Source organism: Lactuca saligna, chromosome 5 (genome assembly GCF_052625555.1).
Source record: "Lactuca saligna cultivar CGN05327 chromosome 5, ASM5262555v1, whole genome shotgun sequence".
Lineage (NCBI taxonomy): Eukaryota > Viridiplantae > Streptophyta > Magnoliopsida > Asterales > Asteraceae > Lactuca > Lactuca saligna.
Genome location: NC_136421.1, coordinates 227,456,748 through 227,578,643, shown reverse-complemented (window position 1 = coordinate 227,578,643; position 121,896 = coordinate 227,456,748). Strand labels below are relative to the sequence as shown.

Here is a 121,896-nt window from a genome sequence, read left to right as displayed (position 1 = left end):
TCATTGGTGTTAGCACACATTCATTCATTGAACTCTCTTGGTGTGTGGATACTTTCAAATGATATTTTTTAATTAGTTTCTTAATCCAAAAATACAATTGAATAGATACCCAACTTGTTGATAGTAAATTTGTAATTGTTATTGCCAAGTTAAGTGGATCACCCGTGTCGTGTTTGTTTGTAGTTTAAACTTTAAAGTTTTGCTTACGGATTTCTACTATAAACCAACAAGCAACGTAATCATACTACCATTATTTAAAAAAAAAAAATCCTTTTTTTTGTTAAGAATACGTATTTGATAACATTTATCGGGGTTGAATCCACATGATACGAAATTATTAGTACGTCATTATACTTAAAATCTACTTATGTAAAAGAAACAAAAAAAAAACCAGAAAATCAATCAAAATTAAACTTTAAACATATTCGTGAATTTTTTTGCAAAAATTTGGAGATGCGGGGGATCGAACCCCGTGCCTCTCGCATGCAAAGCGAGCGCTCTACCATTTGAGCTACATCCCCTTATGATTATAACTTGTGCTTTTAATATAAGATTACTAATCTCTATTTTGGGGTCATATGCAAGCACGGAGAAGAGGTGCTTCCATTGTTGCGCTCTCTTTGCGTTCACAAATCGAGCTTCAGCGCAGACTATTCACAGGTGACACCAAATCGGCCAATTTCTTGACACCCCTCGATTCATTATCATCTTCTATCGATTTTCTTGATATATCTTCTGATAATCATTTTGGGTGGTTTTTATTGGAAGTTCTTGCTCTAGCTCTAGTTTCAGATTCACACGGCTTCTTTTCTCTTACATATACATTTTTCTACATTGTTCATCACCCCTTCAGGAATTAACTGTTTCTAAAGTCGAGGTAATCCACCATTTTCTCTTTGAAATCAAAGAGATCTCGAAATTAAACAATTTGAGTTGCGTAAATGTTCGAATTTGCTACTGTTTTTGCTTTTGTTTTGCACACCGACTGCAATTTTTTGACTAGTTAAATACATTATTTATATGTTTGGTTATTGGTGTCATTTATAGGGTCAATTTATTCGTGAAATTTGTGATAGTCAGTAGTTCGGGGATCATCGTCACATTCCACTAATCAATCTCGAAATCTGCGGGTCATTGAGGTTTATGTTCATAGCCGTCTACGGGCATTTCTCTCGCACTTGATTTCTTTTTAAATCATCTTCGTTTCTTCCCATCTGATCTGAACACCTGTTGTCTTCCAGTTTAATCAACCGTCAGCTTGTCCATTAAATCATTCAAGATTCACTACGAATCCGCAGAGATTCATTGAGGAATTTAAACAGAGTACGTATCCACAATCTAAGTCACCGAATCAGAAAAAGACCCAGATCTGTATGATCAGTGTCGCCAACTACCTAAAATTGTGCCTTTTGTTTTTCAGTGTGGGATTCAATGCTGATGATGTTCAAATCATTTGTTTAACTTGTAGGGTTTTTTGATGCATTTTATCTATATAGTTTCAAGAATCGGAGAGATTTAAGTTATAGATTAGGAGATGGCCTGGTTTAGCGGGAAGGTCTCGTTAGGTAACTTGGATTTTGCTGGCGCTGTTAACAAGCTGAGTGAGAGCGTTAAGACTATCGAGAAGAATTTTGATAATGCCCTTGGGATTGAAGAGAATACTGATGGCGCTTCTTCCACCTCTCAAGGTAACTTGTTCACTTCCTGCAACTTACTGAAATTCCAAAATTCCAATTCTGTTATTTGATTACATTCATATCTGTTTACAGGTTTATGGTCTACTGATTTAATGTCATTTATGGGCCCAAAAGATGATGATGATGAGGATAATGATACCAAGTCCTCGGAAAATCCTGATCCTTTAGAAAAAAATGAATCTTCAAATCATCCATCTTCTTCACAGGAAAATGAAATGGCTGAAACTGATGATCAAGTTAATGTTGAAACTTCAAAGCTTGAAGAACATCAGACTCACCCCTTGGAAACAAATAATCCACTTTTAGAGGAAGCAAACATCAGGAACGAAAAGTCAGTTGAAACAGATGTTGAAAAATCTGAAGAGGCAGTTACCATTGACAAGGATCAAAGTGAAACGAGTGATAATTTGCAAGCAGAAGCAGGTGTTGACCATGTTGACCATTCTGAGTCAACCAATTCTGAAGATCAAGTTGCAGGTACTTCCTCGGACCCAAATGAGGTGAACACAATTGTTAATCTTCAGAAAACTGAAGATGAAGTTAAGACACAAGAAGAAGATTCTGATGGGCAAACTGGAAATGGGACACGTCAGCATGAAGCTCAATCTGCCACATCTGATGTGGCGAGCATACAAGTTTCAGATGAAGCTTCTGAGGTGGTTTCAAATGATGCCATAAAAGAACAAGAGATGATTTCAGGAATCAATGAAGATTCAGTGGTTGAGCTGGAGAAAGTGAAGAGGGAGATGAAATTGATGGAAACTGCACTTTTAGGAGCTGCTAAACAAGCTCAGGTACTCAAATGTTAAGCTTTTTTGAACTTATAGGAACAATTCTTTCAATATATTATTGAAGTTTAATCCATTTGTTATCTATGTTATCAGACGAAAGCTGATGAAATTGAAAAACTGATGAATGAAAATGAGCAATTGAAGTCTCTGCTTGAGGATCAAATGGTAGGTTAGGTGTAAGTTTATACTGCCTGAAATTTGTTAAACTAAGACTCTTTTTTGTAATTTTTTTATATTCTTGTGGGCTAATAGCAACATACTTTTACTCTTGTTACCAATATACACAATGTACTTTACTACTTCATGGGTAAAAAATAAAGTACATTGCTCATATCAGTAAAAAGGGTAAAATACATTTTGCTATTTCCTACCATTTATCCTTTTCTTTTTTAGTCTCAATCTTTCACACTATTAAACAGAGAAAATCAAATGAAGCTGAAATCGAGTCTCTAAGAGAAGAGTATCATCAGAAGGTCTCCACTCTTGAAAGAAAGGTAATCTGTCCATATACATTTTAAATCTTGTTATCTCATAAATTTTTTTCTTTCACAACATTGTAAGAAAGATAAAATATTTAAAATATCACTTAATAATGGACAAAAATCCTTATTTTATTGCAGGTTTATGCTCTCACAAGGGAAAGAGATACCCTACGTAGAGAGCAAAATAAAAAAAGTGATGCTGCTGCCCTTCTTAAGGAAAAAGATGAAATCATCACTCAAGTTATGGCAGAAGGTAATGATTAACAAATTTTAGTCTCACCTAATTAAGATTAGAATCTCTATGATAAAAACATTTATCTTTTTCCTTTTTGTTCATTTAGGTGAAGAACTCTCAAAGAAACAAGCAGCTCAAGAATCTCAAATCAGGAAACTACGTGCACAGGTATAAAATCAAATAAGCCAAAACTGTCACTTTACAACAGTTTCCACATATTGTTATTTTAAATTTTAAATTTTTGTTTTTTCTGATCACTAGATCAGAGAATTTGAAGAAGAGAAAAAGGGGTTGACAACAAAGCTACAGGTAATTACATTCTTTACCCCTGTGAGTAATCTTAACAGTTCCCAAAATTGTTATTGATTTTATAAAAAAAAAAAAAAAAATCTTTTTAGGTTGAAGAGAACAAGGTGGAGAGTCTAAAGAGGGACAAGTTAGCGACAGAGAATCTCCTCCAAGAAACAATAGAGAAAAACCAGTTTGAACTTTCAACTCAAAAAGAATTTTACACAAACGCATTGAATTTAGCCAAAGAAGCGGAAGCAATAGCACAAGCACAGGCAAACAATGAAGCCAGATCTGAATTAGAGTCTAAATTAAAGGAATCAGAAGAACGTGAAACAATGCTCATTCAAACCCTAGAAGAATTAAGACAAACTTTAAGCAGAAAAGAGCAACAAACAGATTTTAGAGAAGATATGCTAAGACGAGACATTGAAGACCTTCAACAACGATACCAGGTTTGCCACGTGTCATCAAACTTTTATAAAATAAAACGAAAATTTCATCTCTAAATTGTGTTTTTTTTTTTTTTAATCTACAGGCGAGTGAACGTCGATGTGAAGAGTTGATTACGCAAGTTCCAGAATCTACTAGACCTCTTTTGAGACAGATTGAAGCTATGCAGGAAACAACGTCTAGAAGGGCAGAAGCTTGGAGTGCTGTGGAGAGATCGCTAACATCACGTCTTCAGGTTTAAAATATATTTTTAATTTTTAATTTTAATTTTGTTTTTGCTAATATTTAAATTAACAGGAAGCGGAGTCGAAAGCTGCGGCTTCAGAAGAAAGAGAGCGTTCTATGAGCGAACGGTTGTCCCAAACTTTGTCTCGCATTAATGTTCTAGAAGCTCAGATTTCGTGTTTGAGAACTGAACAAACACAGCTAACGAGATCACTTGAGAAGGAAAGACAGAAAGCAGGAGAAAGTCGGCAGGATTATTTGGCGTTGAAAGAGGAGGCGGATACACATGAAGGTCACGTGAGTCAGCTTCTAGAAGAAATAAAGGAACTCAAAAGGAAACATAAGGAAGATTTGCACGAAGCATCGACTCACCGTCAACTTTTACAGCAGGTAATTTTATTTTATATTTCTTATTTGAAAATAATCTTTTACTTTAAAAAAAATATTATTATCATATTTCATACATCCTTTATTTATAAAATAAATATTTACAGGATATAGAACGTGAAAAGGCTGCTCGTTTGGAGTTGGAAAAGGCAGCTCACCTTGCTGAGCAAAATCCGTTACTCAGAACAAACTCGAATTTTGAGAATGGTAAATCAGCGTTTAATATCTACAATTTTTTTTTTTTTTAATATTATGTTATTTGGATATTAATTTATGGATATGAAGGTTTGAGGCGTGGAGTTTCAAGTGCCAATAGTTTAAGTAGCATGGAGGAAAGTCATTATCTACAGGCGTCTTTGGACTCATCTGATAGTTTATCAGAAAGAAGAAATCCCGGAGAGGCTACAAATACAAATACAATGAGTTCGTATTATTTAAAGAGTAAAACACCAAATGCATTTGAAGCTGCTCTTCGACAAAAGGAGGGTGAACTTGCATCTTATATGTCTAGACTGGTATACATCTATCTTTTCTTTATAAAGCTAATAAACATTTTTTTTTTAATAAATAACTTTAATGATTGATGCTATTTGTTATTTAATTTTAGGCGTCTTTGGAATCCATTCGGGACTCTCTGGCTGAAGAGTTGGTTAAAATGACTGCAGAGGTATGTTTTTTTTTTTTGTTCACTTGAAGACAGCTGCCCGGAAATTATGGAGTATGAATGTTTTTGCAGTGTGAAAAATTACGGTCAGAGGTGTCTCAGCTGCCCGGAATGAAGGCAGAGCTAGAAGCACTGAGACGCAGGCACTCCGCTGCACTGGAGTTGATGGGTGAACGCGATGAGGAGGTAAATGTTTTTATTTATTTATTATTTTTTTCAAAATAAAAATATATAACGGGTTATATTTTGAAAATTTATTTATTGTTTGTAGCTTGAAGAGCTTCGGGCTGATATCGTGGACTTGAAGGAGATGTATAGAGAGCAAGTAAACGTTCTTGTAAATAAGGTATGCTTTGGAGTTTTAAAAAGTTAGAAAATAAAAAACTCTAAACATTGAAAATATTCTGTCTTATTTTGTTTGTTGTAGATCCAGGGGCCGAGTTCATCAATTGGTGCTGCTGCCTAAATAAGGGAGAAGAAAATACATACCAACTTTTTACTTGCAGAATGATATGCTAATGTTTTGTGATGAGTTCCAGAGCTCATATGTTTTGTAACTTTAATTCATATGAATAATAGAAAATGACAAGCTTGATAATTTCAACACCCAAGGCGTGTGTGTTACTCTTTCACATGTTTGAAATCCTCTCTTTGATGGATTGCCCTGAGTGTTTGAGATTGCCTTTTGAACTTACTCCAAAAATAGGGGACGCCGTGTTATGCTTTTTTTGACATGACAACCAAATAAAAACGACAAATACAACATGACAAAGATATCATAGAATAACAATTAGTTAATTTAATTAATATTTAATCATACATAACATGAAAAACACGACAAAAATGCCATATTGTGTTAATTTTCATGTCGAATTTTGAGAACAAAAACACATGACGCGACACCATATTTTTTACACTAGGCACGAATTTAGATTTCAATTGTCTCAATTTTGTTTCGTGTCTCTCATCAATTGTCACCAATGTCCAAAAGTGTGTTTGGGTAAAACTCTTTGGATTAAATTTTGTGGTAGTGAAAGTCAATAAGTCAATAAATAAAAATTGTTTTTGTTTAAAATCTCTTTTTTAAAGTTATTGTGCCTGTAAAGCCAATTTAAAAAAATCAAGTTTTATACCATTTTTAAAATTTCTTTTTTGAAACAAATGAGAACTCTATTCCGAAAAATGATTTTGAATTTGCCAAACATTTTTTTTTTAATTTGTTGATTTTTCAAAAAGCTAAGAGTAAATTACTGAAATTGTCCTTGTGGTTTGGTCAAAATTGCACGTTTGGTTCATAATTTTTTTTTTGCACTTGGATCGTCCCTATGGTTTGATTTTGTTGCATTTTTCGTCCCCTGTGGTTTGATTTTGTTGCATTTTTTTTATCCCTTTCATACATAAAGTTAGGGACCAAACATGCAATTTTTGCCAAACCATAGGGACGAATAACGCAACAAAATCAAACCATAGGGACGATGCGAGTGCAAAAAAAAATTAGGAACCAAACGTGCAATTTTGACCAAACCACAGGGACAATTTCAGTAATTTACTCAAAAACTAATAAGTTATTTTGATTGATAGATGTTTCAAAAAGTATGATCTCGTTGGAAGTTATCTCATACTAATTAGAAAGAGCTTTCTTATGAATAAACTGGAAAATGTCACTTTAGCACATTAAAATTTCGTTAATTATCCGATTTGGTCACTAAATATTTTTTTTTTGCGCAATATAACACTAAACTCGTTTTTTACCTGTTAATTATACCATTTTGCTCAAATTTAGCAGGTTACCAGGTTACAATGTTGATGTGATATTTATAATTAGTTTATCTTTACTTTTTGTGAGCCACATCATATAATCCACATAGATAAATAATAATATACTTATAACTTTTTAAAATTTAGAGAAAACACCACCACCGTAAGTGTTTTTGTTTTTACCCGCATAACAAAAACCACTTTCCTGAAACTGAAATCAATTTACGCCTGCAGCCGAAATGATCAAATCCAAACCAAAAATTAACCATTCAAATGTGTTGATTTTGTGTTCTTGAAACCCATTCATTTGCAGATTTTTGGTGCAATTCTGGTTTTTGGTTGCATGTGAAACCCATTAATGTGTAGAATTTGTATTCTTGAAAAAAAAAAAACACAAATCCAAGCCCTAAATTCTGATTTCGTCAATCTCCCACCACCACTTTCGTCAACCTTATAACATCATCATCGTAAACCTTACGCCGTTGCCATCGTCCCACTAATCCAAGCCCTAAATCAATAGATCGTTAGTGAGAGAAGTTCTTCATATCTTTCATCTTCCTCTGTTCTTTCACTGATCAACATGATGAACACCATCACCATTATGTGACGTTTGGTTCATGGTATGTATTTAACTTATAATTTATTCTATTTTATCGAGCAACTTAACGAGTTGGGAGCCCCAAACTCGTCGAGTAGAAATCATAAGGGTCGCGTTTTTTGAGTGACCTACTTGACGAGTTAGGATGCCTCAACTCAACGAGTAGGCTGACATATATGAAACCCTAATTTCTGGGGTTTGCACCCTATTTAAACGCCTTAAACCTTTCATGTTGGCCTCATTTCCAGCCTCCAAGTCCCTAACCCTAGATCTCGAAACCCTAATGCTATTGTGAGTGTTTGTGAGCCATTTTAAGTGTTTTGAGTGTGTACTTGAAGCTATTGGAAGAATGAGAAGCTTGAGGACACAAGAAAGAGCTTGTACATCCAGAATCCTTGCCTCATCCATGACACTTTGCTGGTATAAAGCTTGAACCTTGCTTTGTAGTTGTTTAGATCATCTTTTAGGGTTATTTTGATTGGTTTTGGTCCAAATATCATGGTCCTTGGGAGTTGGACGTCCTAAATGGGTTCACATTTCAGATCTAAGGTCTTAAGGGGTTTTCATGGCATAAAGGTGCTAACTTTATGGGCATGGAAGTCCCATGAAACCTCTAGACCATCATTTTGGTCTTTTGAAGCTTCTAATAGCCATGCATGAAGATAAAGCTTAAGGCTTTACGTGATCATTTAGTCCCTAGAGTCTAGATCTATGATCTCATGGTCTATCTTGTAGCTTTGGTTGTTTTTGGATCAAGACCTTGGCCTTTTTGGTTTGGGGTTAGAGCTTATTTCTTCTAGAGTGGGTTTTAATGGGTAAAGTTGAAAACTTTACCCTCCTAGATGTATTTTCGGCCCAGATCTGGAATATGAGACTTGGATTTGAAGAATAAGAGCTTAATCATAAACACAAAGCAAAGGGTTCTAACACCCAAATCAAAAAGTAAATGAATAAAAAACACATTGGAACACTAATTATGGTTAGAAAAAAGAGCCAAATGATTTCTGGCATGAATCCGCTCTCTAATCCTTCAGATCTTCGCTCCTGTCAGCTTAACGACCTTCCGATCGCCTTTAGACCCTCAAAAAGGCTTATTGGGGATTTATAATCGCATGAATCAATCTAGAGTGTTAGATCTCTCTTTAGGGCTAATTTTTGGCTCTATTTATATTTTAAAGTCAACTCGACGAGTTTGGGCACCAACTCGGCGAGTTCTTCATTAAAATCCCGTATTCCCCAAGTCAGCGTTAAGAATTACGAAGCTTCAGATCAACTCATCGAGTTGGATGGCCCAATTCGACGAGTTCGTTTGGAATCAACATTTTCCCAAAACACGAAAGTCGTCCAAATAGCATAAAAACATAGTATAAAATAATAAGAAAACGTCATAAATATATGCATAAAATAGAAGTTATCATTAGACACTAAGTCCATAACTGCCAATGTTCATCTATAAGATACCAAATCCATAGCTACCAACATTCATTTTTAAGGCACTAAGTCAATAGTTGCCAATGCTCGTTTATGAGGCACTAAGTCCGTAGTTGCCAGGGATTTTAGATTACATCTGGTGAACACATCGTTCACAACACCTACAGGTTGCGAGCCTGCTAGTGTTCCACTGGACTGTCTAGAATAGTCTGTGGTTGTCATCTATACTCTGCTAGATGACTGGGCCATCGTTTGGGTCAAGGCTTTTCATCATATTTCACCTCTCATCATCTATATCATCTTTAATCTCTTATGATTCACCTAATCTTTCATCTCTCATCTCATCTCATCTTTAATTTACCTATCTTTATCATCATAATTATAGATATAAAATACTTATAAAGTTTAAATCGAATAAAACATGTATAATTTGTTCATCCAACATATATATCAAGAACATAGATAATATGCACACATAAAACGTAATTTAAATACTTCATATCTATATGTAAGATGAAAGTAACTATGCACTCACGTGTTAAAGTGACGACTTAAATTCGAGCAGCGCTTCGCTTCTAGCAATTGTATTTTCCTTTGACGTAATCTAACATTATTATTGCTAAGGCTAAAAAGTAATTTATCAAAAATTCACTTTTTACGTTATGCGGTGTAGTGTCGGTTTTGCCGTAAAACTTCAACTGGTCATAACTTGTTCGTTATAACTCAAATTTCAGTGACTCTATATGTACTAACCCTTGTGATATATATTATAACTTGGTTAAGATTATTTTATCTAAACTAGGTTATAACCCATGAGAACTACAGTTACAAAAATAATTAAATTTTTATAGTAAAAAATCATAATTATTAATCAATTATTTCAATAAATGATTAATTAAGAGAATTATATTTTTTTTTTCTATTTATATAAAATTAAATAAACATGTGAAACAATTTTTCAAGATATATAAGATAGTTTTTCAAGATAAAAATAAAACATGTGAAACAATTTTTCAAGATATATAAGATAGTTTTTCAAGATAAAAATAAAACAACCATAGTAACTGACCCTTTTGTTCATAGAGTATTAGCTTCTTGCGCAATAAAATCACAAACACTTATTGTGTAGAACAACTAAAATATTTCATCAAACACCTGGTGTGTAGGAATTAGCGCAATCCATTGGATACATATATAAACCAAAAAACTCCTCATACATATGTCACTTTTTTGTTTTAAAAGCACATTTGTCATCTTGATGGCAAACCAAATAACATGACACATAGTTCTAAATGTTAGTTTCACCATCAATGGTAGTCCATTATGTAATGATTGTGATAGATAAACTATACACAAACAATCTGACTCGGAGAAAGACCACTCATAATAAGATGAGAGACTAATATACATTTAACTCATAAGCATTAATAAAAATACCTACAAAAGAAGTAAAGTAGGCAGTCAAACAACGCAGTATGACACCATTACCATAAAGTACATTTCTAGTAATATGAAACTAAAAGTCAAAGAGTGAATATTGGTATAGATAAGCAGAATTTAAGCAAATATTTTAGGGTTTTTCCAATTTTTTTCTTTTTGGGTCTGTTTAATACCTTTGGCATGGTGTTTATAATTGGAGAAATTAAATTGCCTCCTACCTTTTATTCCTACAATTATTCCTACCTACTAAAATTATGACAAATCACTATTCAATTTAATTGTATTTAATCTATTCCTAATATAGTTTTAATGATTTAGTTTAAAAAATATGGAAAAATGACACTTGTTATAATTTTATTGGGTAGGAACATTTGTAGGCATAAAAAGTAGGAATCAATTTAATTTCTCTTATAATTGCTCTCTCTCTCTCTCTCTCTCTCTCTCTCTCTCTCTCTCTCTCTCAAGTTTATCCGGAACAAAATGATGATGTGTTAGCATTTAATCCTCACTATTATCAATTTAAACAATTATTAAAAAAGTTTGAAATGGAAACAAAAATCTATTCAATTCTGTACATTCAATGAAAGAATTGTAGGTAACCCAGAAGTGAAAAAACAAATCTTCTTCTAGAATTAAATTGTCTTTGTTGTAGTCAAAATGATTATATATTTAAACCTCAATAAAGATTCAGATAATGGAAAGATAGAAATGGCATGAATTTGTTACCTCTACTTCAATTTTCTTTATCAAGTCAGATTCACGCTCATCTTGCTCTCGACCAGTCGTAATAGGCGTCATATGACTGAGTTTTTATATTGCACCAACATTACTTAATACAAAAGTTAATAGGTCAATGTGGAAAAACCAACTTACACGATCTAGCATCAGATTCTCAGAATTTTTAGGGATCAAATAAAGAAAATAGTGTACACGATAAATTAGTAGAAATGAAAGAAACTACAAACCTGATTGGGGTTTACATACGGAAGGGATTTTGGGGAGAAAGAAGAAAGGGGCACTGTAGTAGTTCCCCCGTTTGATCCTCTTCGGTGGACTTTCAAAAAGGATTGGAAAGGGAACCTAAAGTCAGAATCGATCAAAGATCGACGGCGACAAGGAAGAACAACGGCGGCGTGACGGATGCAGTGGTGGTGAGGTAAAGTAGTTGTGTTCATATTCATCTCTTGCGATCGTCAGGCTTTATTAACCCTATTAAAAACCCAAGCTTCATTGCAAATGAATTGTAAGCTTCATTGCACATGAGTATTTTGTAAGCAACCGATATTAAGATAAGGAAAAACATATGATGAACATCTTAAACCATTATGTTGTAAGGAGAAATCATGTTTTACTGATGAAAAATTACTTTTGAATTAATGGGTCAGAATCAAGACATCTGCAAAAAAATATCGAATTAGGAGGAAACCCAACCAAAAAGAGTAGCGTAGTGGCAACAGACTTAGGTTTACCTGAAGTTTTTGAAGAAGATGACCATCAATTTCTGATTCTACATTCTTCCATAGCGAGATATGTGTAGAGAGAGACCATGACGGAGAAGATGACCCATGAATTGAGGTAATATGAAGTCTTAGTCCAATTCAAATTTGAAAATGATTTTGCTTCCTGAAATAACCTTAGGAGATCGTTTATTACTTAACAACTATTATTTACATTTACAGGCTATATATAAGATCCAGAAGAAGAAGATATTGCCACGTGGCTAAATTAGTAAGGAAGCGACTTTTGGCGAAATGGCTATTAAATCGACAGGTGGCATATAAAAACTACTCTTTTATTAAGAAGAGTAGATAATCTTCTATCAAAAAGTTATTTTTGATGCTTATTGTCTCTAAAATCATTTTTGACGTTTATTCTAAATAATATACTATAACTTGTGATATATACTATAACTTGGTTAAGATTATTAGCCTTCAAAATGCTTCAAAATCTCCAAAGAATGCTCCCAAGTTCGATGTGCAAAAGTGTCAAAAGAGTCCCACCAATCTTCCTCTAATAGAAGCCAAATGTAAAATCATGATTTTGCCCCTATAGGAATCCACGTGGGACGCGTAAGAATTCCACGCGGGTCGCATGAATTGACAGAGTATGGGCTTGCTTCAATTGTTGGGCCTGCACTGCTTAATCCGCTAGCCCAGTTTGAGTCCGGTAGGCTTCTAGCTCATTTTTCTTCAAGTATTCTTCAATTTGAGCCCAATTTGTCTTTTCCAAACCCCCCAAATCTCTCGTAATCACCAGATCATTAATTCCTGCACGCTAGAAAAATTCTTCCATCTTTGTTTAATAAAGAGACCATCTTCTTCCTAGATCCATCCATCTAAATCCCATTTTATGCATTACCTCCAATAGATATTAAGCCCAAAAATATTTATTGTTCTCCAAGCCCAATCGCTTTCCATACGTCTCGAACATTCCCTCTTCGTTTGTCTCCATGAAATCTGCAATAAAGCTCATAAAACTAGAAAATACCTGAAATAGTCATAAAATAACAAAAAGGAAGATGTGCATGGAAATTAATTAAATTATGAATAAAATATGCTAAACTAAACAATAAAAAAAGTAAATAAAATGAAACTATTATTTTCATTTTAAAAAAATATTTTTTTTATCTCCAAAATGAATGGTTAGAATTGCGTCCCCATATCTTACAAAATATGATGGTTTCATATGAACATAACTGTGCATGGAAATTAATTAAATTATGAATAAAATATACTAAACTAAACAATAAAAAAAGTAAATAAAATGAAACTATTATTTTCATTTAAAAAAAATATTTTTTTATCTCTAAAATGAATGGTTAGAATTGCGTCCCCATATCTTACAAAATATGATGGTTTGATATGAACATAACCATATATATATATATATATATATATATATATATATATATATATATATATATATATATATATATATATATATATATATATATATATATATAATGTCATCAAAACGGGGTTGGGCGGGTTGGGGATTGGTATTCCCGACCCCAACCCCATCCCCAGTTTTAGCCTAATGGGGATCCTCGATGCCGTATCGATACTCGTTTTTGGGGGGAATACTCATATCCGATTGGGGTGGGTCAACTGGGTTCCCCACTGGGTTGAGTGAAATCTACATGCCTAGATCTAACTGCAAGAAATATGAATATGATTCAGCTATTTGTTTTCGTTGTTTTGTTGCTATTTCGATGACATTGGAAACTGCAATTTTTTGCTATTTTAATGAAATTTGCATATTTGGCTACATTTTCTGAAAATACAAAGATGTAATAGAAAGAAATGAAAATACGCTGCTATAATGAACATATATATGAAAGTAGGTTGTTGTTTCTTACAATCTAGATGTAGATTAAATGAATATGTCTAACATATGGATGTTGTATCTGCTTGGACTTCTATATAGAAAATTTTTGACTAGTTAAAAAACATAATCATCCTGACCTATGCGAAGCATGAGCCACTTCTGTAGTTGATATAAATGTTTATGATGCATATATATATATATATATATATATATATATATATATATTTATTTATTTATTTTGTACTAATAAAGAGATTAGTAAATAAAAATAATATTTAAATATTTAAATATAAGTAGATTGTAATGAAATGTTAATAAAAAGCTATGCAAAAAATTATTCAAATAGTAAAAAGATTAATAAAAGGATAAAACTATTATTAGAAAATAGAGATGCTTTAACATCCACACTTCCAAAAAATCTATATAACCGAATAAACCTACAAATGTTGGTAACAATGGTATTTAATATTTATTCTAAAGAAAATGAAAAGTTTGTCATCCTCTTATAAGTGATTATCATTTTTTGAATTAATCAACTTTATTAATTACATTTTATTTGCTACTAACCAAATACATTAATTATAGATTACACTTCGTCTATGTTAAGACATAATTTATTGGCATATACTTTGCTTTTTATGGCATTTGGTGTTCTCAGTCTTGGACCAAAATCTCCATGATTTCGGTTGTGTCTGGACCGAAATCTCAAAGAGATTTTGGTGGGCCTAAATAGATTTTGGTATGTCGGCTGGGCTTTGCACACGGGTTTAGGTTTAGCTATAATAGTTGCTCCTCAGTTCATTGTAAAGATTGTTGATTTGGAATTTAGAGGGAGCTAGAGAGAACAAAGAGTTTGTAAGATTTCATTGTACTTGACAATTATCGAATATAGTGTGCATCGAAATTATTCATCCGTGTTCTTAATCGATTTATTGCTAATCAACTTGATTGAGATTCCGCACAAAGTGAGTTGTTATAGATTGATATACGAATTGGGTTTTACAATTGGTATCAGATCTTGCGTCAGTATCAATCAAATTAACATAAAATTAACCTTAGCTTGGAGTTTTTGAAGTTTATTGACGAAATTTTTTGCCATTGTTCTTCGTGTTCTTCATTACTTCAGAGTTTTTGATCGAGTTTGGCTTTAAATTTTGAAAATTTCATGTTTTTGGCATTTTTTGTGAGTCCTCGGTCAAAGATTTGGAGTTCTCGGTGGCAAACTCAAGTCCTCGGTTAGGGATTACGAGTTCTCGGCGGCCAACAATAGTTCTCGGTTAGGGTTTGAAAGTTCTCGGCAGCCACCTGTTAGTTCTTGGTTATAGCAACTCCTCGGTCTCAACTTCAGAGTTCTCGGTCTTGACTTCGGAGTTCTCGGTCTCGGCTTCGGACTTCTCGGTTTTGACTTCAGAGTTCTCGGTCCCGAATTCGGAGTTCTCGGTTTCGACTTTGGAGTTCTCGGACCAGCCTCGGAGTTATCGGCTGTGAATCTGTGTTCTCGGCTCTGCATCTTCGATTAAGTATTTCGATTGTAAGATTTCGGCTAAGATTCTTGGTAAAAAAGCCTCATATTCGGTCAAGAATCTAAGTTCTCGGTCAGGTTTTATTTCAGACAAAAAGTTGACTTTCAAGGTTCTCGATCAGCATTAATTCAGCAAACTTTTGGTGTTTTCGGTCAAAGGGCATTTATTTTCTTGGTTTCGGTCAAAATCCATTTACAGAATCATATTTCTTCTGTTGGTAAATAATGAGTTCATACAATAATACCAAGAAGGTAAGTGAAACCCCATGCTCTTAGTCCTGTGAAGATAAAGTTAATAAATATCGTGAGCATATTGAGTTATTAGTTAGAGAGGTTTTTGACCTTAAAAATGAAATTTATGAAATTATGAAAGTCAACAAGCCTCTTAAAGAAAAACTAGATGCTCAAAACAAAGATTTAATTAAAATGAGGGAAGAATATAACACCAAATGTGTCCATCATCGTTATGCCAAAGAGGAAATTGCCAAATTAACTGTTGAAATTGATGCATTAAAGGCTAAATTTAAGGACGTTGACTTTACTTTTAAGAAATTTGATGTGTCAAGTGAGAAAGTTGAGTCTATGATACAAAAACAATTAAAGTGGAAAGAAAAACATGGTATGGGTCTAGGGTTTCACAGTGTTCCACCTTCGTTTAATGATAACTGTACTCCACCCCTTGAAAACGAAGAGATAGAGACACCAGTTTAGTATGGCAAACCTACTGTAGCTGAATTAGTAAACAATGATAGGGTGAAAGATACTGATGTTTCTACCTCGAGTGCTGATACAAAAGTAGTGGAAGACTGAAAAGTAGAAGGAAAAAGTGACACTTCTAGTTTTGTAAAATATGAATCTGTTGCTTCTAATTCTATTAATTCTAATAGTGAACCTGCTGTTAGTAAGTGTATGCCACCAAAACAAGCGAAACATACTACTTCCTGCAAGTGTGCTTGTGGAAACAATCTGAGACAAGGCATGGGCACGCAACCAGGGACAGGCAGTTACAACTTTCATGTGAAGAAACAAACGTGTTTCCACTGTTGAGCACCTAGTCATATTGCCAGAAACTGCCCAAATTGTGCATATGTTCCATACTGTGCACATGGTTGGCAGAACGTGCCAAGGGGGAGAACTTCAAAAAGAAAGCCTTCGAGGTCATGTTCACGCAATACTGAATGGAATGCTAAAAAGGCCAAGAATCAGACTCCCAAGGACAAGTAGGGAATGTTGGACAAGATGCCAAATTCAAGAGATGGTTCAGTTAAATAAAGCTTGGTTAGGTCGAAGTCATCTCGACGATCGGTTTCAAGTTCTAAAACGAGTGCCGAGGCATTCATCCGATCAAACAAGAAATGGGTTAAACCAGACTACAGATGGGTACCAAAAGTTCACACTCCTAAATCATCTAATGATTCTATCATTTCTTCATCTTCTGTGTGTGATAAACATGATATGTCATGGGAAAGAGTATCTTGTGTAGATAGTAATGGTAGAACCAACTTCAAAATGACTTGGGTTCCAAAGACCAACTAATCACACACTCTGTGCTGGAGCAACTATGAAGGAATATCATCAGACTTCGGTAGGTTGATAGTGGCTGTTCTATGCACATTATAAGAGATATCTCTTAACTGCACAACATTCAAAATTTTAAGTGAGGGTATGTGTCCTTTGCGGGATGGAAGAAAGAAAGGATCACAAATGGGGACCGTATTTAACGGCGTGATGAATTTTGAATATGTTAACTTCATTCCAAAATTGAAACACAGCCAAGGCTGAATACGTTGCTGCAACCGCTTGCTGTTCTCAGGTCGTCTGGATGCAACTTCAATTGCTGAATTATAGTTTGAATTTTCTTGATACTCCTGAGTTTTTCTTAAATAATTTGTTTCAAAGATTAACTTTTTATTTTTGTTTGTTTAAATTTGTGCATTTATTTTATTTCCTTTCTTCCCCATGCACAAATTTAGGGGGAGAAATCAAAAATAAAAAAATTATAAATTCAAAAATATGTCTTCTTTGGTAAGCGTTCCGGGAAGTGATATGAAGTTTAGTGTTAAAGGGCAATTTGAAATATGTGTAATGCACTGAAGCTAAATTGTTTAGACTATGCGTTCAATGTGCTGGTAGGCACGAAGGATTCAAAATGAAAGGACTAGACACTATTGACAATGAAAGGACTTGACAGTGTTAATTCTATTGGATTAGTGTCTAAGCCTGTAACTATATTTGGTATGTACTTGACCTTGTTGTGCATGGTCCTTTTGGGTTGCCTTCACCGAAGCAACTTGATAGGATGATTTATGAAGAAAGAGAGAGGTTATTATGGTTTATTAATATATATTATATGAATAATATATTAAAAGAGAAATCATATAGTTTAATTAATATTAGACAATAATTAATTAAGAATTAATTATGTGGCTAAAAGACATTAATTAAATAAAGGAGACTAGAACTGTCAATTGTGTGATAGTTGAATATTGGGCTGAGAATCCTTATGAATTAGGGCATGGATGAAATTAAGAGGACCCCATCTTAATTTCGGACATAGAGGCCTTATTCCAGAAGGTTCTCAAGTTACTTAGGGCCTAAGTCATCCAATTAGGGTTTTGACTGAAAACCTAGAAGCTCAAGCATATAAAGACCCCTAAGGCTTAGTAAATCGGCCACTTGATTCCTTGGAACCCTAGAGCCGATTTTTTCCTCTCATCCTCTCTCTCCTCTACATCATTCTCTTGCTTGTGGTGTTTGTGAGCCATTAGAGGTGTTACACTTGTTACACTAAGCTTCTTGAAAATCAAAGGATTCTTGCAATCTTTGAAAGGTATCATCTAAACTAGTTTATTATAGATTTCAATTTCTATGTATGCTAGATTAGGGTTTCAAGTCTTGGATGAATTGCATGTACAATAGAGAAACCTAGATCCAAGAATTTAGGGTTTTGTATGCGCACATAGAAATGTTCTTTTGTATAAAACCCATCAGTGGTATCAAAGCCTTGATTGGTTTCTATTATATTTGATGCTTTGTGTTTCATTCATGCTTGAAAAAATCGTTTTTTTTGGCCATCTGACTGACAGACTTGTCGAGTCCCAATGTGGGCTCGACGAGTAGGATGAACTCGACGAGTGCATATGGGGACTTGGCGAGTCGGGCTGTCAGACAGAGAGTATTTTGGGATTTCATGCCTATTTTGCTGTGGGATAATTACCATATCGTTTTTGATTAATAAAATACGAATTTTATTGATATTGCATGATTATCCTTGCCAAAATAAAAGATAATTTCAAATTAATTGAATAATTACTTCCTTATATGATACATGTAAATTATTTGGATTATTTGGTCATTATCTTGCATGAAATTGGATTAGGTCAAAATTAGATAATCACCATAATTAATTGTTTAATTATTTATTTAAATTTTGATCTAGATAGTTTTGAAATGTTTCAAAACTTTCCCTCAAGTTTTGGGATTTAATTTTTTGGATTAAAAGTTTAATTTTGAAATTATTAAATTCCAAACCCAAGAATTTTACAAGTTTAAAATTCACCCTATACTATTATAATATTATAAGAATAATTATTGTATATGTATAACTTAAACTGCTAGTCTTACCGTTAATAGGCCTCATTCACGAAGCTGATCTATAAGGGGGGTATAAGGTTATGACCTATAAGATGGCCGTTTAATGGGTGTTCACTCTCACTTACTGCTTCCTTGATTGGTGGTGGGTCATTAGACGAGCTGGTAGCATAGGGCAAGCCTTTCCTCATTAAAAGTATAATGAATTTATAAAGTAACTAAATGTTTTTACAAATTCCCAATCTTAGTTACTTTAGGCAAAAGTGAATTTGATGCAATTCCATGAAATTACACTTTGTACCCTTGCTAAGACGTTAGTGGAGTGTGTGTGGTTAACCGACACACCAATTGGTCTCCAAGAAAAGGTGGAAAAGGGTGACTCAATGTTTGTTATAGATCAATGGAGTGTGTGTGGTTAACCGGCACGTTGATTAGGTGACTATAACATTGAGTGAACGATGTATATTTGCATGGTTATTCACACCCTGTTTTGTGATCCTCGGCATCCCAGTCACAAACACGAGGGACATATCGAGATTTAAACATGTCATTGAAAAGTTCAATGAATCTTAATGGATCTAGGAGTTTTCAATACATTTAAAACCTAGTTCTCTTTTGTTTTTCATGGTGGAAATTAGTGAATCGTCATTCACTTACCTTCAAATTATTTGTTGTTTAGATTAAGACATCCGTTTTCTAAATTGCAAATAATGTTGTTGGATCCTAGCCCTAATTTCTCATTTTGGGTGTTTAATTGGTGATTCTTATCTAATCAAACTTTGTCTCTTTTCCTTTCAGATGTCGAACTTGAAGACCAACACTTCCGGCTCAAACGCCTTCGGCTCATTCTTACTCATGAACTTGTGTAGGAGGGTGATATTTGACGGAAACAATTTCAATGATTGGATCCGTAACATAAGAATGGTCACCCGCTACGAGGACAAGGAATATATCTTCGATAAGGAGTTGAAAGAGGTGGACGTGAACATTGCCACTCCTGAAGAGATCGCTGCCTTCGAGGCCCATGAGCTTGATCCCACGAAAGTCCATTGCATCATGCTAGCGATAATGAGTGTTGAACTCCAAAAGTCCTACGAGGACTTCTATCCCTACGAAATGCATCAGGACTTGGTTGTAAGGTATCACCAAAGTGCAAGGCAGGAGAGGTACGAGATCATCACTTTGATGATCACGACCAAGATGAGAGACAGAGAGTTTGTCACTGCTCATCTACAGAAGATGCAAAGGTATGTTGACCGCCTGCTGAAGTTAAATGTTAACTTCGATGAACAAATGGCGATTGACATCATCCTTCATTCGCTGCCACCCTGCTTCAACCAGTTTCGCATGACCTACCACATGAACAAAGAGGAGGTCACGTTGAGCAAGCTGCAAGGTCTATTGAGGACTGCCGAGAGTAACCTCAAGGACAAGTCCGTTGCACAAACTCTTACTCCTACTGTTTCCTTAGTCTTGGCAATTAGGCAAGGAAAGGGTAAGAAGAGGAAGGCTCCCTCAAGGGGCCACTATAAGGGAAAGTCCCATGATGGTACCTCTTCTAGTGGAACCAAGGCTGGTTCTACTAAACCCAACTCCAACCCCAAGGATGCAGAGTGTCATCACTGCCACGAAATAGGGCATTGGAAACGAAGCTGCCCAAAGTATCTGCAAGATATCAAGGATGGAAAGATCAAGCCGTCCTTCGTAGGTATTTACTCTATTAAATCTAATGATTCATCACAATCAATTTCTTGGGTTCTTGATACAGGATGTGGTTTTCACATTTGTTTTGATTTGCAGGGCCTAAGAAGAAATAGGGATGTGGAGGATGGGAAGATAAACTTGATCATGGGGATTTAGATAATATTTGCTATTCGCCAGATATGGCAAGAAGCATCATTTCTTTTCATGGTTTGTATAGACAAGTATTTAGATATTTATTTGATAATGAAATGGGTTCTATTAATGCTTATCTTAATGGTGTTATCTATTTTGAAGCATTGCCTTGTAATGGAATATATGAAACTGTGATGGTTGTATATAACTTAGGAAATGATGTGTTGTGCATCGATTCTTCCAATAGTTTGGACAAAGCATGCTTGTGGCATTGTCGTCTTGGACATGTCAACAAGAAACGCATAGCCCAAATCCAAAAGGATGGAGTGTTGGAGTCATTTGAACTCAGGGATGATGACGTGTGCGAGTCTTGTTTACTTGGAAAGATGACCAAGTCACCCTTCACTGGAACTTATGAAAGGGGTGAGGGTTTATTGGATCTCATACACACCGATGTGTGTGGGACCTTTAGATCCACCACAAGGGATGCGAACCACTTCTATGTGACTTTCACCGATGATTATAGTAGATATGGATATATCTACTTAATCAAGCACACATCAGAAACCCTTAAAAACTTCAAAGAGTTTAAACAAGAAGTGGAGAATCAGTTGGGCAGGAAAATCAAGATGCTTCGATTCGATCGAGGTGGAGAGTACCTAAGTCTTGAATTCCACGACTACATCAAGGAATGCAAAATCGTTTCGCAATTGACACCACCTAGGACACTGCAGTTGAATGGTGTGGCTGAGAGGCGTAATCGAACTTTGCTAGACATGGTTCGTTCCATGATGATTCGTTCTTCACTACCTATCTTATTCTGGGGGTATGCCTTAGAGACTACTGCCCATATCTTTAACTTAGTCCCTACTAAGAAGGTTGCCAAAACACCTCACGAGATACGGACAGGGAAAGCCCCCTTGTTGGCACATATCAAGGTTTGGGGTTGCGAGGCTTTCGTAAGACGAAAGACCCACGACAAGCTCGAACCTCGTAGTGAGAGGTGTATTTTCATTGGCTACCCGCAGAAGTCCTTTGGATATCTCTTGTATAGACCGAGTGACAATGTTGTCTTCGTTGCGAGGATAAGGGTTTTCCGAGAACGAGAACTCATAGGCCAAGGGGACAGTGGGAGACAAATTGATCTTGAAGAGCTTCAAGAGTCGAGCAATGAAGGAACCTTTAACATTGGTGCTAAACCCAAGGAGGAAACTCCGGTTGAACCGATTGGTGAATCCTTACCTCTTAGACGTTCCAGTAGAGTTAGTGTTCCGCCTGTGTTGTATGGTTTTCATATAACAAGTGAGGGTGATACGTTTATTAGTGATAGTACACTAATAAATTTGGATGAACCTAATAGCTACAAGGAATCCATGGTAGGCCCGGAGTCTGCGAAATGGAAAGAGGCTATGCAAGCGAGATTCAGTCCATGTATGCCAACAAAGTTTGGAATTTGGTTGACAATGTGCCAGGTCGTAAGACGGTTGGGTGCAAGTAGAACTTCAAGAAGAAGACTGACATGGATGGGAAGGTACACATGTATAAGGCACGATTGGTTGCGAAGGGATTTACTCAAACTCCCGGAGTTGACTATGATGAGACCTTTTCACCAGTTGCGAAGATAAAGTCTATTAGGGTGATGTTAGCCATTGCTGCATTTCATGACTATGAGATATGGCAGATATGTGTCAAAACCGCTTTCCTTAACAGAAAGTTGGTTGAGGATGTTTACATGAGTCAGCTAGGGGGTTTTGTCGATGCGAAGCACCCCAATAGAGTGTTTAAGCTTGAGAAGTCCATCTATGGACTGAAACAAGCATCTCGCAGATGGAATCTTTGTTTTGATGAGAAATTCAAAGAGTTTGGTTTTCTATGAAGCGAGGATGAATCATGTGTATATGTCAAATCCAGTTGGAGTATAGTTAGCTTCCTCGTATTATATGTCGATGACATACTTCTCAGAGGAAACGACATCCCGACGCTGCAGGAATTCAAGTCCTGGCTTGGGAAGTGTTTCACTATGAAGGACCTCGGAGAGGTTGCTTATATTCTGGGAATAAGGATAGTGAGAAACATGATTAAAAGACTATTAGGACTTAGTCGGAATACTTACTTGGATAATGTACTAAAATGTTTTAGTATGGAGAATTCCAAGAAGGGGGATTTACCAATCCAATCCAAAGTAATGCCAAGTTGAGTAAGACTCAAAGCCCGAGTACCGAAGTCGAGATAGAAGAGATGAGCCGAGTCCTTTATGCTTCTGTAGTTGGCTCGATCATGTATGCTATGACTTGCACTCACCCTGATGTAGCCTTTTCTTTGAGCATGGTCAGCAGATATCAAGGGAACCCTGACAAAGCACATTGGACCGCAATCATGAATATTCTTAAGTACCTTAGGAGGACCAAAGAATGGTTTTTAGTCCTCGCTGGGAGTGATGACTTAAAGGTACGAGGGTACAGTGATGCCATATTTTAAACCGACCGAGACAACTATCGTTCTCAGTCGGGTTGGGTCTTTACCTTAAATGGAGGAGCAGTGACTTGGAAAAGTTCCAAGTAGGAGACCATAGCTGATTCAACGTGCGAATCAGAGTACATAGCGGTGAGCGAAGCATCAAAGGAGGCAATATGGTTGAAGAACTTCACCAGAGACCTTGGAGTTGTGCCAGCCATAAAGGAGCCCATAGAAATTTTCTGTGATAATTAAGGAGTGGTTGCCTTGACAAAGGAACCGATGGATAACGGTAGATCTTGACATATCGACAGGAAATATCATTTTATTCAACATCGGGTGGAAGACGGACTCCTCGTAGTGAAGAAGGTATCATCGGAGGATAACCTAGCAAATTCCTTTACGAAGGGACTGAGTAGGGTTAAGCACTTGCAGCACGCTAAGAGCATTGGGTTGAAGGACGATATTAGTTTAGATTAGATAGCTTCAAAACATGTAATAGATAAATGTAATTGACATTTGATTATTAAATAAAGGAGTATTATCTATAAGTAAAGTTATTGTCTTATGTTGATTGTTTACCTATTGTTTCACTTTGCATATTTTGACTTCCTGAATAATAAGATTGTTCGAACGTTCCACAGTCGCTCATACTTTGTGAGTAGGTATGAATGAAGATTATCGTGAATTGATGTGTAGATTGTCTAAAGTGTATTAGACATAGAAAAATTTTGCTGCAACGTTCATGAGTGCTTATGAATTTGATTTGAGCATTGGATTAAACCCACGCTTGCTGACATCACTTCATGGAATTTATCTCGAGTGATCGCGAGACGATAATATCATATGGTCTTAAAACCTAGATATATGGTTTATTGTTTGCAAGTTGGTTGTGCATTGATAATGCGTAAACGCATCAGTAACTTGATGTTATAAAACACATTATGGTGTATGATTTGATGAGTGAATGGTAAAAGTGATATTGGGGTCCCTCGATGATTTGGTTTGACTTATGTGTCGGGCTCGGTCAGGACTGAGTTGATGTGTTCAATTAAGTTTTATGTCAAGCGAATCAGAGATCGAGAAACAAATTAATGAACAATAAGTATGAGTATGTTCCATGTAGTTGTTCGCACGATATCTAGAACATAGGATTATGCGATCCCTTATCTAAAGGACAAGATCAGAGTTCGATAGCGTCTTTGAGTGCTACGATTGCTAATCGGATTGTACTTGCATTTATAGTTACTAGACTTATCCAAGTGACAGAGTGTTGGATTAGTGTCTAAGCCGTAACTATATTTGGTATGTACTTGACCCTGTTGTGCATGGTCCTTTTGGTTTGCCTTCACCGAAGCAACTTGATAGGATGGTTTTTGAAGAGAGAGAGAGGTTATTATGGTTTATTAATATATTATATGAATAATATGTTAAAAGAGAAATCATATAGTTTAATTAATATCAAAGAAGAATTAATTATGTGACTAAAAGACATTAGTTAAATAAAGGGGACTAGAACTATCAATTGTGTGATAGTTGAATATTGGGCTAAGAATCCTTATGAATTAGGGCATGGACGAAATTAAGAGGAGTCCAACTTAATTTCGGACATAGAGGCCTTATTCCTGAAGGTTCGCAAGTTAATTAGGGCCTAAGTCTTCCAATTAGAGTTTTGAATGAAACCCTAAAAGCTCAAGTATATAAAGACCCCTAAGGCTTAGAAAATCAGCCACTTGATTCCTTGGAACCCTACAACCGATTTTGCCTCTCATCCTCTCTCTCTTCTACATCATTCTCTTTCTTGTGGTGTTTGTGAGCCATTAGAGGTGTTACACTTGTGACACTAAGCTTCTTTAAGATCAAAGGATTCTGGCAATCTATGAAAGGTATCATCTAAACTAGTTTATTATAGATTTCAATTTCTATGTATGCTAGATTAGGGTTTCAAGTCTTGGATGAATTGCATGTACAATAGAGAAACCTAGATCCAAGAATTTAGGGTTTTGTATGAGCACATAGGAATGTTCTTTTGTATAAAACCCATCAAATTCACCGGGACTTAGATAGTTACATTTGGACTGATCATATGACACTTAGATAGATTGAGCAGTGAGATAAACAAGGGAGCCTGCGAGTACATTAAAGTTATTTATCATCTAGAGCTATGGCTCACCACTTCTTCGATGTACGGACTTATGTCCTTAATTTTGGTGCTGATAGGGTGACTAGGGGGTTCTGATAAAGTAGGTCGGTGTAAAATTGTTTTTCTTTTTTATCCTCTATGTCAGTGATATGTTGTCCCCTTTGCGTGATCGGAAGATCCGACCTGGGACACAACATATGCATCTCTATTTCTATGTATCATCTCTCTATCTATCTATGTCAGTCATATGATGTCCCCTTTGCGTGATTGGAAGAGATCTGACCTGGGACACAACATATGCATCCTTCTATCTCTCTAACCCTCTATCTATGTTAGTAATATGTTGTCTCTCTACGTGATTGGAAGAGATCTGACATGGGATACAGCATATGCATCTCTATATCTATATTCTCTCTTAAATAATTGAACACTCACCTAAAGTAAAGAGCTCTTTGGAATTCCTTGATTGCTAGGGTATGTCGTGAAGTAAGGAACACATTCTAGTGCTCTTAAAATTGAATTGGTTTATGACTAAAGGTCGACTGTAGATCTCACTGCTGAATTTAAGTGGATAACAATATCTTTGGTCATCGTCAGCTAAATGGTCTATTTAGGAATATAGTTTCAATGTCTTGTCACTTATAATATGTCCAACTTGCAAATATCATTTGTGTTTAAGTGGACCACAATATTAGTGATTGACCATAGTTATCCATGTAGGTGTGTGCTGATAAATGGTATTAAAGTTGCTTGACAACTTTTGATCCCAAAAGTTTCTGTTTTGTACATTTTGTATTTTATTGTTGTTTTTATTAAATTTGTTCATATTTTTCCTCTATGTACAAATTTAGGGGGAGAATTAAAAAAAAAACAAAACAAAAATTCTAAAAATCAAAAGTCCAAAAATAAAAAATATGTTTATTTCTGTTTTTATTTCTTTTTCAGAAAAACAAAAAAATTCAAAAATATTATTCTGAGCGTATTTTAATTTTATTTTTATTCTTAGTTATTTTTATTGTGTGCTAAGTTTATTTTTACTTTTATTTTTATCTCAAAATTTCTTTTGTCTTAAAAAGCGAATTCAAAAGAAGAAGAGACTCAAGTAGATAGTGTCAGAATTTTCTGTGAAAGAAAAGATCTGGATAGGAATTGTTAGAGTTATACTTCACACTACTTTCACAAGGAATTGAAGTGCGGTTCACCCAATCGGAAAAATAGATATTGCTGAACATCCAACCCAGGGTAAAGGAATTAACAGTTTAGGCACCAGGGCAATGCACCTCGCAAGGCATGATTATCGTTGAACGTCTCACTAAGGGCCAAGTTAACTTGTAAACTTGAAAAACTGTATTGAGATTGAAGAAAATAGTAAACAAAGAGATCCAAAATTGGTTCTTTTTATTTCTGAATGAGGTTACAAACGAGATACATGATAATATAGAAGAAAAAAAACCTCAAGAAAAGGAAACAATATTCACAGATCAGTGGACCAAAATAAAGAGCTTAAAATAGGAAACCATACAAAATAAAAACTAATCTCGATACTCCCCCTCAAGTTGGAGTATGTAGGTTTGGAATGCTCAACTTGTCAAGTAAGAACTTCAACTGGTACCCGCTTAACGGTTTTGTTAACAAATCAATGATCTGGTTACTCGATTCAATGTGCACGAGTTTTATTTTGTTGGATTCAAAACATTCCTGGAAAAAATGACAATCCATTTCCACATGTTTTGTACGTTCATGAAATAATGGATTGTTAGCAATATGACGAGCAGCTTCATTGTCACAGAATAGTGGAGTCGCTCCAGATTGAGCAACATCAAGTTCAGTGAGCAACCAACGAAACCATAAGATTTTGCTAATGGTGGTGGCCATTGCCCGATATTCAGCCTCAATAGAGGATCGAGAAACCACCGATTGTTTCTTTGACTTCCAAGAGATAGGAGCCCCACCTAATAAAAGAAGATAAATCGTACGAGAGTATCCAGAAAATGGACAACCCATCCAATCGAAATCATAATAAGTCACCATACCCATTCCTCCAGATTTAGGCGGAAGAATTCCTTGGCCCAATGTGTCTTAAGATAACAGACCACCCGAATGGCTGCATCAAGGTGTGGTTGTCTTGGATCAGCCACAAATTGGTTGAGTAAGTTAACTGAGTAGGCGATACCGAGTAATATTCTAAGAGAGTCGGGGTATATAAACCCACTACCCTCTTAAACCCTAACCCTAAACCTAGTTTATGTTGCAGCTGCCACCCTCCTAACTTCTGACCGCCACCACCTCGGTTGAGGTCCCAAACTAGTGGAGCCAATCACCTCGTCCTCATCCTAATGCTGGGAAAATGAAGTTGCATGTGTTGTTGCTGTCATTTGCTCGTTAGATTACCCTCCAGTCTTCACCGCCACCTCCTCCCATTATTGCCGATGAAACTTTTAGTCGTTGTTGTACTGCCGACGTGAGTCATCCAGGAAGATCGGAGGTGTAGGGTTGCTTACGATGCAGTTATTTTCCATGGTTCCCGTTCCTTCCTTTCTCCCATCTCTCCTATTGTTGCATCCCAAAGTCAATTGTCGCCGATAGTCGCTGCTGCTGCTCGTCATTCGTCGTCACCCCGCCACCGCCCACTGCTATGGATAAATGTAGCAGCTCGGTATGTTCTGATCGTACATGTGTGCGTGTTGAGGTTGCTGTTCGACTATGGAAGCTCGTTTGGTCAGAGAAAAACCACGTGAAGAACCACCATGGTGGCCGCCGCCGTCACCTCCGCTGCTGCCCGCCATTTCGTGCCACTACCGCCGCCGTACACCACCAGGCGGGTGGCTGGGTTCCTTTTATGAATCGAAGACGTGCCAGTGTGTGTGTGTGTGTGTGTGGCTAGTTGTCTAGAAATCACAAAAGGGCTTAACACCCCCGACCACCGCCTGCCACCACAGAACGGTTGTATGTGTGTTATTTTATGTGTGTGTGTATTTGGATATTGTTGTAAAATGTATTGTATGGCTGGAATAATCAAAGAAAACAACCCGTCATAGCCGCAAGGTGGTGGTTGCCACCTCGCACTGACATTTTGTCGTCACTAGCCGCCACCTTGGGTGGCTGTGTACTTTTGCGTGTGTGATTGTCATTTTGGGATGCTTGGATATTTTTTAGCTAAAAGTCATAACCACCACCAAGAGGTGGTGGCCACCACCATGAACCGCCATTGACCACCACTACCCGAGGTTGTAGTGGGTGGTACCTAACTTGTTTAATCCTAATGGGCCCAAAGAAACCCTAATTGACCTAAAAGTTTAACCATGTGATTAATGGGCTAGTATTTGGGTTGGAAACCCTAATTAGGGTTTGGAAAACCCTAATTTTGGGGATTTGATCGGGACCCGCACTGGAATTATTTATTAGACTGAAAATGTTAATTAATAATCATTTGCAATTAACCTAAGGCAATATTGGACTTAATGGATTAAGTCCTTAATGGGTTAGGTAGGAACACTTAACCCTAATCGTCATTTCATGTGAAAACCCTAATTTCACTTGGGCCTTTCTATTGGGATTTGGTGATTGGGCTACTGATGGGCTATCTAAGAACAAGTAAATGGACTAAAATATTTGGTTGTGCTTTAGGGTAAGGTTCATGTGAGGGTTTGGGCCCAATTTGGAAAATTAGGCCATCGATGGGCCATAACTGGTCCTTGAGAATTATGAGAGGTTGGACCAACTGAAATGCCACATGTTTGGATCGGACTAAATGGTTGGGCCTTAGGGTAAGACCATGTAAAGGTTGGGCCCAATTTGGAAATTTAGGCCATATGTTTGGCTTTGGTCCATTACTTGACTATTGGGCCTTTAGAGTGTGAGTTGGACCTTGGGCTTGGAACCCAATTATTAATTGGGTATTGTTTGATGTTAACAGTTCGAGAATTTGTCATCCAACAACTGGAGTTTTATCCACGGGACTTCAGCAGTGTGAGGTGAGTTGTCCTCACTATACTAACAGGGTCGAAGACACCAATGCCGGCCCTTTTTGGATTTGTATCCGGGTTATTTACATGATATGTTATTGATTTACATCCTGGTAGTTAGGATGGAAATATGCTTAGTGACTGGTTAGGTCGGTATCCTGGTATATAGGATAATTCTATGTTAGAGACCGGTTAGGTCGGTATCCTGGTTATAGGATGTTGATATGATATGTGATCTGTTAGATCGGTTTGACTGTTATATATGCTAGTGTATGATATTTATGTGCACATGTGATAGCTTCATTTTATTTACTTCTTTTTATAGTTTTTTTAGCACATTTCATTCACATTTTAGTTAATTTCAATGGATATTTTCCTTTTTGTTATTTTTATGACCATTTCGGGTACTTTCTAGTTTCTTGAGCATTATTGCAGATTTTCTTGGAGACTAGCTGAGCATGTAACGCCCGTAGATCCGGGCTAGTCAATTTAGAGGCAATAGGGGTCGAAAATGACTTTTCGACAAAAGATTATTTAGAATAAATAATCTTAACCAAGTTGTAGAATATGTCACAAGGTTTCCGTACATATAAAGAACGCCGAAATCCGAGTTATAACGAAGAAGTTATGGCCCGTCGAAGTTTCGCGACGGAACCGACACGGCATCGGGAAGCGTAAATAGTGAATTTACGATGGAGGACTTTTTATCCTTAGTGATCTAAACGAAAGTCGTAGAATATGTTAAACTAAGAACATCGATAAAAAGAACGCCCAAATCTGACTTCGTATGAGGAAGTTATGATTTTTCTAAGATTCGACTTAGCAGTGTACAGCTCGAAACTCGAGTTTTAGTTCGAGCGGTCTTTGGCTTACGCAACCTAAATGAGAGTTGAAGATCTCATTAATAGGAACTCAACGGTAAAAAGATAGACGAAAATGGAGTCCGTATGAAGGAGTTATGAACTCTTCGTGGTCATTTAGCAGTCTAAACGCCTCCTACTGTTAAATTTGAGATCGGTCGAGAATTAGCCAACGGAGTCTAAACGAAAGTTGTAGATCTTGATTTTACCTACGCGTGGATATAAAGAATGTCGAAAACGGAGCTCGTATGCGAAAGTTATGATTTTTCTAAGTTTGAGGGCTGATACACGATAGGGGGTGACGTGGCACCACCAGAAGGCCACCACATGGACCAAATCGACGAGTCATGACTCAGACTCAGTGAGTCCACCAGTCAGGCCTCCTATAAATAGAGGTTCCGGGCATTCACTTCTCTTCACACCTCTCCAACATTCTTTCTCTCTCTAGTTTCTCTCTCTAGCCTCCCAAACCCTCCCTAAAGCCTAGGTAAACCCCCTAGCACCCGAAGGAAGCCCCGAGGCTCCTGGAGTCCTGAGAAAAAGGGTCTTTCGGCTCGGAAACGCTGCTCCAGCGAAGCTCGGTTTTGTGAAAAACCCGCTGTAAGTGAGCTATGCCTGCGCTATCTTTAGTATAGCTTATGTTTTAATATAGTAACATTATTAGGAACTTATAATGAGTATTTGGGCTATTATTATGAGTTATATTGAGTGTTATTTAATGCTTATATAATAATAATAATAGTCATACTATTAATTAGTCACGGTTATCGTTAAACTAAACCCTAGTGGTACTGGTACTAGGTTTTATCGAAGGAATATCGTTTTGAGAGTATCGAAGCGCTGTCCGAGTGCTGAGTCACTACCTATTCAGGTGAGTGCATAGTCCCTTTCATCTTACACATAGATATGAAGTATTTTAATATAAATTACGTGTTGTGTGTGCATATTGTCTGAATACTTGCTGTCTATGTTGGGTGAAAGATTTTTATACATGTTTTAAATGATTTAAACTGTATATGTATTTTATATCTACAAAATGTGTTGGATAAAACATGGGTAGATGAAATAGTTGTTTTGTGATAACACGATGTTGTCAGTGATCCAGTCATCTAGTGGAGTATAGATGGAGACCATGGGCGATACTAGATGGTCCGATGGAACGCTAGTGAGCTCGTAACCTGTAGGTGTTTTTGAACTAGGTGCTCATTAGGTATTTTGAACTGAGTGTGTTCACTACGTATCTTTGAACTGAGTGTGTTCACTAGGTATTTTTAACTAAGTGTGTTCACTAGTTACTTTTGAACTAAGTGTTTACCAGATGTTTCGGACTACGTGTTCACCAGATATACTCTATAAACCTTGGTAATGATGGACTTCGTGTCGATTCCTTAGGATGATCCTTAGGAATAAATAAACGAGGAATAGCTGATTCTTAGGGTAGATCCTTAAGACTAAAGAAGATAATGGGGATGGGTAACATGGGTTGATTATTTGATTGTTTAAACATAATAATTGTATTATTGTGGGTTGAAAACCCTATGTACTTACCAGCTTTCCCAACCTGACCCTCTCAGTTTATTTATATCACAGGTGTTGATATGAAGTCACTTTACACTGAGAGATTTAAAGAGATGTAGATCACTAGTGTAAATAAATGTAAGTTCTGTTTATGCTTATGTTTCTGTATTAACGATGACATCCCAAACATTTTGAAATGAATAAAATACGTTTCTTCGAAAATGTTTTAATAATGTATTTATCGTATTTTTCTGGGAACAAATTCCGCAACATTTTTATTAAAAGAAGTACTCTGATTTTTATAAAGCATAAACAAAAATTGGTCTTTTCTGGCCGTAAAAATGGGGATGTCACAGAGCAGGACTTTTGGGAGGCGATTGGACTTGAAGAGCAATGGGGATTTCGTGCTTGATGGTTGTGGATGTGATTCATGGAGTGGGCTTGTCAATTGCTTGAAGGTGTGGAAGTGTTGAACTTTAAATTTGAAAGGCACGGGAAAATTCTTGAGTGTGCAAGATCGATGTTTAGGAGTTTGCAGAAGTTTTGAGTGATGAGGAAAGAAAAATTGGGCTCAAATTGAAGAAATATTGAAGAAAAATGGGCTAGAAGCTGATTGGACTCGAACTGGGCCAATGGATTAGCTGTGGGGGTCCAAGACTTGAAGAAGCCCAAAATTCCCGTCAGTACCAGCGGCCCGCGTAAGATTCCCTGCGGCCCGCGTGGATTCCTGACAAGGGCAATTTCGGGATTTTGCTAAGAGCTCTATATTGGGAAGGTTGGTGTGCCTCTTTAGCCCAATCTTGAAGGTCCGAGTTTGACTTGTTCTCTCTGGAGTTTGGAGTGCTTTTGAAGGCCAAGAACACCTCAAGAACATCTTGATTTCACCTCTTGATTATTGTAAAATGTTTGGTACAATCTCATCTAACTTTTCTTCTTTGAGTTTAGTCATGCTTGGCTAAACAAATCTTAGTTGATTTCTTGTTGAATCCTTTGAACTTTTGTTGAATGTTGAAGAATCCATGAACTTGTTCTTAAATCCTTATGGAAATGTTTTGTGTTTTATCATATTATCATTACTAGTATGTTTTTATTCATGAGTTTAAATGTGTTTTTGGTGATTAGTTGGCTAATTTCTTGATTAAGTAAAGGATCCTCAAATTAGCAAGCAACAAATGATTTTTGTGTTGTTTTTGCTTCACACAATCATAAAAACATTTTCTCCAACATGGTAGTGAAAACAATTGACTCCTCTTGGATTTGGTAATTTTTTGGTTATTAATGCTAGTTGACTTTCACTAATTACAAGCTATTTGGAATTAGTGACTTTGACTAAGGAAATTGTTATGAGCTTCTCTAGCCATTTCAACAATTAAGAAAAGTCTAGGTAATCTCAAGCTTCTTGGATTACCATAGCCAAATTAAGGATTTAAATCAAAGTATTGCACCATTGGATTCTAATGATATGTTCTTCAAAAGTTAAAGTGAGGAAACTTTAAGTCAACCATCTCTCCCTTATTGATTTTACGTCAAATCCTTATTTTTGTTGAAACTGTCTATTTAATTCATAGTTAATTCTAGTTTGTTTCAAGTATTTCAATACACCTAATTCCCCCATTTTATTTTTACTGTTATTTTACAAGTATATTTACAAAGAGATTTTTCATAGAGTTATAAATTGAACCAATCTCCGTGGATTCGATCCCTTTACTGCTATACACTATTTTAGTGTGTAATATTTAGGGTAATTATTTGTGTTGGCCTCGACAACCACCAACATGATTGTTTGATTAGGGGTTAGGTTGAGGTGGTCCTGCTTTGTGCTAAAGGCGAACATACCCAGGATGGTCCGGATAGACTGAAGGCCCTACGAGGCGGTCCATTCAGGTCGAAGACCCGACGAGCGGTCTGGATAGGTTGTAGGCCATGCAAGGCGGTCCAGACGTGCCGAAGGCTCGGAGAGCGGTCCAGATAGACTGAAAGTCTGTGAGGCGGTCTAGTAAGGTTGATGACTTATTATACATGTTGTTTGTTTATATGATATGGTTACATCTGTATGTCATTGGTATTTTGGGGGAACTCACTAAGCTTCAGGCATATAGTTGTTGATTATGTTTCAGGTACTTCTAATGATCGTGGGAAGGTGAAGGCGTGATCGTGGACCTCCTTATATTTTCATGATTTGATTTTGGGGATACTCTGATGATTAAACTATTTTTAAAAACAAACTTTGTAATAATTAATGGTTTTAAATGATTCAAAAAGTTTTAAATTGACTTGAATTTTTTTGGATGTTACAAGTCAAAACAATAATTTGTTTTTATGGAACTATTTGGAAAGGGAATTTTTGTAAATTTAGCTCGAATGCATGAATCGCAAACATTGTCTTATAAATCAAAATGCTTAAAAAAACTTATATGGGACAACTTAACATTGGGGGTATAACCAAGTCTTTTGTGCCACGTACAAGAAGTAACCGCTAATGCTTTTCTTTCCTTTTGCATCACTCCCATTCGGTAAAGACCCTTCGTGCAATTACCCATTCTAATTAAGCTCCTCGTTTTCAAGTCCTGTATCACAAAGAAATCCGGAAAGAAGGTGATTGCACAATACAAGTCCTTCGTTAGTCGTCGAACAGATACCAAATTTATTTGAAATTTGGAACAAACAAAGCCCCTTTTATTTTAATTCCTCCTTTGTGGAGGACATCATCATTGCCTTTGATAGGTGCGTCGTCCCCATTAGCAATTGTAATAGGTGCTTCATTTGATTCATTGACAACATTATCTAGCACCTCTCGTTGAGAGATCATGTGCTCAGTTTCCCCTGAATCCATAACACCCCATTCAAAATCATTATCGTATGTACCTGCCATGTTTGCTTGTGGTGTCTGGTCTTGGACTTGCTCCTTATTGCCACCAAAGAGTTCAAGAACAATTCACGATTTAACAAATCCCCTCTCTGAATATTGTTTCTTTTTCTTGAGGTTTTTTCTTCTATATCATCATGTATCTCGTTTGCAACCTCATTCAGAAATAAAAAGAATCAATTTTGGATCTCTCTATTTACTATTTTCTTCATGGTATCAGAGCAGATTACTCAAAATTAAGATCCTTGATTCGGAAAACCTAATGGCAGGTGATGACGGATCTAAGTCTAATGATCAGAATGATCCAAACTCACCTTTATATCTTCATCTATCAGATTATCTGAGATAAATGCAGGTCAACAATAGTTTGTCGGATAATAACTCCAATGATTGGGTACAAGAGATGACGAATTTCTTGCTTTCCAAGAACAAGATCGGGTTTGTTGACGGAACAATCGGGAAACCGAAAAACGAACACAAAGACTATATACCATGGATGCAGTGTGATGCCATGGTTAAGGGATGGTTAATGACAGTGATGGATAAAGATATACAGGCCAATGTGAAATATGCAAACACAACGGCTGAGATCTGGAACGATCTAAACGAACGCTTTGGCAAAGAAAGTCAACCAAGAGCGTATGAGTTGAACCAATCGTTGAATGAATGAATGTCACCCGACAAGATGGGGCTTTGGTTTCGACATATTATATGAAGCTCAAGAAAATTTGGGATAAGATTAATGTTGTCTTTCCGACACCACGATGTTCATGCAATGGTTGTAAGTGTGAAGTGGAAAAAAGGTTGGTCGAATTAAAGGAGAACAAACGTGTGTATGAGTTTTTGTTGGGACTAGATAATGAGTTTTGCAGTTATACAAACTCAAATCCTTGCAATGAAACCAATACCTACATTAAGCAATGCTTGTCACATGGTGGCAGAGGATAAACAGCAAAGGAGCATGGCTATGGGCAGAAAAATAACAACTGAGGTGGCAGCTTTTCAGGCGAGTCAACCAAACCAAATAGGAAACCATATAAAATAACAACTAATCCCAATAGAGATCTTTGATCAAGGATATGCAGGGGCTAATATTCAAAAATAGCCACAAGTAGTTCTCCGATATTCAACAAATCACATTGAGTTCCTCCGTGTTCACACAGATACTACAAGTAGTCTCCATCTGAGCCAAGGTTGGGTTCTTGAACAACTGTGGTGAGAAGGGTCTTTATGACTTTGTGATCCACATGGACTTTTTAAGTCATGGTTGCTTTCGAAGGAACAAGAAATGAAGATTATCTTTCAACTCGCAATCTTTCAAACCCATAAGCAATGTGAAGTTGTATTTGAAGTTATGTGACGAATTATATTGAAGCATACTCAATCAATTTGCTGCTATTTATGAACCTGCTGAAGTGATCCAGAAGAATCGGTCTCTCTATCATTATATCTGAAGTATTTCAAAGCTGAATGTGATAATTTTAAAGAACCTTTACAAGAAGCATTTACACCCAATGTGCGTTTCAAGTCAAATTCTTAAAAGGAAGTCCAACTATTCAAGTTGAAGTCATTCGTGAGGAAATTCATATGTTCATCTTAAGAAATCGAAGATAAATGCTGAAGGTCAAGAACAAAGAAAAGATTGAAAAGAAAAGAAAGCTATAAACCAATGAGCAAATTGTTAAGACATAATTTATTGGTTTATACTTTGCTTTTTATGGCATTTAGTGTTCTCGGTCTTAGACCGAAATCTCTATGATTTCGATTGCGTCTCGACCAAAATCTCAAAGAGATTTCGGTGGGCCTTAATAGATTTCGGTATGTAGGTTGGGCTTTGCATTAGGGTTTAGGTTTAGCTATAACTAGTTGCTCCTCAATACATTGTAAAGGTTGTTGGTTCGGAATTTAGAGGGAGCTAGAGAGAACGGAGAGTTTGTAAGATTTCATTGTACTTGACTATTATCGAATATAATTGAAATTATCCATTTGTGTCTTAATCGATTTATTGCTAATCAACTTGATTGGGATTCCGCACCAATTGAGTTTTTAGAGACTGATATACGAATTGGGTTTTACAGTCTAAATCATATCTTCTCCTAAATTCAGTCATTTAAAAAAATTAATGATCCAAATTTTCTCTAATTTTATGCTAAAGAAATAGGTTCAAAGTTTTCGATCATGATATGAAAATGATAGAATGATCGTTAAAAAGCCCAAGTATTCTTTGGGAAGAAAGACCAAGGGGATGCATGGTTGATGTTGCTTATAGAGTGGCAGACAAAAGTGGAGCACAAGAGAGCATCAACCATAAACAAGCGCTAATGCAATACCAGATAACCTTGGATCTTGTATGCGTGTGTTTTTTTAATTATATTTTCAATTAAATAAAGAAGTTTAATGTACAAATATAGTATTCTAACGGATTTAATTATAAATATGTGTTATATATGTTTTATCTTTATCTGATTATGCTAATAAAATAAAATAGTTATTTAGAAGAGATGATCAAACAAGTTTTGGAAGTCTTTAAATAATATTTTTAGGATGCCTTTGGTAGAAGAAAACTGAAAAAATAGAAATTAAATAAAAACGAAAAAAATATATTGATTCTAACAATGAATTCATTAACGAAATATGAATAAGAAGAAATTCTTATATTTGGTTGTAGTAATCAATAGATTATCTAAAAACGGCATACCTACGGATCAATACGGATGTTGATCCCAATGCTACTACGAAATACAAGCTTAAGAGCATACAGTATGGACAATGAAAAGTGATATTATTGCTGATGTGACACTTCATAACTTGATTATAACAAGATGAACACCACTTCTCTTTCTAGTTAAGGGGTGTTAAAGCACAATTCATTGTAACAACCACAAGAAAAAACAAGAAATATGATTGATTTTTTGCTTTCATCAACCAATCAAATTCTTTCTTGCTTATTTTCTCTCCACTTCTTAACATGTTATAAAATATGTATACCAGCGCCACTTCTTGTTATAACATGTTGAAATGTAAGGTGACAATAGTTGGCTTCATAACACCATTGTCTATACCCAATATAATACTCTAATTTTGCAATGTGATTATCTCAACCATCTGGGCCTAACACTTATGGTTAGTTAGCATTTCTCTTTGAAAATCAATGACAACAATGAAGATATACTTTGGAAACTAATATGTAACAAGAGGTGAAGGGGAGATAGAGTAAGGAAATCTTTTCAATATAATTATGCATAAGAGAAAGTGGCGACACCATATGTCAAATAGATAATAGCTTAGAAGGATGATTTTAAATGACTTATAATCGAGGGACTAAGCATAGTAGGCTATGTGTGAATACCGCTCCAAACATGAGTGGGTGTCTTGTGACGCGGTACCCACTACGGAAGAAGACGAAGATTGTGATTGATGGAGAATTACTTTGTCTCTATCTCTCTACAATCTCTCTTCTTCAGCACCAGTTTATCAGTGAATATCATTTTCACAACCTAATGGGTTAACACTGAAATTGTGAAAATAATGATGTGAACTTTTTTTTCTTCCTTCTCAAGCGTGAGATGACATTGCTACACGTCACCTGTTCATGTCTTTTAACCTTTTACGCATGATATGTTTAGCGACGGCCTAATCCGTTTATGCCCTTCACGATAGCGACGATACAAACCACATTAATAGTCTCTCTCTCCCCTCTCTTTTAACATTTTATGGCCACACTCCTCTCTCTCTCTCTCTCTCTCTCTAAACCTAAATAGCCAAGGGTTTCTCTCACTACAAGATCAACGCAATTTCCAAATACCATCCACGAAATTCAAAACTTTTTGAGCTAAAATTGCGTCACGAGATCAGGAGTTTCGATGGGTTTTCGATCTTGGTTGATTCTTCAAAAACCCCACCGACAACTTCATCCAAAATCATCTACATGAGGTAGGTTTTAAAAACTTCATATTTTTCATCCAGATTCACTGCGTGTATGTCTTGGTTCTTGTTTGTTATGGTGTATTTGAGCTTTACTTTTCTATCAATTCAATCATGAATCTTTACTTTATTTATGTGTTTATGTTGTTGACTATGTGTATAAACTTTTGCTTTTAGGGTTCCATTCGGTTTCAACAGTCGAATTTATGCCAAAGTTCGATCTTTATTGCTGCCTTTACTCATATGAGCAATGAAATCTTAACTTTTGTAATTCCTTAGCCCATTTCTATAAATATATGCATATGATTATGTGGTTTGTGATGCGAAAGTTGTATTTATGTTGTATCTCACTTAGTGATATTGCAATTAATTTGTTTCATAATTTAGATAGAAACTTACTTTTGGCAGATATTTATGTTCCTTGGATACGACAATCACGTTTTTTCTTTCCACTTCATGTGTTGTCCGAGTGTATGATTTTATGTAGGGTAACCTTGAACAATTTAAATGCATGTATTTCCTTTATATTTAAATATGATTTCGATTATATATGCTCTTGGGCTTTTTTGAAATCATACTGCTATAATGTCTTAATTTGTGACATAATGTAAAACTTTTGCAAGTGAACAGTAAATCCTATATATAACCGTATGCAACTCATTGTTTTTTCTTAGAAGTTTTTAAATTGAACTCGTGGAAATTATCGTCAATAATATATGACTGATATCTTGTCTTAATTAATTTAATTATCTGTATTCTTGTTAGGTTCTTCCAATTTTGTAGTGACTGTTGTGTTGTAGATCAGATATCCGTGTAGGCTGTTTATTAATCTACTCGGTTTCAATGGAGATCGGTCTCAACAAACAACAAAATACCAAAACAAGTGAATTTATGAGCTTTTCTATTCGGTATGTGTGATTTTCCATTAAAAATGAAATGGTTTGATCTTGTTCTCATATATGCATTTGTTCTTCAATATGTTTATCAGCGAGTATGTTGCTGAAATTCGCAAGAAAGATCGGAAGAAATGTTGGCCTTTTGGATCATTGGGTGATCCTGAAAAGTACGATGTTTTTGCTTCATATCAATCGGTAGATTCTACATTCTTGTGTGGTCAAAACTATCCCAGTGATCGTAATTATGGTTCAGATGATAAACCAGAACATAAACAAGCTTCAAATCGTAAGCCTTTAATTGGATTCTACTAACTTTTTTTATGTTATTTGATGCTTGCTGATATTCAATCTTTGTCTTTTGCTCTTTTGAAAGCATCTAACAAAGAAACTCTCAATGGAAAAGAAGATCAAGATCGATCTCAAACTACACATATGATTGAATACCCAGATTCAATCAATATATGCAAACGAGTCAACAATGGATACCCAGATTCGAAATCTTGCAAGGTGATTTACAAGGATCAAAACCGACCTGAAAATAGTGCGAATGGAAATGGAGATAACGATAAACCTGGAAGAAATCAGCCACGAAGGAAACATCAGAAGCTTTGTTTGTTGTCTGATATATTAAGGAATCTTGACAACATTAACACTAGATCCACTACAGATACTAAAGACGAGTCGGATGACATCACCTTGGATGTTAAAGTTACCACAATGTCAAAAAACAAGATGATGACAAATGGTGTTGAAGAGACGAGATTTGAAAATGAAGAAAAGTCAAAGTGTGAATCAAAAGACTCGCATGAAAATGATTCGAGGAAAACTAGGATTTACGACATGGATTTTCAGGCCATGACAAAGCGTAGAAAGGTTAGACCAGTGGAGGAAAAAGGTATCCAATCTACAGAAACACCAAACGAAGATTCTGAAATGGAGGCTGTTATGCTATTGGCTACACATTTTAACGAAGAGAATCCTTCAAGTTCAACAGATGATGCAAAAAGAGTTCAAATGGTTCAATCGACAGTCGAAGGAGAAGCAAGCAAACATATCACTACTTATTCACCAATATTATCCTCAAGTACTTCTGGTGGGTATCGAGCTGAATTTAGGTATGATCAAGGCTTTGAAATAGGGACGACTTGTGCTTGTGTCCATAAAAAGATCCGAGTGAGTTTAGGGACAGAGAATAGGAGCTCAACAGCTGCCATTTTTCAAAACAATTTGACTCTTTTGTGCTCGATTAATAGGAATCCAGCTGATTTCAGCATCCCGAACGCTCAAAATGTGTTTATGAGAGGAGGTTGAAGTTTAAGCAGCGTTTTTGTGGTCTAAAAGTTACGCTTGTTGTCGTATTAGAAGAATAATCATCACAACTTTGAAGTTGTTCCAAGTAATATATATAAGATAGTTGTATTACATATATCATATATGCATGATTAGTTATATTACACAAATTTTATCTTCTGATTTGAATAGAATGCATAAACTAGTTTATTTTTTAAGTTTATTGCAATTTAGTATTTAACGAGACTACAAAAATAGCTAACCACAAATTATAAACTAATTTTTTGATAAGTTATCCGAGATAACTACTAAATTAGTTTAGCTTATAAGCTAAAATCTTACCAAATTATTGTATTCCATGCGTGTGTAGATACAGGTTGCACATATGGAGAATCTATTGGGCTTTATGGATCAGATGGACCGGGTAGGTCTTTGACTGGGCTATGGTATCATCAGTTTGGACCAGTCCGAATTTGTGGTATTTGAGCTATAACCTCATCATATTCTTTTTTTTAAACCGTTATACTGGTTCGGGGGGTTTTGGATAGGTTTTTATTTGTATTTTCATAATATTGTATTTTGAGTTTATTTATTTATAATCATGCTCTTGTAACATATTCTTGAACATATAAATATACAAAACGACGTAGTATGATGGATTTGTGTATGTAAGCTTATATATTTTTTTAATGGTATATTCACTTTATATATATATATATATATATATATATAGAGAGAGAGAGAGAGAGAGAGAGAGAGAGAGAGAAGTAAGCACAAATAAAAACAATAAATAGTATGAAAAAACGTAAACACACTATGTTTAAGTTATTATTCTGCAATAAGTGTTGTATATATATATATATATATATATATATATATATATATATATATATATATATATATATATATATATATATATATATTATTGAATTAATTCTAATGTGAATATTAGAGTCTAATTATTCATATATTCATTAAAATGTTATTATTCTATTATAAATTTTGTATATATGTATTATTATAGTAAATTCTAATACGGTTTTAACGCGTGATTATTCATCTATTCATTGTTGAATAATAACATAAAGTTGGGGATAAAAAATTCACTGCAAGATAATAAAATAAAAATAGTGTTTTTACGTTTTCACACTATTTATTATTTTTATTTGAACTATCATATATTTTCACACACACATACACACACACTAACCGTGTGACATCCCCAAATTCACAGTCATTTTAAAAATTTTATGTATGCTTATTTTAAAATCAGTGTATATTTTTTAAAGAACAATGTTGCGGAATTTTGTTCCCAGAAAACATGATAAAGGTTTTATCAAAGCATTTTCGAAAAAATGTATTTGTTTAGATTAAAAAAATATTGGGATGTCATCGTCACTACAAAAACATAAGCATAAACAGACCTTAAATTCTTTTACACTAGTGATCTACACCTCTTTAATCTCTCAGTGTAGTGTGGCTTTATATCGATACCTGTGATACAAATAAACTGAGTGGGTCAGATTGAGAAACCTGGTGAATATATAGGGTTTTCAACTCATAATAATATAATTATGTTTAATCATTAAACAATCAACCCAATTATCCATCCCCGTTATCTTCTTTATTTCATAAGGATCTACCCTAAGAATCATTTACCATTCACTCATCCAATCCTAAGGAGTAGGCACGAAGTCTATCGTTTCCAATGACACAACTGTTAATATTATCTATTAAGCACAACTGCCAATATTATCATTTAGGCGCAGCAGCCAGAATTGTGACATTCTCTATTAGACGCAGCTGTCAAGGTTATGATGTTCTCTATTAGGTGCAACTGCCGATATTATCCTTAGAGCGCAATTGCTAGGATGTTTAGAGTACATTGTAGATCAAAAACATCTACGGGTTGTGGTGTAGCTGCCAATGCTTATTTATAGGGTACTAGGTCCATTGTTGTCAATGTTCACCTATAGGGCACTATGTCTATACTGCCAATGTTCCTCTATATCAGCTTTCATCACTCATCATTCATCTACCAATGTTTTACTCAACATATTTGGTCGATATATATATATATATATATATATATATATATATATATATATATATATATATATACAATTTAAATCATTTAAAACTTGTATAAAATCGTTCATCCAACATAGATAGCAAGTATATACATAATATGCACACATAGCACGTAATTTATATAAAATATCTCATATCTATGTGTAAGATGAAAGCAACTATGCACTCACTTGTTAAAGTGATGATTCCAAACTCGGGCAGCGCTTCGCTTTTAACGATTCTATTTTCCTTCGACGAAACCTAGCATTATTATCGCTAAGTTTTAGTCTAATATTTATTGCGACTAATTATTAGTCTGATTCATTATTAAATCAAAGTCTACTTTCATGATCTATCAAGTAAGGAACAACCAAGTCGGATCATCTCGAAGGTAGGGTCCGTTTGGTATACGAAGTATACTGTTTGGAAATCCCACTTTAAACACCTCACTAAATTACAACCTAGACATCACCCTCATAAGTATATCAATTAGTATAACGAATTTAAATCACTGATAAATCTTATTTATAGGTTCATAATAATGATATTATATTTAAATATAAGATATATTTAAAATAGAGTAGGCGTAGCTCACTTACAGCGGGTTTTATTAAAAATCGGGCTTCATTGGAGCAATGTTTCCGAGCCGAAAGCTCTTTTTCTCGGAGCCGTTGGGAGCTCTGGGGCTTCCTTCTCGTGCTAGGGAGGTACCCTAGGCTTTGGGGATATGGGGGAGTTAGAGAGAAGCTAGAGAGAAAAAGAAAGGCTTAGAGTGTGAAGAAAATATGAATGACTCATCCTTTATTTATAGGGATTTTATCGTAGAGTATCCCCTAAGTTTCGTCCGTATCTTCCGTGTACGAGCTCTGTTTTCTACGGTATTTATATCCATTCGTTTCTATTTACGATTACCACAACTTTCATTTAGACCCCGTCGACTAATTCTCATTGTATCTCAGATTTACAAAACTGTATCGAATTCGTCGCGCTTGAAGAGTAGAGACTAAGTTTCGTCCATATCTTTCGCATACGAGCTGTATTCTTGACGTTATTTATATCCACGTACTGGTATTTACGAGTACTACAACTTTCATTTAGACCTTGTTGGCTAATTCTTATTCTAACTCAGACTTACAAAACTATATCGAATTCGTCGTGCTCGAAGAGTAGGGACCAAGTTTCGTCCATTTTCGCATACGAACTCCGTTTTTGACTGTCTTTTTATCGTTTAACTCCTATTAACGATATTTTCATTTCTTATTTAGATTATTTTGGCTAAAAATCAACCGATCTAAAATTCGAATTTCCGGGGTTGTGCACTGTTATGCTAAATCTTAGAAAAATCGTAACTTCCTCATACGAAGTCAAATTTGGAAGTTCTTTTTATACACGATCTCGGTTTAACATATACTAAGACTTTCTTTTAGATCGCTAAGGCTAGAAAGTATGTTATTGTAAATTCACTTTTTACGATTCCCGGTATCATGCCAGTTTTGCCGTAAAACTTCGACGGGTTATAACTTTTTTGTTATAACTTGGATTTCAACGTTCTTTATATATATGAAACCCTTGTGACGTATACTATGACTTGGTCAAGATTATTTATTAAATAATCTTATATCAAAAAAAGTTATTTTGACGCTTATTATCTCTAAATTGACTAACCCGAATCTGCTGGTGTTACAAACCATTTACTCGCGCTAAGCGACAGATGCTAATAATTTTTTTTCAAAAATTATTGAATAGGCGACTAGTTTTTTTTGCACAAATGAGAGTGGGATGTTGGGGTATGAAGTCTTGTCCAACATTGATGTCACACCCCAAAACCGAAAACGGCTGAATACGTTTTGGGGTGGAAGACGTCATGTCAAGTATCACAACATATGCAGTATAGTAAAAAAAGTACAACAACCATTGCATTAATAGTAATAATTTTACATAGGTTACATTACATAGAAACATCAAAAGTAAATACAGAACATAATATAGATGTCGCTTGGTTCTAGGCTGACTTCACACAAGCTCCCGGGATGTACATGTCTATCGATGACCTGAGAATACAAGTTATTTTGAAAGCGAGTATCAACATTTTTATAATGTTGGTGAGTTCATAAGTATTTAGTGTCATTTGTATAAATACACATTTTTATTCAAGATAACTTTATGAAAGATAGTAGTTTAGAATCTACGATGTATTAGCGTTCTTTCTAGAAAATCCTATATTTTCTTAATAAAAGCAGTCTTCTACCAAGACTCGACAGATTTATGTTTTAAGAAGTAATTTCCCCAAAATACTATCATTACCAAAATACTGTTTTGGCTTTAAAGGAATTGTGAGAAAATCACATGTAAAAATACTAGGGGAAAATAATATATACCTCAGCGGCAATACTGCTAACTAAAGCAAATGAAAACATAGACTCCAGGAGAGTATCGAATGAATGATATGCCTGGCTCAGTCTAACACAAGGAAGCACAGACTCCAGACAGTATCGAATGAATGATACAACTAGCAAATTCTAAAACAAGACAGACTCCAGACAGTACCAAATGAATGATACAACTAGTAAAGTCTAAAACAAAGAAATACAGACTCTAGACAGTATCGAATGAACGATACAGCTAGCAAAGTCTAAAACAAGGGGTGAATGTGAACTCGTATGTAACCATGCTGATCGACGATAAAGTATCCGATGACCCTCCAGGTCACGCATAGAGTTCGTGACATTATGTCACCCATGGGCCTTACCAGCGCGGATTGTAGCTAGCAGTCAGGGTGCAGGAGTGTCAGTCCCGTATAGATCTGTACACATGATGTTCGCTCTCCCTCCATAAGACTCTGGTTACACGGCAATGGCGCGATGAAGCGTCGTAGAGGGAAATAGGGTGTCACATTCTAAAGTATTATAATAATAGTATAGATTCGCAAATGAACTGACTCCTAAGTAAATCTTCGTACTAAAGAGAGAGAGATAGAGAGATAGATAGATAGATAGATAGATAGATAGATAGATAGAGAGAGAGAGAGAATCTCCTAACTATTCCTATAATAGTTACTTAGGGTTCTAGAAACATGAATAAAGGAAGGATGATTGTACTACTCAAGGCGATGAACTGGCTAAGAGAGCTTTTATGTCCATATTTGTATACATGATATATAACTAATATTTAAACGACCTTCAGACGGATAACCGATACCCCGAAGCCACATCCAAACAAGGAAAAGGAATCAAAGCGAGTTAGCCTTCCTAAATCCTTTAAACATTACTTATATAACTATACATATACGGGCATGTATTTAACAAAAATAAAAGCATAACAGAAACTTTGGTAAAACTTTTAGAAAACTTTATAAATAAGAATTTACAACTTGATGTCATTTTATAAAACAAGCTTTGAAAACCTTTGGTAAACCTTTAATAAACAAGCTTTGAAAAATGATTTGATAAAACAGTTTACGTGAAGAAAACCTTTGTATGAAGCACTGCTATAACAGGTTTTGAAGGAAAACATACAGCATGAAAGATAGTTTGAGAAAGATCTAAACAAGTAACAACGTTTTGGAAAACCATTTGAAGTAATATACTTGGCAAAACATATGAAAGTGTAGTAAATCCTTTTGCATGCGGGTTATTAATCACATATGATTGATATGATAACTAGCATGTTTCAACTTGTATTCCCCCCCCCCCCCCCCAATAAAAGCATTTAAAAACATTTAAAAGGTTAATTCAGGGGTATGAACTTACCTGTCGTGGGTGATTCGGACGGACGGACGATATAGGATGCTATGTGTCAATAGAGATCTTGAACACACACCTGGATCCTATTTAGCAAGTAATGATACATTTAAGTATCCAATTAGTCATTTAATAACTAATTTAGCAAGTAAAGACCCTATAATGCATGAAAATACCTTGTTTCAAGTGCTAGGAGTGTTAAGGGTTGCATCTAAGGAGAGTATGGTATCACTTTGGAGTTTACTCCTCAAATGGTAGTGTCTAGGGGTGTTTACAGTTTTGGAACCATATCCCCATGAGTTTACAGACGTAAACTCATGGATGGGGTGTTTTTGGGTGCTAAAAGGTCTTATGCTTCATAAAGGAGGGTCCTAGGGTTGAATCAAAGGCTTTGGAAGTGATTGGAACTGGAAATGACCTTGGAAATGGGGTTTACGGTTTATGAATGACCCTTGGTGAGTTTACTACCGTAAACACATGAGTTTACGGCCGTAAACTCATGTTTGGTCCATTCTTGCATGCTTTTGAGCTTCAAATGAAAGGATACAAGGTTCTAGGTACTTAACCAAGTCATAGAAGGTGTTTAATGGCACTTTAACACCTTAAAAGGGTGTTTACGGTTTATGAATGTTCCTGGACCGTAAAATCATGTTTACTCCCATTAAGACATGATTTTGGGGTTCTAAGTTCATGTATGCAAGCTTCTAAGTCCTAGTTAAGCATTAGAAGGGTTTTGGAGGGGTTTGGGGCTTCACAACCCCCTTATGGGAGTTTACGGTTTTGGGAGGTGTCCCCAACTGTAAACACAACTTTTTGGGGATTTTGAATGATTCAATCACGAATTTTCATGCATACCAAGCTAAACAACAAGCTAGGAAGGATTACTTACGATTTTGGAGCTTGTTGGGGCGATTTTTGATCAAAACCCGGTTTGTAGAGAGAGAAAGTAGAGAGAGGAGGTGTCTAAGGTGTGAAAAAGGTTGGGATGAAACCCACTCAACCCTTATATAGGGTTGAGTATATGGACTGGGTGGGGGTCCACCAGACACCAACCGCGAACGGGGTTTTTCGCGACTTCCGTTAAACCCGGAAAACTTTAATTTATACCTCCTTATTTTTGGTTTGCTTGATGAATATTATTTAAAATATTCCAACGGGCTTAAATCCGGCCAAAAATATTTTGAACTAAATTTGGCTAATTTTTGGATTGCTTAAATGCGGAGGAAAAACAATTGGAAAATTCGGGTTGTCATAATTGAGCACTTAGATCATAATGAAGCACTTAGGGTTCATGGAGCATGTGACAAATGAACGGATCATTTGAGAAAAGAACGGATCATCTGACAAAGGAATGGATAAAGTGTCAAAGGAACAGATCATACAGAAGGGGGTTTGGAGCACCTGGAAGAGGTTTGGAGCACTTGGGAGTGATATGGAGCAACAAGGCTCCATCTGCTGAAGACTTGGGCCAAGATGGATGTTGTTGCATCAAGGGCACTCCTTCTTGCACCAAGATACTCCCTCTTACGCCATGGGGTATCTCTCTTTCCCCATGAGATACTCTTGTTGCGCCATGGAGTATGTTGTTGCGCCATTCATGTTATTGTTGCGCTAAGATGGTGATGTTGCTCCAACGTAGATGCTCTTGTGCCACATTTGATGCCTCTTGCGCCATCCATATTATTGTTGTGTCATCATAGTGCAAGATGGACTGTCTTGGTCCTTAATGAGTCAAGTATGCTATGAAGTCCTCTATGATGCTCAACAGGGCCGATCCAAACATATATGAGACCCGGGGCGAAAAGAAAGGGCCCCTTTAAGATGAATATAATAAAGATTCAAAAACATATCATTTATTCTTCATTATAGATGTGTTCAATTAACAATAACAAGCAATTAAAATTGTTTATCTTTTGAGCTAGTTTGAGTTTGAACAAACTTTATGCTCTAAAAATCATTTAGGCAATAAGTTATATATATATATATATATATATATATATATATATACACACACACACACACACACACACACACACACTACATAGCCTAGAATTTTTGGGCCCCTAGAGACGTGGGCCCTGGGCGGTCACCCGGGTTACCTATCGTCTGGACCGACCCTGATGCTCAAGATGAAAGAATGTTCCAGAAGACGGTGCATGTCAGATATGATTAGTTGTCACCATTCATGGGCCTATGGGCCAATAGGCTTGACCCATTAGGGTTTTAGGTTTGATCATTCAAGTATAAATAGGCTCATACCCCCCTTCATTGTAAATTTCTAGATTTCGGTGAGATCTCAAAAAGTGAGATACAACTTTGAGTGTTTGTAATTACTCCAAAAAGTTAATAAAATCATCTCTCTCTCTCTCTCTCTCTCTCTCTCTCTCTCGTTCGTCCGTGGATGTAGGTCACCTTGATCTAACCACGTTAAATATTGTGTTCTTTTGATTTATGTTTTTCAGAATTTTGTAAGTTCACCGAAGTTTGTTTTTTATATTTGTCTGAAGTGCTTAACTTGTTTTGTTGTCACCTAACAAGTCCAATGGAAAAGATTTTGGTTTCTGGAAGATGCGAATTAAAGACTACCTCTATCAAAAGAATTTACATGAACTGTTGTTAGAAGATAAGTCGTTCCTTATGAAGCGGGAGGATTGGGAGTTGTTAGATCGACAGGAACTTGGTATGGTGCGTTTATCATTGGCAAAGAACGTTTCTTATAACATTGTCAATGAGAAGACAACTTATGGGTTGATTAAAGCGCTATCCAACATGTACAAGAAACCTTCAATGACGAATAAGGTTCACTTGTTTCGACAATTAGTAAACCTGAAGATGAAGGAAGGTGGCTCAGTGACTGATCATGTCAATGAATTTAATTCAATCTTGTCAAGGTTGACATCGGTTGAGATTAAATTTGAAGATGAAGTCCAAGCACTGCCACTGATTGGGCGAGATGTTTTTTGCACCCTGAAATTGCTTTAGGCTTAAGCATGTCACAACTCAGTCGGTCCTTGATCATGTCAATGAATTTAATTCAATCTTGTCAAGGTTGACATCGGTTGAGATTAAATTTGAAGATGAAGTCCAAGCACTGCCAGTTGTTGGCATAGGTTTCCAGATAATTTTTAGTTTGTGTGGTTTGAAATTTCTTCACGTTCAAATTCTGATTTCCTTTCACATACATCATTAGATTAAGGATCATAATATACGAGAAATAAGTCAAATAACACATATAAGAACATGTTACAAAGTTCATTAACATACATCTAGTATTTGCAAGATTAAATTTTTAAACTCGAATTATAAGCACACTAACCGTCTCGCACTAAGTTTTCATCACCCCCTGCTTTGGCTCCTCTTTCAGCCTTTCATCTACACAAGGACCATAAGCCCAACTACACCCAACAAAATAGAACAATGGTTTCTGTGAACACCTACAATAAGTTCAATGGTAAATGAGATACAAAAATAAAAAGGAAAGTGATCAATTGAGTAGAAGGGCAACAGTTAATTACCTTAATAAATCATTTCCCCATCAAAATAATAATGTGTCAAATCCAAATCAGAATGGGTAACTCAAAATAATCGATAAAGAGAATTTAATGTAAGAATTAAAGAAACTATATGCATAAATTCAACCGGAAATAAAGCCACATATCGGATATTCAGATTATTAACCAAAAACGTGTAGTGGTAGCCTAATAGGCTAATAGTATAGTGCATTCAAATGCGTTTTTCTTTTAAATGGTTGATAGTTCAAATCTTGTTGTGAAATGTGGATAACTTATATAAATTTATTAATATGATTAGTGATTGTGTATTTTTTGTTTACAATAATTATTTTTAGAGTTAATATATTACGATACGTATTTTTATTTTATAATATTCTAAAGTTAGTATTTTAATTTATTATATCTTTCATGTGATAGTTAAGATACTTTTGAACTAAAGTAACTATGTTTTCAAAACAAAAATCTACATAAATTTTAATTTATATAAATCAAGAACTTCAAATAAGTATCTTTTATATAAAATTTTCCTTTTATCAAGTAATACCGACTTTCTTATCAACAATATAATACTTTTTACTTTTGAGTTATCCAAAAAAATACAACAATGCTGATTAAGTTACTAATTTGAAAAAATGGAAAAAATAGTAAAAAGGAAGGCAACATTTATTCATACTTTCTTTCCATTTATTTCTACCCCTTAATAATTAGGTAATGATTATATATATATTTTTTCTAATTACGAGATATTCTTTTTATTCATGAAATACACTCTACAATTGTATTCTATTTTGACATAGATTAATTAATTTTTATTATTTTTTTTTAAGTTTCTCCTAAAAAACAAAACAAACACCTAGCTACCGGCAAAATGCTTTGGATCAAATGCATTGCTTCGGTCCAGTAACTTGTAATTATCTTACTTGATAAGTTTATTATAATTGATTATATATTTTTTTCTGCGGTCCAAAAAATTAAGGTATAATATTTTATTATTTTTTCGTTTTCATATATGTTTAATAATTGTTTTAGTACAAAATATTAATATTTGTGATTTACATTGAAGTTTATTTATTTATTGTTCAAATATGTCTCATAAATTTACTTTTATAACATTTTTATTAATTTATGTTTAACATTACAATTTTGGGGGCTTCTAACAATATAATTTTGAAAAGGAAGAACCATTTTTTATAATCTTTTAATTTATTATATTAATTATTAAATATTTATATTGTTTATATTGTCCGGTTCTATTGTTCATCCTCTTTTATATTGCTATGGATAATCTTTATTATGCGTTATAAATTACAAAACAAACTAGTTTCATTTTGATCTTAATACTAGCAAGAATATTATACGTTAGATTATTAATTAATAATCCAACTATAAATGGTCAATTACTTTGCACATAATTTAATTATTAACTATTTATATTTTTCTTATTATAACTTTGAATAGAAAAAAACCTTTTTTTGCGACAAAAATTATATATATAGAGCATATGCATATCATTTTTTTTTTTTGTTTTGGTTCATGTATACAAGGCATTTTTTGTATTCTTATTTAAGTGAATAAAAAACACTTTTTTTAATGGTTGAGGTAAAGAGAAAAAAAAAATATTTTTTAGTCCATTTAAATCATATACATATAAAAATATTTTTCAAGAAATTTATTTGTTATTGTATATAAATACTTTTCTCACTTAGATACATAAAGCATTCCTCAGTCGAAAGTTAAAAAAATAATAATAATAAAAAATATATATATTAGAAAAACATAAAAAATAATTATTAAACTTATTTTTTTAAACACTATTGGTTAAAAACATTTTAATAAACATCCAAAAAATATTAAAAAAAAAACATAATAATTATATATAATGTAGTTGATGTGACATAAAGTTTTGACTTTAAAAGACTACCAAAAAAATAATAATTAAAGGGGTAGGATTATTAAAAATGGGTAACAAGTGCGGATGTTCATCAAAGTTAACACTACCCTCATAACTGCTTTTCTTAGTTTTTCTTCTCTTTTTCTTCTATAATAAGTTATAAAATAGTATAAAAATCTACGTGGGGTATGTGATTTTTTTTCTAAATTTTGTAAGTGTTTTGGATCGATGGTTTTTTTTGGGTTAGTTTTCTTGTTTATTTGGTCTATTCAAATATTGAAATTACTATAATACTTTTGGGATATTTATTTTTTTATTTTCGTTCATTTTCTTTTTAAAATGAGTTGAAGAATGATGTAATGACCAATGAAGAAGAAGTTGAGAAGTATATTTTCAATATTCATGTAGCAATGATGTGACTGCAAAAAATATGATTAGATCGCAAAATAGCTTGAATGTACAAAAGATACAAAATTAGAAATTAATAAAACTACATAGTGGATACATGAGTCCTAAAAATCTCTTGATTGGCAAAGGTTGAGTTAAATGGACGGATTGGAAAACAAGAATGTGTTAACAAAGAAAAACAAACATTCAAGTTGCATTTTTGGAATGACAAACCGTAGATGATGAGTAGTATGTCATGCACCCACTTCTCCAATAGTCCAATTCACGTACAAAAGAAGGAAAAATATGGCAAGGCCACTAGCAGTAGGGACCACACCTGATAACAAGGACGTTACACACCCTATAGGGGACCAAGGGCATTTTGGGAATTAATCTCAGGTTATCCTTGTGGGTATTTAAGGTAGTGGAGTGGTCAGTAGAGGGCAATCAGAATATTTTTGTAAGGATTCTTTTGGAGATAGTTAGTGTCTCGAAGGCTAACATTCTATCTTGTCATTGCTTTTGTTTATCAAGGAATCAATTGAATCTTGTCAATCTGTGAATCCTGTTGTTATTGATCTGAATTCATAACAAATTGGTATCAGAGCAGTCACCTGGGTAAATAGCTGGAGAGAAAGGTGGTGGGAAAGAGACTGGTGGAGCTCACCTCAAGAGGGTGGAATCGCTGGAGGCTAAACTAGGCATCTTATATGATCGATTGGAGACTCAAGGCCATAAAATCCAACATCAAGCGGACTCCCTAGCTTCTATTCAGTTGAAGATGGACCAACATCAATCTAAGATGGATCAAAAGCTCGAAGAAGTATTGGGGGCCATAGTCAAGAACCAAACAACAACTCCTAATGAGAAAGAACCGATGGGGGAGGAGAACAACAACACTCCGGTCAATTCAACAGACGGAACACCAGGAGTTTACAGTGGGGGGTTTCGTAGTGATGCCGGAGGAATGAGATACGAAAATCGGGGTGGAGACGGTCACAACTTGAGATATTAGAAGTTGGATATGCCTCTGTTCGATGGGGAAAACCCGGATGGGTGGATCCTGAGAACAGAGCGATACTTCAATTTTTATAGGTTATCAGAAAGTGATAAAATGGAGGCGGCGGTAGTATCCCTTGAAGGTGATGCCCTACTTTGGTTTCAATGGGAGCACCGGAGAAGACCGGTCACGAGGTGGAACGAGTTGAAGTCGCTTCTCCTTAGACAATTCCGGCCGATTCATGCAGGTACGCTCTACCAGCAATGGTTAGCCCTAACTCAAACCGGATCAGTCCATGACTACCAACGTTCCTTTATCGAATTGCTTGCACCACTGGTAAACATTCCGGAGGACGTGGTTATGGGCCAGTTTGTCAATGGGCTCACGGAAGACATTAGGTCTAAGGTCCAACTTTTTGAGCCCAGATCTATTGATCATGCTATGTCCATCGCCATTAAGGTAGAAGCAAAGCTCCGACCCAATACCCATCAGAAGTCGAATCTCACGTTGGTATCCCCCCCCCCCCCCCCCCCCCCCCCCCTACAGAAGACCATGCCCCTGATAACACCCATCAAAACCACCATCTACTCCCCTAAAGGTTCATCTATGGCGGGAGCACGGACTAGTTCCCTTAATCCCAATCATCCCCGACCCACATAAATTAGAAGACTCACTGATTAGGAACTTCAAAGCAAGAGGGAAAAAGGAATTTGCTACAGATGCGATGAGAAGTGGAACCCTGGTCATCGCTGCAAAAAGAAGGAGTTGAGTGTAATGGTGATTCAAGAAGAGGAGGATATAGAAGAAAATCAACTCCGAAATTGGAGTTGGAACCTACGCCTGAAGGCCCCATCAACGCCCTCTTATCAGGAATTTGCTTGAACTCGGTGATAGGTATTGCCAATCCGAAAACCTTAAAACTTAGGGGATGGTTGAATAACACGGAAGTGGTGGTAATGATCGACCCAGGTGCCACCCACAACTTCTTGTCTCTTACTCTCATCGAGAAATTGCAAATTCCAGTCGCCACTGCACCTGGCTTTGGGGTTATCTTAGGCACTGGGGAGTCAGTTTCTGGACAAGGAAAATGCCAAGAAGTTTTGATCCATATACAGGGGCTAGACATTGTGGAAGAATTTATACCCTTAAAATTTGGGAAATTCAGATGTTATTCTTGGAGTGCAATGGTTGGAGAAATTAGGAGCAGTGACCACCAACTGGCAAACCCAAATAATGAAATTCCAAGTCAACGGTCAAGTAATTACACTGAAAGGAGATCCTTCGTTGGGACGTGCAAGGGTGTCTCTTAAAATGATGATCCGCACCATTAATTCCGTTAGAGGTGGGCTGTTGGTGCAACTCAACCACCTGGAATCCCTTGAATCACCCAACCTACCCTCAGAAACTCCATAATTTTTAACGTCAGTTATCAAAAAGTATTCCACTGTTTTTGAATGGAAGGGTGGCCTCCCCCCCCCCCCCCCCCCCCCCCCCCCCCCCCGAACCAACAACCACACTCAAAGAAGGAACAGAGCCAGTATCAGTCCGACCTTACCGATACTCACACACGCAAAAGGCAGAAATCGAAAGATTGTTGTTAGACATGCTAAAGGCAGAAGTTATCCGTCCCTCCAGAAGTCCATTTTCAAGTCCCGCCTTGTTAGTTAAAAAAAAAAAAAAAAAGACGGATCTTGGAGGTTTTGCGTGGATTACCGGAGCTTGAACAGGGTTACAGTAAAGGATAAGTTTCCTATACCTGTGATTAATGAATTGTTGGACGAGTTGCACGGGTCTAAGTTTTTCTCCAAACTGGATCTCAAATCCAGGTACCATTAGATTAGAATGAAGGAAGAAGACACTCCGAAAACAGCCTTTCGAACCCACGAAGGCCACTACGATTTTCTCGTCATGCCCTTCGGGCTCACAAACGCCCCGGCTACATTCCAATCAGTAATGAATGAGGTGTTTAAGCCTTATCTTAGAAGATTCGTGCTTGTCTTTTTCGATGATATATTGGTGTATAGTCCGGATGAACGTCAACACGCGAAACATCTAAGTCTGGTGCTGGAACTACTGGATAAACATAAGCTCTATGCCAACCCGGGAAAGTGTGAACTCGGAAGATTACAAGTGGCGTATATGGGGCACATGATTTCAGCACAAGGGGTGGCCGTTGACAATAAGAAGGTTAAAGCCATTGAATGTTGGCCCACCCCTTCCACCCTACGGGAACTCAGAGGGTTTTTGGGGTTAATGGATTATTACAGGAAGTTTATCTCGGGTTACGCGAAGATTGTTGCCCCTCTAACCGATCAACTAAAAAAGGATAACCTTGAATGGTCACTGGAAGCCACAGAAGCATTCCAATCGTTAAAAGATTACTTAATCAAAGTCCGTATCCTTGCTATGCCTGATTTTACAAAACCCTTTGTGGTGGAGACCGACGCTTCTGGAGCGGGAATTGGAGTCGTGTTAACCCAAGACAGTCACCCCGTTGCCTTCTACAACCAAGTGTTAGGGGTGCGAAACCGACTAAAATATATATACGAAAAGGAGTTGATGGCTATTGTTTTAGCTGTGAAGAAATGGCGACACTATCTGATGGGACGACATTTCATTATTCGCATCGACCAAAGGAGCCTCAAGTATCTGATGAATCAACGTGAGGTTGGACCCGAGTATCAAAAATGGATGTACAAATTATTGGGGTTCGATTTCGATATCCAATATAAGCCAGGAACAGCAAATAAGGTAGCGGATGCCTTATCTCGGGAATTTACATCTAACCCAGAACTGGGCAGCATTACATCTTCTTGGTCTCTACCCGTGGACCAATTGCAAAAAGAATTGAAGCTGACACCTTCATTCAACAAGTAACAAGTGATATCCTCAATGAAGGAAAGACTCATGTGGGCTTCACAGTGAACAATCATCGATTATTGTATAAGGGACAACTCGTTATACCTCAAAACTCCACCTTGATCCCACTTCTCCTAGAAGAATTCCATAATTCGGTCATAAGGGGGCATTCTGGGGAATTCAAGACCTACCAGCGGCTGACAGAGGAATGGTTTTGGGTCGGGATACGTAAGACGGTCCAGAAACATGTTCAAAGGTGCCATGAATGTGCCACCCAAAAGGCAGCCAATACGCAACCAGCAGGGTTACTCCAACACTTACCAATTCCAAATCAGGTTTGGGATGAAATATCCATGGATTTCATTGAGGGACTTCCCAAGTCTCAAGGTTTGGATACTATTCTTGTGGTAGTAGACCGTTTGACCAAATATGCCCACTTCTTGGCAATCAAACATCCTTTTACTGCAGCTTCGATTGCAGCCTTGTTCGTGAAAGAAGTGGTGCGTCTACATGGGTTCCCATCATCGATCGTTTCTGATCGGGAAAAAGTTTTCATGAGCCTGTTTTGGCGAGAGTTATTCAGGCTTCAAGGGACGGAATTAATGCGAAGCACAGCCTACCATCCACAAACGGATGGTCAGACTGAGATTGTTAACAAGGCGGTTGAGATGTACCTTCGTTGCTTCATTCAAGGAAAACCAAAATCCTGGTCCAAATGGCTGCCATGGGCAGAGTTTTAGCACAACACATCGTTCCACATGACCACCAAGTGCACTCCATTCAAGGCCCTGTATGGCAGGGATCCTCCTCGTATCATCCGTATTCAACAGGGACAGACTGGGGTGTCCAATGTCGAAGACCAGGTGAAGGAACGGGATACCATACTTGATGAGCTTAAGGGACAACTATTGCGAGCTCAACAGAAGATGAAGATACACGTTGTCAAGAAGAGAATGGAAGTCAAGTTCAATGAAGGGGATTGGGTGTATTTAAAGCTTCAACCATACCGACAACAATCGGTCACACACAGGCCGTTTCAGAAGCTGGCGCTCGATTTTTTGGCCCATTCTTGATCACAAAGAAGATAGGGGAAGTGGCTTACAAGTTACTCCTTCCAGAAACAGCTAAGATTCACCCCGTTTTCCATGTGTCGCAATTAAAGAAAGCCATTGGTGACCAAACAGCAACCCCAATCATTCCAGCACAGTTCACTGAAGAATTGGAACTAAAGATGGAACCCGAAAAGATAATGGGAGTGAGAAATGTAAGCTATGATGCAGGGCAATGAATTGAAGTTTTGATAAAGTGGAAGAACACCCCAGATTTTGACTCCACCTAGGAAGAATTTGAGAACATACAGAAGACGTATCCTGAATTTGACCTTGAGGACAAGGTCCATTCTTGGGGGCGGGGTAATGTCATGCACCCACCTCTCCAATTCACGTACAAAAGAAGGAAAAATATGGCAAGGCCACTAGCAGTAGGGACCACACCTGATAACAAGGACGTTACACACCCTAGAGATGACCAAGGGCATTTTGGGAATTAATCCCAGGTTATCCTTGTGGGTATTTAAGTTAGTGGAGTGGTCAGTAAAGGGCAATCAGAATATTTTTGTAAGGATTCTTTTGGAGATAGTTAGCGTCTCGAAGGCTAACATTTCATCTTGTTATTGCTTTTGTTTATCAAAGGAATCAATTGAATCTTGTCAATCTGTGAATCTTGTTGTTATTGATCTGAATTCATAACATAGTATTCTGTGTGGTTTTTAGTATAATGAGTAAATGATGTATAGTATAAGTATTATGATATGTTTTATTCAGTAATTTGTTTTCTAATGTATTTATATTACATAACGAATTTTACTAAACCGGTTAAAACCAAAAGTAAATCAGGTCTCATGTGGGACTCGTGTTGACGCCTCTGTATCCAATTTTCAAAACATTGGTTAATTTTAATGTCTTTGTATGTCTTTTGACAACTTTACTTTTAAAGTGTTAAAAAACTTTGTCGTTTATGGAACTTTATTCTTATTTTTCCACTTATATATTTTTCAATACTATTTAAATGTTATTTTAAAAAGTATTTCAATATATATATATATATATATATATATATATATATATATATATATATATATATATATATATATATATATATATATATAATTTTGTATATTCGTTGGTGAAGGAGTATATATATTAAGATGAATATACGCATAATTCCAAAATTTACTGCCACTAATTATTAAGTGCACACTGCACAGAATGTCCAAATGGTAAAAGGAAATCAAAAGTACAAGGCATTAATAGATAATCAATGGAAGGCCATTACAACCATATTGATTTGAAAAGATATAACCCTTCAATTATGTGTATATATACATATTGACATACGCTCAAAAGAAATGAAAATAATATTTTAATATTAGCACGATTCTCTAAGTGTTGGAGCTACTGGACTCGCACCATTCTTTAAGTGTTGGAGCTGCAACTCCTATATTCTTCATGTCATTAACATTTGCTGGTTCAAAAATAAATTCAAAAAAAAAAAAGTTTATATATAAGTATAACCACAAAAATGGTGACAAAAACGTAAGAAAAACATAAATATAACAAAACCAAGAAGGCGATTATAAAGCAACTGGGTTTAACAAAACCAGTAACAGTATTGTATTAAGTTTTTGAGATTTAACCTTTTATTTGTGGAGTGGAGGTCATCATTTCATATGGATCCCGATGATAATAGCTTTATCCCTCTTTTATTAATGATTGTCTTACTGATATGACTATATAACTTTTTCTTGATATATGTATTAAATGTATATAATATTTTACACCTTTATCCCTTTCTTTCAACTATATATAGTCACCTTTTATGGCTAGACATGATAAAAGCCATTTCCTTTTAGAGCTCAAAAAGAAAGTGACAACTAGAACCTTAAAAACACTTGAGAGATTTGACAGAATATTCCCCTACGCCTATGCAAACAAAGGATCCACACTTGAAAATGATGAGCTCTAAGGTAGGTAGTGTTTGGTATGCATTATTCGGAGAGGAAAGGGAATGGAATGGAAGTATTTTTATATTCATTCCATTGGGTATTATGGGTGTTTTTATTATAATTCTATTTCTAGTTTTCATGGTGTTTGCTTTTATATTTTCATAAACAAGTCTTGTTACTGATACACAATTTTTTTAACTAATTGAAACACATATAGTATAGTATATGTTTTATACGGCATGAAATATGTTCATATGCAATTTATTTAACAATATAGCGTATTATACCTTTATTTAGTTAAAGTTGATTGTTATAAAATAATATTATTTTTCCATTTATCAGTTTACTTTTCTAATTATACATAACAAAAAAAATCTATGAATGACTTATTTCATTCCATTTCCATCGAGCCAACCAATCATATTACCTTATGTTGTTCCTTCCATTCCAAGGGAGTTTTTTGTACGCGAAAATCAGATAAGAAATGAAATGGTTGAATCCATTGGTTTCCCCCTTATGGAATGTGATTCCTTCCATTTTGTTACTTGCCATTTCATTAGCCAGAGGCTGGCTGTTGTTTTCCTTTCCATCAAGGAATGGAGTAAAATTTTCAATATAACACATTCTCATTTATGTAACTTTTAACACCAAAAATCTTTTTAGAGAAAAATAATATTAATTTATTAGGGGATTTATTTTCTCTAGAGTAAATTACAGAAATTGGTCCCTGTGGTTTGGTTTGGTCCCTAAGTTTAAATTTTGATAGGTTACATCCCTGTGGTTTGTGAAAATTGCATTGTTGGTCCTTGGTCCATATAAAAAGACCAAATTACCCTTTTTTTTTTTTTTTTAATCTTTATTTTAATAGAATTAATATAGATTATTTATAAAATTATTTTTATTTTTTTTTAAATCAATTATCTAAATTATATGAAATCATGATATTATTATTTATGTTTTGCTTTATTTATTTATCTTTTTTTTTTTGGTTTAAAAATCTTTTAATTTTTTTGACTTTTATTTAAATATATTTTTTAACGTTGTTTTTTTTTTTTTGACATTTTACTCGTCCAATATAATTATTTAATGTTGTATTTTATGTGTTTTTTGCTTACATCATTCACTTATATTTGGGACTGTAAACTAACTGAACGTTCGGTGAACCGTTCGTAAACTGTTCGGCAGGGAAGTTCGTGAACAATTGTCTCATTCGTTCATGTATGTTCGTGAACACTCATTTATGATGTTTGTTTACATTCATTTATGTTTGTTCGTTTAATTTATTTATATTCATTTATGTTTTATTTTTTTTATTATATTACCATATCATATGTTCGTTTATGTTCATATATGTTCAATTGTGATTGTTTATCTTTGTTCGTTTATGTTCATTTAGTATAATATGCTAATATAATAAAAAAATTGAACAGAAATGAATATGAACATAAACGAACATATAATATGGACATAAACGAACATACAATGTGGTAATATAATAAAAAAATTGAACATAAATGAATATGGACATAAACGAACATAAACAAATAAAGATAAACAAACACAATTGAACGTATATGAACATAAACGAACATATAATATGGTAATATAATAAAAAAAAATTGAACATAAATGAATATAAATAAATTAAACGAACAAACACAAATGAACGTAAAAAAACATCATAAACAAACGTTCACGAACATAAATGAACAAACGAGACCATTGTTCATGTTCGTTCGTTTAACTAAACGAAAGATAATTTTTGTTCATATTTGTTTATTTATTAAATAAACAAACATAAATAACTAAACATTAAAAATAATTATATTGCACGAACAAAACGTCAAAAAAACATTAAAAATATATATTTAAATAAAACGTCAAAAATATTAAAAGATTTTTAAACCATAAAAACAAAGATAAATAAATAATAATAATCATATGATTTTATATAATTTAGATAATTGATTTAAAAAATAAAAATAATTTTATAAATAATCTATATTAATTCTATTAAAATAAAGATAAAAAACAATAATATATATATATATATATATATATATATATATATATATATATATATAATAAATTGTTAAAAGAAAAAGAAAAAAGAAAGAAAGGGTAATTTGGTCTTTTTATCTGGACCAAGGACCAACAGTGCAATTTTCACAAACCACAGGGATGTAAGCTATCAAAATTTAAACTTAGGGACCAAAAGTGAGAATTCGACCAAACCACAGGGACCATTTCTGTAATTTACTCTTTTCTATAAATAACTAAAAATTACGATTTTAATGTGTGTATATTATGTTCAATAAAACTCTATTAGTTATAAATAATGTACGGAAAGGAATATTTGAATTTTCGTATAATAATTTGTTAAATAAAGCCAAAAAGATAAAACATACCAGCATGTACATCAGGTGTAGCAGCAGCTGTGGCATCAACAATAACTGTAACAGATTTGTAATCAAGCTCCACAGCATCAAAAACACTCTGCCTTACACAGTTTGGAGTTTGAACACCTACAATCAACTTCCATTAATCTATATCTATATCCACCAATATGATGAAACCAATAACAGAATAATCAAAAAACAAATTTATTTTACCAACAACAACTAAACTATCAATCCCTGCTCCTTGAAGAAATGAATGAAGATTTGTAGCAAAGAAGGCACTAAACCTTGTCTTCACCACCTTATAATCTTCTTCTTTCATAACAAGACCATCAACAAGCTCTGCCCCTTTGCTCCCTTTTGAAGTAGGCTTTGCTTTTCCATCACCATATAAATGCCTCCTGAACACCTCAACATCTCTTCCCATTGGGTCATGCTCCCTTACAACCTACATTAATTCGTTCTGTAGAGATTAAGTCAAAAAGAAACAACCCCATAGTATATCATTAACTAACTAGCATCGTAGAAGTATTCCAAATACGTTCTATCATACTAAAAGTTAAATTAAGAAGATAAAAGAATGAGAAAAAAACGATATATTTATATAGAAAAGTACCCAAACAACAAGGAAGCCACGTTGTCTAGCAACCTCAACTGCCTTGATAACATTAGGAACTACAGCAAGGCCACCATCAACGCGCAATGGCGCATCCTCCAACACGAAATCATTCTAGAATGAAGAAGAAAAAAAAAACATTGTCAAAAGGATGTAAATTGTAATTATCAAACAAAATGCATAGAGAAGCGTATGTGTGTGTGTGTGTGTGAGTTAGAGTGAAAGGAGAAAAGGATACCTGCATATCGATTACAAGAAGAGCTGTATTGTTGCGAGAAGTAGTGGATTTAGAAGGACTTGATTGAATTTGATACCCATTCTTGACAAAATTGTTTTTGTTCTGAATGGCAATAGCAATAGATTCATCTTGTTTCATAAACTCTTCACATTTCTTAAGTGCTTTATTGTGTAAGCTGTTAACATTGCCCATATGAAGACTAAGTCTCTCAGTTTTATTCCAACTGTTAAAGCCTTCTGTCACAAAAGTATCACATCCACCTTGTTTTGAAACATGGTCTTTAAACAGGTAACAACATAAGCAAAAGGCTTTATCTACTTTCACACTGTACTCCAACCAATCACTAAATTGATTAAACCAAGCTGGGTTGAAACGTCTTTTCTTGTTTCCTATTACTCTCCATGGAAATGTATGTCCACGTGGTTGACAAGGTCCTTTAATTAGATATTGTTTTCTTATCTCGTCTCTTTGATCAGGGTGATACTCTGAAATTCTTTTTCTCTCGGATGGATCCCATGGCAGATCATTCAAATCAGCTTCAGTTAGCATCGTAGGAGAAGAGCTAGGTGGAGGGGTATCAATGGACTCATTTACAGTTGAAGATGTTCCTGATGCTTTCCTTTTCATTTTTTCACTGGTAGAATGATAGACCAATTAGATTGTAATTGTTCATAATTAACAATGAACAACGAACGACTAACTTAAACTATAATTCCCTAACAATTAAATTTATATTTTTAACAAACCCTATCATAATGATAACTACTAGCGATTAACAATTAACGATGAACAACCGTGACTAGAATATTCTCCCAAATCCCATTAACAAAGCCTAACAAAATATTCACTAATAACAACTGGTAATTACCAGAAGTACTATAACAGTAAGCAACATAAACAATTCATGAAATGCTCAAGCCGAAATTGCGAAATAGCGAAATGAAAAAGAAAAGAGATAACAAGTCAAACCTCAAGACTCAAGCAACAGCAGGGCGGTGGCGGTGGCGGTGGCGGTGGCCGGACAGCAGCGACAAAGTTTGTGAGAGGCACAATTTCTACTTTAGATTTTGGGGATAAGAGGGATGGTTCCCCGATTTTAGATTTTGGCTTTGACTATTATGTTTGACCAAACTATTATTGTAACTGTATTCTTACAAACGTCAATTTTAGACTAATTGTTGTTAGGCTGACTATACATATCTAAACTTTTTTATTAGGATTTATTATTATTATTACACATTCCTACTATTGTTAGTCTATTCTACTTATATCACAATTATATTTTTACGATACATACAAGATGACTAGACAAACAATACTATTAGACCATAAACTTATCATACAGGGGAGGATATCAAACATATGTAGCTAATCGATGATATAATCATATACTTTCTTGCTATCATCAATTAGTTTTAGTCTAAAACTAATTGATCAAACAACTATTTTCCGCACAAAGCTTACAAAACATTCAAAAGATTGTCCAAGTATTTATCATAACATGTATAATAAGGTTATATGTTATGGTCATATCTAATCTTTTATTTTCTATTATCATGTTAGTGTCATATCACTCATATATTTCATCTTTCATTTTATTTTTCAAACTATATTATACTTTATATTCAAGGGTTTTTGTCATCAAACCCTACAAACACTTGTTTTTAGTTTTAAATGGTCGCAATAAGTATTTTGGTCATCAGAACCCTCCTTCTTTATCGATGGTTTCACTTTAGTTATCACCGCTTTTGTTTTTCTTCGAGGGTAACAAAAGCATGACCATCATCCATTTATATGTTGTTGTTGATTACCACTAAGACCATCGCCCACCTGTACGTTGCCGATCACCACCATCATCATTTTAATTTTATCACAGGCTAACCAAAACATGATCAAATTAAACCAGGTTTCATAAGATTTTAATGACAATAACTTTATATTTAACTTTCACATTTTCTTAAAACAAATAATAATTATTAATTTTAAAACATTTGACTTACCGTATAAAAACAAAAATAAATATAAGGTTAACAATAATGAAATATATATATATATATATGAGTAAATTACACAAATAGTCCCTATGGTTTAGGGTAATTTGCATGTTTGGTCCCTAACTTATTTTTTTAACTCGGGTCCCTATTGTTTGTTTTTGTTACACGCTTGGTCCCTATCTTACCTAAAAAGATTATTTTGCTCATGATTTTTTAATTTATTTAAATAAACACACTCTCAACCCCACTCCCCTCACTTTACCCTACCTATCCCATCATTTTTCCATATTCAAATAATAGTCTTTTTAGGTAAGACAGAGACCAAGCGCATAACAAAAACAAATAGAAGGGACTAAACGCGTAACAAAAACAAACGGTAGGGACCTTCCGAGTTAAAAAAGTAAATTAGGGACCAAACGTGTAAATTACCCCAAACCATAGGGACGATTCGTGTAATTTACTATATATATATATATATATATATATATATATATATATATATATATATATATATATATATATATATATATATATATATACTATCTTATAAAAGAAATCTAACTATTTCTAAAAATAGATTGATTATAATAATAATATTTTTTTAAAACGTTCAAATGATGAAGCTGATAGTACAAGTAACTATTAATAAAATAATATTAAATTTTAACCACATTTTGAATTCAAATATTTATCATCAAATCTCCTTATATTTCTCAGCAATTTGATATGGTTCCCTCAAATCCCGGATTCATTCAAATTTTGAACCTTTTTAGATATCTTTAAATTTAGCATGTTGATTCAAATATCCCTCCAATCGCATATACCTTTTTGTTCCCTCCTCTGCTATAAAGCCCACCGTCTAGGAACAAAAAATGAATTCATCTCCCAAATAACATCATAGTTTGATTATTTTGTCTTCGACATGTACTTTCTTTTGTAACATAACATTTTTGTAGAGGAAACATATCACCGAAAGAATTTACACGCTCCGCCGCTTTGCGCGGGTATGCTGCTAGTATGTATATATATATATATATATATATATATATATATATATATATATATAGGATAGTAAAATAAAAAAGTAAATCATTCCACTTGAAAAATCATAAACCTTATAAGGAAAGAAAATTACATACATCTATTTTTCGTCATTGAATAGTTGAGTGGTTTAAATATGTCCCATCAAATCTAAGTGGTGGTAGTTATGCGTTTCTCGGCTACATATTTCCCAAACATTAGTTTGATATTGTTGGGCATCAATTTCTTGTTGTTCATCAGATGGTTGAACATACGTTTCATCACATCTACACATTGCTTGCTTCATCTTCTATAATCATAGTATACAATATAATGCACACAAACATTATGTTTCTTGTTTTTTTTAAAGGAGACCAAGCTCGTGTGTCAGGTTTCCACTATGTGTCAAAATCATTTAAGGACACCAAATACTCGTTTCACATTTTCTCTTAGCTGATTATTTACGCTCCTTTGAACTTTTTTCATTTTTCATCTTTTGGATGTGTGAATGATTTGCACTACTTTTAACTTTTTTGGTTTTTTACAATCTCTTTTAAATCTGCTCTCTAATTTTAGATGTTAACTTTCAGCTCCGTTAGCCCAAATGAAGGTTGGTGCTTCTACGATTGTTGTGGGGGGAAAAAAATTGGTTTGCCATGGTCCAATATAGATGATTCCATCTTGTATTTTTTTTAAGTTTTATAAACGTTTTTTAGAAATAGAGAGTGAAATGGTTGTGCAAAATTGTAGGAGATTAAAAGAATTTATAGGAGGAAAAAAAATTAAATATTTTAAGCCAACATTTTATTTCAACCAGAAGTATAAGAAATAGCCTAAGCAAATGTGAAAGAATGATCAAAAGTAAATTAAGTATAATTTATTGCTTTTGTGTTCCAAGAAATATTCATTCCTGATTAAATATAAACCCCACATCTCGTCTTCGCAAAAGACGTAAATGCCCTTATTCTTTTTTCGTGTCAACCAAACCACCATGCCGTTGCATCGCAACAACCGGCTCACTGCATCTGGTGCACCGGAACGACGGAGTCGCAGCACACCTCGTTCTAAGACAGTAATAACAATACCTAACAATCACCAAAACATTATTCTTGTTATGTTAAATCAAAACACAAAACAAGTTCTCCAATTATGATGAGGAGGGCATTTATGTCTTTTTCATAGACGAGATATCGGTCTCAGTCCCGGTCCCTAGTCTGAAGGGCAAAACGGTAATTTTGATTTAGCAATGTACCTATGCTGGCAAGGAAGGGCGAGATACACGGTTGTTGGATTGGCCTGACAGATGGGGCATAGTGTTTCATCTCCAACAGAACCTGAAGAGTTGTCTTTTGAGAATGGACGAAGAAAATTCTTCATGGAAGACGAATTGAGAAGGGGAAGTAGCAACAACAACATTTCCTGAATAAAAATTACTAAAAAAAATTAATTGGTGATTTATATGATAGTTAAATAAATAAGAATGATTATTACCGAAAATTCATTCCAAACTAATTGGCGATTCATGTACTCGAAACTAACAGCACGATTCATATGAGGGCTCCCATAAACAAGTCTTGCTTTTATAGCTCTCTCGATAAGATTCCTATACCTGTATTCAAAAGGGACAAATACGTAAATATACAATATTGTAATACAAAGAAACAAGTATGTTACTATTTCTTTCATATACCTTCCGGTGTAGAGAAATACAAGCAGATTAGCAAAAGATGCAGCTTTATAAAATCCTTCAACGCGTTGTACTATAAACCATAATCTACGAGCTAGTGACCTCTGCCCACATAACAAACAAAATCAAGAGGGGAATAGAGAGAGAAAAGAAAAGAAAATAGATGTTAATTCTTTAATTTGATCATCAAAGAAATTAAGTTTTTTTAATGAAAATAAGTTGAGATTGAATATTAGATACCTGTTCAGAATCACCCCACTGGCGGAAAGCAGAAAAGGATTGCAAACGAGTCCAAATATACTGACCACCAACTGTAGCAACACAGTACCATATTTTCTGATAAACTGTGAGCCCAGGTCCCTCTAACCCTGTTCTAACTAGAAGGATGATGATGGAAACCATAAGATAAAAGCTTCATTACATGTTTCATATTGTGTAATTGCTTTAAAAAGCTTACGTTTTGCTCTTGTTTCCATGGTGCGTTCATCTCTGTAACGTAGATTCATGAGAGCATTTCCTGGAGTAGGTTTATCAACCCAAATTGAGAACCTCCAGATAAGAAACTCAAGGAAAGCATCAAGTTCTGCTTCGTATTGAAATAATAATCCTGGCTAATCACAAAAAGGAAAGAAGAGGAACATAATTAATCTCCGATGAACACGACTGATTAGTATAAAAAACATCTGATTGTGGTTAATTAGGAGATAGTAATCAACTAATCATGGATAATCACAGAATCGCGTGATGTACCTTCATAACAGAGAAAACTTTAACCATTTGCTCTTTGAGCATGGCTGACATTTCAATGTCGAGCCTCCCTGCATCCACCTGGTTAACCCTAGATATTGCAATTGGAATTGCAGACTGCAAACAAATTTACCAACAGAAAAACTCATTCTTTCGGTTACTAAATCAGGAAAGCGTTCTTTAGTCGGTAATCATACTAAGAGTGTATATACTCACTGTGAATTTTGAATTTTAGAATATGATTGTAATCCCAAATTTTCCGAACATCAAATTCCAAAACTTTAGAATCGCAAACACTACATATGCCTTTGGTAAAAGAAGTAGCACAGCGCAAACCTAACAAACTCGATATCAATAAGGTACCTGGGGCGAAAGAGCGGAGGATTGCCAACGAGGTGATAATCTTTCGTGAGCATTAAGCCAAGCTGATTCAATTGGTGGAGTGCTATCGGATGCTGTTGATGATGAGGTTGATGCTAGGGTTTCTCTCATCGTCTAGATTTTTTTAATGAGAACTGAAACCTGTTAGATTGGGGGCAAGGTCGTTGGGATGCGGGAGACCTTGTAAATCAAAAAGCTTCCAGTTTCACAGTAGAGGAAGCAATAAAGAATTTAACGAACATTTTTGTGGTAACCCCTCGAAATCCCAAATTAGAAAGACATACTTCACTCGTTTAATTTGGACGTATTAACAAAAATTGAGTAATTGGGATTTTTCAGTCGTGAATGATACAGATAGATACTAACGATGAGTAAAAAATCGAACCTTAAACAAAAAAAATTGAAAAAACTACAATAACCGAAACCGAAACAAAAACCGATAGTGTGGTTTTCAGTTTTACAAAAACCAAAAAATTTCGGTAGGATGCGTTTTTTAGTTTTGCAAAACCGCTTCACTATTCGGTTTTGCGGTTTGCACTTCGATTTTGACCAAAAACCGCTACGAACAGTGTTCACCCTATCAAATACCATGGCTAGATGTTCCAATGAATTTGATTCTTCAAAAAAACATTTGAAGGGTTGAATGATAAAAATTATTATTTAATTTTCTAAAAACTTGTGTTGAATAATATTTATGTTTAATAAAACTTGTGAAAAAATCGAATGTCACGCACATTTTTGTTTGCATACAATTTTTCATTTGAAACATTTAGAAATAATTTATTAACAATCAAATTAAGTAAATTAATCATATTTATTGCTATGGTAGTGTTTGAAATTGAATGTAACGCATCTACGGCTTGTCGGTTCAGGACAATTAAGAGAATCTGTTTTTTTATGTGATTTTAGTTCCTTTTGTGATTGATTTATACATATAAAATGGCATTTATATTATTTTTAACTTATTTATGTTTTCTTTAACTAATTATATATTTTTAAGAAATTAAAATACCCCCGCCCCCAAACAAAAATGTATTAGAATAAAGTTTTCATATCTATCCCCTCTTCTCTCTTTTGGTCATGTCAAAAACTTTTCTGAGATAAAGATTTTCTTAATGTAATTAGCTATGCATAAATAGATAAAGATTTTCTTAATTGTCTTAAGCGGCTAATTTTGACAACCACAATTACTAATTGTGTTTATTTATTACTAGTTGATTAAAACAAAAGTTAAATATGCAGGTATAAATATTAAACATTTTTTAAACTAAAATTTTGAAATAAATACAAATGATGTGATGATTAAGTAAGTAATTCAATGTATAATAATAATAATAAGTAATGACATATTTTAAATAAATTGGTTGAATCACAAATTTTCAAAACCTTCTTTAAATATGCATTAGATGTCTTATTTGTAAGTTTATTGATATTGTCTAAAATTAGTATATTTTAAATTAATATATGCTTTTAACTCTTAACAATGTAAGGGCAAGATGGTCTTTTTGAATTCATTCAAAAGTTTCTTAAAGAAAAGAGGCATGTGGTGATTGTCTTGGCTGAAGGCACCTATCAAGAATATGTTTCTGATACTATCAATGCAATTAAAGACAAAGATGCATCTAGAAATAAAATGTTTATTGAACGCAAAACTTTTCTTTTCTTTGTGTATGAATCTATAAGTAGTGAAATGTAAGTAGATTGCTATTATAGATAAGCTAATATAAGTATGCTAGGATTATAGATAGTAAACAAACTACATTGTTATCATTGGTAAAGAAATCTAAGTACATTTAGGTAAAAAAGTATCAATAAAATAAAATACATTGCCCATGTCGACAACAAGTTGTAAGTTATTGTGTCATTTCATGCAATTTTACCCACAGGTTAACGTTTTGCCATTTTAACATAATAAGAAAAAATGAATGTTAGACGATGAAACTATGTTTGTATTCACTAAGTATATCTATTTTTTTTCCAATTTTAATCGTCCACCATACATTTGTTGATGAGTGTGAGTAGGGCATTTTCGTCTTTTTTCACATACAATAAACCAAGAATCGTCGATGTGCCTAATATTTTGGGGGAAAATATTAAATTTTGTTTACCATTGACATTGGTCTCATCCAAAACATATCAAATGTAGTACAAGACGATCATGTTAGTCTTGTCTTTATTATGTTTTGTTTAGCATAACAAACGGGGACTAAAGTACATACTATATATAATATATTAGAGTACCTTTTCATCCATTACACTGTTTTCCTATTCCACTCATAAGACAAAAAAGATTATGTACAAAAACATTCAGCATGTATAAAGTTTATGTATCTATATATGTGTACAAAAACATTCTGTATAATGATTCAAACCAACAAAATCCAATGATCTTTTAACAAATCTTTATCTTTCTCAAAAAATACAGGAACCAACTCTCAACTCTCTCTTGCATTGATTTAGGATATTCTCCAAAAAAAAATTCGGATCCAAGTACTTAAAAATCACAAATTCACATTTTTAAAAAGAAATAGTAAAAAGGGTTAGAAAGTTATAAATTTTAATTAACCATTACAATCCAAGTTGAAATGCAACATGCCTTTTCGCAGTAGTTATATCTTCTTCCTTATATGTTAAGGGCTTAGCCCATTCACAATTTTAGCAACCTAATTTTATTTCATTTATACTTGTTTTAAAGATAATGGTGATTTAGTCAATGTATTTTTATCGATGTAATGGTTGTGCGAGGCTACCAGATACTTTTTAGAACAATAGTACATTACCAGTCACCAGATCGATGTTTGATCAATTTGAAAAAAGTCATGTAATTGAAGATTATCTTTAGCTAGCATTTTTAGGATATTTGCAATATTGCTACAACATATGTGTAAAAAAAAAGGAAAAAGACGAAAAATACATTTTATTTTATGTTTGTTTATGAAACTGTCAAGAGGGACCAATGATATAAGACTCTGATTTATTATTAAAAGTAGATTTTTGAAAATTGTTAAAGCGATTCAGCTGTTATATGAATTAAAAAAATGAATCAATAGAATAATACTTTCGTTTTCATTACATAATAGCATCATTCTTTCGTTTATATCACAAACAACATCATACTTTCCATTGTATCCCATAATATGACCAAATTGCCCTTTTCCCAGGTTTCCCATGTTCAAAATGATACTTGGCTAGATGGTTAAAAATGTTTTTAAAACATATAAGTATGCTATCGATACAATTTTAGCAACCTAATTTTATTTCTTTTAGTACTTATTTTAAAACATATAAGTAAGATGTTCTAAGTGACACAAATCTAAAAAAAATAATAACAAATAAACATCAAATTTATAAAAGACAGATCAGTTTTTTTTAATTTACCGATTTACCCTTGTGCAAAAATTGAAAGTAGCATGGCAATTCAATAAGAAAACTCGCAGTAAATTAACAACAAAGAGATTAAATACAACACTTTTTATTAACAATAAGTACACCAACGGGAAAGAGATGTAAAAAAATAAGGAAAACAGACGGAAAAAAAAACATTTATTTTATGTTTGTTTATGAAATTGCGAGCATGGACCAAGGGTTACATGTTGATTTGCTATTTTTTATTCATAAATGATATTTGTAAAAAAAAAAAAAAAAAAAAGGTGCACATTCTCTTATCATTCAAATATACAACTACAAATTAACAAATTTTGTAGCAAATTTAAAGATAGTGTTTTTAATGGAGTATCTCGATGTGAAATTCAATTGTGAATGCAGGATCTTCGAGCTTAAATTAAGTTGTCAACGTGTGGATTGCTATTTCTAAAATTTCATCTAGATCTTCTAGATTCAACAGAAAATATACACAAGTTCACAAATAAAGAGAAAATATACACAGATTCTCAAACGTGCATTTCTAACAGGTTTATACATTTTCAGTTAATTTTTACTGGTCATATTCAATCACTTTAAACACATATACATACATAAATTCACGCGAAGACACTTGCAACACATACATACATATTCACAAAATAATGACAAGCAGGAAAATAAATAATTGAAAAATACCAAAAAAGTCATGTAGCATATTGAATAAGAAGAGGACATGTGGCAAATTATTCTTATTTATTAGGGTAAGACAAGTAAATTGTTGGATTAGGTGTTTAAGCGCATAACTATAATTGGTATGTATTTGAATTGATAGTATCATGGTCTTTTTTGGTTGCCTTCAAATATGCAACTAGATAGGATGATTTATTGAGAAAGATGAAGAATTTATTATTGGAATAATAAATTGGAATATATGAGTTATTAATACGCTATGAAAATAATATCTTAATTGGAAACATGTTGTTTGATTAATATTTAATTAGATTTGGAATTAATTTTGGGATTAAATGAATTAATTAATAGTGTAGGGGCTGGTTTGCAATTACTTAACAGTTGTAGTTTGGGCTCCTGGATCACCCCAAGGGGGGTTGGCCGGAATTTCTAAGGAAAGCTCTTAGAATTTCGTCAGGGACTTAAGAAAGTGGATCCATGAGTTGTTTGGGGCTTAAGCTGGAAATTAGGGTTTCCATCTAGAAACCCTAGCTTTGGGGCTAAGCAACCTAACTATTTAAGGAGCATATCCCTTGCAATTTCCGGCCACTCTATTCCAAGATAGAAGAAATCTGAAATTGCAACCTCTCATCTTCTCATAATCATCTTCGTGCATTGTGTGTTTGTGAGCCATTAGAAGTGTGACATTTGTGACACTTAGTTGTCAAGAGTCAAGATCTACAAGTTTCTCTTGTTATTACTACATAACAAGTAAGGTAAACATCTAAACCCTATATATATATATATATATATATATATATATATATATATATATATATATATATATTTCAAATTATATACAAGTTCCTAGGGTTTTTCTTTGGTATTCAAATTTGCATGTTTAACCAGTGAAACCTAGATCCAAAGCAATTAGGATTGCATGAACACATAGGTTTTTTGTTATGCTCAAAACCCATTAGTGGTATCAGAGCCTAGGATGTTTTTCAATTGAATTTGATGTCATTGTGAATTGTCCAAAGGAGAAGGGAGCAAAATCTTCATTATGTTCATCAAACTCGACGAGTTGGCTCAACTCAACGAGTTCACTACCCGACTAGACGAGTTGACACATCAGATCCCTGATTTTTCGATTTTGATATCTTGATTTGATTCGGATAATTACCTTAATTCATTTTTGCTACTTAAAAGTGAATTTTATGAAAAGGTATATGTATATCCTTATCAAATTAAATGATTTGGTCAAATTTTTAAATAAAATTAATGATTAATTTAATTATTAAAAATTTAACCTAGTATTTTTGAAAAGTTTTCAAAATACCTCTTGGTTTCGGAATTTAAATTTTAATTAAATATTTTAATTTTGAAATCTTAAATTCTAGAACCCTAGTATTTTAAAAGGTTTAAAGGACATCCTTATGTTTGTTATTAATAAGTTAATTAACTATTTAATCAAAAGATAATTAATAAATCCAAAAAGGGTTTTAATTTAATCAAATTAAAAGTTTAATTTATTAAAAGATTAAACCCCCGATATTTTAAAAGTTTAAAATATAACCTTATATTATATGTAACATTAAAGATTTAATATATATATATATATATATATATATATATATATATATATATATATATATATATATATATATAAGACGAGTCAGTCGAACTGCTAGTACGCTTCATTCGCTGGTCTATAAAGGGGAGTTTAAGAAATCGGCCTATAATATGACCGCCATTGGGTATTTAATCTTACCCACCGCCCTCTTGACTAGTGGAGGGTCGTTAGCCGAACGGGTTCGATAAGACACTTAAACTCTCATTAAAATTATAATGAATTATATAGTAACTAAACCAATTTTCTAAAATCTCATTCTTAGTTACTTTAGGAAAATGTGAATTTTATGCTAACCCATGAAATTGCACATTGCACCTTATTGATCGTTATTGGAATGTGTGTGGTTAACCGACACATTAATATGAGACTAATATTATTGGTAATGGGTGTCTCATAAATGATCATTGAATTAATGGAGCACATGTGGTTAATCAGCATGTAATCTCAGATGATAAACAACATCGAGAGTACCAAACTAATTTGCATTGTTATTTACATCTCGTTTGTGATCCTTGGCATCCCATACATAAATTAAGAGCATAATCAAGATAAAATGTAACGCCTGGTTCTTGATACATTTTTTTAAATAAGAATTATGCATTTTTATACTGGGACTTGACAAGTTGGAGGCCCCAAACTCGTTGATTAGGGGCGGATCTTGGTTGTGGGTTGAAGAGTCTACTTGACAAATCGGAAGCCCCGACTCAACGAGTAGGTATGCCAGAGTGAAACCTTAATGTCAGGGTTTGCACCCTATTTAAACACCTTATATGGCCTCCAATCCAGCATCCATCACCTCCAAACCCTATTCACAAAACCCTAATGAACTTTTGAGTGTTCTTGAGCTATTTTGTGCCATTTTGTGATTTGAAGCTTGGAAAAGGAAGGAAAGGCTTTGAGATTCAAGAAGAAGGCAATAGATCTAGAGCTTGGGTTGCATTCCCAACTTGTTTGGGGTTTAAAGCTTATAACTTGGCTTTCCATCATTTATATCTTATTTAGAGCTTGTATATTGTCATTTTTAGGCCACTTCAAAGTCACTTAAGGGATTTGAGTGCATATTAGAATGATGACTTCAGATCTGGGAACATTTGAGCTCAGGAAGCTTAAAGTTGCCACCTTTATTGAGCTATGGCCCTATCCCATGCATTAGAACTCCTTTATGGCTTAGTTTTGGTGTTCTAGCATTTATAACAAGCATGCATGCATGTAAAGTTTGTAACTTTATGTGTTATATCGACCCTAGGAGGTCAGATCTATGCCTTGGATGCAATAAGCCCGACTGAAATCGACTGGATAGACTTGGACTTTGGGGGACTCGACGAGTCGTTCATAGGATTCGGCGAGTCGGGTCGTGGTTTACCAATCTTTTTTTGTTTATGAGTAATCTGTTTGAGTCTATAAGAGGACTCAACAAGATGGATGTGATTATGGACTTGAAGATCAAAGAACTCGACGAGTTGAAAGCAAACGTCCCAACTGATATGAAGCAGGACTCTACGAGTTCAAGGATGAACTCGGCGAGTCATGAGCAAAAGTTCTCGATTCTGTATGAAGGAGAACTCGACGAGTTAGGAGTAAAAAGTCCTGACTATGTAGGAGGGAACTCGAAGAGTTCTTGAAAGACTCGACGAGTAGGATCGAAGTTCTATAATTTTGTGGTTTATGGAACTCGACGAGTTGGTGGACCAACTCGGCGAGTTGAGTCAACCGGATGTTGACTTTGACCAAGGTGTTGACCTTGACTTTGACTTTGACCTAAGTTGACCCTTGAAAGGGTTATGAGTATGAAAGGGTAATTAAGGAAGATTGTTATGTATAGGAGTTTGATAGGAGTTGATCCCAACACCAAGGACAGTTTAAACACTACATGATATTGAGGTGAGTTACATTCCAGTAGAAGTGGTTCTAAGGCACTAAGGTCGGCTCACTAGTACGATTTATAGTAGATATGATTGTCTTTGTGATAGTTATCTGGTATGTTGCTATCTTCTATGATTATGTGCTTGTATGATATGATGTTATGTGATATGTTATAGGAGGGGCAGGATAGACCCCAGTACCAGTCAATAGGGCCGAAGGGGTATGCCAACACCCAGATAAACTAGGTTGTATTTGACTTATATGTTTGTGCACTAAGATGTTATGTGGTAGAGTAGGGGTGAAATAGTCGTTGGTACAGGTCGAAAGGATAGAATGGGTAGGCCAGCACCCTGATATTCTAGGCAAGGTTACCGGTTGAAAGGGCCGAAGGGGTGGGCCAACACCCTGATATGCTAGGCAAGGTTACATTCAACAAGACCGAAGGGGTTGGCCAGCACCCTGATATGCTAGGCAAGGTACCAGTCGATAGGACCAAATGGGTAGCTAGTACCCATATATATTAGACAGTATGTGTGACATCCCCATTTTCACGGACATAAAAGACCGATATTGTTTATGTTTTATAAAAACCAGAGTTCTTCTTTTAATAAAAATGTTGCAGAATTTGCCCAGAAAAAAACATGATAAATACGTTATTAAAACATTTTCGAAGAAACGTATTTTATTCATTTCAAAATGTTTGGGATGTCATCGTTAATACAAAAACATAAGCATAAACAGAACTTACATTTATTTACACTAGTGATCTACATCTCTTTAAATCTCTCAGTGTAATGTGACTTCATATCAACACCTGTGATATAAATAAACTGAGTGGGTCAGGTTGGGAAACCTGGTGAGTACATAGGGTTTTCAACCCACTATAATATAATTATTATGTTTAAACAATCAAACAATCAACCCAATTACCCATCCTCATTATCTTCTTTACTCTTAAGGATTTATCCTAAGAGTCATCTATCCTGCATTCGTTTATTCCGAAGTCCCTTACTTCTAGGGTTATAGGACTGGCACTAAATCCATAGCTGCCAATGTTCGTTCATAATGCACTAATTCCATAGCTGCTATAGTCTACTCATCGGGTACTAAATCCATAGCTACCAATGTTCATCTAATAGGTACTAAGTCCATAGCTACCAATTCCTAACAGGTACTAAATCCATAGCTACCAGCGTCTAACTAATAGGTACTAAGTCCATAGCTACCAATTCCTAACATGTACTAAATCCATAGCTACCAACGTCTAACAGGTACTAAATCCATAGCTACCGGTGTTTGTCCAATAGGCACTAAGTCTATAGCTGCCAATGTATACTCTCATCATCTTATATCTCTCGTCATTCATCTACCCATGTATACCCAACATATTTGTATATATAAAATACATGTACAGTTTAAATCATTTAAAACATGTATAAAACGTTCATCCAGCATAGACAACAAGTATTCAGATAATATGCACACATAGCACGTAGTTTATATAAATACTTCATATCTATGTGTAAGATGAAAGAGACTATGCACTCACTTGAAAGGTGGTGACTCAGCACTCGGACAACGCTTCGATATTCTCAAAACAACTTTCCTTCGATAAAGCCTAGTATTAATACCACTAGGGTTTAGTCTAACGATAACTGTGACATCCCCAAAATCTCGGCCCGAAAAGACCGATTTCATTTATGCTTTTTAAAATAATTTTCAGAGTAAATCCTTTTAATTTTAAAAGAGATGCGGAATTTGTTCCCAAAAACAAAACAAGATAAAATAGATATTTATCAAAACATTTCATAAAGAAATATGATTTCATTTCATAATCAAAAGTCGGGATGTCATTTTCCGATACAGATCATAAAGCATAAACGATAGCATTACAAGTCTTTCAACAAATATATACATATACAGACTTGTAAACAAAACAACTTGATGTTCGCCCATCTTAAGCTCTTGCGCCACTTCCTGTAAAATAAATCAACTGAGTGGGTCAGGCTTGGGAGCCTGGTGAGCATATAGGGTTTTCAACCCACAATAAATAATTTAATTAATTATTATCAACCAACAATAACCCAGTTACCCATTCCCGTTATTCTCACTTTATGTCCCTAAAATAACTAACACAAGGGACCTAGTCTAAGAATATTTCATCGGGGCGACTACACATGCTTCGGGGGTTCCTCAGCAATATAAGTCAAATAAGGCAACCAGGGGGGGGGGGGGGATGGAATACAGCGAATGAACACCCAAGTTCATTAACACCTACAGGTTATGAGCCTGCTAGCGTTCCACTGGACTATCTAGAAAAGTCCGTGGTCGTCATCTAAATTCCGCTAGATGACTGATCAAAACAACATCGAGGCCTCTCATCTGTTTATTACACACCAACTATCTACCCATGTTCTACCCAACATATTAGTAGATAAAATATACATTTTTATACGTAGTTTCAAAACCTGTATAGCATGCTCAATCAAAACATTTTTTTTACATAACAGATGAGACATACACACATAACACGTATTTCATAGAGAATACTTCAGATCTATAAGATAGAAGAGAGTGAATATACACTCACACGTATAACAACCAAATATATACACATAACACGTATTTTATAGGAAATACTTCATAATATTGTGTTGGAATGAAAGTAACTACACACTCACTTGATCAGAAGATGATCGGGCAGCACTACGGCTTGCAGAAGTAGTAATCCTCCGCAGATCTGGAAGATCTCTACGAAAATCGAACTTCTCGTGGGCAGAGCTTCGGCTCGGAAACCGCACTTCTCGGGATCTTCGGGATCTCGGGACTCGCTTCGGGACTCGGGAATATTACCGGGGCTTCGGGGGTAAAAACGCAGAGCTTCGGCGCAAAAACGAGAGAGAATTAGCAAATTGGCCGGCTGCCCTCGCATGCCTTTTATAGGAGGCTGGAAGCCTCTCGTACGCGAGGCGTACGCCAGTACGCGGGGCGTACTGCCTCAGAAACGTAAGCGCTTGCGTCATCCGAAGCCACTTGCTGCGATGTCGACACTTTCGGAGTACGCGGGGCGTACTCACTTACGCGGCACGTAAGTCGGATAAGATCTGTGACTCGCCTTCGGATAATGCTTCCGAATTTGAATTAAAAATAATTATAAATTAATTAATAAACTTCGGAAATTCATATCTTCTTCATACGAACTCCGTTTTCGACGTTCTTTATATCCACGGAAATGTGAGACTACGATCTATAACTTTCGTTTAGACTCCGTTGGCTAATTTTGAATTTATTTTTATTATTTATTTTTAATAGGCCGGGATAGAAAATTTCGTTATAAATTCATAACTTATTCGTTTGACGTCCGTTCTCGCCTAACTTTTTATCGCTTTGATACTAACAACGAGATCTTCGATTCTCGTTTAGATCACTAAGGCTAAATATCGCTCTAACGTAAATCTCACTTTTTACGTTAATCAGCGGTGCCGGTTCTGTCGCGAAACTTCGACAGGTCATAACTTCCTCGTTATAACTCGGATTTCGGCATTCTTTATATCTTCGGAAACCTTGTTTCAACTACTACAACTTTATGCAAAGATATCGGGCGTATCTCACACTTTAATTTTGACTCTTATTTCATTCTTAATTCATTTATAAAAATCAAGAAAATAAACACATAAATCACATAATTCACATAATTCACAAATAATACATTCTTATTATTTCAAGTTGAGTTACAAAGGTTAACCTAGACCATTACATTGCTAAAAATGGCAAGCCTGGAAACACAGGCGTTACAATTCTCTCCACCTTAGAATGATTCCGTCCCCGGAATCACACATCAACAAACAAATGCGGATAGCGACTCCTCATGTCACTCTCCGTCTCCCAGGTGAGATTCGGCCCATTCGTGTGTTTCCATCGGACAAGCACTAACTCGACCATCTTGTGTCGCAACTTCTTAGTCTTTCGGTCAACAATTGCCTCTGGTTCTTCAATCAACCTTTTGTTCTCATCGATTCTCAATTCAGAAATTGGAATTATATCGGGAACTTCTCCCGTGAACTTTCTCAAATAACACACATGAAATGTGTTGTGAATTCCATTCAGTTCTTCGGGTAATTCGAGCTTGTAAGCTTGGTTCCCAATCCTCTGAAGAACTTTAAACGGTCCAATAAACCTTGGACTCAACTTTCCCCTTTTACCAAATCTTATAAGTCCCTTCCACGGCGAGACTTTAAGCAAAACCGAATCCCCAACTTCAAAAGTCATCGGTCTTCGCTTCTTGTCAGCATAGCTCTTTTGACGATCCTGAGCTGCTAACATTCTTTCCCTAATTATTTTCAACTTTTCAGCAGTTTGATGAACCATCTCCGGTCCCATAAACTGCTTTTCCCCAGCCTCAAGCCATCAAGACGGCGTACGACACTTTTGTCCATACAAAGCTTGGTAAGGTGCCATCTTAATGCTCGAGTGAAAACTATTGTTATAGGAAAATTCTACCAAAGGTAAATGTTCATCCCAATTACCTAGGAACTCCAAGGTACATGCTCTCAACATATCTTCAAGTGTTTGTATCGTTCTTTCACTCTGACCATCAGTCTGCGGATGGTAAGCTGTACTTAAACACAACTTGGTACCCAATTCTTCTTGTAGACTTTTCCAAAATCGCGAGGTGAAACGACTATCACGATCCGACACAATTGTTAACGGAACACCGTGAAGTCTCACAATTTCCTTCACATAAGAATTCGCAAGCTTTTCCATAGACCATTTCTCATTGGCTGCTATGAAATGCGCACTCTTAGTGAATCGATCAACGACCACCCAAATCATGTCGTGACCATTCTTTGTTCTGGGTAGTTTAGTGACAAAATCCATAGCAATGTCTTCCCACTTACCCATAGGCACAGGTAAAGGTTCTAGACTCCCATACGGTTTCTGATGTTGTGTCTTGACTCTCGCACAAGTCACACACTCACCCACATACTTTGCAACATCAAGCTTCATCGTCGGCCACCAGTAGTAGGGTTTCAGGTCTCTATACATTTTAGTGCTACCGGGATGAATCGAATACATGGTCTTGTGAGCTTCTTCCATCAGAAGATCTCTAATTCCTCCCGACTTAGGTACCCAAGTACGATCTTGGAATACCTTCAGTCCATGACCGTTTGTACCAAACACCAACGTTTTACCCAAACGTTCCTCCTTTCGGTCATTTTTCTCAGAAGCTTCCTCTTGAGCTTTCTTTATACTTTCCACAATGGTCGAGACAACTTCAATTCTCAATGCTCTTGGCCTTTTCCTTTCAAGATTGACTTTCCGACTGAGAGCATCAGCAACAACATTAGCCTTACCGGGGTGGTAAAGTATCTCGCAGTCGTAGTCCTTGAGTAATTCCAGCCAGCGTCGTTGCCTCATATTCAATTCCTTCTGATTAAAGAGATATTGGAGACTCTTATGATCAGTGAAAAGTTTGCACTTAGTGCCATAGAGGTAATGCCTCCATATCTTCAGAGCGAAAACTACCGCTGCCAACTCCAAATCATGAGTCGGGTAGTTCTTTTCATGCTCTTTCAGTTGTCGAGACGCATATGCTATCACCTTTTCTCTTTGGGTTAAAACACAACCCAATCCAACCCTAGACGCATCGCTATAAACAGCGAAGTCTTCAACTCCATCGGGTAGAGAAAGTATCGGTGCCTCGCATAGTTTCTTCTTTAGCTTCTCGAATGCTTCTTTATGCTTCTCACTCCAAGCATAAGCAGCTCCTTTGTGGGTCAAAGCTGTCAATGGAGTAGCAATCGAAGAAAAGCCTTGGATAAACCTTCGGTAATATCCAGCTAATCTTAAAAAGCTTCGAATCTCCGTAGGACTTTTCGGTTGTTCCCACTTCATTACAGCTTCAATCTTTGCTGGATCAACCATTATCCCTTCCTGGTTGACCACGTGACCCAAGAATTGGACTTCACGAATCCAAAAATCACATTTGGAGAACTTAGCATATAGCTTCTCCTTCTTCAAAACTTCTAACACTTCTCGCAAGTGTCTGCCATGCTCCTCCTGGCTTTTTGAGTAAATCAGAATGTCGTCGATGAACACTATCACGGATTTATCAAGGAACGGATTACAAACCCTATTCATTAAATCCATGAATGCTGCCGGAGCATTGGTTAGCCCAAACGACATAACCAAGAACTCGTAGTGTCCATATCTAGTTCTGAACGCAGTCTTCTCTATATCCTGCTCTCTTACTTTCAGCTGATGATATCCTGACCTAAGATCGATCTTCGAGAAATAGCTCGAACCTTGCAATTGATCAAATAGGTCATCAATCCTTGGCAACGGATATCTATTCTTTATTGTTGCCTTTTTCAGCTCTCTGTAATCAATGCACATTCTCATACTTCCCTCTTTCTTCTTCACGAATAACACCGGAGCTCCCCAGGGCGATGAACTAGGTCTAATGAAACCTTTGTCCAACAACTCTTGAAGTTGCATCATCAGCTCCTTCATCTCCGTTGGTGCTAATCGATAAGGTGCTTTTGCTATTGGCGTGGTTCCGGGCAACAAGTCAATACGAAATTCTACTTGTCGATCGGGCGGTAATCCAGGAAGATCTTCGGGAAATACTTCCGGATAATCACACACAACAGGAATACTCTGCATCACCTTCTTTTCCTTCTTAGCATCAATCACGAATGCTAAATATGATGTACATCCCTTGGTCAAACACTTTCTGGCTTTCATTAGGGAAATGATTCCAGAATTTACTCTGCGTTTATCTCCATACACCATAAACGATTCCTTTCCAGGCGGATTCACTTTCACTATTTTCTTCTTGCATAAAATTTCGGCATCATTGGCACTAAGCCAATCCATTCCCAAAACGATGTCGAAACCATTAAGTTCTATAGGTAATAATTCCTCGTGGAACTTATTCCCATTCAAATCAATTAAAATGTTTTTCATGTGATGGCTAACAGGTACAATCTTGCCACTAGCAACTTTGACTAATAAAGCATTATCTAGTCTCACAATAGGCAAAGCTAGTTTTCTACCAAATTCATGCGATATAAAGGAGTAGTTGGCTCCGGAATCAAATAAAATTTGGGCAGGCAATTTGTTAACGAGAAAGGTACCTGAAGCGACATCAGCTTCATCTTTAGCAGCTTCCAGTGTCATCTGGAATGCTCTCGCCTTTGGCTTTGGCGGAATGTTGGGTCTTGCTGCCTACTTCTTCTTCGGACAATCTTTCAAAATATGCCCCTCTTCATTACAACCAAAACACATCCTTTTGTTGTTCGGACATTCATTGGCAAAATGTCCAACCTTTCCACACTTGTAGCAAGTTACATCCTCGCTACATTTCCCGAAATGCTTTTTCTTACACTTTTCACACCACTTCGTTTCCCCTCCTTTACCCCCACCAAACCTTTTCGAATCAGATTTCGAAAATTTGCTTTTCTTACCGGAACCAGATGTTCCCTCAAACTTCCTCTTCTCACCAACCTCAACCTTGTTGGTGGTTCTCCCCTTTATCATGTTCTCAACAGACTTGGCAGCCCAGATAGCTGCCTCTAAAGTATGTGCCTGACGTACTGGCACCTCATACTCCCATGGGAGTCCCTTCGCATACCGGTCCACCTTCGTCAGCTCATCTGGAATGATACGCAAGGCAAACTCCATCTTATCGGTGAAGTTATTGGTGTATTCATCAACTGACATACTGCCCTTAGTCAATGTCAGGAACTTGTTCTCCAACTCCAACAGATTTTGAGCCGAGCAGAACTTGCGCTTAAACTGCACCAAGAACTCTGCCCATGACAATTGCAGTGGCTCATTAGGGCTCAAAGTCTTCCCTAGAGTGTTCCACCAACGAACGGCTCCACCTCGGAATTGACGCACGGCATAGATGGTTTGCAACTTACCTCTGCAGCCACACGTCATGAAGGCTAGCTCCATTTCGGAGATCCAATCCATAACCCCAATCGGATCCTCCTTTCCATTGAAGGTTGATGGTTTGCAAGTCAAAAAGTCCTTGTACTTGCATCCCATTCCATCATTCCTTCCATCGCGGTCATCTTGCCTAACTATCGGTGGGTTGGCTTGACCGACTGATCCACTGAAGTTTCCACCTTCCGAGTGCCCTTCATTTAATTCAGGCTCTTCCACACGAATCGACAGTTCTTCACGATTTTGTTGAAGCAACCGTCTAGTTTCCTCCATCTGACGATCCAACATCGTCTGAATCATCAATTGCACACCAGCCATGGTTATTGGCTCAGGTGCTGCTGCTACAACAGGTCTTTGTTCAATCACTGGTGGTTGATTCCTATTTTCATCAGCATTTCCAACTCCACTTCTTGTTCTCACCATTTTTGATCTGTACACCGAATATGGTGAAATTAGATCCTTATTCACGATAGATATTCAAATCATCCTTATCACTCTGAAACTTTTACATGCTAGTTCTAATATCGTAGACATACGCTTAGAATCCTACACACATAAGGTTTCTAGATCCGGTCGGCAACAGACCATAGATCCGAACAAATAATATCATATATGGCAACATATAACATTTAGCACATAAAGCATTTTAGGCAACTTTCCTAAAATAAACTAGTGCTTGTGTCTTAAAACATAACAGACACATCTCAAAATTCCACTTAGCATTGTAAGTTTAAGTCTAGAAATCCTACAAATTCCTAGTTCGCTTAAACTAATGCTCTGATACCAACTGTGACATCCCCAAAATCTCGGCCCGAAAAGACCGATTTCATTTATGCTTTTTAAAATAATTTTCAGAGTAAATCCTTTTAATTTTAAAAGAGATGCGGAATTTGTTCCCAAAAACAAAACAAGATAAAATAGATATTTATCAAAACATTTCATAAAGAAATATGATTTCATTTCATAATCAAAAATCGGGATGTCATGTTCCGATACAGATCATAAAGCATAAACGATAGCATTACAAGTCTTTCAACAAATATATACATATACAGACTTGTAAACAAAACAACTTGATGTTCGCCCATCTTAAGCTCTTGCGCCACTTCCTGTAAAATAAATCAACTGAGTGGGTCAGGCTTGGGAGCCTGGTGAGCATATAGGGTTTTCAACCCACAATAAATAATTTAATTAATTATTATCAACCAACAATAACCCAGTTACCCATTCCCGTTATTCTCACTTTATGTCCCTAAAATAACTAACACAAGGGACCTAGTCTAAGAATATTTCATCGGGGCGACTACACATGCTTCGGGGGTTCCTCAGCAATATAAGTCAAATAAGGCAACCAGGGGGGGGGGGGATGGAATACAGCGAATGAACACCCAAGTTCATTAACACCTACAGGTTATGAGCCTGCTAGCGTTCCACTGGACTATCTAGAAAAGTCCGTGGTCGTCATCTAAATTCCGCTAGATGACTGATCAAAACAACATCGAGGCCTCTCATCTGTTTATTACACACCAACTATCTACCCATGTTCTACCCAACATATTAGTAGATAAAATATACATTTTTATACGTAGTTTCAAAACCTGTATAGCATGCTCAATCAAAACATTTTTTTTTACATAACAGATGAGACATACACACATAACACGTATTTCATAGAGAATACTTCAGATCTATAAGATAGAAGAGAGTGAATATACACTCACACGTATAACAACCAAATATATACACATAACACGTATTTTATAGGAAATACTTCATAATATTGTGTTGGAATGAAAGTAACTACACACTCACTTGATCAGAAGATGATCGGGCAGCACTACAGCTTGCAGAAGTAGTAATCCTCCGCAGATCTGGAAGATCTCTACGAAAATCGAACTTCTCGCGGGCAGAGCTTCGGCTCGGAAACCGCAATTCTCGGGATCTTCGGGATCTCGGGACTCGCTTCGGGACTCGGGAATATTACCGGGGCTTCGGGATGGCTTCGGGGGTAAAAACGCAGAGCTTCGGCGCAAAAACGAGAGAGAATTAGCAAATTGGCCGGCTGCCCTCGCATGCCTTTTATAGGAGGCTGGAAGCCTCTCGTACGCGGGGCGTACGCCAGTACGCGGGGCGTACTGCCTTAGAAACGTAAGCGCTTGCGTCATCCAAAGCCACTTGCTGCGATGTCGACACTTTCGGAGTATGCGGGGCGTACTCACTTACGCGGCGCGTAAGTCGGATAAGATCTGTGACTCGCCTTCAGATAATGCTTCCGAATTTGAATTAAAAATAATTATAAATTAATTAATAAACTTCGGAAATTCATATCTTCTTCATACGAACTCCGTTTTCGACGTTCTTTATATCCACGAAAATGTGAGACTACGATCTACAACTTTCGTTTAGACTCCTTCGGCTAATTTTGAAGTTATTTTTATTATTTATTTTTAATAGGCCGGGACAGAAAATTTCGTTATAAATTCATAACTTCTTCGTTTGACGTCCGTTCTCGCCTAACTTTTTATCTCTTTGATACTAACAACGAGATCTTCAATTCTCGTTTAGATCACTAAGGCTAAATATCGCTCTAACGTAAATCTCACTTTTTACGTTAATCAGCGGTGCCGGTTCTGTCGCGAAACTTCGACAGGTCATAACTTCCTCGTTATAACTCGGATTTCGGCATTCTTTATATCTTCGGAAACCTTGTTTCAACTACTACAACTTTATGCAAAGATATCGGGCGTATCTCACACTTTAATTTTGACTCTTATTTCATTCTTAATTCATTTATAAAAATCAAGAAAATAAACACATAAATCACATAATTCACATAATTCACAAATAATACATTCTTATTATTTCAAGTTGAGTTACAAAGGTTAACCTAGACCATTACATTGCTAAAAATGGCAAGCCTGGAAACACAGGCGTTACAATAACCGCGACCAATTAATTAGTCTAACTATTATTATTTTTATATAAGCGTTAATAACACTCAATATAACTCATAATAATAGCCCAAATAATTATTTTAAGGACCTAATAACATTCCTATAATTATTTGAATGCTATATTAAAAATTGTGTAAGCGTAGCACACTTACAACGAATTTTATCGAAAACCGGAACTTATTTCGAGCAGCGTTTCGAAACCGAAAGACACTTTTTCTCGGGACTTCGGGAGTCTCAGGGCTTCCCTCGGGAGCTAAGGGGTTCAACTAGGGCTTAGGGGGTTTAGAGGAGCTAGAGAGAGAAAGTAGTGAGAGAAAGAAGGTGGAAAGTTGCAAGAAATGAGGCTACCCTCGGTTCCCTTTTATAGGCTGAGAGGCCTCGCTACGCTGGGCGTTCAGAAGCCCTACGCGGGGCGTAGCGTCGGATAAGGCGGACAAGCGTGTTCCAGCTGGCTCGCACTCGGACAGGACCCGAATAAGACCGAAGGTACGCGGGGCGTACCGGACCTCGTACGCGGGGCGTAATGCGAAGGCTTCGTGGCATGATCTGAAGCGAGGTCTGATCAGCGATGGAGGGTCCAGATGTTGCTACGTCATCTCAGTTTCGCAATTTTCCTTCTCGACTTCTAAAAATCATAACTTTTGCATACGAGCTCCGTTTTCGATGTTATTTATATCCATGTGAAGGTGGGAACATACTCTACAACTTTCGTTTAGACTTCGTCGGCTAATTTTGACTCGATTTTAAATTTTATATTTTTAACAGACCGGGACAGGATTGGTTCGTTAAATCCTCATAACTTCTTCATCCGACGTCCGTTTTCACCCATCTTTTCCTCGTTACGCTACTCTTAACAAGATATTCGATTCTTGTTTAGATCGTGTCGGCTAAAAACCGCTCGATCTAATATTCGAATTTCGGGTTGTACACTGCTAACTCGAAACTTCGAAAAATCATAATTTTTTCATACGAAGTCAGATTTGGGCGTTCTTTTTATCGATGTTCTTAGTTTAACATATTCTACGACTTTTGTTTAGATCTCTAAGGCTAAATCTCGATCTATCGTAAATTCACTATTTACGCTCCCTAGTGTCGTGTCGGTTCCGTCGCGAAACTTCGACGGGTCATAACTTCTTCGTTATAACTCGGATTTCGGTGTTCTTTATATGTACAGAAACCTTGTGACATATTCTACAACTTGGTTAAGATTATTTATTCTAAATAATCTTTTGTTGAAAAGTCGTTTTTCGACCCCTATTGCCTCTAAATTGACTAGTCCGGATCTACGGGTGTTACAGTATGTGTTATGTATGGTATGTGGCATGATGGGGAAACTCACTAAGCTTCATGCTTACAGTTTTTAGTTTTGTTTTCAGGTACCTCTTCATTGAAGGGGAAGGAGTCGGCGCGGTAGCAGCGCATCACACACACACATGATTTCCGCATTATGAGATTCTTGGGATTGTACTCTTAAATAGTTACTATTTTATGATATGGTTTTGAGACATGTGACTATTGTTTTATAAAATGAAGTGACTTGATGATGTTTTTGTTAGATTAGGTGTCTAAGCCCATAATTATTATTGGTATGTATTCGACCCGAGTAGCATGGTCCATTTGGGTTGCATATCATCAGGACAATTTGTTAGGATGGACTTTTGAGAGAAGGTTATTTATGGTTTTTTAATATATTATAAGTTATAATATATTAATATAAAATCATATGTTTTAATAAGTATTGATAAAGAATTAATTTGGAATTAATTTAGTGGTCAAAAGAGACTAATTAAATCTATGGGGACTAATTATGATAGTTAGTTATATTTATATGTGTTGGGCTTATGATCCATGTTGGACCAATTTTATGTGTGGATACATAATGAGTTGGGCCACAGGAACCATGGATCATAAAAACCCATGGGTATGGATTTGGGTTATATCCATGACCCTAGAAATCCCACATATAAATAGATACTTCATTGCCTAAAATTTCCACTTGTATCTTCTTGGAGTTCATGGTGTCTTTTGTGTGCATGGAATTCTCTCTCAAGTTCATCATTTATCCATGGTGTGTTGTGATTCCATTTGAGGCTTCTACGCTATTGGGGCTAAGCTCTTTAAGGCCAAATACACCAAGACTTCAAGCTCCATCAAAAGGTATGTTATGCCAACTAGTATCTTATATGGATTATGTTAAATGCATGCTAGTTGTAAGATTAATACCTTGGAAACCATTTACATGTATAATTAGTGAAGACATAGATCTAAGGTATTTAGGGTTGTATGTGCACCATAGGATGTTGTAGTATACCAAAACCCAACAGTGGTATCAGAGCCAAGTTGTTTTCAATTATACTCGATGCAAGTTGCTGGAAAAACCTGAAAAAATCGAATTTTTTTTGTTGTCTGGACAGCATACTCAACAAGTCCATTGATGGACTCGACGAGTCCATGAACAAATTCATCCAACTCGTCGAGTTGGTTCATGCACTCGACGAGCTGGACCCCCTGACAGCATATATTCGTGTTTTTTTGGCCTGTTTTGGATTAGAATCATTACCACAAAGTGTTTTTGTTCATAAAATTTGTTTTTGGTACTATGGTAATGTTTATTCTCATCCAAATAAAGTTATAATCAAAGTTTCAAGTTTTATACATGTTTATATGATGCTTGAAAAATTGTTGATTATGAATGTTCATGTTTATGAGTTTGTTTAGATTAATAGAAAAAATTATGTGATAGTTGTTTTTAATCCAAATTAATCTAGAAGTTGGTAATAATATGTGTTTTTTGTAACTTATCCTCAAGTTACTTGAAAAGTCACATTTATGAATTTTAAAAACTCATAAAATTGCCATAGGTTACAAAATGAAGAGTATTTTTATCATTAATAGTTTTATGAACTCCATAACTTGTCCTCAAGTTATGGATATTCAAGAGTCTCCTCATTAAAGTTTTTTTAAGACCTTAATTAAACTCATAAGTTATGAAAATCCAAGGGTTTTGAAGAGTTTCAAAACTTTCCCTCAAGTTTTGGAATTTGTAAAGTCACCCCATGTACACTTTAATTTCAAACCCTAGAGTTTTAAAAGTTAAAATTCAAACTTTATGGACTTCATTAAATTAATTAAAGTGTGTAATTAATGTAACGACGTAAATTTTAATACCAGTTTTATTTTCATTTTGTAAACACCAAAAACATCGACTAATATTTCAAATTCCAAACGTAAACAATATTGTCACAATAGAATACATCCCAAAGATCATAAATTAGTTTTTCCAATAATGTGTACGATCACGCCGGTGCCTTCCCACGGTCCTCGCTAGTACCTGTAATACATCACACAACAACTGTAAACATAAATGCTTAGTGAGTTCCCCAAAATACAACCTACGCACATACGCCTTTCCAGGCCCTAACCTTCCGGTCCATGTGTCTCAGGGAACTTCCGTCCCGACTGGGTAAACCTTCCGGTCCTACCCACATCAACCTTACGGTCCACATTACAACGCCTTTCAGCCCATAACATATTCACCTTCCGGCCCATAACATAATGCCTTCCGGCCCATATCAAGCATATCATACATGACACATATAAAGATTAACTTATCACACATAATGCATATATCTCATATCATATTCGATCTTCCGGTCACACGGTCAAGCCCTTCCGGGTACAGTTTAGTGAGAAGACTCACCTTGAGGAAAGTCTAAGATCTCGTGTTCTCGCTATCACCGAATCCAACGACGACCCAACCTCGCCTAAGCATAAAAATATCATTTAATACACAAAGACTTCCACCGCTAAAACTTTACCCCTTATCATCCTTCCTGAAAGGGTAAAAGACCATTTTACCCTTCCTTGACCTAAAGTCCTCATGTTGACCAAAACCCTAAAAGTCAACAAAAGTCAACCATGAGAGTACGCAGGGCGTACTGCTAGATGTACGCGGGGCGTACATCGCCAACTCCCCCTGGATCGGGGTTTCCACCCAGTACGCGACGCGTACTGGAAGTTACGCCCTGCATAACCACCAGAATCAGCCACCCTCTAATTCTGGTCTTAATCGGTTAAGCCATTACTACAACTTCTAGATCCGACTCGTTTAGTGTGTCTAAACCCATAAAGTCGAGACCTTTAAGCCTTGGCATGGCTGTAAAGGCCCCAACATCACATAACAACCTTTTATTCAAACTCAAGGATCTAGATCTCATGCATGGTGCAATATCCACGTCCAAGTTGCCATTTTTATGAGTCTACAACTCCAATAGATCAGAAACATGAAGCATCTAAGCTTATGGACGCCATTTGCACAAAAGTCTCCACCTTTGGGACTTAAACCCTAGAAAATGACATCTAAAGCATACAACAAGAACTAAGTGTCAAGATCCGAACTTTTTACCTGAAATTGAAGCTTTAACCCTTGCAAAGCTCAGATCTACACTTGAGCACCACTTCTAGCCTCTCCAACAAGCTCTTCTTCTCCTTTGCAACCCTAAAATGGCACTACCAAACTTAGAATGCACACACAAAGGCTTAAGGACGATGGCACACACTATTTAGGGTTTCTCTCTGAGGGGTGGTGGCTGAGAAGTCCAACCACACATTCCTTTTATAGCCTCAACAAAGGAAATTAGGGTTTGGGTCTGAATGAGTTACGCCGGGTGTAACCTTGGGTACGCCCTGCGTACCTGAGGGGGAACGCGTCCAAATGAGGCGCGCGAGTACGCCCAGCGTACTCGCCTACCATGAAAACCCTAAATCATTAACTTAATCAAGATGCAAGGCCAATAGAAGAATACCTGGATTTCGGGCTGTTATAATTCTCCCCCACTAGAATCAGACTTCGCCCCCGAAGTCTCATACTGAAAACAACTCCGGATACTGATCCCACATCTCAAACTCGGATTCCCATGTCAGCTCGGACCCCTTCCGATGTTGCCACTGCACTTGTACCAGGGGTACTTCCTTGTTCCTCAGAACCTTAACTTTCTGATCCCTGATCGCTACCAGTCTCTCCACATAGTTCAGGCCTGCATCCACCTGAATATCATCCAATGGCACCACTGCCGACTCATCGGCAATACATTTCCTCAACTGCGAGACATGAAAGGTATCGTGGATCTGCCCCAACTCAGCAGGTAGATCCAACCGGTAGGCTACCCGGCCTGCCCTGCCATTACCCTGAAAGGGTCCAATATACCGGGGCCCCAACTTGCCCCTCTTCCTGAACCGTATCACTCCCTTCCAAGGAGAGACCTTTAGGAGCACAAGGTCACCCACTTGAAACTCAAGCTCGGACCGCCGCCTGTCCGCATAACTCTTCTGGAAACTCTGCGCGGTCAACAACCTCTGCCTGACCTGCTGAATCTGCTCGGTCGTCAGGAGTACGATCTCCATGCTACCCATCACCCGCTGCCCCACCTCTCCCCAGTAGATGGGGGTGCGACACCTCCGCCCATACAACAACTCAAAGGGTGGCATACCAATGCTCGAATAATGACTGTTGTTATACAAAAACTCTGCTAAAGGTATATAGGTGTCCCAGCTCCCTCCGAAATCCAAAACACATGCTCGGAGCATATCCTCAAGCGTCTGAATCGTTCGCTCGCTTTGTCCGTCCGTCTGCGGGTGGTATGCGGTACTGAAATGCAGTCTTGTACCCAACTCCTCATGAAACTTCTTCCAAAACCTGGAAGTAAAACGCACATCACGATCTGAAACAATCGACATCGGAACCCCATGCCGCGATACCACCTCCCTGATGTATAATTCCGCCAACTTCTCCGCATAAGAGCTCTCGCTGATGGCTAGAAAATGAGCGCTCTTCGTTAATCTATCCACGATCACCCAAATCTCATTGACTCCCCTCGCAGTCCATGGTAATTTGGTGATAAAATCCATGGTAATCTGTTCCCACTTCCATTCGGGAACCTCTAGCGGCTGCAATTTATCGTGCGGTTGCTGGTGCTCGGCCTTTACCTGCCGACAAGTCAAGCATCTCTCAACAAACCATGCAACATCCCTTTTCATACAGGGCCACCAATACTCCTTCCTTAGAGCCAAATACATTTTCGTAGCCCCGGGATGAATCGAGAATTCCGATCGATGCGCTTCCTCTATCAAAATAGCACGTGCACCGCCCACAAACGGTACCCAAATCCAACCCTGAAAAGTCATAAGCCCTCGACCATCCGCAACGAATCCTGATACCTAACCTACAACCCGCTCCCTCTTCTAGTTCTCTGGTTTCGCAGCCTCAGCCTGAGCTCCTCGAATGGTATCCAAAATCGGGGTCATCATCGTCAACCTCATACAAATATCTCGGATCGGGGCGCTTTCCGCCCTACGACTTAACGCATCGGCCACCACATTAGCCTTCCCCGGGTGGTACAGGATCTCACAATCGTAATCCTTTACCACATCCAACCATCTCCTCTGTCACTGTTAAGCGTGTCAAACCCAACAAATTAAGGGGTAAAATAACTCCTTAAACACTACTACTTTGTACTAGAAATGTATTACAAGGTAAGTAGGGTCGATCCACAGAGACACGGAACAAATGTTTATACCTTTTTGCGGAAGGTACAATAATGGTCACATAAATGAGGGGTTGGTATGCAATGATTTAAACAAAAGAATAAAGCAATAAGTAAATGATCAATTAAATGAAACAAATTTAGGATTTGTGAGAACTCCAACTCTATGCAAGACAAATTAGAAATGTGATTCCATGGATGACAAGATATTTGTTTAATTCTATCTAAGTTGGTACTTGAAAGTGTTAACAAGCTCTAACACTTCCCATTCACCACAATAATTAACCAAAAAAAGCTCTTTGATTAATCCTAACCTTACCAATCTAATCTAAACAAGCTATTAGAATTAGGTTGAAAGATTGCATTAAACTTTATGTGAATGTTCCCAACAATAATCAATACTCCTCATAAGCTCGGGAGCATAAGAATGTGTGAATAGATTTACACTAATTTCATTCAATAGAAATCAGATTAGTGCTTGTTACCTAGTCCAATTTACAAAACAATTACGGATTTTGCAATTAGATAACTTGAATGATCTAACCCTAATCCAAATGGCCAATAAGAATCACAATTAGAATCAAACATTCAATTGAGACAAAATCAAATTCACTAGATAGAAAATTGAAAGCAAACATCAAGTCATATGATTGAAATCACATCCAAATGTCAAGACATAAAGTTGGAGAATTTAGGGTTCTAGCCACTCATGGCTAGAACAAGATCACAAATCTAGAAAATGAAATTAAAGTTCTTACAAAATGAAATCAAATGTTCCCAAGTGTTAATCAACTTCAAAATCCTCAAGAAACTCGCCTTCTCTATTCCAAAAGTCGACCCCCTTCTGTAAAAAGTCGGTTCCCCCCTTTAAAAATGGTGAAAAACTGCTTTAAAACCCGCATTTCCGTTTACACGGCCCGCGTAAATTAACACTGTCATTTACACGGCCCGCGTAAACGCAAAAATATGCTGTGCAGAAATCTACGTTTACACAGCCCGCGTAAACGCAAGGCTTCCATTTACACGGCCGTGTAAACGTCTGTAAAGCCAAAATTCTCATTTCTTTGATATCTTGCTCCTCGGTGCTCCGCAAGTCCTGAAATTTTGTCCGCAACTTTTATTTACCTCCTCCAACAATATCCTACCTCCAAAAGTCCCTGAAATATCACAAAAATATTTGAATGAAATTGCATCATGAAAAATCCCGAAAAACATGCAAAATGCATGAGTTTAAGCCTATATGCAATGTACTTTTATGAAATAAAGCTACAAAATGGGTACATGAAATGCACCTAACAGTCGGATATTCAGATTTGGCTGATCCATCAAGTACTTCAGGCTCTTGTGGTCCGTGTAGATGGTACATCGAACCCCATAAAGATAGTGCCACCAGATCTTGAGGGCAAACACCACAGCCCCCAATTCCAGGTCGTGGGTGGGATATGTCGACTCATGAGGCTTCAACTGCCTCGAAGCATACGCTATCACATGACCCCTTTGCATAAGCACCGCCCCCAAACCCGATATAGATGCATCACAGTACACCACAAAATCCTCCATACTTTCCGGGAGTGCAAGCACCGGAGCCTCGCACAATTTCTGACGAAGGGTCTCGAATGATAACTGTTGCTCCGGTCCCCATGAAAATGCAACACCCTTCCGGGTCATCCTAGTAAGTGGCACGGCGATCTTGGAGAAATCCTTGATAAACCTGCGATAATATCCAGACAAACCTAGAAAAGTCCTGATCTCAGTGGGCGATCTCGGCACCTCCCACCTCAACACCGCCTCAATCTTGGCCAGGTCGACCAATATCCCTTTCTGGTTAACAAGATGCCCGAGGAACTGGACCTCTCGTAACCAGAAATCACACTTGGAGAATTTGGCATACAGCCTCTCCAATCTCAATACCCCAAGAATTTCCCTCAAATGTTCCTCATGCTGCTGCCTAGACCTCGAATACACCAAAATATCATCAATGAATACGATCACCGACCGATCCAGCATCGGCCGGCACACTCGGTTCATAAGATCCATGAACGCAGCCTGGGCATTGGTGAGCCCAAAAGGCATCACCACAAACTCATAATGTCCATAACGAGTTCTGAAAGCAGTCTTCTGAATGTCTTCATCCCGAACCCTCATCTGATGATAACCCGACCTCAAGTCTATCTTGGGGAACCAAGATGCCCCCTGCAACTGATCGAACAGGTTGTCGATCCTAGGCAACAGATACTGGTTCTTAACCGTTAACTTGTTCAACTCCCGATAATCGATACACATCCGGTGTGAACCATCCTTTTTCTTGACAAACAAAATCGGCGCTCCCCAAGGTGAGCTACTCGGTCGAATAAACCCCTTCCCCAACAGCTCTTGAAGCTGCGAGGATAACTCCTGCATTTCCGGTAGAGCGAGATGATAAGGCGCCTTGGCGATGGGCGCCACTCCCGGAACCAAATCGATACGAAACTCCACTTGCCTTTCCGGAGGCACACTTGGTAACTCTTCGGGGAACACATCCGAAAACTCGCATACAACAGGAACGTCATCAACCGAATTGGGCACCCCCGCGGCCACTCGAGTATCCATCACGTAGGCTATGAATCCATTGCAGCCCTGCTGCAAACTCTGTCTCGCCCTAGCAGTTGAACAAAACGCCAACCCACACCGGGTCCCCTCGCCATACACCGTAAGCACTCCCCCACTAGGGTCTCGAATCGTCACCAGCTGTCTCTCGCAGTCAATGACTGCCCCAAACTTACTCAACCAGTCCATGCCCACGATGATGCAGACATCCCCCATAGCTATAGGAACCAAGTCTATAGGGAACTCGACCCCAAAAATCTCGGGCACACATCCCCGAATCACATCAATGGCGTATACCGCTTTCTCGTCCGCTATAGAAACTTGCAGGGGTCGACTCATCACCTCCCGATCAATACCGATGTGTTAGCTAAAAGCCAACAATACGAAAGATCGACTCGCACCCGAGTCAAATAATACCAAAGCAGGTACAAAATTTACAAGAAAAGTACCTACGCATATCATAATATAAGCACAATACCTTAACATAAAAGTAAATACGTGAAAGAATACATACCAGCTACGACATCAGGCACCGCGCGGACCTCCTCCACAGTCAACTGAAAAGCTCTTCCCCGAGCCTTTGGAGCCTCGGCCTTCACCGGCCGAGTCTTAGTAACCCTGGCAGCAGGCGTAGAACCTTGGCGAAGCTGGGGGCACTCGACCTTCCGGTGGCCGGTCTGGTTGCAATGAAAGCAAACCATAAATCCCTTGGGGCAATCCCTAGCAATGTGCCCCTCCTTGCCACACTTGTAGCAAGCACCTGATCGACATGCCCCCTAGTGACCCTTGCCGCACTTTCCGCAAGTGCGGCCCTTCTGACCTCCAGATCTCTAATCAGCGGACTTGGTCCGCTTGGCTGCCGGCTGAGACTGAGCCGACTGCCGATCCACCCGTTGAGACTCGGCCTCCTCCCTGGCCTGGGTCTCCAACTCGATCTCACGCTTCATGGCATTCGCCTGAAGCTCAGAAAAAGTCTGGTATGACGAGTTCGATACGAACTCCCGGATATCCCTCCTCAGCACACCCAAATACCGGCTCATCCGAGCCTGCTCCGTGGACACCTGCTCAGGGCAAAACATCGCCCTCTCATGAAACTTCCGCGTGATCACTGTAATAGAATCATCACCCTACTTGAGGGTCAAAAACTCCTGAACCAACCGTTCCCTCTCCAACGGGGGAATGTACTCGTCTCTGAACATAGCAGTAAACCTCTCCCAAGACACAGCTGAAGCCTCTGCCAGTGTGAAGTTCGCCGTCACGAACTTCCACCAATCCTTTTCTCCCAGGCGGAGCTGGTTCAAGGCGAACCGTACGCTCAGATGCTCCAGACATGAACAAGTGTAGAAGCATGCCTCGATATCAACAATCCATCTCATCGCAGCAATCGGATCCTGCGTCCCGTCAAACTCAGGTGGCTTCGTGTTGCTGAACTCCCAGAACAGCAACGAGTCACCTCCCTGTGGTTTGGCAGCGGCCACAGCTATGGTAGCTACAATGGCTGCGGCCTCAGTCATCGTGGCGTACCACTCATCAAAGGTCTCCATCAGTGTGGTCTTAATAGACCCAAACATCTCCGGAATCTCAGCCCGGATCGCTGCAGCCACCTCCTCATGAATCATCTGACGAAGCTCCTCGTCAGTCACACTACTCGTACCAGGTCTGTGGCGTGGTCCAACCATGATGCCTCTGAAATACAACATAAAAATATCAGAGACTCTATCGAGCATAATGGCACTCGATAACGCAGCCCTACTCAGTCTCCGATACCCATGGATTCTTACTTGGGTTGCCCACTGACCCGGTGTCTTCAGTAGTACGGGCCCAATACTACCAACTACACCGCATCAACATTCACCCCAAGTCCTCCTCCCCAAACCCCGGATCATGAGTACTCTATTCTTGCCATGCACTAACTACCCACTCGCTCTCAAAGCACCTCATAGAAGCAGGTTTCCCTAGACTAAGGCATCACAAATCAGGCCACTCTAGTCCTAATATGAATACCTAGTCTACTAGCATGCGTATCATATCATATCATATCTCATAACTCATATTGTAAGAGTATTTTGGGGATTTTACCGTTCGGGCGCTGGCTGACCGTACACACTTCCTCTTCTTTGGTTGTTTCAAAAATCACTTATCAAATTTTATTGATTTATTAACTAAAAGAGTAAATTACACGAATGGTCCCTATGGTTTGGGGTAATTTGCATGTTTGGTCCCTAACTTAATTTTTTAACTCGGAAGGTCCTTACTGTTTGTTTTTGTTACGTGTTTGGTCCCTTCTATTTGTTTTTATTACGCGCTTGATCCCTATCTTACCTAAAAAGATTATTATTTGATTAGGGAAAGATGATGGGATATGTAGGGTAAGGTGAGTGGAGTGAGGTTGGGAGTGTGTTTATTTAAATAAATTATAAAATCAAGGGCAAAATAGTCTTTTTAGGTAAGATAGGGACCAAGCGTGTAACAAAAACAAACAATAGGGACCTTCCGAGTTAAAAAAATAAGTTAGGGATCAAACGTGCAAATTACCCTAAACCATAGGGACCATTCGTGTAATTTACTCTATCTAAAATTTTCTCAAATCCTCGGTTTGAGTTCAGTTACACCCGAAGGTGTACCCGAATCCCTCAAACCAAAGCTCTGATACCAACTTGTAACGACGTAAATTTTAATACCATTTTTTTTTTCATTTTGTAAACACCAAAAACATCGATTAATATTTCAAATTCCAAACGTAAACAATATTGTCACAATAGAATACATCCCAAAGATCATAAATTAGTTTTTCCGATAATGTGTACGATCACGCCGGTGCCTTCCCACGGTCCTCGCTAGTACCTGTAACACATCACACAACAACTGTAAACATAAATGCTTAGTGAGTTCCCCAAAATACAACCTACGCACATACGCTTTTCCAGGCCCTAACCTTCCGGTCCATGTGTCTCAGGGAACTTCCGTCCCGACTGGGTAAACCTTCCGGTCCTACCCACATCAACCTTACGGTCCACATTACAACACCTTTCGGCCCATAACATATTCGCCTTCCAGCCCATAACATAATGCCTTCCGGCCCATATCAAGCATATCATACAAGACACATATAACGATTAACTTATCACACATAATGCATATATCTCATATCATATTCGACCTTCCGGTCACACAGTCAAACCCTTCTGGGTACAGTTTAGTGAGAAGACTCACCTTGAGGAAAGTCTAAGATCTCGTGTCCTCGCTATCACCGAATCCAACGACGACCCCACCTCGCCTAAGCATAAAAATATCATTTAATACACAAAGACTTCCACCGCTAAAACTTTACCCCTTATCATCCTTCCTGAAAGGGTAAAAGACCATTTTACCCTTCCTTGACCTAAAGTCCTCATGTTGACCAAAACGCTAAAAGTCAACAAAAGTCAATCATGAGAGTACGCGGGGCGTACTGCTAGATGTACGCGGGGCGTACATCGCCTACTCCCCCTGGATCGGGGTCTCCACCTAGTACGCGATGTGTACTGGAAGTTACAGCCTGCGTAACCACCAGAATCAGCCTCCCTCCAATTATGGTCTAAATCGGTTAAGCCATTACTACAACTTCTAGATCCGACTTGTTTAGTGTGTCTAAACCCATAAAGTCGAGACCTTTAAGCCTTGGCATGGCTGTAAAGGCCCCAACATCACATAACAACCTTTTATTCAAACTCAAGGATCTAGATCTCATGCATGGTGCAATATCCATGTCCAAGTTGCCATTTTTATGAGTCTACAACTCCAATAGATCAGAAACATGAAGCATCTAAGCTTATGGAGGCCATTTGCACAAAAGTCTCCACCTTTGGGACCTAAACCCTAGAAAATGACATCTAAAGCATACAACAAGAACCAAGTATCAAGATCCGAACTTTTTACCTGAAATTGAAGCTTTAACCCTTGCAAAGCTCAGATCTACACTTGAGCACCACTTCTAGCCTCTCCAACAAGCTCTTCTTCTCCTTTGCAACCTTAAAATGGCACTACCAAGCTTAGAATGCACACACAAAGGCTTAAGGACGATGGCACACACTATTTAGGGTTTCACTCTCAGGGGTGGTGGCTGAGAAGTCCAGCCACACATTCCTTTTATAGCCTCAACAAAGGAAATTAAGGTTTGGGTATGAATGAGTTACGTCAGGCGTAACCTTGGGTACGCCCCGCGTACCTGAGGGGGAACGTGTCTAAATGAGGCGCGCGAGTTAGCGCAGCGTACACCTTGTACCCCCAGCGTACTCGCCTACCATGAAAACCCTAAATCATTAACTTAATCAAGATGCAAGGCCAACAGAAGAATACCTGGATTTCGGGCTGTTACAATTAAAAGTGTTAATAGTTCCATAATGGCATGGTTTAAGTTTAATTAAATTAAGAGTATTGTTTAGTTATTAGATTAAACCACCAAGTATTTTAAATGTGCAAAATACACCCTTATACTATTGTAATATTAAAAATTGGTATTTATATATATATATATATATATATATATATATATACATACATACATACATATACATATATATATATATATATATATATATATATATATATATATATATATACATACATACATACATACATATACATTTATATATATATATATATATATATATATGTATGTATATGTATAAGATTAAAAGTCAGTCTTACCGTTAGTAAGCCTCATTCACGAAGCCGGTCTATAAGGGGGTATAAGGTTACTGCCTATAAAATGGTAGTTTATGTAACACCCCGTTCTTTAATTGTTTAATTACGAGTCCCTGAGGTTTAAGAGGAAGGGTAATTCTAGTACTTTTTCTGGAAATGGGTTCTATCCAAGAAAGTTTCGGGCTGGTGTATGTTGTTAGAAGCATTGGGCTTCTCGTCACCGCTGTATGAATGAAAAGTTATTTGGGAGCGGGTTTTAGAGTAGAGGAGTTGCGGCGTTTGGAAGATGATTATTGTTTATAGCTCTTTGTGGTATAAGTGGAAAAAGGGTCCCATGCATGCATGGCATGCATGTGTTTTAAAGTCTGGCTGGGTACGCCCAGCGTAAAGGGGCAAGAAGTTTGCGGGTGGCCGGGTGAGTAAGCCCAGTGTACCAGGGAGGTACGCCCAATGTACTCTCAGAAACTCCAAACCCTAATTTAGGGTCAGCCACTATATAAGGAACATGTTGGTTCACCCCCTTAGCCTCTATAAGCTCATCCTCAACCTCAGAAACCCTAGAAAACTCGTATTCCTCCATTATTGGGTGTGTTTGACCTTGGAACACTCATTTTGGCAAAAGAAAGGCTTGAAGGAGAAAAAAAAGTTGTCAAAGAAGAAGAGGAACGATTAGAGCTTGGGAATCTGAAGAGATACCATCCTTTGGAGCTTGTTTGAGGTATAAAGCTTCTTGCTTGTTATTCATATTGTGTAGATCTATGTATTTTAAAGCTTTAACACCATTCTTGTCCCAAAAGTCCTCACCTTGTTGCATGTTTCGAGTTGGTCAAGATTACCTGTCCTTTCAGACCTTTGGAGAGGTCTTGAGTGGGAAAAATGAGGTCCCAAGGGCTGTAGTTGTTCCATGTGTGAGATATAAAGGTCTTAAGGAATTAAGACCTTGGATTAAGAGCTTAATGGATGTCCCAAGTGATAAAGTTTGAGACTTTATGAGTTCTAATCATATTTGGCCTAAGGATCTGAAGTTTGGGCTTAAGAGCTTAAACCATTAAGTCATTATGTGGAATTGTGGAGCATCAGGTTTACGCCCCGCGTAGCCTTAGAGTACGCCCCGCGTAGCGGGCCAATGCCCCGTTTTCTTTTGTGAGCATTGCAGTATGCCCAGCGTACCAGAGAGAGTACGCCCAGCGTACTCTCCCTAATTAGACTTTCTTTTTGGGCTTTTGAGTTTGGGCTATTTGTGGGTAGTTGGTTATTGGACCAAGTCTAGGAATTTATGGATAGAGTATTTTAGGCCCAATTATTGTTATGGACATTAGATCTAGGCCCATTTGGTGAGGTGGTCCCGATTTGGTAAATTGGGCCAATATTGGACTTTGTATGAGATTTGGACTTTGGTCTTGGTCCGATAGGTGGATGTATGATTGGCCTAATGTTTATTTTGTTATGATGGTTAGTTCGGGTTTTTGCGGTGAGTTGGTGATTTGAGAGTCTGCTTCTTCAGTTCAGAGTATCGGCATTCGCGAGGTGAGTTATCCTTACTATATCGACAGGGTCTAAGGCACCAAGGCCGACCCTTTATCGGATTGAGATTTGGATATTTGTTGCTATGCTATTGCTTTGATATGTCTGCATCCTGGTAACTAGGATGGTATACGTTAGAGACCTGGTTAAGGTCGGTTTCCGGATATGTAGGGTGATGCTATGCTAGTGACCGGTTAGGTCGGTATCCTGGTTAGGGTAATGATATGTTATGTGAGTTGTTTGATCGACTTGTTGACTATGAACTGTTATATGATTGTATGTTATGTGCACATGGTTGTCTGGACTGGAGTTGGGTTGAGGCGGGTCCTGCTTTGTGCTGTAGGCCAAGATACCCAGGGCGGACCGATTGTTCCGAAGGCCCAGCGAGCGGACCGGATAGGCTGTAGGCCCCACGAGGGCGAACCAGACGTGCCGAGGCTCGGAGAGTGGACTAGGCCGACTGAAGGCCCGATGCAGGCGGACCAGTCATACTGTAGACTCAGAGAGTAGACCTGGTGGGTTGAAGGCCCGGTGCGGGCAGACCAACCACACTGCAGACTCGAAGGACATGACTAGACACGGAGGGTGGACTGAAGGCCGATATGGCGGACCAGTCACACAGTAGACCCGATATGCATGGTTGTTCTATGTTCTGTTCTGTTATGTATGCTATTTATGTTATGGGCTGGAAGGCAATATGTTATGGGCCGGAAGGCAATATGTTTTGGATCGAAAGGTCATAGCCTGGAAGGGCGTATATGTGGTTGGTATTTTGGGGGTATCTCACTAAGCTTTCGGGCTTACAGTTGTGGTTTAAATGTTTTTCAGGTTCTTCAGGAGTCCGTGGCAAAGCGAAGGCGTGATCGTACCGTTCCTCGTGTTTATGTTTATGACATGGTTCTGGGAATACTCTGATAATAAATGTATTGAAAACCTTTTTGTTATTAAAATGGGTTGTTTTTGAAATGTTTAAACTTTGTTGAAATTTTTGGTCGTTACAGTTTAATGGGTGTCCACTCTCATCCACCACTTCCTTGACTGGTGGAGGGTCGTTAGCCGAACGGGTAGGACAAGGAAAATAATTCTCCCTTCATTAAAAGTATTAATGATAAATACTAAGTAACTAAAACCTTTTATAAATAATAAGTAACGAAACCTTTTATAAATACCCAATCTTTACTAAGGAAAATGTGAATTTGGTGCTAACCCATGAAATTCACACTTTGTACCTTACCAAGTCGTTGGTGGAGCGTGTGTGGGTAACCGGCACACTAACTCGGACTAGTAAGGATAAAAAAGGATGACTTAATGTTTATCATAGATCGATGGAGCGCGTGTGGGTAACCGGCACATCGATTAGGTGATAATATTAAGGGTACCAAGTGAATTTGCATGGTTATTCACACCTTGTTTTGTGATCCTCAGCATCCCAGTCACAAAATTTGAGAAGGCACAATCGAGATTGAAACATGCCATTGAAAATTTCAATGAATCTCAAAAGATCTAGGAGTTTCAAATCCAATTAAAACCTAATAATTTATTTCGTTTTTCATGGTGGAAATTGGTGAATCATCGTTCGCCTACCTTCAAATATCTTATAGCTTGGATTACGGCATCCCTCTTCCAAGTTATAAAATATTGTGTTGGGTCCTACCCTTAATATTTCATATTGGGTGTTATATTAAGGACTTAAAAAACAACTAACTTGAATATCTCCCATTGTAGATGTCTAGTTTAGACATCTATGATCTTCCCAAATCTCTTGGAATTTCACTTCCTCTACCCCCTCCAACTACTCTCCCTAACCTACAAGTTCAAGGCCACTCAAGCCCTATTGGTAAGCAAGGTCTATGTGTGATCACATCTTGGAAATGAAGTCACATATTGACAAGCCGGGAGAATTGGGTGTCAAAGTCTTGAGAAAGTTGGATGTTCAATCACTTTCTAAGTTACACAGTGAGTTCTTTTGGGACTACTATGAAATAGACTATGACATGACCCTTTATGGTTTTATCTATTTGCTTGGTGTTGCTGAATCAGAAATGATTTGAGGACTAGTAAAGCAAATTTGATTAGAAGATCAACTTCCTAAACCTTCTATTGCCAAAGGAAGGGGAATTGGTGGCGAAGCTGCCTAATTTACCTGAATAAACATAAGGATGGTAAAGTCAAAGAGTTTGACTCTACTTTGGGTAAAGTGCACTATCTAACTCTATTAAGTTCCTATTTGAGATTCTTATACATGATGTGACCAGATCACAATTTTGATGTTTTGTAGAATCGAAGAGAGGAAGCTTAAAGGAAGTATATGTTGCTTTTGATCACGAAGATGGATTTTGATCGCATGGTTCGGTGATCAGAACTGTGAGTTGTTGCTTAAGAGTTATGATATATTGCTTAGGAATAGATAACAACAAATTTTTTCATATTCATTTGCATTGTAAGGATTAGTTTGTCTGCAAGTTTTAAATAAAAGATAAGGTTTTATTCTATTTATTTTAAATATCCTTACAGTGGCATTTGTGAAAAATGGTTGTTTATATGATTCCATTGATAGCAATATTGGAAAATGGATTTGATTCTTTCAGTTGTGGTAGTGTCATAATTTACCAAATAAGGAAAGATTCTCATCACCCAAGTTTCAATTGGCCGAAACTTGGAATCATACAAGTTGTATGATGAATGAGAATTTTCATCTTTTCAAAATTAAGTCAAGTGAAAGGACTAAGGGATCGAGTACACATTTGTGTGCACTGGTCAAGTCCGCCACAAAGATTGATAAGACTATTCGTCATGATTTACTAAAGTATAGTAAATATGGTTATACATACAAGTTTAAGTATAATTCTAAATGATTGGAAAATATTCGATGTATGGTAGAACGAATGAGAAGAATCAAATTTGACAGAAAGATAAAAACTTTCTCAAATCTGAAAAGATGGGAGAGTACTTTAGTATCATGTTTTGTGATCATCTTAATGATTGAGAAACCATATCACAATTCGTCCTCTAAGGACATCTTAGTGCATTCTTATGGCTAAGAAGAGGAGACGTGAATTGTTGGAATGGTTAAATCAAGAAGATGAGTTATACTTCGTTCCAAAAACAAAGTCTTAGAGTCATACTCCAAGATTGTAACTTGAGTGACATATCTTGAAGAAGGTTTATTAACACTAGTCAAATGTAACAGTAAAATGTTTTCTACTCTTGTATATTTGAAATTGGTAAGTTGTGATGTTTTGGATAAATCAGAGATCAACTTAGGCCAATTGTGTGAAGTGTTTTTTCTTGATAAGAATCCGCACTAATTCTTGAATATTTGTTTGTCAAGGAATGGTTCTTGATAAGAGAATCTTATATGTCAAGAGGACAGTGGGAATCTTAAAGATCTTGAAAAGGTTTTTGGAACTAATCAAGATTAAAAACATGTTGTTTATCACTAGCACATGACTTGAGGTTTGTAACCAATCGTATTGACATATTCTTATTTCTATGCCTATTCCAGTTAAAGTTGACTATGCAACTGAGTTCTATGAGTTCTTAATTAGTTACATATCAACTTGGAAGCAATGTCAGACCCTTGAGCTGTCAGGTGGCAAGAATTTAAGATTGCACAAGTTCAGTCCATATGAATTTGGAATTGTCACTAATCTTGTATTGTGATTATGGTTTGGACAAAAATTCACCTGGAAAGGAGCACATATACCATAAAATCTAAGGGTCATAAGGTTTCTCTCCGATTCATGAAAATGATGGCGAGGAAACACTTCCACCAAGTAGCTTTGAAGCAGATATCAAAGGTCTAAACAATTGAGACTCTGATTACGGTATCCCTTTTCATAGTTCTGAAATTGTTTAGACACACCTGTGAGCTACCTAAGATAAGGTGTATAATTTTGATAAAACCTTATCAAAGCAATCTAGTATCAGAAATCTGAACTTTGGTAAGAAAGTCAATAAAGTATTGATTTATAGAAGTCCAGTAATTTCTGGATACATGTCAAAGCTAGTGGGAGCATAAGTGTTATGCTGATAATCATCATGTTAGTGGGAGCACGATAATTATCATAAGTATTGCATGTGAGCAATGTTAATTATAGAAAACAAAAGGTTCAATTCGTGAGGTTGCAGAGGTTGAAAAAGTTGTTTTGCTATAATTAAGGGATATGAAATTATACTTCATTTCAGTTCTAAAAGCTTAGAATGAGATTTTAATCATCTTTAGTCAAATATATATGAATTTTATGTTATAATGGTTCGACTTAAGGAAATTCTATATATATATATATATATATATATATATATATATATATATATATATATATATATATATATATATATATTGCGTTTTCAAAATTCGATTATGATTACGGCATCCCTCTTCATAGTCAAATTTTGAGAACATGGCAAATAAAAATATTGTAGCAAAAGATTGGTCTAGTATCATGTCTTTATGTGAGACCTTATGAATCGTGTCCCATATGGTTCGGATATAGGGTCAATTTCATGTGTTATAATATTCATATTTTCTAAATTTTCCAAATGCTCAGGGCATTAAGAGGGGAAAAGTCTAGAATTGAATATGACTAAAATGATTAAGCAATTGTCGAGGACAATCTAAGGTTTACGAAAGATTGGTTGCTCATGGACAATTGGAAGTATAAGTGTTAATTTTGGAAGGACCAAATTGACATATTCTGAAAAGAGGTAACTCTTGTTCAGAAGTGATAGTCAAAATGGGAATCTGGGAAGATTTCCATAGGTGGAAGTTGTTCTTTCAAATCTGTGTAAAATTAGAAAGGTTAATGCAATAAGGATGTTCAAAGTGATGTACTTTGAATTTGAGACTTCGTTTCCATGGAATTGATCTCCATTGGAATACTCTGTAATGTCTGTTGACAAGTCTTTGTGACTTCGTGCATAGTCATTACGAGAGGATCAATGCATATAAGTTTAGAATCTTACAGATTTTGTTAAATGGTAGGAATTTGGAATTCTTACATTTACGATAAAGATTTGGGATCATGAAATTAGTATCATTGGAATCATGTTCAATTGATCTATTTCACAAAGTAAAGATCATAGATAAACATAGTGTGCATACTTGGTGTATGGCATGACTAGTGTTTAGAAAACATAGTTTACATGCTTGGAGCATGGGACAACTAATTTTTTAATTCAAGTGTAAAGTTGGTTATTTGAAACATTATACAAAGAAGAAGTGAGTAATCAATATGGTGTTTAAATAAAAGGTGTTCTATTTACTCTCAAAGGTGCTTGGGACCATAGAGGATTAGTATTATTCTTGTGTTTCACTTTGCATGTTTTGACTTCCAGAATAACTAGGTTATTCTTTCCAAATGACTAAGTTATTCAAACCATCCACAGTCAATAATACGTTGGAAGTAGGTATTAAGTCAAGACTGTCATGAATCGGGTTTGTAGATGTCCAAGGTAGTGGACATAGTAAGAGTTACTACATATTCATGACTAATCCTAGAATAGGGATTTGAGTATTTGATTCAACCCACGCTCATTTGAATGACTTCATTGTTTTTGTCACGAGTGATCATGAGACAATAATATCTTATATTCTTTAAACATAGAGATATGAATTGTTGCCTATGAGTTGGTTATACATTGATTGCATGTAAACGCATTTGGTAACTCGATGTTATAAAACGTGCCTTTGTGTATGATTCAACAAGTAGTAGAACAAGCATATGGGACGAAGTTTATCCATTCCTTTTACCCTTTGAGGGATAAAAGTGATATCTGTGGTCCCCTTGATGATTTGGTGATGACAAACGTAAGTTCTCGGCCGGGCCTGGACTGATTTGATTTCTTCAATTAGTCAGTCATCCTAAATCGGAAATCCGGAAACAGCAAATGGACAGAGAGAATGATTAAATCCATGTCTCAATCCATATGATATCTAGAATGGAGGAATCTATGATCCCTTATCTAAAGGACATGTCATTGATTTGTTCAGAGTTTGACAACGGCTTTTAAGAGCTACGATTGCTAGTCGGGATCTTGGAGTCATACTTATATAATATTTTTAGACTTATCCAAGTGGGAGACTGTTGGATTAGGTGTCTAAGCCCATAACTATTATTGGTATGTATTCAACCCGAGAGTAGCATGGTCCATTTGGGTTGCATATCATCAGGACAATTTGTTAGGACAGACTTTTGAGAGAAGGTTATATATGGTTTTTTAATATATTATAAGTTATAATATATTAATATGAAATCATGTGTTTTAATTAGTATTGATCAAGAATTAATTTGGAATTAATTTAGTGGTCAAAAGAGACTAATTAAATCTATGGGGACTAATTATGATAATTGGTTATATTGATATTTGTTGGGCTTATGATCCATGTTGGACCAATTTTATGTATGGATACATAAATAGTTGGGCCACATGAACCATGGATCATAAAAACCCATGGGTATGGATTTGGGTTATATCCATGACCCTAGAAATCCCACATATAAATAGATACTTCATTGCCTAAAATTGCCATTGGTGTCTTCTTGGTGTTCATAGTGTCTTTTGTGTGCATGGAATTCTCTCTCAAGTTTATCCTTTGTCCATGGTGTGTTGTGTTTCCATTTGAGGGTTCCACACTATTGGGGCTAAGCTCTTTAAAGCCAAATACACCAAGACTTCAAGCTTCATCAAAAGGTATGTCCTGCCAACTAGTATCTTATATGGTTTATGTTAAATGCATGCTAGTTGTAAGATTAATACCGTGGAAACCATTTTCATGTATAATTAGTGAAAACATAGATACAAGGTATTTAGGGTTGTATGTGCACCATAGGATGTTGTAGTATACCAAAACCCAACAGTTTTCTTATAATTGTTTTTATAAATCATTATATCAAAATGAAATTTTTGGTCTTGAAAATTCGGATATTACATTAATCATGCCATTGAATAGTTCAATGAATCTGAAAAGATCTAGGAGTTCCATTAGATTGAAACTGGTAAATGCTTACCTACCTAAAATAGATTCGAATTTGATTACAACATCCCTCTTTAGAATTCGAATAAAAAATATGGATCCTGGCCTTGATTTAAATTTTGGGTTAATAATTAAGGATTAAATAAATCAACTAACTTGAATTCTCTTATCTCCCTATTATAGATGTCATGTTCAAACAACAATGGTCTTCCTCGTTCTTATAGAAATGGTTTTCTTTCTGAAGATGATCTTCCACAAGTTGTTCAAGGTGAAAGAATGTTCCCTTCTTCAAATGGTGGAACTGGAAATCATGCTTCTCCAACTCTTCCTCCACCTCCTCTAGTGAATCTTCCCGACCCCATTTTCTTCAACTTGAGAAGTTCAAATTTACTCAAGCCTTATTGGCATGCAAGCATCAAGATGGAAATTCTGTGTGTGCACATGTTCTGAAAATGAAATCGCACATTGATAGATTGGGGGTGTTGGGTGTCGTTTTCCAAAGGGAGCTAGCCATGGACTTGGTTCTACTTTCGCTTCCTGGCTCATATAATTAGTTCATAAAATATTTTTATGAGAGGGACAATGACGTGACCCTAATCGATCAGATATATTTGTTGATTGTTGCTGAAGTAGAAATGCTTAAGGGCACAAGTCAAGAAAATATGTTTGAAAGATCTGTCTCCCAAATTTATATGGACATTGAGAATGGAAACGTTGGTAGTCCAGAAAAGGTTTCTCTTCCTAATGGAAAGGGATCAGCCAAGGTCAAACCGTTTCACCATATGGTAAAGAGAAAGGTTAATTCTAAGATAGTACCTTGTGCCATTCTTGAAGAGTCCATATGTTTCTATTGCCACTTGAAGGGACATTGGATGCGAAGCTGCCCGGACTACCTGAAAGATTGTAAAGATGGTAAAGTCAATTTGTATGACTTTACTCCATGTACATCCACTATCTAACTCTATTTTATTAAGTTCCTATTCATAGATGCATATTACATGATGTGATAGTCACATTTTGATGTTATGTAGGATCTAAGAGAAAGAAGGAAGCTTAGGAAGAGCAAGATGAATCTGATCGTGAGAGATGGATTTCGGTCGCATGGTTCGATGATCAGATTTTGGAAGTTGCTGTTAGGAGTTATGATAGATTAATATATTTATTAGGAAATATCTAGAAACATAGTATTCATATTTTTGCGTTGTAAGGACAAGTTTTTCCGCATATTATCAATAAAATGAAATTTTGATTTATTTACTTTGTATTTCCTTGGAATGGCATTTATGAAAATTGTTGGTTATATTTCTATCGTTAGTAATGTTAATTATGGATTTGATTCTTAGTTATATCATTTGTGGAAATTTCATAATCAACCAAGTGAAAAGGAATTCTTATCACCCAAGTTTTAATTGGATAGAAACTTGGAATCATACAATTCGTATTGCGTGATGTATGAGAATCTTGATCTTTTGGAAGATTAAGACTAATTTGTTGATCACATGTTTATGCGAGTCAAGTGAAGCGCTAAAGGATCTAGTACACATTAATATACACTATTCTAGATCCACCACAAAGGACGATAATTCTATTCGTCATGATTTACTGATGGTTCATTAAATATGGTTATACTTATAAGATTAAGTGTAATTCTGATACTTTGAAAATGTTTCAAATAGTGGCAGAACAAATATGAAGAATCTACTAGGCAGAAGGATTAAAGTTTCTCCATTTGAAAAGAAAGGATAGTGCTTTTTTATCATGTTCTATGAACATCTTAATGATTGTGGAATAATGTCACAATTAATCCTCGAAGAATATCTTAGTGAAATTGTCTCAACTAAGAAGAGGAATCAGATATTGTTGAAATAGTTTAATCAATATATCAGTAATACTTCGTTTCCAAATCAAGTTTTAGAGTCATACCCTAGTAACTATAAATCTTATCTTGAAGCTTATTTCAAAATAAGTAGGTTTTTAACACCTCATGAAATGTAGAGTAGAAATGTTTTCTTACTCGAGCACATTTGAAATTGGTAGTTGTGATGTTTTGATTAAAACAAAGATAAACTAAAACCAATTATATGAAGTGTTGTCTTGATAAGAACCCATACTAACTTTTTAATATTGGTTTTGCTTGTCAATGAATGTTCCTTAACAGAAAAACTTATTTGTCAAGAAGTCAATGGGAGTCTTAATGATCTGGAATAGTTTCAGGAGTCAAGTAAGAATAAACCTGTTAGCTAACACTAGCACACGACCTGAGGTTGGTTACCTATCGTGTTAATTTGACACATTCTAGTTTCTATGCATCTTCCAGTTAATTTGACTTTGCATGTGAGTTCTATAGCTCTCATTTGACTGTACAAGGCAGAGAACGTTGGTCAATGATAGTACATTTATCGATATGGATGAGCTGATTGACAACTTGGAAGCATTGGTAGGCCCTTGTGCTTGATATTTCCATATTTATACATACTTTTAAGCAATATTTGAATACATTTTTATCCATATTTTGGTTATTTGCATATATAAATGATACTTATAAGGTTGAATTATATTTTGCAGCCCAATAGAAGATATTTTGAAGAAAATGGACTATAAGCGTTAAAGAATGGAACTTTAAAGGATAAAGGATAAAAATATGAAAAATCCAGCAAAAACACGTATTCACAACGTGAGTATTAAAGAACACCGTGAGTAAGGACTTCCAGAAGATAAACATCGCAGAATAAGAATCCGTGTTGGATACAGATAACTACTCCACTCACGATGTGAGACGCATATTCTCACGACGTGAATGTGGATATTTTGTAAAATATATTAGTCCCTGATCCTTACGTATTAAGGAGGTTGGTTGACTTAAGAAGGGTTCCAGGAGTCGAATTCCAAAAGAAGGAAGGCATGGGAATTGGTTCTAATACCAAAAAAGAATAAGAAGTTCATAATCCACTTTCTAGTTTAGTACATTATGATGTTTTCAATTAGGACTTGTTTATGTTTGTTTGTTAGAATGAGTAGCTAAATCTAGCTGCTTCTGTTAGCTAGATGAAGCTGGAACTCATGGTTTGGTTATAATAATTATACTTTTCTTGTTGGTTAATGTCTTTGTGTTTGATTGATTATACCTAGTATGCTTTATTTGATACCTAGATTACTTTAACTTCTTATTCTGTGTAGTTAGTAACCATAAATCTGAATGAATTCGAATACCTAGTAATTTAGTGAGCATTAAATTATTAGAGCTAAGATCAAACCAATCTTAGATAAGTAATTGCATTATTGAATTTGGATGTGCTAGAGAACTCATTATGTAACCATAATTTGTGTTTATCAACTCAATCTTACATAACTCAAATTCTATTTAATAATTTATTCTGTGTTAAGTTATATGTGACCATACATAGCTCTATATGAATTAACTGAATATTAGTAATTTGGAATTGAATTGCTAATAATGTCTTAATAGGTAACTAACAAGAATTGTCATAATTATCATTTAAAACCATTGAGGGAAAGTGGATTCAAACTAACATTAGTTGCTTTTGTTAATTGATTGAATAATTGTTAAGGAATTAAGTTCATCTAAACTTTCAAAATTAGATAAAAACCATTACTTTGCTAGAATTTTTAGGTTAACTTAATAGTAGATAGATTAATTAGTTAATATCGTTCCATATGTTTGATACCTTACTTGCTTGAGCTATATTGCTAATCGATAGGTACACTGTCTTTCGTGTGTTCACTTTATGTTTAAAGTAGTAGGATAAAATTAGTGCGTTTAACACACATCAAGTTTTTGGCGCCGTTGCTGGGGAACGACCATTTTAGTTGTTAATTTATTTGCTTTAGGTTAATCGATCCTTTTTTGTGGGGTAAAACCTGCAAAAAAGTTATTTTTCAGCTTAGTTTTTTTGTTAAGAACTGAACTCACGACGTGAGATTTTAAGGCTCACGACTTGAATCCAGTCATTTTTCTTTTTCTTTGTTTTTTTTCAGTTTTACGTTTTTATTTTTGTTTATTTTGCAGAAGTTCATGACCAGAGGTTCCAACACACCTTTGGTACCACCACTTGAAGTTTCTTAGTTAGCCATTCACAAAAAGACGGATAAGAACGCAGGAGTGAACCAAACACCAAAAAAGTCTTCTTTCAAAGATCTCAAATAAGTTTTTGGGAAGAAAACAGAAAAAACATGGGAGAGTCAAGTTCATCTTCGAAGAACAAGAGCACGGTTGAAAGCTTAGGTCAAATACCTAATCCACAAGAATCTGAATACGATACCGAGCTCGAATTCGAACTAGAAAAGAGTGAACCCGAAGATGGGCCAGAAAATAAGATGGCATCGTTTGCTGATATGTCCATGGGGGTGTACAAGAAGCGGATGAGAGATGATGCTAGTCCCGGTCTAGTACAACCTACAATTCCCGCCATTGCAACATTCGAATTGAAGGGACACATTGTTGCTGCACTTAAGGATGTATCGTTTTATGGAAATGATCATGAGGATTCTTACAAGCATTTGGATGAAGTCAATGACATTTCAGACTATTTTAATGTCCCGAATGTTCTAAGAGAGACCGTGTTGTTAAGAATGCTTCCCGTTACTTTTAAAGGAGCTGCAAGAGACTGGTTGAAGGTATTTCCACATGGTAAAATTACTACATGGGAACAAAAGCTAGAGAAAATTTTGGAACAATTATATCCACCATCAAAAATAGCTAAAATCAAAAAGGCAATAACCAACTTTGAGCAAAATCTGGTTGAATCACTTTATGAGGCATGAGAGCGTTATAAAGGGTTGCTAAGAAATTTTGCTCAAAATGACCTTAATATACAACAAGAAGTCTCAATATTTTATGATGGTGTGAATGTTATGATAGGAAACTCATTGATTCTTAAGGACCACTAACTAAGAAAAATGTGGGCGAAGTCAAGGAGTTGGTTGAAGAATTCGCGAAGCATTCTCGTGAGTACCACAATCCAAGAAATGAAGGAGCTAAAGGAGTTGGGGGCGGAAATTCTGAACACATGATTGTTGTACTAGCTATGCTTGACACCATGGACAAAAGGATGACAAAGATGGACCAATCAATTCATGATATTAGAGTTGGATGTGAAAGGTGCAGTAGTCCACACTTGACGAAAGAATGCCACTTCGATGAATATGGAAATAAAAAGGCTCAAGTTTTCTATTCTAGTGGGGATAAATATGATGAAGATTGGAGAAAACCAAAGAACAAGTGGTTGCCATATGAAGAGTACAAGAAGCAAAAAGAAGAAAAATATAGGCAGACAGGTCGAGGCTTCTACCAAAAGGAACAACCACCAGCCGAAAACAAGGTTGACTTAGAGAATGTGTTAATTCATTTTATGGAGGATTTTGAAAAAATGCATGATGAAATGGAAGCAGTGATAAGGGACCGTCAGAATATTATGAAGGAATAGCAAACTTTGCTAAGAAATCACCAAGTATCAATCCATAATATTGAAGTCCAGCTAGGTCAACTAACTACTCTCGTACAAGATAAGTTATCTCCAAAAATACCCAAGAAAAAAAGACGTTCGCAAATCATGATGATCGAAACTGAAGAAGAGGCTATTTCTAAGTTCTTAGAAGCACTAGAAGTGGAGCCACACCCATCCGAACCAAAGTAGAAAAAGTCAAAAATCAACGAGAAAAATTCTGCTGAAACACCAAACTCGCGACATGAGCCTTCTAAGCTCACGGCGTGGGTTGGGTCTAAAAATAAAATGTTAGCAAAAGTTTTCAGCTTACCGTTCTCCTTTATTGTTTCTGTATCGAGTTAATAGTCATCCACTGGAACAGGAGCATTTGGAATTTATGAAGCAAGTAAAGGGTATTCCAATAAATACTCCTTTTATTGAATCATTGTCTAAAATTCCCAAATATGCAAATTTCTTACAAGACTTGATAGATACTTGCCAGCATTTGAATAAAAATTCCAAGGTGGTTCTTAGTGAGAAAAGTTCAAAGGTTGTATTGGGGGAGTTACCTAAGAAGATGGATGATCCTGGACGCCTCACTATTCCGTGTGAATTCGGGAATAAATTGAAGACTTTTGCTTTAGCTGATTTTGGGGCTAGCATAAATTTAATGCCTTTTTCATTTTATCAAAAGCTCGATATTCTGAAGTTGAAGGCTACAAGAATGACCATTCACATGGCAAACCGTTCAGTGACACATCCTAGGGGTATTATGGAAGACATTTAGTAAAAATTGGGAAGTTTGTTTTTCCAATTGACTTTGTGGTTATGGACATGAAAGAAGATCATGATGCTCAATCATCTTGGGCCGCCCTCTGATTTATACTACTAGTGCCTAGGTTGATATTCACGAATCCAATCTTACTTTGCGAGTGAGAGTTGATGAAGCTACTTTTGAAATAGATGATGGTTTCCAAGGAAGTGATGTTCAAGGTGAAGTTTTTAATATTGATAAAGAATATGAACTTGAAGAATTAGAGAAGCCTATGGAAGAAGAACTAAAGACAATTCAAAAAGTCAAACATACCAAACCAAGAGCATCCGTTCCATTGGTGTTTGAAATAATTGCTTATAAGAATCCAACTTCTTGGGTGAGTGAGGAAAGTGAAGATTTATCAAGTGATGAGGACGAGGTTACTTCTAAGGAAACGAGTTCAGATGTGGATGAAAAGATGGTTCCCATAGAACACAGAAATGAAAAAAATGGAAAATAAAGGGATAAAACGCAAACTTGAAGTAAATGAAGTGAAGGCTAAAAAGAAAACTCCAAAAGGGCGTAATCATTGCAAAGCTGATGTGTTACAATTGAAAGATTAATTACACTGCATTGATGTGGATGACCTTAAATAAATGTTCATTTTGGAAAATGAGATTTAAGAAATTTATTTTAATTTATGAAATTCTATTATTAACAAAATATATGGTTTGCAAATCGTTTGTACTTTTTCTTTGATCAGCAAGATTATTTCTATTATGCAAAGTTTGCGTTTACAAATTAAAATTACGAAGAAAATTAGTTTTGTATTTAAAAAGATTAAAACTGATAAATATTTAAAGTAAGATGTTTATGTGTAAATCCATTGAACTTTGTAGGATTGTACACATTAAATATGTTTAAATGGAAAGTTGTATAAAAGAGAGTAATAGAGGAAGATGGAACACAAATTACCCACGAGACACAGATAAAAAAGATTATAAAGTTACTGAGAGACATAGTTAATTATAAATAGAGATGCGCACATGTCAATGGAATTGGTGGTTGTAGGGAAGGAACATGTGACTTCGGCGGCTATAAAGAAGAAGGAGATGGTGTTGGTGTTGCATGTTGTCAAGCAGTGCTCCAAAAGAAAAAAGGGGTGTGATATCTTTTAGATTATGCATGATTAATGACAACTAGGATTAAACAACAACAACAACAACAACAACAACGATTCAGAGAGTAATGGCTTAAAGAATGGTTCAAAGCCCTCTTAATCAGTTAGATGTAAAAGATATGTTTACCAAAAACTCTTATTGGTTACGGATTTCGAAGTAACATCTTAATGGAACCATTACGAAGTTTACCAACAATCTTTTGAGCTTCTACAAAGTGATCGTAGTTATAAAAAAATATTTATAAAAAATAACGTATCTTCCAGGTTATGTTTTCATATTAAAAAGGAATCTAAAGCAACGGGGCCCATTTCCTTCTCTCGTCTTCTTTCTCGCCCGTTCTCTTCACCTTTGCTTGTACGTCAGAGTTAAAGATTCATTGTCTTTGCTATTGTTGTTAACAGTTAGAAAGAGTTGTTTGAGCTCTCTCGATTCATGATGGTTTATCTAGTCTTTGTCTCCACCATCCTATTTTTTCAAATATTAAGTTGTCGATCGTTCTTTCTTCCAACGATGGTGGTTCTCTCCCACCACCACCTTCTTTTACTTGTTAGTTATGTTTTGATGTGTGCAGAAGTAATCTCATTCGTACTCTTATAACCTCATTGTACATCGGATTTAAAGATTCATTGTCTTTGCTATTGTTGTTAACAATTATAAAGAGTTGTTTGAACTCTCTTGATGCATGATGGTTTATCTATGTCTTTGTCTCCACCATCCTATTTTTTCAAATATTAAGTTGTCGATCGTTCTTTCTTCCAACGATGGTGGTTCTCTCCCACCACCACCTTCTTTTACTTATTAGTTATTCTTTGATGTGTAGAAGTAACCTCATTGGTACTCTTATGACCCATTTGTGATCTTGTTTTCTTTTGTATCAAGAAGTGGGAACATAATTAAAGACTGGAAAGCATTTCAGGAGATAACCCAATTTTTTCTAGCCATCCATTTGTGATTTGGTTTTCTTTTTGATAAAAAAAAAACATAAAAAATAGAAGACTTGAGAGAATTTCTAATATTATTTTACAATGTCTTTAAACACAAATGATATAATTGAATAATGTGGATTTTACTATCCACTTATTATTTGCACAATTTTAGTCAGTCTAGAAATAAATTATCAAAAAGATTTTTCAGATGTCAACAAAAACACATTAACATAGATTCATGGAGGTTGGATCTCATACTTGTTGTCTAGAACAAGATGTGAAAATGTAAATCGATTTCATGATTTTCATATATGTAATGGTTTGCCAGAAAGGATGATCGGAAATTTTATGCTTGGCGAAGAACTCATGTTTGACAAAAAATGACATTTAAAATCGACAAAACATACAATAGTCGGTCATAATAGTACTAAAAAAAACAGTTTGATCGTAGAATACATATAAAGAAAACTTTTAGGGACTATAAATGTAAAATTGCAAAAATTCATTATCTCTTTAATCCTAAAATAAATAATAATAATAATAACAGATAATAGAAATAACTATAACTAAAAGGGTTTAAGGTAAAATTCGCTGTTACTTTATATTTGTTAAAAAAATAAAAAACTTCATATAATTAAGTTAACATTCGTTGTTACTTTATATATATATATATATATATATATATATATATATATATATATATATATATATATATATATATATATATATATATATATATATAGAGAGAGAGAGAGAGAAGTTAACTGGTTTTATATATGGTATAAAGTATAAAGTATAAGCCATAATTTTCTTATGTAAATGATTGCACAAAGTGATAAAATAATAATAATAATAAAATAAAAACTATTTAATTCAATTATAACTAGGTATCGACGGAAATAGTCGCATTTTTCTTTTCTCTTATCGAAAAATTGGGCAAAAAGTGAAAACCATAAAAAATAAAAATATCCGTCAACAGCAGGATTCGAACCTGCGCAGGCAAAGCCCAACAGATTTCGAGTCTGTCTCCTTAACCACTCGGACATATTGACCAGATATTAATATGGTGGTTTTAGTTTTATATAAACTTATGTGCCAAGTTTTGAGTGTATATCTTCTAAAGTTTGTATGTTTGTTTATTAAAATTGGTGATAAATTACGTCTTGCATTTATCAATAAATAATTTTAGATAACTATTTATATCAAATTTTGTTCGTATGACTATTAAAAATAAAATTTTAAAATGTAAGGTAGATCTGGTGGATTTTATCATAAAAATAATTGAACCGTAGATTCACAATCATTACAAATTACAAAATCCTAATATAGTATAACATAAAAAACATAACCTAAAAAATCTAAAATGCCCAGGATTAAGCCAAAAAAATCTACAATAAGCCCACGATTAAATCTAAAACAATCTACAGGAAACCTACAATTACCAAAAACTTGTTAAGGATTAAACCTACAAAGAATTTTAGTTTCAAATCCACAAATCATATAAGCCAAATTAAATATTTTTACAGGTTAAAAACATAATTGGAGTTTTTTTTGAAATGACCCACATGAGAAGGAGGAGGACTATATTAGAACATCCTAGGCTAAATGATCTTACATTTGTTCGTATTGTGTTTGGATTCACCGTGTGAATTTTAGGGGTGAGCAAAACCGAACTCGGAAACCCAAAAACCGACGAAACCAAAACCGAAAAACCAAAACTGAAGCATAAACCAACGGGTTGGGTTGAGATTTTCAAAAACCGAAAACTTCGGCTTGGGTCGGTTTCTTTATATGGTAAAACCGAAACAAATCAAACCCGAACCGATTATATAAAATGCTTATAAAAATATATATTTCATATACATAATATATATGTAATTTGTGAAATCCTAACACAATCAATGCCTGGTTCATGTGGTTAACACACTTCGTCTTTGATCCTTAGCTCCACGTGTTCGAAACATGGTACATGCACAACTGATTTGTTTTTCCAAACATACACTTAATACAATCTCACGTAAGGATGCAAACACAATGCCTCTCTTTTCTCATAAGCTCAAATCATCCCACATCGCTAATGGGACTGAAAATTAATACCTTTTGGTGCTTATATAAACTTGTGTCATGCTTATGTAACATCCCGGATTCGCAAGGGTAGAGTTGAAGGGCTAAAAGTGTAAGTTTTAGAGGATGACTCGGCGAGTCCATGGATAGACTCGGCGAGAAAGGTCGCGGTCATGGTCGCGTGCCGAGTGGCCTACTCGGCGAGTCCCAAGTATGGACTCGGCGAGTAGGTGCTGTATGGAGAAAACCCTAGTTTCCGGGGTTGAGCCCTATATAAAGAACATTATACCCCTCCACAGCCTCTCTTATTTCCCCCTTGAGTTCCAGAAACCCTAATCTCGTGGAGAGGAGCATTGGTGGAGCAAATTGGAGCTTGGAGAGGTGTTGCTTGGAGAAATCTTGAAGGAGAAGTGGTTTGGATCAAAGGGCTTTGCTTAGATTCGTGTTTAGCTGTTATTGAGGCATCTTCTGGAGGTAATATCTGTTGGATTAATGTCTAAGTCCATAACTATAATTGGTAAGACTTGACCCGACCCGGCATGGTCCATTTGGGTTGCATGGCATCATGCACTTGGATAGACTATAATGAGAGAAATAAGACACTTACGGTTATTAATATATTATAAGTTCTAGTATATTAATAATAAGAATAATGAGATTATTTAATTAGTATTGATCAAGAATTAATCTAGAATTAATTAAGTGATCAAAAGAAGACTAATTAAATATATGGGTTGATTGTGTAAATCATTCATTCTTATATATGTGGGCTTGTGATCCAAGATTCCTTATGTTGGACTAAGTCCATGGGGTGACCCATGGATACTCCATGGAGGTTAAAATCCATGGAGCATAAGGAATGGGTAAAGTCATGAGTTACATGGTGTAACCCTAATAGCCACTATATAAAAGAAACCCATGGCTCAAGAAATCGACTAACACTATGTGTATGTATGAAGGGCTAGACGATTTCATGAAGTGTTCTAATTTCTCTCTAAGTTATTCCAAGTGCTTATGGTGTTGTGTGAACCATTTGAAGTGTCACACTTGGGGCACTAAGCACTCAAGCTTCATGAAGACAAGCACTATCAAAGAGGTATGTATTCTATCTTGTTATATCCATTATTTTGTATGCTAGATTAGGATAATACCTTGGATGTTCATATTTGCATGTATAATAGAGAAAACATAGATCCAAGGTATTTAGGGTTGCATGTACACTTAGGAGTGTTAGAATGCTCATAACCCAACAGTGGTATCAGAGCCTAGGCTTGTTTTCTTGTTATACCTGCAATAGAAGCTGAAAAATCGAGTTTTGATGCTGTCAGCCCAGCTGACTCGCCGAGTCCATGAAGGGACTCGACGAGTCCAAGGCAAAATGCATCCAACTCGCCGAGTTGAGTTCATGCACTCGACGAGTTGGACCCCAGACAGCATATCCTCGAGGTTTTTGGCTAGAAATGGACTAGGAACATTACCCTAAGTTGTTTTGAACTTATAAACTTGTTTTTTAATGTGGTAATGTTCATGCTAATCCATTTTCAAAGATAATTGTCAATAGATTCATGTTTTGTATTAGTTTAAAGGTTAGACTAATTACATGAAAAAGTTTGATTTGAATTATCTTGTTCTTATGAGTTGCTTAGATTAATAGAAAAGTTGAGTGAAAAAGTTGTTTTCAATCTAAATTAATCTAAGAGTTGAGTATAAAAATGTGTTTGTGTAACTTATCCTTAAGTTACATGAAGAGTCACATTAAAGACTCATAAAACTCATAAAGTTGGCAAAGGTTACAAAAAAGATGAAGAGTCTTGTCCTTAAGTTATGGAGGTTCAAGAGTCACTTCATTAATAAATAAATAAATATAATATGTAACCTTAATTAATTCCATAAGTTATAAAATAAAGAAAAGATTAATTCTTTATTAGTTTAAAGTCTTCCATAATTTGTCCACAAGTTATGGAACTTGAAGAGTTTTTGGATTAAAACTACTTTAAATACATAAGTTATGGAATTAATTAGTTTTGAATAGTTTCAAAACTTGCCCTCAAGTTTTGGAATTTGTAAAGCTTTCTCTTATGAATACTTTAATTCCAAGTTAGCCCTTAGAATTTTAAAAGTTAAAATTCAACCCTTATACTTTATAATATTATAAGTTAATAATATTTATATGTATAAGAGTAAAGTCGGTCTTACCGCTAGTACGCCTCATTCACGAAGCCGGTCTATAAGGTGGGTATAAGGTTGTTGCCTATAAAATGGCAACTTAATGGGTGTTCACTCTCACCCACCGCTCGCTTGACTGGTGGAGGGTCGTTAGCCGAACGGGTTTGACGTGACTATAATTCTCCCTTCATTAAAAGTATTAATGATAAATACTAAGTAACTAAACTTTTAATAATACCCAATCTTAGTTACTTAGAAAAATGTGAATAAGGTGCTAATCCACGAAATTACACTTTGCACTTTGTTTGAATCGGTTAGTGGAGCGCGTGTGGTTAACCGGCACACTAACTCGTATTTAACAAGGTAGGCAAAGGGTAACTTAATGTTTATCATAGTATCGATGGAGCGTGTGTGGTTAACCGGCAC

At 36.2% G+C, this 121,896-nt stretch overlaps 4 protein-coding genes, 2 long non-coding RNA genes and 3 other non-coding genes across 20 annotated transcripts; 3 read left to right on the top strand and 6 right to left on the bottom strand.

Moving 5' to 3' along the window:
* Positions 1-448: 448 nt before the first annotated feature.
* TRNAA-UGC (transfer RNA alanine (anticodon UGC)) lies at positions 449-521 on the bottom strand. Its single transcript has one exon. It is a non-coding gene; the product is annotated as a tRNA-Ala (tRNA).
* A 49-nt stretch (positions 522-570) lies between these two features.
* LOC145045727 (golgin candidate 5-like) lies at positions 571-5,828 on the top strand. 3 transcript variants are annotated; one of them, XM_078994049.1, is made up of 20 exons: positions 571-660; positions 769-877; positions 1,048-1,139; positions 1,242-1,323; positions 1,469-1,688; positions 1,770-2,491; positions 2,582-2,653; positions 2,908-2,982; positions 3,109-3,223; positions 3,312-3,373; positions 3,467-3,514; positions 3,604-3,948; positions 4,032-4,181; positions 4,244-4,561; positions 4,666-4,765; positions 4,844-5,073; positions 5,166-5,225; positions 5,295-5,408; positions 5,494-5,568; positions 5,650-5,828. In XM_078994049.1, the coding sequence occupies exons 5-20, from the start codon at positions 1,535-1,537 to the stop codon at positions 5,686-5,688; spliced, it is 2,679 nt and encodes an 892-aa protein (XP_078850175.1). In that variant the 5' UTR covers positions 571-660; positions 769-877; positions 1,048-1,139; positions 1,242-1,323; positions 1,469-1,534; the 3' UTR covers positions 5,689-5,828. The 3 variants fall into 3 exon arrangements, with proteins under 3 accessions (XP_078850175.1, XP_078850174.1, XP_078850176.1); XM_078994048.1 differs by having other exon boundaries at positions 602-877; XM_078994050.1 differs by lacking the exon at positions 769-877 and having other exon boundaries at positions 640-660.
* A 4,342-nt stretch (positions 5,829-10,170) lies between these two features.
* Positions 10,171-12,091, bottom strand: LOC145047172 (uncharacterized). Its single transcript, XR_013682128.1, has 3 exons — positions 11,919-12,091; positions 11,176-11,845; positions 10,171-10,446 (listed from the first exon to the last, which is right to left on the bottom strand). It is a non-coding gene; the product is annotated as an uncharacterized LOC145047172 (long non-coding RNA).
* Positions 11,492-12,322, top strand: LOC145047174 (uncharacterized). The gene is made up of 3 exons (XR_013682129.1): positions 11,492-11,605; positions 11,835-12,024; positions 12,129-12,322. It is a non-coding gene; the product is annotated as an uncharacterized LOC145047174 (long non-coding RNA).
* Positions 12,323-38,253: 25,931 nt separating this feature from the next.
* Positions 38,254-41,261, top strand: LOC145045715 (uncharacterized). Of its 5 annotated transcripts, none has more exons than XR_013681872.1 (5): positions 38,254-38,464; positions 39,261-39,363; positions 39,444-39,637; positions 39,725-40,747; positions 41,012-41,261. XR_013681872.1 is itself a non-coding variant. In XM_078994039.1 (5 exons), exons 1-5 carry the CDS (start codon positions 38,460-38,462, stop codon positions 41,067-41,069), a joined length of 1,107 nt encoding a protein of 368 aa, XP_078850165.1. In that variant the 5' UTR covers positions 38,254-38,459; the 3' UTR covers positions 41,070-41,261. The 5 variants fall into 5 exon arrangements, 2 of the variants coding, with proteins under 2 accessions (XP_078850165.1, XP_078850164.1); XR_013681871.1 differs by having other exon boundaries at positions 39,221-39,363; positions 41,012-41,260; XM_078994039.1 differs by having other exon boundaries at positions 39,256-39,363; positions 39,725-40,466.
* Positions 41,262-49,657: 8,396 nt separating this feature from the next.
* On the bottom strand, positions 49,658-63,459 carry LOC145045713 (uncharacterized). Of its 5 annotated transcripts, none has more exons than XM_078994032.1 (7): positions 63,327-63,459; positions 62,358-62,991; positions 62,120-62,233; positions 61,717-61,951; positions 61,513-61,629; positions 59,532-59,675; positions 49,658-49,885 (listed from the first exon to the last, which is right to left on the bottom strand). In XM_078994032.1, the coding sequence occupies exons 2-6, from the start codon at positions 62,982-62,984 to the stop codon at positions 59,578-59,580; spliced, it is 1,191 nt and encodes a 396-aa protein (XP_078850158.1). In that variant the 5' UTR covers positions 62,985-62,991; positions 63,327-63,459; the 3' UTR covers positions 49,658-49,885; positions 59,532-59,577. The 5 variants fall into 5 exon arrangements, with proteins under 5 accessions (XP_078850158.1, XP_078850160.1, XP_078850157.1 ...); XM_078994031.1 differs by lacking the exon at positions 49,658-49,885 and adding an exon at positions 58,380-58,623; XM_078994034.1 differs by lacking the exon at positions 59,532-59,675.
* Positions 63,460-66,223: 2,764 nt separating this feature from the next.
* On the bottom strand, positions 66,224-68,464 carry TED3 (Pex2/Pex12 N-terminal domain-containing protein / zinc finger (C3HC4-type RING finger) family protein). Of its 2 annotated transcripts, none has more exons than XM_078994028.1 (8): positions 68,169-68,464; positions 67,809-67,922; positions 67,516-67,669; positions 67,299-67,435; positions 67,062-67,162; positions 66,863-66,980; positions 66,624-66,790; positions 66,224-66,456 (listed from the first exon to the last, which is right to left on the bottom strand). In XM_078994028.1, exons 1-8 carry the CDS (start codon positions 68,295-68,297, stop codon positions 66,333-66,335), a joined length of 1,044 nt encoding a protein of 347 aa, XP_078850154.1. In that variant the 5' UTR covers positions 68,298-68,464; the 3' UTR covers positions 66,224-66,332. The 2 variants fall into 2 exon arrangements, with proteins under 2 accessions (XP_078850154.1, XP_078850155.1); XM_078994029.1 differs by lacking the exon at positions 68,169-68,464 and adding an exon at positions 68,022-68,147.
* Positions 68,465-113,654: 45,190 nt separating this feature from the next.
* LOC144999156 (small nucleolar RNA R71) lies at positions 113,655-113,761 on the bottom strand. The gene has a single exon (XR_013660678.1). It is a non-coding gene; the product is annotated as a small nucleolar RNA R71 (small nucleolar RNA).
* A 4,449-nt stretch (positions 113,762-118,210) lies between these two features.
* TRNAS-CGA (transfer RNA serine (anticodon CGA)) lies at positions 118,211-118,292 on the bottom strand. Its single transcript has one exon. It is a non-coding gene; the product is annotated as a tRNA-Ser (tRNA).
* Positions 118,293-121,896: the final 3,604 nt, after the last annotated feature.

Coding starts and splice junctions, on each gene's coding strand:
- LOC145045727 (XM_078994049.1), top strand. CDS start 1,535: ATGGCCTGGTTTAGCGGGAAGGTCTCGTTAGGTAACTTGGATTTTGCT. Junction 3,949..4,031: donor ACCTTCAACAACGATACCAG/GTTTGCCACGTG, acceptor TTTAATCTACAG/GCGAGTGAACGTCGATGTGA. Junction 5,569..5,649: donor TAAACGTTCTTGTAAATAAG/GTATGCTTTGGA, acceptor TGTTTGTTGTAG/ATCCAGGGGCCGAGTTCATC.
- LOC145045715 (XM_078994038.1), top strand. Junction 39,364..39,443: donor TTTATGAGCTTTTCTATTCG/GTATGTGTGATT, acceptor TATGTTTATCAG/CGAGTATGTTGCTGAAATTC. Junction 39,638..39,724: donor ACATAAACAAGCTTCAAATC/GTAAGCCTTTAA, acceptor CTCTTTTGAAAG/CATCTAACAAAGAAACTCTC.
- LOC145045713 (XM_078994032.1), bottom strand. CDS start 62,984: ATGAAAAGGAAAGCATCAGGAACATCTTCAACTGTAAATGAGTCCATT. Junction 62,234..62,357: donor TTCTTGTAATCGATATGCAG/GTATCCTTTTCT, acceptor TCTTCATTCTAG/AATGATTTCGTGTTGGAGGA. Junction 61,630..61,716: donor TGATAGTTTAGTTGTTGTTG/GTAAAATAAATT, acceptor AGTTGATTGTAG/GTGTTCAAACTCCAAACTGT.
- TED3 (XM_078994028.1), bottom strand. CDS start 68,297: ATGAGAGAAACCCTAGCATCAACCTCATCATCAACAGCATCCGATAGC. Junction 66,791..66,862: donor TAGTTTGGAATGAATTTTCG/GTAATAATCATT, acceptor ATTTTTATTCAG/GAAATGTTGTTGTTGCTACT. Junction 66,457..66,623: donor GCCCTTCCTTGCCAGCATAG/GTACATTGCTAA, acceptor GGTGATTGTTAG/GTATTGTTATTACTGTCTTA.